This window comes from Pituophis catenifer, unplaced genomic scaffold, assembly GCF_029215685.1.
Source record: "Pituophis catenifer annectens isolate HBS135680 unplaced genomic scaffold, rPitCat1.0.hap2 SCAF_3, whole genome shotgun sequence".
NCBI lineage: Eukaryota > Metazoa > Chordata > Lepidosauria > Squamata > Colubridae > Pituophis > Pituophis catenifer.
This window is the reverse complement of record NW_027256883.1, coordinates 184,573,329-184,701,630: the sequence shown is the minus strand read 5'-3', so window position 1 is coordinate 184,701,630 and position 128,302 is coordinate 184,573,329. Positions and strand designations below refer to the sequence as shown.

General features: G+C 38.8%; 2 protein-coding genes and 1 pseudogene across 7 annotated transcripts; 2 read left to right on the top strand and 1 right to left on the bottom strand.

Moving 5' to 3' along the window:
* The first annotated feature begins 17,205 nt into the window (after window positions 1-17,205).
* Window positions 17,206-52,012, top strand: NCOA6 (nuclear receptor coactivator 6). 2 transcript variants are annotated; one of them, XM_070941688.1, is made up of 14 exons: window positions 17,206-17,277; window positions 20,133-20,415; window positions 21,506-21,661; window positions 22,487-22,609; window positions 23,660-23,788; window positions 24,938-25,789; window positions 30,317-30,463; window positions 30,922-32,041; window positions 39,435-39,556; window positions 40,850-43,864; window positions 46,262-46,315; window positions 47,918-47,954; window positions 48,873-49,021; window positions 51,419-52,012. In XM_070941688.1, exons 2-14 carry the CDS (start codon window positions 20,181-20,183, stop codon window positions 51,463-51,465), a joined length of 6,186 nt encoding a protein of 2,061 aa, XP_070797789.1. In that variant the 5' UTR covers window positions 17,206-17,277; window positions 20,133-20,180; the 3' UTR covers window positions 51,466-52,012. The 2 variants fall into 2 exon arrangements, with proteins under 2 accessions (XP_070797789.1, XP_070797790.1); XM_070941689.1 differs by lacking the exons at window positions 46,262-46,315; window positions 47,918-47,954; window positions 48,873-49,021; window positions 51,419-52,012 and adding an exon at window positions 44,246-44,314.
* On the top strand, window positions 26,994-28,136 carry LOC139313897 (START domain-containing protein 10 pseudogene; annotated as a pseudogene).
* Window positions 52,013-61,536: 9,524 nt separating the features above from the next.
* TP53INP2 (tumor protein p53 inducible nuclear protein 2) lies at window positions 61,537-100,042 on the bottom strand. 5 transcript variants are annotated; one of them, XM_070941685.1, is made up of 5 exons: window positions 99,655-100,042; window positions 98,282-98,373; window positions 72,300-72,670; window positions 64,687-65,035; window positions 61,537-63,276 (listed from the first exon to the last, which is right to left on the bottom strand). In XM_070941685.1, the coding sequence occupies exons 3-5, from the start codon at window positions 72,421-72,423 to the stop codon at window positions 63,027-63,029; spliced, it is 723 nt and encodes a 240-aa protein (XP_070797786.1). In that variant the 5' UTR covers window positions 72,424-72,670; window positions 98,282-98,373; window positions 99,655-100,042; the 3' UTR covers window positions 61,537-63,026. The 5 variants fall into 5 exon arrangements, with proteins under 5 accessions (XP_070797786.1, XP_070797787.1, XP_070797785.1 ...); XM_070941686.1 differs by lacking the exon at window positions 98,282-98,373 and having other exon boundaries at window positions 64,687-64,825; window positions 64,997-65,035; XM_070941684.1 differs by lacking the exon at window positions 99,655-100,042 and adding an exon at window positions 98,941-99,016.
* Window positions 100,043-128,302: the final 28,260 nt, after the last annotated feature.

Below are 128,302 nucleotides of genomic sequence, written 5' to 3'. Positions count from 1 at the left end.
GCATTTCACTTGCATTTAAAGCAAACTTTTGTAAACTGACCTTCAGTTAATGGTCCTTATGATTTTGTAATCATTTCATGATGAAACTTGCACTTAGTAGAATCTTTGCTTGATTTGTTGATATTTGTGAAAAAGTTTTGTTGTTTTGCAAGAACTGCCTTGAGTTGCTAAACTGTTTTGTCTTTTTGCCCGTTATTGCTGCATACTTCTCTTGGTGCATCGCCTTTACAACTAAAAAACATTGCAAACAAATGAGACACTAACTTTGATCTTTCATCTCTATAACCCAAATATAATTTTCCCACTCATCTTGACAATGGTTTTCGTCTGCAATCATTCTTTTTCTTTTTCTCTTTGTTAATGTTAGTGATCTGTTTGGATCGTACAAAAAACAAAAACAAACCGAACACCAAACCTTAGGAGACCAAAAATAGCCTGTGGGCTATGTATTTGAGACCCCTAATTTAGTCTATATTTTACCCATTTATGGAGGAGAATATCAAGAGGCACTCTGTCTTAAGGCTTGGCTGACATCCAGGAATGCTATATCTATGGCATCCTTTTATTTACTATGCTAGTAACTCTATGGACGATTAGTACAGTACAATCGGTCTATGATAAACCTATCCTGGATCTTGCTAATTGTAGCATGCTTCATTAACATACTGCTTGACAATCCTTTCAAAGGCCTTTCCAAGTGTAGATATCAAACTGATCTGTAGTTTTTTGAAGTCTCATTCTTACCCTTGTTAAAGATAGGGATAAAGTATGCTTGCTTCGGTCCCCTGAGATATAGAAATAGCACTTGGACTTACATTCTGCCCCACAGTGCTTTATAGCACTTTCTGGGCAGTTTACAATGTCAGCATATTGCCTCCAACAATCTGAGTTCCCATATATCAGTATTCCTGGAGTTCTTAAAGGTTAATTTAAGGGTAGTTTTGTTATCACAAAACTTTAGTTCCTTTAGTATGTAGCCCTTGTGGCCCCAGAAATTTATTTAAATTAGCTCAACTTGCTTACTCTTTCTTTTCTATCATAGATTGTAGTTCCTTTATTCTCTCAGTGATATATTGATAACCAGCTAGAGTTCCATATTCCTTCTAAGAAAATGCAAAACAGGATCAGCATCAAATATTACGAATTCACAATTTCTTTTTGTAACAGACCTACTCTCTCTTTGACAATTCTTTTACTGTATTTCTATCAGATCCAAATGTCACTTTTTTGCTATTTTTGGTATCTCTATACAAGCTAAATGTTTATCCATTCTGAATATGAGCCTTTCTGACAGTTTTTGTTTCTGGCAATTGCCATGCATTTTTCTTCAGTTAGAGTCCTTTCCTTCCATTTCCTGTACACGACACTTTTTGTTTTCATCATCTTAGTGAACTCTGCATAAATCCATATTGGCCCCTTTATATTTCTCTATTTTTTCTTTCTTGCAGGGTTGCCTGGTAATTGTGTTTTTAGTATGCAATGTTGTAAAGTTTATCATTTCCGGATATTGAAATTCCTTTCTTCCAAGTGTAAAGCCACTGGAGGTACTTCCTCTCAGAATTCATTAAAAACTACTCTTCTGAATCCAGCATATAGCATAGAGGTCTGATTCTTGCCAATTCTTTCCGGATAACAAACATTCAGATTATTACTAGTTAGCTTCACTTTTTAATCAATTCCCCTCTGGTAGTGAACATAAGTTACAAGATAATAGACCTGCTTCTTCTTTTGTCTACCTTTTGACAAATGAAATTGTCAACAAGAAAGAGCAATAATTTTTGGACCTCTGACTTTTGAGTTTTTTAGCAGATGTTAGGTTACTGAAAAATCTCATTATCACTATCTCATGTCTGTATGCAGATTAGTCATTAAATACAGAAAGGCTGATTTCTATATTTTCTTGTTGCCCAGGATGTTATAATAAACTCTGACAATGGCACATCTTTCTTTTTATACTTTCGCTAATAATTTCAAAAGAATTTACATGCTTCGATTCTTAAATTTCTGCAAAAGTGTGTGCGTGTGTATGTATATATATGTATATATAAACTGTATGTATGTATATGTATATTTTCTTTACATTTATGATGGAACTTTACAGAAAAATGTGTTCATTTTGCTGGATCATTCAGGTACAATTCTTTCAGTATCATTAACCATAGCATGCATATAAACCACTGAAAGGAAAACAGATTGCAACTACATGCTAGATTTCGCACAGCCATAAACCCTGGTTTACTATAACATCAGGTTTTACTTAATACATAATATAGAATCAAACATACCATATTGTTGTTTACTGTATTAAATGAATAAAAATATGACAATTCCTTTTCTGTACAGGTATGCTTAACAGCTATTATTATCCTTTCTACATTTTAATCTGTAAATAACTCATTTTAATTTGTGTTAGGGCCTCTTAGAATAGCCTTAGTAGGTAAATATTTTGTTCATGTAAATTAATATAATGGAAAAAGGGAGATACAGTGATGAAAAGTCATAGTATTATAGGAAGACTATTTAGACATTACTTGTACTTTTGGGTAGGTTTCTAATATAGTAATTATACTGCCTATTTCAGTAAGACCAATGTAATCTGCAATGATAAAACTTGTTAGGCATTTGAGAATAAGTAAAATAATCACATGATAAGCACCAATGAAAAAATACAAAACTGAATGGATGGTATACTAAAATCAGCATATACATCACATTCAATAATGCAATCAATAAAGGCAAAGAAGATCAGATCAGTCAAGATTGTCTTACAAATTTTTCTTCTATAAATTAGGGCTCTGGGATGCAACTCGGTATATAAACTCATAGTTTATGTTTTAATATATCTATTATTCTTTAAGGGGGTTTCTTTCTGCTCATGTTTGTTTTGCTAAAACAAATAACATGACTACCCCTTTCTAGAAATTTATACCTAAATGTAGGTGAGAACATTAATTTAAAATGTTCATTAGAGTGGGTGAAAGTAAAAATAAAGTTGACCAGAGTTTGAACCTAGGACTCTATTATCATTATACCTCTAGACATATGATCCTTTGAACTAGCAGGAGTACTCTTTTTACAAATAAGCAAATATTAATTGAAAATGAATATTGTATTGTAGTACAGATATGGAGACTAGCTAATCCTATAGCATTTTAAAGATTCACAAGTATAGTGTGAAATATGTAAATGCAAGAGCTTTCATAATATACACATGATTTAAATCAGGCATTGTTCTGTTTCAGTTAGTGATCAGTTGAAAAAAAAAAACTGTGTTATGGTATCTCATCTCTAAGGAACAAGGCAGAGGAGCTTCCAGACAACCAATAAACTACAAATCAAAATTCCATTGTTCTATTATTCCATTTTAACAGATTTTCTGTGGTTAAAATGAAGGATCACTAAAAATGCATAGGAAGATTACAAATGGGAAATGGTGTGTTATCCAGAAGCAAAACAAGTGTTATTTCAGAAGTTAAACTCTCCATTTCCCAAAGAAAGGAAAAGTGCTTTCAAATGATGGGTTCCTAGTACTACCATTCAAAAAACATTCAGCACAATGATAGTTTTGTCTGGTTCTAAAAAGAGACTCCTTCAAATTGAAGTTGGTGATCTCACAGACATATCCAACTTCCCCGCTACTTTTTTTCTGGGATGCTTTTTCAATTTCCCTGTCTAACCTCCATCCTAGGATTTCCTGATCCGGCGCTAACCAGGTGTGATCCTTCTTAGCTTTCTGAGATCAGCCAACTTAAGCGCTCCAATTCCAGAATAGGTATTTTGGAAAACAATTATGGAAGACCAAAAAGGACGAACACAATTTGGCTTTCAAAGCATCATCTGGGAGCGTTCCTTCCAATCCTCAAGAGTACAGTAGGATTAACTCTTGAGCTCAAACTCATTGTTAATTTCTTTCTTACTGTCCTCCTTAGCATCATACAGCATCCTGGTCTTGTAATGCCACTACAGTATATGTCGTGGTGGTTTTACCTAATAATAATGGCTGCGTAGAAACTTAAATGTAACTTCTTTCTAAGAATGGGGAAAAGGGGTCACTCCCCGATTGGATAAAAGCCCACTGAATTTCAGCAGGAGAGTTACAGGAGGAATGATAGGAGCGACCTCTGTGAACAAGATCTGATCACTTTGAGGAGACACGGACTCTCGCGGATGGGAGTGAAATCCCTCTTCAATGTCCCAAGCTACTCTGCAGACAATTGTGGCGTGATAGGCGGGGGGAGGGGGGCATCCTAACGGTCTCCGACCGCCCAAGGCGAAGCTGACTTGAACGTGTGAACGCGGGAACTGTCTCAATGCGGGACCAAGAGCGCTCTTTCGCCACGAGAGGGATCCCATTTTTAAGGACAACACTGGAAAGGGAGCAACTGCGGACTTCCGATCCGTTTCCACGAGGAAGAAAAGCGAGGGAAGGAAGACGAAAGCTACCGCCAAGGAAGCCCGGCCATGAACGCGCCGCCACCGCCGCCGCCGCCGCTGCTTCCCCAACCGGCGGCGCGCGCCCGGTCACAGGCGACGCGCGCAGCCGGGCCTGTCACGTGGCCTTCCCGAAGAGAAGGAGGAGGAGCCTGGGCCGGGCTTTGAGGGTCGGTGTCCTGGAGGTCCGGGTCCGCGCCGACCGCCTCCCCGCCCCGTTCTCCACCGCTCTCCTCCTGGCCTTCCTCGCCTGGGCGTCCGGTGGCGGGGAGGGCTGCCCGCACAGGCGCTCTGCAGGCGCGTTGGGCGGGAGCAGCAGCAGCGCCACCAGGTGAGCGCGCGGCTCTGGGCTCGGGGTGGTTGTGTTGTGCGAGGCGGGGCCGAACGGGTGGGCTGCGGAGGGAGGAGGGGGGGGGGGAAGCGAGAACGAGCGGGGCGCCTTGAGCTGCAGCCCCGGCGAGCGAGCGGCGAGCAGGCCGGCTGTGGGAGGGGCTGGTCTGACAGCCGTTGCAAGGGACGGGCAGCGGGAACGCGGGCCTGGTCAAGGGCTCTCCGAGACCGGGGGGTGGGGGGGTGGCAGTCGGACGGATGGGCCTGCCAGGCTGCCTGGGGAAGGGCGAGGAGGCAGGGAGGGGGAGCGGGAAATCCTTCCCGGGGAGACCCCGCATCTGGAGTTGGGGGCGGACGGGTGACGGAGTCTGCCTGGGCCAGGTTAGAGAGAAGAGGGGAAGCTGCTCTATAGAAAGGAGAGGAAGGTTTAGGCCAGGCTGGGAGATCCTCGCATTGGGCCTGGCTGCCTCCCTCCCTCCGCCACCCAACCCCCTTTTGTTAGACACCCTGGGTTGTAAGAGAGGGGAGCTCTTGGGATGAAACGGGGCTCCAAAATAAAGCACAATGGCTGTCCTTTTTTTTTTCCTCCCGACGCCCAGTGGTTTAGGCAATCTAGATTTGATTGCTTGACTGACTGCGCTGTGCAAAAGGACTGTTGTTGCCTCATTTGATTTCCCTTGAGGGACGTGGTGGTAGTATCAAAATGAGCACGTGAGCTGTGGTGGCTTGCACCGGGAGTCCAAAAGGGTGGACTTCCATTTCAGTGAAGCTAATCTACCTTGCTCTGTTCCACCTTTGGTTGTTAAGTCACACAGCAATAGTTAGCCATCTATTTTGAAATCTGATTGGTCTCTCCACAAGTGATATATGGAAAATGGCTTTATACTGTTTTTCAAACTCCTGAGGGACAGTAAACCAAATCATTTCTCTGTAATGCTTGACTTTTTCCCCATTAAATAATCCACACAAATTCACTTGACATCAAATGCATAAGGGATTGCATTTTCAGGCAATAATTGGATTGTTCGTGCATATGGACTTCGCATCAATTGCCTATTGTTTTGTCTGTTGATATTAGAAAATGACCCTTGATCTGACATCTAGGTGGCTTAGGTGATTTTGCTGGTGTCATACTAGATATACCAGTGTAGTTTTGTTATTTCAATAATAAAGTAACCTGATATTCTATTGTTGTGATTTATACTTATTTGGTGTTTGAATAACATAGTCTCCCTCAACTTAATTCAGTTATGATATGTACATATTTATACCGTGTTGTCATTCTTTCTGGAGAGGTTTTGTTTGTTTGCTTGGGAATTTTGGTGATGTTCCATTTGATTACTGTACTAGCCAGGTCTAATTGTTCTTCAATTTTTAAAAATCAAAATTGGTTAGGTGACACAGCCTTTATTTTAAAACATGTTTTGAAATCTGATAGGACAAGTAATATAGGAAAATGTGTGAAGTTTGATGCAGCTTATAATGTTTATATTGAAATAAGTTTACATAACCACATTTTTGTATCAATTTCAGGACATTCACTGTTCTGAGATGAACCCTTAATCTAAGATAGGGAAACTAAGACCCTAAGATCTCCAGTGCTTTTTTTATTGTTTGCTTATTCCATATATTTTAATAATGCATTTTAATGCCTTGTTTTCTTAAAAAAACCCAAACCCTTAAACACAATAGGAATTTTAAAGATACAGTTAAAGTATAAAGCAATCTATATTCTTTTGAATTGCAAGTCATAACATTACTGTTTATTTTTATATTATGAGCTTTCGAATCTTAAATTTTCTCATTTCTTAATATACAGCCAAATTCTGGAAATGGTCTATTCCAAATTATGATTTCGGAGGAATCGTATAAATGTAGTTTTAATTTTTGTTTGCTTGCAGTAATTGCCTAGTTTCACATAACAGAGAGATTGTTTTGAACTGGAGTGGGAGGCTATATTAAATCTAAATAATACATTAAATAATAACGCCAAGTGTAATTTAATTGCTGCTGAAGAGGAAGGTGTGAATACAATCCATTAAATAATTTGAGCCAATAGACTGATTTAGAAGGCCTATGGAAAGCATTCAGAAGAAATGTTTCCCAAAGTTTCTTAGTGTAAATGAAACACTTTTCTACAAAACATTGAAACATGTCTCTTTGAAGACTGTATCTGGCTGAGACCACATGCATGCAAAAAGATCCCAGCAGAACTGTTGTTTGTTCATGAATACAACTTGGAACAGCTTTTGAAATAATACTGCAAGCCTTGCAAAAAATGGGATATTTGAATGCTAAGAAGAGAACGCTTTGTTCACCTTGTTCTAATGTTTTGCACAATCGTATGTTTGAGTATTTAAGCACTCTGAAAAAAATTAGTATCAATAAATCTGTTGCCCTCTATAGAGTTTTTGTATAAATCACTATATATAATCTAAATATTGACTAGTTTTTCTCAGAATTCCATCTATTACAGAACCTTTGTTTCACCTAATTATGATGAGAATGTTTTGAGTAATAGATTTTATATTTTTAAAAGTAGTTCAGTCAATGCATGTGTTTTCATCTCAAAAATTAGAGGTATGATCTAAAGTTTCATGCTTATAGACATTTCACTTGATGGAAGGCTCTTTACTTAGCAGCTGCTTCTTTGAGTAAAAGGGCAAGAAAAGTAGATTTAATAAACATTGACTCTATATCATTCTAGAAGTTCTTCCCAAATATCTAGTATACGAGAATAAAATTACCTTCTCCATCCTTAACTTTCTACATAAACAAGAATCTGCAGTTCTTCCTTTCTTTTTTTCTCCTGTCTTCCCTCATTTATGTATTATCTTCATATTTCTCCCCCTACTCCAGACTTCCTTGAGTTGGCTGCCTCCACATCTCAAGAATTTTCTGTTCATTTCTCTTCATACATCCAGCTGCCTATTTTTGTACAATTGCCCATAATCAAAAGATAGTACAGTATAGAATAGCTTAAGCAGTATTTTGCTTGCTTTTTTTGTTTTAAGATATTTACTTGGTTGCAAAAATTTTGAAGAAAAGGTATTAGTTGGAAAAGGTACTGTCAATCTCCCAATTTTTTGCCAAATTGAGAAGGGAATTCTAATCTAGTAAAAGATTTGGCAAAAAATCGGGAGTTTGACAGTATCTTTTCCAACTAACACATTTTCTTAAAAGGCGTAAGCTTTTGTGAGCTGCAGCTCATTTCATCAAATGCATAGAATTAAACCAGACATTCAGAAGATAACTAGCACTCAGTGAGATCAATAGACAAAGCAGTAATGCCGGATCAATCCCCAGGAAGGATACATTAAAAAATAGATCACAGAAACAGAGCACAACTGGTTGCCACAAAGAGCTCAAATCGCTCAAAGATATTTAATAAGCTACAGCCCATAACAGAAATGATATTGTGGTTTCTCAGGTTCATATCTGGCTACAAACTACCACCCAACCTGAAATATATTCTCCACAAGCAACAAGAACAGAAAAGGATAGCAGCATGGCAATCAAACCATGCAACAAAATCAGATGACTACTTTGCCTCCACATCTACAAAACAGCACAACCACAAGGTCCAACAAGTACTTACAAGACTGGAGGAAGAGGGTGTAAAAGCACCCCTAATGACATATATGCTGTCATCTGCCAACAATGCCCTGCTGGATTCTATGAAAAACAAGTGGGATAAACTTTGTGCAATATAATTAATGAATATAAAGTTTGACATCAGCACTCAAAACAAAGTCAAATTAATATCAGAACACTTCAACTTGTCAAGATATGTCACAGCAGACTTAAAATTGACTATTTTGGAAAAGCAGGACTTTAATATACCAACTTTGAGTAAGAAATTGTTGAACTCACATTCATAAGCCTGAACAAACACAATGGATTTTTAATACATTACAATTGTTATTTGATAGACATTTGCAATCTGTCTCACAAGACAGGTGCTGCCAGACTTTAGATTTTTTGCCACCATAGACTAGCAGGCTTAACATGTATAGACTAGCACACAGACTAACTATTCTATTCTATTGGTGGGACTTCTTCACTATGAGTTTCATTCACTTTCACAAATGTTTTATTTCCATTGTACACTTCTCTTATCACGTTCAACAACTAGTTGTGATCCTATGTAGAGTTGAAGGCCTAAGCTATGGTAACCCATGCCCTTATCTCAGTTTAAGTCACTACAGTGTGCTTTATATGGGTCTTCCTTTGAAGACTAAGGTACATAGTTACTACAGTATGCAGCTATTCATGTTTGGCAGATAAAAGTCACATAACACCCATATTGCAGTCTTTGTCTTCTCAACAGGTTTCTGGGTACAATTCAGAGTGCTGTTTTTTATATTTAAAGGCCCTCGTGACTTAGTTTCCATCTCCTCCAGGGACAAACAGACCATTCCATTTATTCATTCCAATTGAGTACATTTGTTGCTCCCCATATAAAAAAAGAATCAAATTGTGAAGACCCAGAGACTTTACCACTTTAAGGAACAATTTTCCCCAACAGGTTCAATCCTTACAGCATAACTATTAAGACAGAACTTTCTTGGGGTTTTAAAAATATGTCATATTGATATGATTCACTATTTGGCACTTATGACAGTTACTTTACTACTTTCACTGTTTTTATTTTGTGCTTTATTATTTTTTGGGACTTTTTGTTATCTATGTAATACATTGTGAGTTGCTTCAACACTGGCAGTATACAAATTCAATAAATAACTTTCAGTAGATTGATAAAAATCAAAAGTCTTGTCTGGACACCTTCTGCCTTAACATAAAGCCACATTCTAAATTTTTGGTCATGTAGACCTCTTGTATCTTTTCAGTCAAATTTTTACCAACTGCCTCATGGGAATTTTTAATAAACTCAATTCCACTTTATTTTTCATTCATTCTTGCTATCCTCCCTTTGCATAAAGAGATTTTAAGGGCATTCTTTTAATCAAGCAGAGATGTGATCTTCACATAGATTAAACAAGTTGCACAACAAATCTATAAGCATGTCACATCCATATGTTAATATTTTTCAAGTTTACTATATATGTACATGTTTGGCCTTTTCTTTCTTTGGTGCTACCATTTTTATCAATTATTTTAGTTTCTTTAACATATTAAGATTCCTACATAATTCTCTAAGATACTTTCCCTCACTTCAGTTTCATCTTAATTTCATCACCTGGACTCTGATTGGGCAATACCGACCGAGATGACGGGCGGATCTTAGTCCTATTGTGTGGGAGGAGTTTGAGCCAGTGACTCCTGAGGAAGTGAACAAGGCTGTAGGGGCGATGAGTTCCTCCACTTGTTTGTTGGACCCGTGCCCCGCCTGGCTGGTTTCGGCCAGCAGGGAGATGACACGAGGCTGGCTCCAGGCTTTAGTTAATGCGTCCTTGAGGGAGGGGTCCTTCCAGCAGCCCTTAAAGGAAGCGGTTGTAAGGCCCCTCTTCAAGAAGCCTTCCCTGGACCCAGCAGAATTAAAAAACTTTCATCCAGTCTCCAACCTACCCTTTGTAGGAAAGGTTGTAGAGAAGGTGGTGGCACTTCAGCTCCTGCGGTCATTGAATGAAACGAATTATCTGGACCCTTTTTCAGTCCGGTTTCAGATCTGGCTATAGCACGGAAACTGCCTTGGTCACGCTGATGGATGATTTCTGGCGAGCCCAAGACAAGGATTATTCCTCTATCTTGGTGCTACTTGACCTCTCAGCGGCTTTCGATACCATTAACCATGGTATCCTTCTGGGGCGACTAAGGGAGCTAGGAGTGGGAGGCACCGTGTTGCGGTGGTTCACCTCCTATCTCTCTGGTCGATCATAGTCGGTGCTGATAGGAGGACAGAGGTCGACCCCTAGGCCCCTCGTCTGCGGGGTGCTTCAGGGCTTGGTCCTCTCTCCCCTCCTATTTAACATCTACATGAAACCACTGGGTGAAATCATCCGACGACATGGGGTGGGATACCAGCAATATGCTGATGATACCCAGCTGTATATCTCCACCCCTCGTCAGTTCAGTGAGGCAGTAGATGTGATGTGCCGGTGCCTGGAGGCTGTGAGGATCTGGATGGGAGTCAACAGGCTCAGACTTAACCCAGACAAGACCGAATGGCTCTGGGTATTGCCCCCTAAAGACTATGTTGATTGTCCATCCTTGGTTCTGGGGGGTGAGAAAGTGCCCCCCTCAGAACGGGCTCGCAATTTGGGTGTCCTTCTAGACTCACAGCTGAGACTGGAACAACATCTGACAGCTGTAGCTAGGGGGACCTTTTCACAGGTTCGTCTGGTGCACCAATTGCGACCCTACTTGGATCAGGAGGCTCTCCTCACAGTCACTCATGCCCTTGTCACCTCACGGTTGGATTATTGCAACACGCTCTACATGGGGCTACCCTTGAAAAGTGTTTGGAGACTACAGTTGGTCCAAAATGCAGCCGTGCGAGTTATAGTGGGTGCGCCTAGATACACCCACATTACACCAATTCTCCATGAGCTGCACTGGCTCCCTATTGGTCTCCGGGTGCAATTCAAGGTGTTGGTCATTACCTTTAAAGCCCTGTATGGCTCAGGGCCAGGCTATCTTCGAGACCGCCTTCTACCACATAGCTCCCAGCGACCGGTAAGATCCCACAGAGTTGGTCTCCTCCGGGTCCCGTCAGCTAAACAATGTCGGCTGGTGGGCCCGTGGGGGAGGGCCTTCTCTGTGGCTGCCCCGGCTCTCTGGAACCAATTACCTCCTGAAGTCCAGACCGCCCCCACCCTGTTGGCCTTCTGCAAAGTGGAACATTTTTTATGGGATTGTTCGCATTGTTTTATTCTTTGTTGTAAGCTGCCAGAGTCCCTTGGGAGTTGGGCGGCATAGAAATGCGACAAAATAAAATAAATAATAAATAAATAAATCACATTTATTTATTTATAAATAATACCATCACACCAGAGAGAATTGTTTAGCTCTCTTCACTAACAAACTAATTATATCAAAATAATTGCATTTTCTCTGCCTCTTTCAATGTTTACTGTTTCTTGTTCTCTGGGGTCATTTGCAACTATCTTTTTCAAGAACTAATCTTGGGAGAAAATGGATGTGGAAGAAAATAAAAGAAGTAAACAGAGTGAAAATAAAACAATTGCAGGAAGAGAAAGTACAAATGGAAACTATGTTACAATGCCATGATTTACATGAATTTTTGTACACATATATTGCTGTGTTTTAAAAAGTATAAACATATCTCCAGTTCTCCAGATAAAATTTGCCCCTTGGCATTGTTTGTTTTTTCCCTTTTTTTCATAATCTTTGTTGCTGAGGATTCAGAGGATTTATCCCCCCCCCCCCCCCCCCCCGTTTGTGGCTTAATATTTGTGCATTTCTTGATAATCATCTTCAGAGTTTTAGGTTTTATTTTTTTAATTGTATATTTATTTTAGGGCATATGATATAGTTTTATTTGTTTCCCATTTCAACATGTAGGAAATGCTGATTGGAGAAACAAGTTAACCTGTATCCTGTGAGACAGGAATTTTAATACGGAGTACAGAACAAGAATTTGCTAGATCAAGAAATAGAATGAAAAATAAGCATAACATTGAATGAATTAATAATTAATCATTCATTCTGCTTCTTAATAGGATAGAGCAAGATATTAGAATAAATAAGCATGCAGGGTGCCATTTTGAAAGCCGGTTTCAGACAGAAGTCTTTAAAATCAGGACCATTTGGAAATAGCCACAGTTTTCTCTATCTCTCAGAAGGGTTCAATTTTGCAGACTACAGCTACTTTCAAAATTTCATTCCTATAATATCTGGTACCTGATGTTTAACAAATCATAAAACTATGAAACAATAAAAACAATACAGCAATAAAAGAAGAAACAAAGATAGCAGATACCAGGGAAGAGAGGCAGTCCCTCAGGTAGCTGAGCTGTATGCCATGTAGGGCTTAATAGGTAATGACCAGCACCTTGAATTGTACCCACAAGTAAAACCGAACCAGTGCAACATATGAAGCAGCCTATTGAAGAATGTCCAGCCACCGGATTCTGGATCAGTTGAAACTTTGAGGGGTTTTTCCTGATAGTTAGCTAATGATTAGTGATGCACAATTATGTTTATTTGTGGATTTGACATAATAAAACTATTATTTAATTTATTTAGTATTTATAGCCTGAAATAGAGAAATTGCAGGGAGTTATGATAGTTTTCTTCGGGTGTCTGAAGGATTGACATTAGCAGGTAGAGTAAACTTATTCAGTTGTTGTTAGTTGCGAAGTCATGTCCGAGCCATCACGACCCCTTGGACAATGTTCCTCCAGGCCTTCCTGTCCTCTACCATCCTCTGGAGTACATTTAAGCTCATCTTATTCAGTATTGTTCCGTAAAAGAACAAAAAACAGTAAGCTTAAAATTACAGGGAAGTAGATTTCAACTAAACAGGAAGAATGTCCTATCCATAAAAAATGTTCAATAATGAAACAGATTGCCTCAGGTGGTAGTAGATATTTCTTCCAGTGGAAGTATTTAGGTGCAGGTTGGATGGTGATCTGTGTGTGTGAGTGTGTGGGGAGGCTGTAATACTAGCTTTTTGATTTCCACAGTCTCTTCACAGTTTTATATTACAGGTGGTCCTCATTTTGTGATTGCAATTGGGATTGGCAACTCAGTCATTAAGCAAAGCAGTTGCTAAGTGAAAATCATATGAACATAACTGGGCTTATTATTTTAGTTTCACTTTCCTTGGTTTTAAAGTGTCAGAAGGACACAACTCCATGTGAGCCCAAATGGGGAAGGTTTCTGGAACTCAACTCAAAAGGAAGCTGGGGTAAAAAGGCAAATCTTATCACCCTTATTCCCCACTCCCCTGCCATTTGGAATGCTCACCCAGTGCTGTGATAATTAGCAAGAAGGGAATATTTGTATTTACATACATTGGAGAGGAAGGAATTTCAAGAGAGTAAGCAGGAACACAAGGGGGAATACTCAACAAAAGTAATGCATTAGTGCTTGCTGTGTGCCTAGCACCTGTGAACCACTTAGAAAGGCAGGGCAGCAGAGTACAGGGCAGTAAGGGAGATGGAGTACAGATGGCTAAAAGGACCAAGATGAAGGGAGATGGATGGAGTGAGTTAAAGCGCAACCTGTAGTTGTTAATCTGGATGGGCTGCCAAGTGCCTGAATTTTGATTACAAGACCATAGAGATGCTACCAGAACTGTAATTTTGGGGACCAGTCATAAATACTATTCATTCAGCATTGTTGTAATTTCGAATGATTACTGAATGAATAGTAATTACATTCACTACATTCAGAAAATACTTCTAAATATTTTAGAAGTACTACATTCAGAAAATACTTCTAAATATTTTAATATATGCTATCATATAGGTCATAGAATGAAGCAAAGTGATTCTACATTGATCAAGATAAAAAATGTTAAATATTAATGTAGAAGGGCAATCTTTCTTTGTGCAGTAATTTCATACATGCTTGTTTGTCGGGATTTCTCTGATTAAGGGAAAGCTGATATAATCCTTACTTTTTTTTCTTAAAATAGGCAAAATCTAGCATCTCTGAATAAAAGAAAGTTAATACTGAACTTCAGGCAGTTGGAAACCACCTGGGATTGATTTGTACATCTATTGGAAAATGAAATGAATCCTTTTTATTTATTTTTGTGGCTGTTTGGAAACGTTTTGTAGTGCTAACACAAAAAGCTTGATACAAGAAATATTCTATAAATAGCTTGTGTCAGCCCTTAGCTTAGATGGAGAAAACATGGAACAGTCTTAATGAAACGTGTAACTGAACATACCATGCATAATGTGGCCTTTCTTATTCAGTTTTAGACAAATAATTTGATAATTTTGAGTTGCTGTTGTTTGGTTCCCATCTCCAATTTAAAACTGCTTCTGATATTTTTATTTTTGCTCTTGGAGCTAGTGACACCCGGAGGGTGTAATACTGGCTTAGATGACAAAATTTTATAACTCATGAAAAGTTAAAAAAAGTTACACTCTAAGAGAAACTTTTGTTTGAAAGCTTAATACTTGGGGAAGAAAGATTGTAACACATATTCTGTGTCTGTACATGTAACATATTTTTTGTGGTAAAACTTTGAGCTTTGTAAACTTTTCTAAAATGTTTGCCAGGCCAAAATTGATCAATATTATTTTGCAAATATCATACTTTTTGGAGTATAAGACCAGTCCCCCCCCAAAAGAGAGTGGAAATGTTGGTGCATCTTATACACAGAATACAGGCATTTTTGGCCTCCCAAAATTCTGCTCCGCGCATCCCTTTTTTGCCAAAAACAGGCCTGTTTTTTGCAAAAACGGGGCCTGCAGAGGGTTTGGGAGGCCTGCAGAGTTCTCCTGGGCACTGGGGAGAGCAAAAACGTGATGCGTGACAGGTTTGGGAGGCCAAAAACGGGCCCATTTTTCACAAAAACAGGGGCATTTTTGCCCTCCCAAGCCCCCAGGAGCATTCTGCAGGCCTCCCAAACCCTCTGCATCTATATCTATGTGTTTTTGCAAAAACAGGGCATGCAGAGGGTTTGGGAGGCCTGCAGACTGCTCTTGGGGCTAGGGAGGGCAAAATCTTTTTTTTTTTTCTTGTTTACCTCTTTGAAATCTTGGTGCGTCTTAAACTCTGGTGCATCTTATAGTCCAAAAAATACAGTGTGTGTGTGTGTGTGTATATGAAGTTCTGAAAATCAATGTAAATAAAAAAGAGTAGGTGAACCACTAAGTATTTCATTTATCTCTGAATCTTTTTATTCAGTTCTCTTTTTTAGTGACCATTATATTGGTATAGTATCTATGTTGGAGGTCTTTGTTCTAATAATATTAAAATCTATTACATGTTCAGCAAATCAGCATTGATAATAGCATAGAATCATTTTTGCTTTGTTACCAAATATGTACTAGGACGTATAGCTTGTGGATGCATTAGTAATAGCAGTAATTTGCAGGCTTCTGAATGCTGTTTATCATTCATTCATTGAAGGGGAGGGGATTATCTCATTATTCTCTTCTTAAAATATGTGGCATTTAGTATTATGTCAGGACAATGGTTTTGATACCTTATGAAAAGATAAAGAAATTTGAAGTTAGAGAAAGATTTAAATACTTTACCCTTTTCTGTTATTTTACCTAGGTAATTTGGATTTGCCTTCTTTAAAAAGCTTTAGGCATTTATTTGTTAGTATTATTTGTCAGAAATAATAGATAGGAAGTGGCTTGGAACATGAATTCATATTTCATAAGTTTTCTAAATTCTCTAGTCAGTCAACAATATTAATAGTCCTCGACCTACAACCATTCAGTCAGTGACCATTCCTAGGGGGTCACCAGCCAAACAATGTAGGCTGGTGACCCCCAGGGGGAGGGCCTTCTCTGTGGGGGCACCTACCCTCTGGAATCAGTTGCCCCCAGAGATAAGGAGAATCCAAGACCTCACTGCCTTCCGCCGTGCCCTTAAAACACACTTTTTCCAGCAAGCCGGGCTGGCTTAAGAAGAAATTTTTAAAAGTTTTAAATTGATTTGTGATTTTTAATTTTTGGGCCAAATTTATATATATTTTAATTGTTTTTTAATATTTGTATTTCATGTTCTTAATTCTGGCTGTACACCGCCCTGAGTCCTCAGGGAGAAGGGCGGTTTATAAATTGGAAATAAAATAAAAAAATAAAATAAATAAAGTTACTATGGTGCTGAACTAATGGTCACGACCAGTCCTAGAATTCTGACCATCCCATCACCCCTCTGTTATCTGTGTGCTTGGCACCATTTGTAACCTACCTTCCTTCCTTCCAAATCTCAATGGGAAACTTGGCAGGGAAGATCACAACTCACTAGTGTAAGTCACCCCTACCCACACACCCTCCCCCAGCCTTTTTGCACTTACACTGTGCACACCTCCCTCAACCTGTACAATGTCTCTCATGTATCTTTCTGAATCCTCCCTGGCCCGCATGGCATCTCATGCACCTTCCTCATACCTTCATTCCATGCATCTCATGCACCTTCCCTGTGCCTCTTGCACATGCTGTCCCTCCCTTGTACCCTTGCAAACCCTCTCATTCCCTGTCCCACCCTAACTGCCTGCAGGTCTGGGACTTGCACTTTGCCTCACCTAACAATCGTGGGATTTAATTCACAACAACACTTGGGACTGCTTTACCACCGCATCACTTAACAATGGAAATTTTAGACCAAATTGCTGTCATAAGTCAAGGACTACCTGTAACTGTAATATAATAACTGTAATGTGATAACCTATAAAAAACAACCTCGAAATCATTTGGTTTACTATTTTTTTTGTTTTTAAGTGGGTTTGTGGAAAATTAATTGTTTCCTTTTCTTGGTAATAAAGGTCTGTTCTTATACAAGAAGAATAACAGGATCTCATCCAGAATCTAATCCCGCTCTAAACTATGCTGAGTGGTTTTGTGGATAATGTGATGGCTACTCAATTTAAGACGATTGTGGATTTATGACTAACAGGTATCTAACCTCATGTAAAGAAAATTTGTTTATTTTATTTAAAAATGTATATGGCGTCCCACATACCAAAGTTACCCTAGGAGGTCTACAAGAGTTTTAAAAAATCAACAATTTAACAAATATTAAAATTTAATAATATTAAACAATTAGCAAACCATTGATATTTACAATGTGAGATTTTATTGTCTTATATACCATTATACCATTTTCAGTTAGCCGGGCTGTCCTGAGTTTATGATTGGTTTTAAATAATTTTGATATGGTTTTAATTGGAATGTTTTAAATTAATGGGCCAAATTTATTTAATTATTTTAAATTTATTTTAACTTTTGTATATAAAATGTTTTACTTTTTGGCTGTTCACCGCCCTGAGTCCGAAAGGAGAAGGGCGGTATAGAAATTTGAATAAAGATAAAGATAAAGATTATTCTTTATTAATGAAGTTATTGCAATGATTCAAGAAGCTGACATGTTAATATATAATATTTGGACTGCTTTTCTTTGTACAGTGCATTCATTAATTTCATTGGGACTTAAGCTCCTAGTGTTTTGGAAATTACAATTTAGAAGCGAGATTTGTGTATACCTAGCTCACCTAGAATAAGTACCATAAATGTGAGTGAAACTTACCCCTGAGCACTTTAGATAAGATTACACTTTAAATTAGTCATTATTAATGTCAAGGTGGAAGACCTGAGCTGTCATTGGCCTAAAAAAGTGATGAAATTAGGAATAACTGCTGCTTTATTCATTTAAGTTAGAAATGGGGATCCTGTATCTTCCTGACATTGCTAAAGTACAATCCAGTCCCCTTCAGTACAAAGGCAAGCTATGATGGATGCTGGAAATAATATCTAAAAAGCAGTGGTGAAATCTAAAATATGTTACTACCGGTTCTGTGGGCGTGGCTTGGTGGGGGGGTAATGTGACTGGGTGGGCGTGGCCATTTTTTTTTTACTTTTAAAACCATTTTTTCTACAACCTCTTCAGCAAAGAGGTTGTAAAAAAATGCTTTCAAAAGGCTCTGACAATCCCAGCTGAGTTGCCTGATCGACAGAGGCTTTTTTTCTTTTAAATGCCTCTGACGATCAGGCAACTCAGCTTGGATCGCCAGAGGCTTTTAAAAGAAAAAAAGCCTCTTCCGATCAGGCAACTCAGGTTGGATCGTCAGAGGCATTTAAAAGAAAAAAAGCCTCTGCTGATCAGGCAACTCAGCTGGGATCATCAGAGGCTTTTAAAAGCATTTTTTCGGCCAAAGAGATTGTAGAAAAAATGCTTTTAAAAGTAAAAAAAAAGCCTCTGATGATTGTGCGGCTCAGCTGGGTATGGGGGGGGCAGGGATTTTTGCTACCGGTTCTCCAAACTACCCGCCTCCATCGCTACCGGATTGGCTGAACCGGGAGCATTTTACCCCTGCTAAAAAGTCAGGGATTACTTAACCCTATCCTAAATTACTGAGATAATTAGTGGTGCTGATATTGTCAACTTTGTGAAATCCAGTGTGAATCATTAAAATTCCTCTGCCTGAAGCCATTCAAATTCAACAGTGCACTGATGATGTTACCTAGTTGGAAAATGAGCTATCTGCAAGCAAACAACCAAGCTCAGAGAGCACCTAGGACTCCATAGCTCAACCCTGAGCTATGTGTATTCTGTTGCCATTCAACATTTCTCAGGTCTTAATTTCTAATCAAAAAATCTTTGCTGGTTTAATAATCTTTGCCTCCTGGAATGTCATCCCCTACCAAAAGACTTTTCTCTGAATTTGGAGATTCAAGGAACTGTCTACATATAGGATATCAATTAAATCTTAAAATGCAAATATAATTTAGGAACTGACATGTATGCTCCTTCTAGAAACGTATCTTTAATTCCAGATTTGGTTTAACAATGAAATAGTTAAAAAAATATGCATGTGTTTTACTGGATATTATACATTGATTCAGAATTGAGAAGATAATTTTAATGGGATACATTTATAGGTTTGCCCCGGGTAAAGAACAGAGAAGATTGGATTCCCATAGTATGTTCTAGCAAATCAGCAACCTATATGCTGCTATGGCTCAAATGTTATGGACCTCTTTAAGTTGTCATCAAACTTCTGATGCAAGATCTCCTGGTAGGCTATTTTTTTCTAATTAACATGTTTAGTATTATTATGAATAATATTCATCTCTGTGATTAATAAAAATATTTGGCTTCAATATTACAGAAGCGAGGTTTTTTTGCAATCAAAAAAACTTTTGCTGTGAAATTTAAAACATTTCTCAAGATTCTTTTTCTATGTACTCAGTGGTTTATATGCTACACAATGATTGGATACAGCTACTTTTGCAAATTCAGCATCAGCAAATTTGGAGAACTTTTTAATTCCAGTCTTTATAGATAAATAACATGAATAAAATAATTCCTTATATTTAAGGAATTCCCATCCTGCTTACAATCTTTTTGGACTGTTGCCTTCTGGCAGAAGATACAGAACAATTAAAACTTGGACCACACATTTTCTGAATAGTTTTTATCCCGGAGCTATAATTGCACTCAACAATGAACTAAAGGGCCACCATCAGTGAACTGTTGGACAGCATTATTTGGTCTGTTGTGTGGATGTTTGGGTGATTTTGGGGTGGGGAATTGTGGTGGGTAGGAATGTGTTCGGGGATTGTTATGTGTGTTGGACCTGGTCTTTGGGTGTTAAGTAAATTTCATTGTATGGGTATACTGTGTATACACGTACAATGACAAAGTTATTATTATTATTATAAAGTTATTATTAAACATGTAAAAACCAAATATTAACTAAAATAACATACATTTCTATATATGTTGAATAATATATTTCTTGTTTTTCATAGATTCTCCTTAGTACCTGATAAATTTCCAGCGCAGGATATTATATTACCATGGTTTGGGGTGACATACCCAATTTAAAAGATAATTACAGTTTATCGTGCTCCTCAGTTATGGAAGAATTGAAAGTGGATCTTGATTCTGTACAGAAAGAAGATGATATCAAACCTAACAGCCCTTCTGAGGATTCTACAATCTTTGTAGCTTTTAAGGGCAATATAGATGACGATGACTTCAAGCAGAAATTGGGAGTCATTTTGGACAATGTTCCTGGCCTTTTACGCATGGGTACTTCAATTTTTTATAATTTCAATTTTTATATTGGCTTTTTATATGTAAAAATTTAATATGTGTATTTAGAGTTCAAATTTTTCTAGAAAATTAGACTTCACTGCAATATTTTTTGGTAAAACAATACTATATTGTAACCACTGGGAAGATCAGTAATATAGCTACTATTCTCCATTTAAAAAATGATACTGTGTGTTTACTAGCCTGTGTGTTTACTGCCGTGATAAGCAACTACACATTTTATTTGCTATGGGAGGCACAATTATTTTTGAGGTTTTCTTTTTTTTAGACCTGAAAACACATAATGCTTCATTAATTGATTTCTCTTATTACATCCTTTGTCAGATGGAATAAGTTCTTGTAGCTGCTTCATTTTTAATTGCAATTTTATTTGAAACAAACAATATATGTTATATTTGAAGTATACACAAAATCTATCTATATGTAGGATCTTAAGTAGAATAACAACCATGTTAAGCAGTCAGTATTTCTGCTTCCAAATAGATGCATTTCATAAAGAAACTCAAAGCTATTAATTCTTGTTTTGGAGAAAACACTGTGTGGCACATTCAAAAATCATTTATGAAATGAAACTACAATTTTATATAAACTTACTTCTTTGTTGATACCGGATCTTCTTTTTAGAAGTTAGATGTAGTAAATGTATGTGATATATATCATATGCAAGCTGTTAACATTAATTAAATGGGATAAATATCTTATGCCAATTAAATCCAAATTATGGAGTCAAGCTTCCATAATTTTTATGCTTCAAATAGAACAAGTTATTGTGATGGGTTCTACATACTTTTTTCTTTCTCATGATATGGGTAGGTTCTTATGAAGATAACAGCTGGCCATAGTTTGAGAGTTAACTACAGTAATTTTATGTTTAGTTGAATTGTTTCTTTTATAAACTAGCCTGGAGTTGCTAAGAGTTTCTCAGCATCTTGCTAATAATTGTTTTTAGAAAAAAATATCTGCCTTGGTAACAAAAATAAAAGTGAATGAAGCTTTCTAACTCCTAATCTCATATATGTTGGGCTGCAAATCCTCTAGTTTGTTTTCTTTTTTATTCTGTAACAAGAATCTACCAAGTTAAAACTGAAGAAAGTGGAGCCCTGGAACAGTGTACGTGTTACGTTTAATATTCCTCGTGAAGCAGCTGAGAGGCTACGAATGCTAGCTCAGAATAACAACCAACAACTTCGTGACTTGGGAATTCTGTCTGTTCAAATCGAAGGTAATTAGTTGTAGCTACTTTGTGGCTGAGTTTGAATCATATAAAGTAATGCAGCTAATTTTATTTTTAATGCATTTTGATTAGCTTTTTAATAATTTGATTAAAACAGTAGGACTAAATAATCTTTTGGGATGAGCTACACTCTCCAAGTTCATCTCCCCCCCTCCCCCCCCAATATTTGTTAACATAATTAATGTCAATGAAGCAGGACAGGATAGCTACATGTCATTTTTGGGAGAAATCACCTAATAGGTCCTGAGAATAGGAAATGTAATGCTGTAATAATCTTGCTTTCTATGACAGCTTTCTCTCCCTACCCTATATATCCTTTCCCACCTCAATCATCACTTGATTAGCTCTGAGAATAAACGTTTAGCAGTTGTTTTTAGAAGTGATGAGTATCAGTGCTTAAAGATTCAATGATGTATATAGCTTTTTGCACAATGCCATTGTTAATAAGATGAAATTTGTATACAATTTGCTCTGCTTGAGTGATACATCAATTATTGGGCAGACCCATTCATTACTAAAAGAAAGGAAAAATGATGTTTTCTTTTCAATTAGTTGAATGGAGAAGCATCTCTAGAAAGTTTGCCTATGCAGCAGAATATCCGCACATAACAATTGAATTACAGACCCAAAGTGTACTTCTCCAGTGTTTTTTTTTGGGGGGGGGGGAGGGGAGGGGAGTTGCAAGAAGCCAAGCTACTTGTTTCAAATTCATATTATTTTAACCTATAAGACTTTTGAACTTCTAAAAAAGCTGCTTTTTTAACTTCCTGCCACATGAAAGCCACATTTATATTCTCTGACTATTGCTCCTAGGTGAAGGTGCCATCAATTTATCATTAACTCAAAACAAGAGTCAAGATTTAAGGATTAATGGGCCTGTTGGACAAGGCAACACAGTACGGATGGAGACAGGATTTCCTATGCCAGGAAGTCAAGGCAAGTTCAGTTTTTAAAATTTAGACAATCCAGGAAATTTTCAAATACCATAGCTTATTTTACAATTCCAGACTATTTCTGCTTGATATTTCCTTTCAAATTCAAATTGGAAGCACAGTCACATGGATTTGAGTAAGTCAGATATGGATGTGAATTGTGAAGTAAACATTTAATATAAATAAACTGATGCAAGTTTATTTCATGCAGTAAAAATAAAGCACAGCTTGATTACAGAAAAAAAATATAAGGAAGGAGTAAAAATCTGGATTTTAGCTTCTATAAAAGAAATACAGGAAAAGATCCCTTCATAAAAATATAAAAGAGAGAGATATTCTTTGAAATGTTTAAATCCTATATGTCTTAAATTATATTAGGAAACATGGATCACTTGTAATTTTTAGGAACAGAAGCATATATATTGTTGATAACGCATTTTGTAATTCTGTTTGTAATAAATGAAGAATCTTCATAGATCACTAAATAGGTGAAGATATATGCAGCATTATTGCTGGTGAAATCCACTTACTACCTTGTGAATGAAAGAGATATGGGCTTTTTCTTTCTTTGTTGACATTCAGCAGTTAAGTTGAAATATACTAAAAATAGGAACATCATACATTAATGGTAGAATGTGGTATTTATGTTTGTAAGATACAGTATTTCTGGGTGTATAGTCTAACAAATATATATAATTGTGGAACTGCTTGGGTGTTCTTTTTCTATTTTTGTTTACTTAGATCAGACATGTCCAACCCACGGACTGCATGTGGTCTTGGGCAGCCAATAACAATACAACCCCACAAGATTAACCTTACCATGATGTGATTTATATACATTAACTATATTATATATTATATATTTTATATGTGGCCCAAATCAATTCCTCTTCACTTGTGTGGCCCAGGCAAGGTTGGACACCCATATTTAGATCCAATAAGAAAAGACTCTAAACTATACTTCAGTAACTAAATATTTGAGCGCTGAGTTTTAAGAGGTTTATAATTTGATATTTTAATGTGATGTACAATAAAAATGTGCTCACATTTCTAGGTTTAATTCGAATAAATAATCCTGCATCTGTGATGATGCAACAGAGTGGGACTGTGGTATCCTCTGTGATGACAAATACAGCTAGCACAGAACTGCAGTCCAGAACATCGCATCCAGGAGCTCAGTCAGGTAATTAATTAAACCCTGCAAATTCTAAATGCCACTGTTTCCCATGTTGGTGAATATCTCCATGGAAAAAATGTGTCTTTAATCATTTTCCTGTTTGTATTAATTTAGAACTATTTTGCATGTACAGAGAAGCAATTTTGCATGAGCAATAGAGCTCCAACGAATTTTTCCAATTGTGTTATCCCATTAGAACAACCTCATGCTATTCAGGTTACTACTTGATACTCAAAAATGCCATGGTAGATGTTTTAGTAGGATGGGTGGAAGAAAAGCTCATTTCCTGAGCAAAATTCCGTTCTGGAACCAGGTTGCACTCTAAATTTTCACTAAGTTAGAAAAAGCACAGAAGTAGCAAACTCAGTGATAAGAAGGTTCACAAACATTCTCTGCAAAAAAAGGGATAGAACATCAGAGATTCTTAGCTTGGAAAAGAGTGACTGAGGAGGGATATGATCAAGATGTAAAATCATGTATGCATGGAGAAAATAACCATTTCTTCCCATGCCAAGGTTAGAGGTTATAGAATGATCAGAGGTTATAGAATGAATTGATTGGAATGGACAAACGAAAGATTTCTACAAACAGCATTCTTATGATAGATTAATAGAAAGTATGTCTATGAAGACCATTAATTTTTAGATTCAGTATTAACTTCTGTGTTAAGAGTGATATGTCTTCAAGTATTTGTTGCAATATAAAGTAAAAAAAATATGTCTCTCCCTGCTATTTGGGAATATCCCAGAGTATCTAATTGGCTATTGAGAGAAACAAAATTTGGACTAAAATTGGTCTTGGTTTAAGCAGGGCTGTTTTTTTGTTCTGCTAACACAGCTAGAAATTATGGCTCCAACAATTTTGAAGAAACCAGATTAAGGAAGTTATTTCCCAAAGCTGCTGTCTACTTTTATGAGTAGAGTGAGCATCTGCTTTTGAACTTTCAAATATTTGTATAAATTTTATATTATTGCTAACTGACCCCCTAAAATTTGAGTAAAAAATTACTGAAGAATGTTTCTCTAGAGGCAATTTATATAAAAGAAGATGGAAAATACTTGTTCCTCTGAGTAATCATTGGGATATATATTTCTTCTGTTGTTACTTTTATGGAACTAGTTACCAACACATTTTCTTTTTCTTTTTTTCCTGTAGATACAGCTGATCCACTTTTATCAAGCCTCACTATCCAACAGCAGAATCATCCATCTGGATCTATGGTGCCTCAGCTCCATTCTGTACAATCAGTTCCTGTTAATAGGCAAATAAATCCAGGTAACTTTCAGCAGATGCAAGCTCAGCAGCAGATTCAGCCACAGCAACAACTGCATCCACGCCCTCAACAACAACAACAACAACAACAACAACAACAACAACAACAAGGCATTCGACCTTCATTTACAACCCTAGCTCAAGTTCCAGTTCCTCCTCCTGGTTGGAACCAGGTACCTTCTGGAACATCTCAACTTCCTCCATCCCAAGGAACAATGGGTGCATTGACAGTTAACCAGGCTTGGAAAAAGACCCCTTTGCCTGGACAAATGCAGCAGCAAATCCAAACCAGACCCTCATTAGCAACAGTACAAACACCCTCTCACCCTCCGCCCCCATATCCCTTTGGAAGCCAACAAGCTTCTCAAGCACATACAAACTTTTCTCAGATGAGCAACTCTGCCCAATTTACTGCTCCTCAAATGAAGAGTCTTCAGGGAGGACCCTCACGGGTTCCTACTCCACTACAACAATCCCACCTGTCCAACAAGTCTCCTGCATCCTCTCCCTCATCTTTTCAGCAGGGTTCTCCTGCCTCTTCACCAACAGTTAATCAAGCACAGCAGCAGATGGGACCAAGGCCCCCCCAAGCTAATACTCTCCCCCAGGGATTCCAACAGTCTGTAAATTCTCCTGGTCGTAACCCTATGGTACAGCAGGGAAATGTACCTTCTAATTTCATGGTGATGCAGCAGCAAAACCAGGGTCCACAGGGTTTGCATCCTGGGCTTGGTGGTAAGTTGTCCTATTTAGGAAAAATGCTTGTTTATTTTTATAGTAAATTGATATGTTGTGACTTCATCTGAATTTACTTCTATCACAAAGCATTATATATGAATAAATGCCAGAAGTATACCGGTGGAAGTTGTATTGCATCTGCACAACAGATAGATGATGGATTTAAAATGATCTTTACCTCAAAGGAAAATTACAATAATTGCGATTGAGCTGTGCAGATGTTTAGTCTGGTGCTTGGAAAAAGGGTACTTTTGTTTTTAACCATGGTTTTATGGAGTGTTGTAAACCACCTGGAGTCATATGAAGCCATATAAATTCTGTAAACAAACCCCTGAATATTGTAATGTTAGACATGTAATGTCTAATTTCCATGCCTTATCAACTTAGAGTTGCCAACTCCAGGGGAAAGCAGTCCTGGACATTTTTCTCTCTCTCAACTAATGTACATGTGTGTTAGAGGAAAACAAGATATATATAATACAATCCCACCTGTCCAGTGTTAGGCAATTGTGCCAAAATTAAGAATGCTTTCGGAAATAGAAATGGTAATAGTTTATCAATTAACAAAATGGAACATAAACGAACAGAAGAGAAATCCAAATCAATTTAATATTTGGTATAACCGCTCTTTGCCTTCAAAACAGCATCAATTCTTACCCTTGCACAAACTCAGGAATTTTGTAGGATTGAGGCAGGTGTATGATTAACCAATTATACCAAGCAGGTGATCATCATTTTCATATGTAGGTTGCAACACACTCAATAACTGAAACAGAAATGGCTGTGTAGGAGGCTTAAAACTGGGTGAGGAACAACCAAACTCCACTACTAAGGTGAAGTTGTGGAAGACAACTTATGTTACAGGTCATACACCATGGCAAAACTGAGCATAGGGCTAAGACACAAGGTAGTTATACTGCATCAGCAAAGTCTCTCCTAGGCAAAGACTTCAAAGCAGACCGGGGTTTTAAGGTGTGCTCTTCAAGCTCTTTTGAAATAGCACAAAGAAACAAGCAATGTTGAGGACCATAGATGCAGCACTCAGCCAAAGAAACTTAGTGCAGCAGATTAAAGACATATCATACTTCCCTTTGACATTGGAAGATGTCCTGCAGTGCCATCAGCACAGATGTGGCAGAAACCAGTGCGATCCAGGTACACCTATCTACTGTCCAGAGAAATCTGGCCAGAAGTGGTCCTCATGGAAGAATTGCAGCCAAAAAGCTATACCTCTGATGTGGAAACGAGGCTAAGTGACTCTATGCATGAAAACATAGGAACTGGGGTGCAGAAAAATAGCAGCAGGTGCTCTGGACTGATGAGTCAAAATTTGAAATATTTGGCTGTAGCAGGAGGTAATTTGTTCACCAAAGAGCTGGAAAGTGGCTGGGTTGGGAGCCTCACAGTCCTGGGTGGCCGGGAAGCCTGGGTGGCACTACTTCTTGCCACCTGCCTGAGCCCCCCCCCGCACCACCTGCTGTCCGCCTGCCCACCTGGGTGCACTTGGGCTTCTCCAGCTGCAACGGCTGAGATGGGGCACCCGTGGAGCCTGTCAGGCTTCCTGACAAAGCTGCCTTCCATGCCTTCCAGGCAGATTGCGAGACAGAGCTGGGCTGGGCTGGCTGAGCTGCTACAACTGGGATGGCATCACCTTTTGGGGACAGTTGCCTCCCCAGGGGGATTTCGCCATGCACTGCATGAAGGGCTGTATGAACATGCCAGATGTATCAGCTGAGATTGTATTTTATGTCCTCCATGACACCAAATACCGGAAAAAGTGGGACTTGAATGTTATAGAAACCCATGAGATCACCCAACTCTCTGACAATGGTGATGTGGGATACTATTCCTGGAAGTGCCCCAAACGTTTAAAGAACAGAGATGTCACCTTGAGGTCCTGGCGAGTCTTGGATAAATTATATGTAATCCTCAAATTCTCTGCCAAGCACCAGAAATACCCTTCCCGCAAGGACCTTGTCAGAGCTGTGTCACTCTTAGCTGGATACCTGGTGCAACCAACTGGACCTAGCAGCTGCTGCTTGATTTAGTTGACCCAGGTAGACAAAAAGGATCCCTGCCTAAGTGGGTTGTGAATAAAGCTTCTCAGTACCTGGTGCCAAAGCTTATGAAGAAAATGTACAAAGCTTGTCTGAAGTATCCTTCCTGGAAGCAGCAACACAATGCAGTCAAAAAACCTTGGTTGCATCCTGAGCAGAGCTTTCTCCCCACAATGCCCCAGTCCGAACTGTCCTTCCAACATGCCTCCTCGCTGGAGAACACTGATGAGAGTGGTTTAATGGAAGCCAAGGAAGAGAAGGGAGACATCAGCTGTTCAGAGATTTGATGCCAATTTGACTTTTGCTCACTTTTGAGATTAGCACTCTCTGGCCAGTTGGCTTACCCAGTTGGTTTTACAATAAAGAACTGGAGAGTGGTACAATAATGTCTGCAGGCAACAGTGAAGAATGGTGGCGGTTCCTTGCAAGTTTGGGACTGCATTTCTGCAAATGGAGTTGGAGATTTGGTCAGGATCAACAGTGTCCTCAATGCTGAGAAATACAAGCAGATACTTATCCATCATGCCATACCATCAGGAAGGCATGTGATTGGCTCCAAATTTATTCTGCAGCAAATCAATGGCCCAAACATACAGCCAATGTCATTAAGAACTATCTTCAGCGTAAAGAAGAACAAGTCCTGGAAGTGATGGTTTGGCCTTCACAGAGCGCTGATCACAGCATTGAGTCTATTTCATATTACATGAAGCAACAGAAGGATTTGAGGCAGCCTACATCCACAGAAGATCTGTGGTTAGTTCTCCAAGATGTTTGGAACAATCGTGAAGGAACCTTGCGAGATTCCTTCAAAAACTGTACAAGTGTAGAAGAATTGTTGCTGTTTTTAAGGCAAAGAGTGGTCACACCAAATATTGATTTGATTTGGATTTCACTTCTGTCCATTTACTTTCTATTTTGTTAATTGATAAAAATAAACTAAAATAGTTCTATTTCTGAAAGCATCCTTAATTTACAGCATTTTTGCACAACTGCCTAAAACTTTTGCACAATTGTGTGTGTGTGTGTGTGTCTACACACTATGCATACTAATTTGAAGATGTGCTAAAAAAGATGGACTAGGACAAAAATTATATTAATCATATAAATTAATATTAATTGAATTAATAAATACTTATTAAAATTAATATCCTATAAAACAACAATCTATTGTGTAATTAATGGAATATTTATATGCATGCATCCAATTTGTCTCTCATTTGCACTTCACAATGGATTTTATATACATTTTAGAGCCCTTTATTTTTGAAGAGAAAAGAGCATCTGTTTGGTGAATGTGGGTCTTTGCTATTTTAAAGTAAATTATTTTGAGGGGGGAAAAAACTAGTCTTCCTTAACTACTTCTTAATTGTATGTTGGTGTCAACTTTTACTGGCCATGTCGATAGATTTTCTTCATAGCCATCTGTTTATGTATATTCCACAGCTTGACACAAAAGCTTTTCTATAATTAATGAAGCATATACTGACTTCTTTTTTATATTCTTTGGCTTTTTCAATTATCCAGTGTGCATTAGTAATAACATCAGATGTTACTTGGGTTTTTTTAAAAGCCAGTTTGAACATCTGACATCTCCTTTTCCATTTAAGGCTCTGATCTGTTTTGAGTATTTTAGGCATTTTGCTGGCATGTGAAATTTGGAATTTTGTATGATGATTTAGACACTCTGTTAAGTCTCCTCCTTTTTTTGGAATTGGAATGCAGTTTGAACTCTTTCAATCTGTTGACCACTTTGTTCTTTGCTGACATAATTTCATTAGACTGATTGTTTCATCAGTTCCTGTCACCTTCCAACCATGGTGTTGGTTTAATTAACTTCTAATATTAGGAGTTGTTGTAAGTAGGGAATATCTTCTGCATTTGAGATTTGAATCCCCTTCTGTGTTCAGAGATCTTTTAGAAGAATTTCTTTATTTTCCATCATCTGATTTCATCTTCAGCCTCTTTACACATGTTGTGTAGTACTACATATTGCTTTTTCTAATATCTCCCTGAAACTCCTTTCTGTCTGAGATTTTGGTTCTTCTGGGCTTTGGCTTATCTTCTCAGAGAAGCTATCCTGTAACTAAGTACCATAGAAATCTGATTTTCATTCCTATCAGATCACTGGCCACTTTTTATAATTTTCCAGGAGACAAAATCCCATATCTTTTTATATGTAAGATACAATACTCTCTGCCTTACATATATAAAAGTGTGTTATATTTTCTAATGGGACTGTGATAATTCACATTCTTTCTATATATCTTAATATATTGAACCTGCTATCTAGTTCCTCTTTCAATACCAAAAGCAATTATTGTTACTTGTTAAATTTTTGTCTAGACAGATATTATTTTTCATAGCTTACCTTCCAGATGCCTTTTCATTCTTTTTCTTCTCTTAGTATTAGAATATATTGGTTAATATTAATAAAAATCTTCAAATAAACATTTTTTTTTCTGTCCAGGAATGCCCAAACGTCTTCCAACTGGCTTTACTACAGGGCAACCAAATCAAAATTTCATGCAAAATCAGGTGCCTTCTACAGCACCAGGCACGCCTGCAAATAGTGGCACAACCCAACTGCAAGCAAGTCAAAGTGTGCAGCATACAGGTCTGTTACATTTTGTTGGATTACTCATTTGTTTTCTAGAGAGTGGCAGCTACTTTAATGAAGATGTAGTTTTAGCTATGATTGTCTGTGACTAAAAGCCATTTACAGTTGTAAACAAAACAACATGTTGTAATACATAATGTATAACTGTCAACTTATAAAGTAAAGGAGATAAATGCAAAGAATTCAATGGTTTCATTGCATTCCATTATTTGGTTTTATATATTTTATATTTTAGTTTTCCCCAGTTGATGAATCTGTTGCATTTTCAAGCTGCATATTTTCATTTTGTGTTATTAGCACAAATATTAGTAGTAAATAAATATTAGAAATATATTTTATTTCACCCTCGTATTATATATTTCAGATTTTGCTGTTTTAGCAGTATGATATTGAATGGAATTGTTTTTTTAAGTTATACGTATTTGTATTAATTCAGTTTGAATACAATTTTTAAGGTGGTCAAGGAAATGGTCCTCCCCAGAATCAATTACAAGTTCAGCATGGCCCATCAAACATGATGCCGACCAACTTAATTGGACTTCATGGGAATGTAAACAGTCAACAGACAAATGCCAATGGAGTTCCACAAGTTAATATAAGCAACATGCAGGGACAACCTCCACAAGGACCACAGTCTCAGTTAATGGGCATGCACCAACAAATAATATCCTCTCAAGGACAGATGGTTAACATACAGCCTCAGGGGTCTCTAAATCCTCAAAATCAGATGATACTTTCTAGAGCTCAACTCATGCCACAAGGCCAGATAATGGTAGCTTCTCAAAATCAAAATCTTGGTCCATCACAGCAAAAGATGACTCCACCCAAACAAATGATTCCCCAACAAGGCCAACAAATGATGGGCGCACATAATCAGATTATGGGACCTCAAGGCCAGGTGCTGCTGCAGCAAAATTCAATGATGGAGCAGATGATGACCAATCAAATGCAAGGAAATAAACAGCCCTTCAATGCTCAAAGCCAGTCTAATGTTATGACGGGGCCAGCTCAGATGATGAGAGGACCAACTCCCAATTTGCAGGGAAATATGGTGCAGTTCACAGGGCAAATGATGACTCAGCAGAGCTCTGTAAATAGTAATCCTTCTCAGGTAATGGGGATTCAGGGACAAGTTTTGAGGCCTACAGGACCTGGCCCTCATATGTCTCAACAGCTGGGTGATACCACCACTACAGCCAACAGTGATGTGAACTTGACACAAATGCTACCTGAAGTTTCTATGCAACAAGGAAACATAGTACCTCCGCACTTGCAAGGGATGCAGGGAAACAGCAACACACCAGGAAGCCAATTTGCTGGACATGGGATGCCTTTCAATGCCCCATTTAGTGGAACCCAAAATGGGAATCAGATTTCCTGTGCACAAAATCCAGGTTTTCCTGTCAACAAAGATGTCACATTAACAAGTCCATTGTTGGTAAACTTGCTACAGAGTGATATATCTGCAGGACATTTTGGTGTGAACAACAAACAGAACAATCAAAATGCCAATAAACCGAAGAAGAAAAAGCCTCCAAGAAAGAAGAAAAATAATCAGCAAGCAGAACAAATTAAGTAGGTTTAACATTTTTGTTTCCTAGAAAAAGTTTATTTGTCAGTTGAACAAAGTATTCAGTTTGGGCTGTTTTAAGCATTTTTAAATATCAAAGCAATAACAGTTTTGTGATAAACATATTTAAGGATTGAAGAAATAATTAACAACAATTTGTACTTTTAAGTTAGTTGTTAAACTCAAGAATTTGTGCCATAAATGTTGCCTCATTGAAGAGGCAAGTTCCTTTTTACGATATAAGAGTGATTCAGAAGCAATCACAGAAAGAAATGCTAAGGAAAGTCTTAAGTTATCATCCAAAATTAATATATGTTTGTATTTTGAACATCTTCATTACTCAGGATTTCAGTTTGGTATTTCAGACAATGACATAAGATAATTGAACCTAATAATGGAGATATTTGCTTTGTATAGGATAATAAGTATAAACATTTAAATCAAAATGCACTCACCAGTATTAGATCACACCTATCCAGTATTCTTTTTTAATTTTGCCCCTAATATATCATTAATATGACCATCATTAAAATATTTAAAAATTAAGAGTAGTTTACAAATTAAGGGAAACTACAGAAAACAAAAATAAAAATATTATGCAGTTCTGCAAACAAATCATCAGCAACCTCTGCAAGACTAGAATAGATATTCTTATTAATAAATAATATGTAGCTTCCTTTTTGATCTGAAAAAAACTGATAGGCCAAGTCAAGCAACTAAAAACAGCATGGTGGCATTAAGTTGTGCTAAATGCATAATAATACATGTAGGATTTTTGATTGAACAAGTAATAGCTTGCTTGTTATTAGTGCTTTGGGATTAGAGTAACAGAAATATGTAAACATTTTATTTTTACATTTTCTGCTAATTTACATTGAGTAGTAGATTTATTCTCTCTTGATTAATAACTTACGGTGTTCATTTAAGATCTACCACACCAATAACAAAAATTGTTCTTATCCACATATATTCACTGTATCCAAAGTGTTAGTTTGGATGCTAGTTGGCACAGCAGTTATATTATATTGTATTTTATTTTCATCATGTAGTACAGCATAAATTTCCAACTTTATAGGTACAAATGGAATTAGGTTTGAGGCAGAGTTTAGACAAATTGGCTGATTTCCTACAAATTTAATTTTCTAACCAAGTTGGGGAAATGGGTATTAGGAAAATCATGGATATAGTTATATCTGTTAATAAGCTAGCCACCCCCAATTTTATGTGTGCAAACCTGAAAGGCCATTCTGCAGACTTCGTTACACCATTATCTATATGAAATTGCTGCTATATGGGCCTGCTGTCTATTCTTTTTGAAGACTTAGTATGTCATACCATAATGATTCACTTCAAAGGTTTCTGTATGGAAAGATTTATTGACTATTATTGATTTAATCGGAATTAAAACTTGCAGAAAGAATGGGAAAATGTTTGTTGAAAGAAGATAGAAAATAAAAATTGAAAATATAATTAGACAAAAGTTAGATTGCTAACTGTAGTACAAGTTTTTTTTAACAGAATCATTGGAAAAATTGATTGTTATTTTGATATGAAAGGCTGTTGTATTTTTTATAAATACCATATTTTTCGGACTATAAGACGCACCTGAGTATAAGACACACCTAAACTTAGAAGAGGAAAACAACAAAGGCCTTTTTTTGGCCTGTTTCCGGGGCTTTATTCGGCCCGTTTTCAAGGCTTTTTTCGGCCTGTTTCCGGGGCTTTTTGCAGCCCATTTTGGGGGCTTTTTTCAGCCTGTTTTCGGGGCTTTTTTCAGCCTGTTTTTGAGGCTTTTTTTGGCCCATTTTCATGTCTTTTTTGGCCATTTTGGGGGGGAGGGGAACAGCCTGAAAAAGGCCTCAAAAATGGCCCCCAAAAGCCTCAAAAACAGGTTGAAAAAAGCCCCGAAAACAGGCCGAAAAAGCCCCCCAAAGCCTCAAAAACAGGCCGAAAAAAGCCTTGAAAATTGGCCAAAAAAAGAGGCCTGAAAACAGGGTGTGCGGAGCCCAAAAAATGGCTGGCGGCTGGGCAGGGCTTCAGCAATATTTGGTCTATAAGACACACAGACATTTTCAGCCCCTTTTGGGAGACAAAAAAGTGCGTCTTTACAGAATTGTAAAAAGCAGTCCTTAAAGGAAGCAATTCTTAATCTTTTTGTCCCATGGATGCATTTGTAAATCTAATGAAACATACTGGACTCTTGTCAGAAAAATGTTTAAGTGCAAAAAAGAAACTACATAGATATAAATTGTATTAGAAAAGAAACCAGTTATTATTCAATACAATCTTTTTCTTTGTTCCCCATTCCCTCCAATCAATTTATAAAATATGGAGTGGGTTGGGAAGTTAGGGACAACAGACTGAGACTGAACCAGGGATGAAATGCTCCCGGTTCGGACCGGCTCAGGCGAGTAGGTAGCCATGGTGGCGGGAAGTTTGGAGAACCGGTAGCAAAAATTCCTGCCCCCGCCCCCCATGCATAGCTGAGCCGCGCAATCATCAGAGCCTTTTTTTCCTTTTAAATGGCTCTGACGAGTTGCTAATCAGGCAACTCAGCTTGGATCGCCAGAGCATGTAAAAGAAAAAAAGTCCCCCCCCTCCCAGCCTCCAGCTTGCTTACCTTAGCTGCTGGTCGCAATGCTGTAATACCTACAATCTATTGCATCAGCAAGCAACTGAATCTCTCTGCCTGCAATCAAGCTCATCGGTGAACAGCTCTATCTACAACTTTAAGACTTGTGGAATTCAACTCCCAGCAAAGCTGGCTGAGGAATTCTGGGAGTTGAAGTCCACAAGTCTTAAAAGTTGCCAAGGTTGGAGAGCCCTGTTCTATTGGGTAAGTTTTTTTCCCCTTTGGGAGCTTTAAAAAAAATAGTTAATTGGGTTTTTTTTAGTTGTTCTTTTTTTAGACCTAGCCATTTAAAGTTTAGGAAGTTTTAAATTTAGCTGCTTTCATATAAAAATAAAAATAAAATAAAATAAAATAATATTTGTGCAGCTTTCTGAGATTTAGTGTGTTTCTGTAGTGTTTCACTCTAACTACACAAACACACAAAATCTCACAAAGCTGTATGTGGAATTTTGTGTGGGTAAAGTGTGAAAGTTGGTTTTTTGGGCTTTTTGTGGCTGTGTGAGGTTCCTGCTTGTTGCGGGGCCATTTTGGGTCTAGCACAGCTGCTTTTACATTGTGGGTGAGCCAGTTGTGTTGTGTTGTGTTTTGTAGGTTAAAAAAGGGCAAAGAAGTGACATTGACTTGGCCATGCCCACTCAGTCACCTTACCACCAAGCCCCGCCCACTAATTAAGCCACGCCCACAGAACTGGTAGCAAAAATAATTAGATTTCACCCCTGGACTGAACCCTGACAAAACCGAGGAGCCTCAGGATTCCAGTGTTTGTCATCCTTAGTTTGGATGGGGTTGCACTAACCTATTCTGACCCAATTCGCAACCTAGGAGTTCCGGACTCACGTCTTCTGCTCAAAGAGCAGGTGACAGGAGTGACCAGGAGAGCTTTAGCACAGCTCTAGTTTTTGTACCAGTTGCGGCCTTTCCTAGATCATAATTATCTGTGCTCAGTTATTCAAGCCGTGTTCATCTCTCGCCTGCACTACTGCAGTGCGCTCTACATGGGGCTACCCTTGAAGTCCATTTGGAAGCTTCATCTGCTGCAAAGTACAGCAGTGAGAGCAGTCTTTGAGTCCCATAGGATGATCCTTATTACATCTTTTCTCTTGCAAACTTCACTGGCTACCAGGCTGCTTCCAAGTGCAGTTCAAGCTGTTGGTTATGGCGGTCCAGGCTGTCTAATGAACTGCCTCATCCTGCTAGGACAAGAGACTGTCCTACTTGTATCAGCAGAAAGGGACTACTTTGGATCCAGAAGAGCCTTCTCTGCTGCAGCACTTGCCCTTTGGAACATTTTACCTTCTAAGATAAGATCAGCCCCAACCCTCTTATCTTTCCACAAGAGCCTGACGACATGGCTGTCCCAGTTGGCCTGGGGACCAAATGAGGAATTCCACACTGGAGGTGACTGCTAGATTGATAGCAGATTCCACCTTCCCCACCCCTTGCTCTCTGCCCTCCATCCATCCATTTTTTTTTCTTATTATATTGATGTATTTATTCTCATTGTATTCCTTTGTCATTGTTTATTTATTGTTCTGTTATTTTACTTCTGTTCATTTTCATTTTCCTTCATTTTTATTGTAAGCACCTAGAATAGCCCCATGATGAGATAAGCAACAAATAAATGTAACAAGCAATAAAGAAGCATTCATTCTTTTAGTGGAAAAGCACCAGTAGATACAAGTAAATCCTCTGTCTGCATGGGCTAATTAAACACTCTGGTGTACTAATTACAGTAAGAAGAACAAAATAATTCAAGGCACATTCCGATATACATTTATTCAAAAATTCCATTAAATTCAATTGGTTTACTACATAGAATTATAGATTTTAATCTGGTGTAATACACACAGAAGCATCAAAGTGGTTCTTTAGGTTCCTCAGTAAAATATCTACAGTATACTTACCAGTTTGTGCTGTTCAATGAGCCTTTTTAAATGAGAGTTTTAGTAACTGAATACTAAAATGATTCCAGCCAGGATTTAGCTGGTCACAGTTGTTAACTTGATGGTTTTATTTTGGAGTAATTTAAATTTTAGAACATGCTTCACAGATAGTCTTTCATATAATGCATTGCATAATCTATCCAATAACTCACAAAAAAACGAGTAACTACTGTTAAATGACCTCTGTTCAAAAAAGATCACAGTTAATATATTCTACTCACTAGCATTTCTTATGTCTCCAGCAATTTTCATGAAAGCAAGAGCATGCCCAGACTCCATACCTGATATTTAAAGGGAAATTTAATGTCATATTAATCTAAATACTATTCCAGGGCATTTATCAACAAGAACTTCATCTTATCTGATTTCGAGTAGCCTGGTAAGAAAGAAAGAAAATAAAAATCCCCTAATACAACGATCATATGTTCATAATATTATGATCAATCCATTTATTAGCTATAAGTGAAGTAACAAATGTGAGGCTGTACCATTATAGTTCCAATCATGAGATTATTAATTAGAAAATAATATTGTGATTTAAGATTTATCTTAATTATAGAATTTTAGCATAAATTTATATATAGAATATGCATAAGATGTTCTATTTAGTCAGAATAGAGAAAATAAACATAAATGCATACAAAAGAGGACTAAGTTTGGTATGCAAGCAGCTGGAAGGAAGGAATGGGTTATTGAACTTTAAAGAAGAAGTTTGAAGAAAGGATGAAGTGTTAATGGTTCCTATTGTATTGTAGTGATAGGATTCAAAACCCACTACATGTGGTCCTCAACCTACAACCAATCATTTAACGACTGTTCAAAGTTATGACAGACCTCCCCTGAGGTGCTTATGACCCGATTTTAAAGTTCTGACTATTGTCCCTCCCCATCCCACAGTCATGTGATCACATTCTGGGCACCTGACAACCGGCCTTCATTCAGCCTCTATTGGCCACATAACTTGATTTTCAGTATTTTTTTTAATGGAAACCAGTGTTTACTTCTGGTTTCTGGCAAAAACCTTGTCCATTTGCTTAAAACAGGTTTATTTCATGAGTGCTGCATTCACTTAAACAACTGCAAAAAATTGTAAAATTTGGTGTGGTCAGATGGTGATCCACCTAATGACCTCTATGACTTACAGCTGTAATTCCAGGCTCAATTATAGTTGTGAATTGACTTCCAGTAGAGCTTTTTAGAAATATAATTATCTCATCAATGAAAGGACTACTGCCATTTTGCCATTACAAAATGCAGAATAATCAGACTGCTTGAAGCAGCCACCCTACAGAATCTAAGATGAACTAGGTCTCACTAGTACCTGGGCAGCTGGTATCTCCAAGGATGCCATCTTGTGTTTCTGATAGAAAAAAAAAAGACAGGATGCAAATGCACTAAAACAACAATTCTTCCTACATCATTTATCATTACGCTGAGCAAGACTACCGGGAGACAAGTCTGTGTGTGGTGTGTGTACGTGCACATGTGAGTGTGACTCGTATTTGCTCAGTAAACATTGACAGTAAAACTATGCCTGGCCTCAAATGTCAAAGTATAGCTATAAAGTAGTCTTTCTCAACTTTTTTACTCCAGAGTAATCTTTGAAAGGAATCTCAATGTAAAAATAGCAAAAAATATGAAGATTTTACAGTGCAATTCACATCTATTCTATGCAATCCATGTTTTACAACATTTAAAACAACAGCAAAGTGCCAGCTGAAAATTGTGGCATGTAAGAATGGCCACCACTTTAAGTGCTAGTATTATAAGGTGCTGAAAGTTCAAAAAATAATGTTTATTTTTTTTTCAGTCATGAGCTCTTATAAAACCCCTAGTGACCTCTTGTGGAAGACTTGCTATAAGGTATAGCAGTAACTAAAGCAGCTCAGAAATAGATGTCATCCTCACCCACTCAGAAGAAACAATGACGGTGTCCTGCCTATTGACTTTTGTCACCAAGAAACAAAAACAGCATGAACTGTACATAAAATGATTTGTCTACCCTAATATATAGGGTGGCCTTTGCTTTGTTTTGTTCGTTCATTTTTATTTTGTACTTTTAGCCACTCCTGGCAATTTCCTGGACTAGTCTCTAGATTTTTCTTGGCAAGGTTTTTTGGAAGTGGTTTTTCATTGTCTTCTTCTTAGGACTGAGAGAGATTGATTAAAGGTCACCCAACTGGCTTCTTGCCCAAAGCAGGACTAGAATTCATGGTCTCATGGGTTTTAGCCTGATGCCTTAATCACTATACCAAACTGGCTCTCGTAGTGGTATATATGCTGTGTTAATTAGGAGAAAGGGAATTTGGTTTGAAGAAGAAATAATGTAGTGGAAGTTTAAGGGAAGCATGTGAAAAATTACTTTTGCAATCTTACGTTGAATGAACCAAAGTTATGAAGAGAATATGCTAAATTGTATTAACAAGCTAGGCAAAGATGACATTTCCCGAATCTAATAAGAAATCAATTATAATTAATTTATGATGTACTTTTTTATTGTTGTGCCTTCAAATTAATATTGACTTCTGGCAACTGCCTGAACTAGTCCCTACAGTTTCTTGGCAAGATTTTCAGAAATGCCATTTCCTTCTTCCTAGGGCTGAGAAAGAGTGATTGGCCTAAGTCACCAGTTGGCTTCATGCCTAAGATGGGACTAGAACTCATGATCTCCTGGTTTGTAGCCTTGCGCCTGAAGCCATTACACCAAATTGGCTCTTGCTAAGGTTTAAAAAGATATATTTCAATATTGATGAACATAGAATGTATTCATAAAGTTAAGATAAGTATTATATTTGCATTAGTTATGCATGTTTCTGTCCTTAGTGCTTCAGAATCACGCCCAGTTGGCCTTGAAGAAGTGGAGCAGCCACCATTGCCAGGAGAGCAAGGTATAAATTTGGATAACAGTGGACATAAACTTTCGGACTTCACAAATAGGCCAACAGGTAATAAAATATATTTTTATAACAAATACATTTGGTATATTCAGTAATATATTTTGCAATGTTTCAAAGATCCTAAATATTATTTCCCTGTTATTTCAAAGGCTTTTAGACACTGGATCAAATGTTGTTCTTTATTAGGAGCACAGGAAAAGGGTCCATAAACAAGTAGAAAATAAACATTTTCATCCAGTATTATGGTCCCTCATAAACAACTGATAATTCAAAAAAAATATTGGCTGGAATAAGGTAACGATATTTGAAAAATAAATTCTTACAGTCAACATTCATTATTAATCTATAGGCTACCACTTTCTGAGGATCTGTCTAACACTTTTTTGGTCAATAACTGTTCACATAGTAACATATTCTGTAGGTTGGATATACCTCAAGTACAGAAATATTTTCTCCAAACTTTTTTGACTTAGGTGCTAATTAAAGTAATTGGTTAACTCCTTATTTCAATAGTGATAGAATGAGAAAAAGTGAGAAAAAATTATTAATATTATGCATATTTTAATAAATGTTTATTATTTTTCTTCTGACATCCTTTAGTAGTTTCTTCTAAACAGCACCACAAAGTTTCAAGGCATGCTCCAGCTGCTTCATTATCTTAACTACTTTTCTTAGTCTTTTTCAAATCATCGTAGTAAAACCAGTTGTATTCCTAATGTTGTTACATTAGAAGCTGTGTATAATTTTAACAGTAATTACCTACTGTCTCACTGAATATTTGCCAGTTTCATTTTGACATATAACATCACAATGTTTTTCATTGAGCTATTTGCGGTGACTTTGAAAACTTTCCTTGTTAGCCACTAATAAGTTGCACCTTATTGGTCAGTACGTAGTATGTAAAAAGTTGGGATATTGCCTTTACTTGCATTTCTTTACATTGAGCCTCATTTATCTTTCTGTTGATTAGTTCATATGGACAGAAATCTTTTAGAGGTCTCTGCATTCATACTTTTTTTCATCATAAATAAATGACAGGTTTGGTGAACTTAGGGGTTTTTCTTTCTGTTCAAATAATTTAAATAGCATCAGTCCTAATTCAATCCAGAGATACTGGGGGAGGGAGAAGGATCCACAGCTAGCTTCTCTCCATTCTTCATTTAAACCTAATGTTCTGTTTATTAATTATCTTTCCTGCCAGTTTAAATGCGAGAGATTGTAACTTCTTGTCTTCCTGCCTAACCCGGGATTATTATTTTAAAATGTTATATGCTGCAACAGAGAGACTGATTTTGACAGCAGTTTGTATATTTTGATAAATGATTGCTGTTTCATTTACAGGCTACCCATCTCAGTCAATTGAACAACGATCACTTCAGCAAATACCTCCTCAGCTTTTGCAACATGGTCAGCAGCAGCAGCAGCAGCAGCAGCAGCAGCAGCAACAACAACAGCAGCAGCAGCAGCCACCACTCACATCTCAACAGACACAGTCACAGCAGCAGCAGCAGCAACAACAACAACAACAACAGATGATGATGATGCTCATGATGCAGCAAGACTCTAAATCAGTCAGGCTTCCTGTTTCCCAAAGTGTCCATCAGTCTAGGGGCTCTCTAAATGTAGAAACACAAAGAATGGCAATGCAGCAGGGAGGCAACATGCCAGTTATGGTTAGTCTGCAAGGTCCTGGTATAGTGCCTCCATCTCCTGATAAGCAAAGAATTCCAATGTCAAACAATCCAGCTCTAGTGAACAATACACGGAAGATGGTTTACTCTGATAATTCACAGAACCCTACCAGCTCTCCACTGGGAGATGTTTCATCAGTTTCAGCTGTTACTGAAGGAAATGGACCTGAAGCTCCATCAGTTTCAGGTCCTCAAAACACTATAGCACCCCATTTAATAGTTTCACAAAACCAGATAATGATGGCAGGGCCAAAACCTGGACCGCCTCAGATGTCAGCTCCCCAAGGAACAAGTCCTCAACAGCAGTCTAATTCTCTTCCAGGCCCACATTCACATCATTTTCAAAATATTGCTACTACATCACAAATGTCAAGACCTAAAACACCAAACAGGGCAAGTCCAAGACCTTATTATCCTCAGACTCCCAATAATCGCCCACCAAGTACAGAACCATCAGAAATAAGTTTATCTCCAGAGAGGCTCAATGCTTCTATTGCTGGTCTTTTTCCTCCTCAGATTAATATTCCTTTGCCCCCCAGACCTAATCTTAACAGAGGATTTGATCAACAGGGTCTTAATCCAACCACTCTGAAGGCCATTGGCCAAGCACCTTCAAATCTCACAATGAACAGCCAATCCAGTTTTGTTTCCCCCCAGACCCACAAGTTGGATCCAATGGCTATCAATCCAGGAAAACAAACAAATGTAAGTGGGGCAAAGCGAGCCAGTCCAAGTAACAGTAGAAGATCTAGTCCTGGATCCAGCAGGAAAACCACACCAAGTCCTGGAAGGCAAAATTCAAAAGCAGCTAAATTAGCTTTGACTTCTCAGCAGAATTCCACCCTTATGCAGAACATGGACTTACAGAGAAATATTATGGTTGGCCCACCTTTGCAAACAGCTATGCCTGGAAGTTTTCAAAATAATGGTATGTTAGCTGCTCAGAGCCCTGCAATTCCTGTATCTGTTATGGCTGGTATTTCAGAAGATAACAAGGAAAGCTTCAATGTTCCTCAAGATGGTATATGCCAAAATATGCAGGTTATTCCAGTGAACAAAGATCAGCAGAACATTGAATTAAAAGTTCCCAGTCAAGAAATCAAAATATTGGTACGTGAAGAGCAACAGAAAAGAGAAGTGCCTCTCACAGAATCTTCTAAGCTTCCCAATCTAGAAGAAAATAACACTATTTTATCTCCAGCTATGCGTGAAGCACCAACATCCTTAAGTCAACTTCTTGATAATTCTGGAGCCCCTAATGTTACTATCAAGCCTTCTGGGCTCCCTGGCCTTGAGGTGCTTCCCACAGTAACTTGTGCAGATGAATTTAAAAAGGTTTCTGGCATACCCCCTCCTCCACAAGATTCCTCTTCTAATAAAGACCCCATTTGTTCTCTAAATTTACCTGCAAATACAGAATCTTGTTCAACTCCAGTACAACAAGAGTTGGGAGACATAAATTCAAATGTTTCTCAAAATATGTCTCCAGCGGTACAGAGACCTATTAGTTCTACTTCTCTTTCTACATCAATCTCACCCAATCAGATAACAGTATTTGTAACTTCCAATCCCATTACATCATCTAACACTTCAGCATCATTGCCCTCTCATATGCAGCCCACGTTAATGTCTACTGTTGTCACCATGCCTAATGTTGGTAATAAAGTTCTGACATCTGAAGAACAGACAGCAGTTCAAGCTAATGCTCGACCTCAGTTTATTACTCCAGTGTTTATAAATTCTTCCTCAATCATTCAGGTTATGAAAGGTTCTCAAACAAATACACTTCCTGCAACCCCAATTACTTCCAATTCTAGTTTAATATCTCAGCCTGTTACAGTTGTTGGTCCTTTACATTTATCCCAGAATATAAAGTTTTCATCTGGGCCTTCTACACCTGGCTCTTCAACTAATACTGCCGTCACAAGTATGTCAACAAATCGACCATTGGTTATTAATTCATTAACAACAACGACTCCGCTTCCTTCTCCTTCCTCAACTATTCCTTCAAGCGCTTCTTCACATCCTCCCGGTCACTTAAATAAAGATTTCAGTTTAGAGGAGATGAATTCTCAAACTTGTGCCTCTGCTGATCCATCCACAGAAACGGCCTTGCAGTCCGCTGCTGGGGTTTCTCCATCTCGTGCACATAGCCCTGGGTCTTCCAGCAACCGGCGAAGTCCGGTTTCAAATGCTAAAGGAAAGGGCAAGGTGGACAGAATTAGTCAGATTTTGCTAACAAAAGCATGCCAAAAAGCCGATGTTTTTGATAACGGGGAAGAACAATATGCTGTGGAGGGAGAAATAGAGTACCAGGAACAAGATGCTTCAGTTCCTAGCAGCATGGAGGCAGAACAGTCCTTAGAAGTAGAAGACAATGTTGTGGCAGCTCCGGCTTCCACTCTTTTGAAACACAGCACTTGTGGAACTAGTAATTCAAATGTTAGTAATACTGCTACTGTTCCTGCATCAGTATCATTAAGTTTACCAGATGGCACTCCTACTACTACTGTGCTCTCAGTAGTAACCACTCCAGTGATGTCTGAAATCATATCTTCAATTCAGAGTACTAATGGCAACCCTGGTAGTATAGCAGATGAACAGGTTGGGATTGCATCCGAAGATGAGAAAGTGGAAGCCCACCATGAATTGCCACATAATATGGGTACGTATCCAATGTACTTTGGCAAGCCTTTCTTGCCAAAATAAACAAATATAATGCATTTGCTTGATATTCTTCATACAGGAGTTTTTAGCTAGAAACATTTGGAAGAGACTATTGTGTTTGCATATGTCAGACCTGAAACTTTGGAAAAATTGGCAGGGGAGGATATTTTATGAAAAATGTATAGTTCAGATGAAATATTGCTTAAATCCCTGGTTTAAAAACCTTCAGGCATACTAATGCTCCAAAATGGAAAGTTCATAATATTAATGCTAGCCCTGCAATGATATTTGTCTGGATTATTTAAAAAGCAGCACAATTACAGTGAATTTGGGGGAAATATTTTACATATCGTATTTTGTTTTTTATCTTTGATATCAGGTGAAACCTACTAATAAATATTGAAAAATCCATACAAATGAAGAATAACCTGAAAGAATTGAGAGAATTTTAGTTTGGGATTCAGTCAAATGACTGCGTTGGTGCCATGCACCAGTCCTTCAGCTGACAGAAAACTGAATTGATGTAAAAATTTGTTTTCTACTCTGGTGTTACTTATCCTACCAAAAGCATGATTCTGTACTTGTGCTGTACTTATTTACAGCAGTATAGGGTGTGTTAAAGACAAGGACTGGTGAATTCTCCAGTGAATTTCTGTCCTTTCCCGCTTTATTTATTGTATTAAGGTTTGGATAAGAAACATCCAGGTATATATACATAATTGATGAGATCTTATTGGAAGCATTGGAAGCAGTTGAATTGAATATTGCAGTTGAATATTAGGAAAAGCCTCCTAACTGCAAGAGTAGCTTGACATAAAATTTGGGGATACATGACAGGCCTCCTTTCACTTATTATGCCCCAGGGGTGGGTTCTACTTACCTTTACTACCGGTTCGCAGAGGGAGCGCATGCACATGCGCAAATCACCCATGATAACATTGTGGCAGGTGGGCGGAGCCTCCCGCTGTTTTTCTGCCGGTTCTATAGAACTGGACAGAACCGGGAGCAACCCACCACTGGTATGCTCAAACCAAAGCTAAGCAGCCATCTGCCTGCAATGCTTTACTTCGGATTCTTGCACTAAGCTGGAGTTCAACTCAGTGGTCTACAAGTTCCCTTCCTATTTTGTAGTTCTGTAACTATATTTTGAAATGAGTCTCCTTAAATTTAGTTAGCTGATGCCAGGTGCATAAGCCCAGGCTGAGCAATAATGGATAGCACTGTTTGAGAATTAAGTTGTGCTCTAAAGATTAATGGTATTGGCTTGGATTTTGAAATCTCTGGCAGTATTTCATATAATGGACATTGTTGCTGGTGGAAGAAGAAAGGATACTTTTTTCAATTCTTGTATGATATGATCTTTCAAATAATTGCAGAAAGTTAAGTGTACCTTAATAAAAAGCAAAAGAAAATGATCAAAGAGCTCATGAAAGGGAAAAATAAAACTAGTTCTCTTAAAATGTCTCTATATAGTTTTCTAAAAATGAGAACTTTTTTTGGCAGAGTAATGTTGAATATATAAAAAGAACTTGGATGAGTACAATGTCACTGATGGTTATCTTGTAACTATCAGAGCATTGACTTGCCATTGTAATGCTATAAAATTTCAGAAGGAGATACGGGTTGAGAACCATTTTGCTGCATCAATTAAGATATTAGACCAGAAAGTGGGAGACCATGAAATTCTCTCAGTCCTATGAAGAAGCAAAGACAAACTACTTCTGAAAATGTTGCCAAGAAAACTGCAGGGTCTAATCAAGGCAGTTGCCAGGACTAAACATTAATTTGAAGGCGCAACAACAAAAAGTACATTATAAATTAATTATAGGCAGTCACTAGTAGTCAACACTGAATATGAGCCCTCTCCCCCTTCTTCTCCCAAAAGAAGATGTGGGTTGCTATCTGTTGAACAGAAGGCAAAATCTTCTCTGTGAAACAAATAATATTTTTGATGATTTTATTCCTAATTTGCAGTTATCAGAAACTAAGGTATGTCTAAAGATACAGTCATAAACAATACAGTTGAACATGTATAAAAAAAAACACAAAAATAGAAATTTGCAGTAATATTTTTATAGATTTTAAATGTACCAGTATGGTAGATATATCAGTATTTCAAGTTAACAAAGTAACTTTTAATGTATCACTTTATAATTAAGAGATCTTTACATTTAGCACATTATTTTTATAGAGTTTTCTAGCTGGTTTATAGTATTCCCAAAACATTGTAGAACAAAATTTTTTGTTTCAGGGATTTCCATTCTTGGAACAACTATATCTTGCCACATAAAATAAATCTCCTTTTCCTTCCCTTGCATAGTCTAAATGAATTTTATAGATAATGTTTCTTAAGATTGTAAGGTAGATTGATTTTAAGTTTTTTCCCTTGCTTTAGCATCTTCATGTCAGACTCTAAATGCAACACCAGAGAGTGCTATTCAAAGAACAGGTATGTTTTTTAGATAACTGATGTTGGGCTTCATGAAGTTGTGTGTGTGTAAGTAATTATAACTATAATTTGTATCTCTGTGTATAATTATAATATACAGGATATACCAAAAGTCAGGCACCATAGGCTAGTCACAATATGTTATATTTATTTCCTGAATGTATATTTATTTTCATAGAAAACGTTATTTTTCTTAGGAATGCTCAAAGGTCATGCATCAAATGAGAAAGGAAATGCTTAGAACAAAAAGACAATTATTTTGAACATTTAATGTAATTTATATAATCAATGTTGGTGAGTTTGAATTTTGTACACCCTACATAATTAATTATGTAGTATGTACATTATATAGATAGAATAGAATAACAGAGTTGGAAGGGACTTTGGAGGTCTTCTAGTCCAACCCCTTGCTTAGGCAGGAAACCCTATACCATTTCAGACAAATGGCTGTCCAATCTCTTCTTAAAAACCTCCAGTGTTGGAGAATTCACAATTTCTGGAGGCAAGTTGTTCCACTCATTAATTGTTCTGTCAGAAAATGTCTCCTTAGTTCTAGGTTGTTTCTCTCCTTGATTAGTTTCTACCCATTGCTTCTCGTCCTGCCCTCAAGTGCTTTGGAGAATAGCTTGACTCCCTCTTCTTTGTGGCAACTGCTGAGATATCGGAACACTGCTATCATGTCAGCCATAGTTCTTTTCATTAAACTGGACATACCCAATATACCAGCTCAATTAGAAGAATTGTATATAAATTACAAGAATTGGGCCTTAATAATGTCTTATTAAGTTGAACGGTGATACCCTCTATTGTACCTTGAAGAGAATTGGTATGATGTTCTCTTCTAGGCAGACTATCTGGGCAATAATTATATGAGAATTAATATACTTTTATGGTGCTTCAAATATTAGTTTGATACATTCTGAAGGAACATAGCTCAAAACATAGCTGACCCCGACCTAGAAATATTTAACAAAATTTATCATTTTGTTGCACACATTAGCATTGTGCACAGGCATTCTTGAGGAAGCTAGAGCATCATACACAAGCACAACTTGAGAATGTGGGTTGGGAATGGAATTTAATTCATGAATATATGTTATTCAGGGCAGGACAGACAGAAATGGGGAAAAACTTTCTAACAGATATACAATAAAATACCACATTTTGATTAAAGGTTTATAAGGTCACAGTTTAAATATCCAGTTAACTTATAAGTAATCAAGTAGAGGAGGATTCTGAAATCCAGTGAATTAACTATAGTTGTTATAATTTGAAAAGGCCTTTATTTTTGGATCAGAATCCCTATTGTGCAAGACTATTCTATTTTATATATATTTCTGAATATTATAAATTTATTACCGTGTTTCCCCGAAAATAAGACCCTGTCTTATATTTTTTTGAACCCTGAAATAAGCACTTGGCCTTATTGCCATGCACTCAGAAGCCTGATTGGGCTTATTATCAGGGGATGTCTTATTTTGGGGAAAACAAAATATTGTGCCCATTACTTATTTCAAATAGTAATCCCAGAAATTATTTTCATATTCATAAACACACATATATGTACTTCAAATTTAGATTGGAATTTTTTTTTCTTTTCAGATCTGGAAGCAAATCCTGCCATTATCACTGGCCTTTCGTAAGTAATTAGTTACAAAAAGCAAAGAATAAATCTTTTTGCTGCAAGTTTATGTGAATATGTGTCTACTGTATATCTTTAAAAGCAGGATGCTTTGTTTTAGTTTTTGGCTATATTTAGTCTTGCTCCCCCACCCCCATATTAGACAGAAAGGTAATGCAAATTAAGATTTGGTTCTTACAAATATTTGCATGTGAAATGGATTTTGCATTCCAAAGATATCCTGTTTACTGGCATAGACTATAATTCATGTAGAAAGTGGTAACACTTCTCTAAGAACTGTTTATGAAAAAGCTTAATATAGTTTGTCTTGCAATTAAATGTAAACCAGATAATCCTTCTCTGAATTAAAGCATAGCTCCAATTTCTGTGCTTTTTTGTTTTATTTATTTTTATTTTTATTTAAGAGAGTTATCTGGCTGCCCATTTTATGTACCATAAACAGTAGGTTTTATAACAATAATAGCATTAAAAAAACCAATAAAATCTCCATCAAAAACTCTGAACATTATAGAAACAAAACTCGTCCATACATCAGCACTTAGACCTACTGGGCTCCAGTAAGTACTTTAACCTAATGCTTGAGAAAGAACCAACTCTTTAAGGCCATCCTTTTATACATTATTTTTCTGTTCAGAAGGCAAGAGATACGGTATGTTTTGTCTCACTCTGCTGCAGTGAAATGGTTGCCAGATCTAACTTTCTGTCCCAAATGCAAACTATGTGTTTTAGTACCTTGGAATATTAGCCTGGGGTTTACGAAATATACGGAGTACTATTTTTGGTTATCACCTATTAACATTTCTAGAAACATTTATAGTTGAAAAGTTAATGCTGATACTGTCTTGCTTAGAGATACCACTTTTCTTTTGCCATGGATTGTTTATAAACACACAACCATTATGTCCCTTTTATCAGTAATGAGTCAAAGGAGAACTGTGAAAAATCTAAAACTCCAAGTAGAAGAAATTCAAGGACAGAGGAACCTGCAGTAGTACAGGAGACAATGGAGAATGGTCAGCGCAAGAGGTCATCAAGACCAGCATCAGCATCCAGCACTACAAAAGGTAGGGAAGGAAGTCTTTGAGCAAAGAAGCAAAGATAGAAATAAAAAAAGAAGCGAGGTAACAATTGCGCTTGGTACATTTTATTTTATACGTAGTATTTGAATTTTAGACATGGGAACAAAGGTGAATGAATATGATATATCCAGTTTTAGCTTTCCTTTCTGTTGTTTAGACTCTTCTACAGAGTTAACTGCAGCACTTGCAGACAAAGCAAATGGCTTGATAAAGTTGCCTGTACAAATGTAGACATCCTGTTCAAATTATATTTTTCAAAGAATCCCTAAATGAACAAAGAGTGGCACACCCCTCAGTTGATACAGAGTTGTGCATAGCCTTTTTTCCTCACTTTTTATTTAGGTTCCAAAGAAGAAAACATAAATAATTGCAGAAATTTGGATACTCAGTTGAGTCAGTACTTCTTATTTTTAGAGTAAAGATGAAATGAGCCCCTCAAAAGTGATGGACTTGTTATGCCTACAGTTAGATTGTTTGTTTGTTTTTAAATCAGTGCTGATTCCTGTGGATTTTTTGGATAACTTTCTGCAGTTTTCTTGGTAAGATTTTGGAAGTGGTTTCCATTGACAACTTCTTCTGAGCTGAGAGAGGGTGACTGGCCCAAGGTCACCCAGTTGGTTTTGTGCCTACAGAGGCACAAGAATGCCCAATCTCCCAGTGTCTAGCCTCATGCCTTAATCACTACACCAAACTGACTGTCACAGTTAGTTATGTGAAGACAAAGTTCCTCAAAAAGAATATTGAAAATCCTGGAGGAAATCCAAAACACACAATATGTACAAGGAGAGCTAATATTTTTGAACTAGAAGAGTTCTGCAAGAAAGAGGGGGGGGGGAATTCCAAAAACAAAAATACAAGGACTTTAATTTGACTGTATTAAATGTTTGGAAGATGGTTACATTTTGCCAAAGGAGGTGTTAGAAAGACATACTGGCAGGATGCCCAGACTTCTGCACCTGCCATTATTGCTCTCTTAATTATTTTGAATCTGTAAACAACTGTTCATAAATCCTAAGCATGCTCTTACTTTTTAAAAAAGATTGGTTTAACTTTATACTGGTAGAGGTTATGTCTGTTCATTTAGGAAGTTACTGAAACTTCAACAGTTTTACTAGGGGTGCCTACACTAAAACTTTGTTAGATATTAAAAGGCTTAAAATAGTTTCTAATACACAAAAAAAGTTATCTCTATCAGTAAATCTTGCTTTGTGTAATGTCTGAATTAATTTTAATTCTCAAGTTTACTTATAATCACTTGTATATATAATAGGCTGGTCCTAAACTGTATTGGGGTATTGAAACCAAACTATAATATCCAATATAAGTCTATAGGTTCAATTGAACAAGAGGTTCAATTCGTAGATATTCAGATGTTAATCTGTGAGATGGACAGCTGTATGCTGTTTCAGAAAATGAGATTCCCAAAGGGAACTATTCCTATGTGGGTTTTTAAAAAACAATATGATTTAAATGAATAGATATTACAATTCCCATATGGAAAATAAAATATGGCATTTGATATAAAATTACGTTCTATTCTTCAATAAGAGATACCCAAGAAAAGATTTTCCAATCATCATTGCACAATACATTTCCTCTTTCATTAACATTATGCCCATCATAACATAGAAATATTGCTTTGAAGTATAAGAAACTTTTATTCAAAACTACATTTTCAGCAGGTTTAGGAAGAAATACAATCCTGGTATAACTATCTCATCTGAAAAATTGATAATGCTGTTTTCTGTAACAGTACTATGCATGTAGTATTAGATCTATTTAAGCATAGCCTCGGTGGCAGAGTGGTTAGAGTGCAATACTGCAGGCTACTTCTGATGACTGCCGGCTGACTGCAATATGGCAGTTCAAATATCACCAGGCTCAAGATTGACTCAGCCTTCCATCTTTCCGAGGTGGGTAAAATGAGCACTCTATCAATAGCACTTAGATTTATATACCACTTTACAGTGCTTTCTAAGCAGTTTACAGAGTCAGCATATTGTTGGGGGCAATATGCTGACTCTGTAAACTGCTTAGAGAGCACTGTAAAGTGGTATATAAGTCTAAGTGCTATTGATAAGTGCTATAGTAAGCTACTGAATAAACACACATAGGGTTGGGATGTTCAAATTATGTTGATAATTTGTCCAGATATAATTGTTTGCTCCTGCTCTTTTTTTTAATACTATGATGGAAAACATTGTTTATGAAATTTTAAGTTTCTAGCATAGACTTGTACTCAATGATTTAAATAAATTATTTAAAGAACATGGTGGACTCTTTACCCCAAGAAGAAAATGATTTCCTGTATCTATTTTATTTAAATGTTTATATTTAAATGATTTGTGAATAATTTTTTTCAAACTAATCTCCCCCCTGCAGAAACAAACGCTGGTGCTATGCAGTCAAAAAGAAGAAAATCCAAATGAATTACTGAATGGATATGCAAGCTGTATAAATGTGTGAATTTTACTTAGCAATTCAGAGTTCTGATCTCTTGATAAATATAAAAAAATTACAATTCTGTACAGAAATTAATTTTATTATTATATGTTTCCAATAAATGCAAACTTTTCCTCTAAAGGTGTAATAATGGGAAGATAACAGTCTATTTGTTAAATTTTCTGGTTTTGTAAAGTCTTGCTTAGCATATCAGATCTAGTGTGTTGTAAAAAAAAATCTCATAATTGTAAATTTATTTTTGTGTTTTCACTTTTCATAGGACGAAATAGAGTACAGGGTTGTCATTTTTTAGACATTAAAATATTGTATTGTGCTGTTTGTCAAGTACTGTATGTGAATAGCAATTGAAAGGGTTGTATATGACCCAGTCTTGGAAATGTAAATAGTTTTATTATATAGTAGGTTTGATGTATTTGTTGTAGAAAAGGACCAGTGAAACAAAATGAAATTGGAAGATTTGTGAAATGTGGATTATCCTAGTGCTCTAAATAAATGTCATTGACTTATACTTCATTTTATAGATAAATTATTTTGCCTCTACATCCTTCTGCATGGAAGTAAGGTTATTGGGGAATTTCAGAACAGCATGGAACATTTCATTTCTTTCAGTTTCTGATCCACAGTCACTACTACTTTAACATTGAAGAAAACCTGGGCAGAACACTAAAAATTATCCTCATCTCTCCCGTATGCTTTGCAAGATGAAATACATCATCAAATAGATTTTTTTTTTTAGAAAAGGAAGCATTGGTTCCCACAGTTAGTCCTTCCTCTATTTATACAGAAACGTCTTTACCTCTGCATGAAGAAGACTAGATATTTACAATCAGGAAACTATGCAGTATGGCCAATGCATAGTATGGCAATGGGGGACACCGCACTTAAAAGAAAGTTGATCTGCTCTTGTTAAACTCAAAAGTTTCGGGTATCTTTACAATTATACCATAGCATACCACAAAATAATTTGAAGCAGTTGTATCCTTTTTACTGCCATCATATTGCAGAAGCAAAAGTAAGGCCATCCCAACCCTAGCCCCATTGGTGCCACACAAAAAGTTCATACCGCTCCCCAAGGCGAGCAAGCTTTGTGGAATGGTGTGATTGTTCCAACGGTCCAGCACTCCCAGGTTCTGCCATGTGCCGCTTACTTTCAGGTGCTGTTCTTTTTCTGTTGACAGGTCCCTGTGGCTTACCCAGGGCTGTTCTGGGGCACAGAAGGCCTTCATTCTTGAAGCAGATTCAGAGAAGGCTCTTCACGGCCTCTGCAGCCTCCAAAAACCACATGAAAGCATGCCTCATTATTGTGTGAACTTTTCAAAGGGTCCTAAGGCTACACAAGAGGACATCCCATTCTCATGCAGCCTCCACAGCTTCTGAAAATTGTGAGAGCATGGAGCATGCTTTTGAGAATTGAAGAAGATGGATGTGAGGAATCCCAGTGTGTCACCCAAAACTTTGTGGTATATCACTTTTGACATATGTCATAGATTTGCCATAATTGATTGTAAATGTGTCCATTTCTGGGCATTATATTTAAAGAAAGAAAATGATACATTGGATTAGTTCCAGAAAAGAGCTATAAAGAGACATGAGGGAGAAAAATAATGAATATCAGCTAGAGATGGTATGTTTAGCCTGGAGAAGAGATACGTTATTTGTTTTCAGTTATTAGAAAAGTTATAATGCAGAAGACCGGAGCTAATGGTTCAGAGTTTTTCCAGCCAAGAAACTATGAGATTAAATTACATGAAAGTAGAAACTGGGTTGATTTTAATACCAATAGTAAAAGATGTTCAACAAAGAAATAAACTGTTTGAGACGATGGTGTTTAAACAGAAGCTAGATCAGGGGTGTCAAACTCGATTTCATTGAGGGCCGCATCAGAGGTGTGTTTGACCTTGGGGGACCGGGGTGGGCGTGGCCAGGGTGGGCATGGCGAGCTCGATGTCACTCCTGTAGGGGGCACCTGTGGTGGGCTGAGTGCTCTGCCAGCAAAAACAGGCTTCCGAGCTCTGTTTTCAACTGCTACAGCCTCCTGCAACCCTCTGCCAGTAAAAACATGTGGCCCTCCCAAGCTCTATTTTCACTGGCAGAGGATTGCAGGAGGCCGTAGCAGCTGAAAACGAAGCTCTGGAGCCTGTTTTTGCTGGCAGAGCACTCAGCCCACCACAGGCGCCCCCTTTGCTGTTTCCAGGGCGGCCCCACAGGCCAGATCTAAGTACCCTACAGACTGGATCTGGCCCCTGGGCCTTGAGTCTGACACCCCTGAGCTAGGTGATTATCTGTCAGAAATGCTGTTATTCCTGCACTATGGTTTAGAAGTTAATAGGGTAAGTCATGCAGAAATGAATTATTGTGCTGCTCAAATGTAATTAGCTAAACCTAGTAAGCATTAAGGCAAAACATTTTGAATTAGAAATATTTTGAATTTGAAGCACTTAACAGTAAGCTTGGAATAGATCTGGGACACTTGGGATCAGAAGAGTCTTTCGTTTTATCTACACATTAAGCTTGTGAGGTAGATTGGACTAAGAGAAAGTGACAAGTTCAGATTCATTCATTCCTCCAAGTACTGGGTTTGAATGCCGTGAGAGCCCATTTCAATACATTGGATGTGAGTTATGATGTGGCATGCTTTTATTCTTATTTTGATATTTTGACCTCTGTTAGCCACATCAAGTCACTTGGTGATTGGGCAGCCAGAAATTGAAGTGTTTGACTTCTATGATATTCAAATAGTCTAAACCAGGCCTGTGAAACTGGTGGCCCGCAGGCCAGATGCATCACGTGCAAGCCACGCCCATCCCGGCTTTGCAAATGCAAAAAATGTCACGATAAGTCATGATACGTCACCTGATGTGATCGAGTTTTGACACTCGTCGTCTTAAACCATTCCACCTTTCATTCATTTTTTTTTTTAATTTGATTTATATGCCGCCCTTCTCCGGAGACTCAGGGCAGCTTACAATGCGCTAAGCAATAGCCTTCATCCTTTTGTATATTTATACAAAGTCAGCTTATTGCCCCCACAACTGGGTCCTCAATTTACCTACCTTAGAAAGGATGGAAGGCTGAGTCAACCTTGAGCCTGCCTAGATTCGAACCTGCAGTAATTACAGGCAGCTGGTCTTAATAACAGGGTGCTTTAGATCACTGTACTACCAAGGCTCTTGGTAGTACATTTATATGCAGAACCTTCCTGCAAAATTCTGGAGGGTCATACAAGGTGATCGTTTGTTGGCAACTACATCAGTGCATCAGTGATGTTCTTCGTGAGCCACAGATCTGCTTTCTGCCTGGATACTCTCACGAATCCCATGTTATTAAAGTGCATTTTTGATATAGCCAAGGTGAAAGAGACCATCAGATATACTTGGATCTTCTGGCTGAGATCAAGTGTCATTAGACTGCAGGTTCCTGGATATTGTTTTGGGTTCTTTGTGATTTTCCACAATGTTCTTCAACTGATTTTGATAGGCTAGCAATTTTAGAAAAGATGTTATTGTTCCAATTTTCAAGACCTTATCTCTTGACTCTGAAGCCATGAGCTTCAGAGCTTTAGAAATTGTTTTGTGGGCCTTTTCCAGGCCGGTAAACATCAATTACTTCAAAAAGAAATACAAATGGTTTTTAGCAAGGTACGATGCAGGGGTCGGTTCTAAATTTTTTTACTACCGGTTCTGTGGGCGTGGCTTATTTTGTGGGTGTGGCATGGAGGTCATGTGACTAGGTGGGCATGGCTAGCCTGTCAGAGTCATTTCTGGAAGGTCCTCGCACTTACAACCAGTCCTCGCACTTACGACCCGTTTGCTTTTAACACTGATCAGCTGTAGGTCGGTCCTTTGAAGCCCCACGGCAAGAGATTAAACAGTTTTTTCCCTCTAGTCATCAGCTGGGACTCAGGAGGCAGCAATAGATTGGGGGTGGGACCAAATAAAAAGTAAGAATAACGTGGGTGGGTGGGAGGCCGGGGGGGGGAACCGGTTTGGTGACATCATATCGTCACCGCTACTGGCTCGGCCGAACCGGACGGAACCGGGAGGAACCCACCACTGGTACGATGGGCTTCTAGAATCCATATGGTGAGAAACTTATTGTAATGGTGTGGAGGGGGGGGGAGAAGGATTTGGGAGTCATATAGGGTAGGCAGGCCCAAATCACCCAGATTATTTAATAAAATATTCATATAATTGACCCTTCTTATCCTAATAGCAATAGCACTTAGACTTACATACCGCTTTACAGTCCTCTCTAAGCAGTTTACAAAGTTAGCATATTGCCCCCAACAATTTGGGTTCTCATTTTACCCACCTTGGAAGATGGAAGGCTGAATCAACCTTGAGCCTGGTGAGATTTGAACTGCCAAATTGCAGGCAGCTGGTAGTCAGCAGAAGTAGCCTGCAGTACTGCACTCTAATCACTGCGCCACCAGGGCTCTAACCCTAACCCCTAACCTAACCCATCCTGTAAATGAATTGATTAAACTAGGAGAGCAGTTTTTCACACAGGCACATTGCATGTTAGATCACCTCGTTTATGAAATAAAGGGAAAAAGCATCTAGATTTTGTGTGATCTTCTTACTCAGACTTTCTCTGTAAATAGAAGCCACATGAAGCTCTGATAACCTACAGTGGCAAAGATGTGCAAACTGTATAAAATTCAAAGAGATGAAGACCTTTTCCATAGAACTGTCTATGTCTACACCTATATGTTTTACTATTTCTAAATTCATATGTTTCTTTAAGAGATGAAGATTAATAACACAGAGACATTTAGAACATTTTCCATCCAAATCAAACATTTTTGAAACATGTATTTTTACGATAACAGCAGTTTGTTTTGTCCCTGAGTCCATGCTATAGATTTTCTAGATACAAAAGAAAAAGACAAAAAAATCTAGAACTCAGCCAGTCTTTCAAGTCTGTCATTACAACAGTCTCCTACTGATTCAAAATCATTGCATAGCTAACCACAGTTTTAATGTTGAATATTAATAATGCTCTTACATGTATTTATATAGACATGCACAATAAGATGTTTTTTTTTAAAAAGCACCCTTCTGTTGACTTAACATTATAGACTCAACATTACAGACTCGTGTATAGTTGTGATTTTCAATATTATTGCAATAACATCAGATTTTATAAGAGGGCCAATTTTTGAATTGCAGCCATAGTGAAATAATGCAGACATTTTACAAATGTGTTAGATGATAATATGCACAACAATTGAAAGTCTTTTATTAAGTGTTCGGAAATCGCTTGCAATTGTAAATATTTGTGTTTATACAGTAACTGGTGCAGATTCCATTTATTTTCAGAAGCCAAATATGAGATGTAAATATGATGTTTACTATCTCCATTTTATATAGAGAAAATCAGGATGTGGGGCATCATTCTATCTAACCTTCAATGAAAGACATAGCTGAAATTTCTCTTTTATAGATGCAGCTGCAAAAGAACAAAAAGTCATGCCTGTTTTCTTTATTGGGTCTACACGTTGTTCAAAGTCGTTAAAATTCTAGTTACATTCTTGCATGTTGGGAAGCTTTGCTGCTTAGCTTTCACTTGGTGTTGGATCTAATTCTAGATGAGAAGGAGAAAGCGTTTATTTTGATTTATGTCGCTGCAAAATGTTTTTGAAGTAGAGAGCTTGGAGAGGGGTAAAATTGTTATCTAAATAATTTGGGTTTCTGGGAAGTTTGGCTCCATGATTATATCTTTATTTCTTCTATATTACAGGGATCTAAAAATTGTTTTGCTGGCCAAACCAATGGTCCTGTTTCTTACTATAATGCAGTAAACAAAGCAATTTGTCTCCAGCAATAGCTAGGCAGAACTATTGGGGACATTGTAGGTAGGGCATGATGTAATGGCCCTGCAATTTGCTTTGAACATCTCTGACCATCAGATGCATATGTCAGAACCTTGCTGCTGTAAACATATTTAAGGCATCTCATGTTTCCTGAATCTGGTAATATCCTGCCACATAGCTGGCGTGTTTTTTCCCCAGTTGTATTTATTGCATTCAATTCAATGGGAATAAGATTGCATTGTTGTAAGATATATGTTATCCCTGGTGAAGTCCAAGGTGTGTGTGTGTGTGTGTGTGTGTGTGTGTGTGTTGCTCACACACATACATGCATGCATGCAAGTCAGAAATATTTGTGCACATGCACAGACACACCCATAAATATATAAACTTGTCAACTGACAATTCAATCTCTTTCAGTTTAAAGAAGCAAGACAATGGCAAGATTTCAGAAGTGGTTTGCCACTGCTTGCTTCCTAGGGCTGAATGAGAGTGACTGGTCCATTGCCAAGAAGTTGCCAACATGCTTTATTAATTACCTCACACAAATGTTCTGGGAGAAAATGTGGTTTCGGCAGCATTTTATCAAATTTTGGCTGATCTTAAAAAAACCATGCATGTTTAGGCCAGGCTAGTGCTTGGGCAATTACTAGCATATCCAATAGTTATAAGCTTGACTGGGAAAAAGTCAGAGGCAAATCACTGACAAGAAAACAACATAGTTGCATCTATTTAACATTCTAGTAAAACTCAAGGGAGTCATTTGTAATTTAAAACAGCATATCCAACTTAGTACCACCTAATTATGTATGTTACCTATGGAAGGTCAGCATTCAGGAAAAGTTGCTGGTGCGCAATTAGGGCTATAGTAAAACACAATGCATATTTTAATAAATTTTAAAATAGGAATCAACACCTGGGAACATTGGAGCTATTTTGGGGTTTCACAAGTGAATCCAATTATTAAGTGAATAACATCTTTAATAATAACTATTACATCAATGAAACCGATTATAATTTTTTCTGAAGCATTAAAATTTTCTGAAGTATTGAGTAGATGGAAGAGGGCTAGGAAGCAAAAAAAATAATAATTCAAAGGATTCATCTCTGTTGATTCTGTAGAAATTGAATTTACTAATTTTATGTTTAAATATCTCATCAAAATTTCATATTAAGGTATACAGGTATACCTTGGCTAACAATGGCAACTGAGACTGGAATTGCTAAGTGATGCAGTCATAAAGCACAATATCATCATGGGACCATGCTACTTAGCAACAGCAGTTCTGGCAATCCTGGTTGCTGTTGTTTGTAAGTAAGGACTGTACCAGTCATTAAGCAAGGATCTCACATGACCACGACTTACCACTTCTTACCATCTTCCTCATCGATTGCTTCTGAGAAGCTGGCAGGAAAAGTCATAAGTACCACTCACTCATCATCACCGCTGCAAATTTCAGGAGTTGCTGAACAAATTGATGTAAGCCAAGAGCTATCTTTATAGGTTCACCAAAATGTGTACTCTATCCAGTGGTGGGATTCAGCCAGTTCGCACCACTTCAGGAGAACCGGTTGTTAACTTTCTGAGCAGTTTGGTGAACTAGTTGTTGGAAGAAATCAGAGCAAAGAACTGGTTGTTAAATTATTTGAATCCCACCACTGACTCTATCCCCTAAATTGTCTCAGAAAGTTACATATTCAAATATAACATTAGTAATTCACATCCCCTAGCTGTCAACTGATAAATCATTCATGGAAATCTAGGCATCTAGAACAAGTATGTTTGAATTACATTGATAAGTCATCTTGATTTGCCAATTTCCAAGAAGCTGCTGTTACAAAGTCATTTAATCAAAGAGGATAAAAGTTGCAAGCACAAAATTAAAAGAAGTTAGAATAACTTGGCTTATTTGCATGTGAAGGGAACTGGCATCTGACTCAGCCTCATCATATTTGCCACCTGCTTTCTCAATAATTCTTAAAGAGAAGCAGAAGATGCAATTTGGGAAGACAGTCTATTTTAACTATTTGAAATATAGTCTATTTCAACTCCAAATTAAATAAATGCTCTGAAATCAATATCAAATTAAGTATATTTGCCATTTACTTTATCTGTACCTCATGAGTCAGAAGTCCTATAGCTTCCTGGGAAAGCATGATCATTAGCACATATTGATAAATATAAATATTATATTATTATATTCTGAGATGCTGACAGAGTTGGTATTCTTGGCTGCTATCCTAGAGCTCAGAAGTTGGTGCCAAGGAAAAGATAAGGATTCCCACTGATGAAGTGTTGAGCTTCTAGCCTGCTGCTATTAAGATTCCTTGCCAGGTCTCCATAGCAGTAACTGGTGAGCACTAACAACTGTTCAAGGCAGAAAGGCCAATCCATTGGAGGAAGGGGATGGATTTGCCATCAACTTCATGACAGTAAGGATTAAGTGATTAACACCAGCTAATTCCTTTATAATCAGAATGAGCCATTTAGAAACTATGTTCTATGGGGAAAGAGCAAATAGGTGAGAATGACAGAACTGGGGAAAGAAGCAAATATTTTAATATCACTTGGATCTCTATTCATTTTGCAAACAATTTTCATCATTTTGCACTTTTCTAACATATTTAAATGAATTATTTTAATTTTGGAGATACCTATTTAGGGTTACCATCTTTATTTTTGTCAGGATAGTGTTCACCAAGAATATAACTGAATGGGCACTATTAGCCTCTACTTTAGATAGAAAACATTCTGTTCAATCATCCATTGTAAGTTTTAGATATATAGACCAGGATTCACAGAACTACACAGCTAATTCTTTTACCATAAGGATTTTGTTTTTGGATCATAACTCCATTTTCCAATGGCATATGACAAATTACTTTGTACTTTGTACTTAAGATTCTTCAAAAGATAATTATGGGGATTTCTCATTCAAAATACAAATGTATAAAACTCGTGATACCTGTGTTTTTAAATACATCTAAATTACTCCCTAGATTTAAATATCAGAGGAGAAAATAGAAATAGTCCTATATTTATCACATTTCTACTTGTTCAGTTATATTTATGTGAAACTCTTGTACTTTATGGGGGCAATATTATCTCTTCATGTATCCATTTGGGTGCGGGTTTTTTTCCAGATCTTGGCTGCTGTCAATAAGTGTGGTAAAACCATGGATTACTTCTGCAATGCAAATAAATGTCCCCTTTTTACTAAAGTCAAAAGAGGGTTTCTAAGATTTTATTTTTAAAAAATCAAGTCTTAAATTGTTCTGAGGTAAAAGTTCCTAAAATCAATACAGAAAATGAATTTAAATATGGTATCTCCATCATATTGGAAAAGTATTTTTAAGAATAAATGTAGCTGAAAAACAGGATCTGAATATTTTCATTTTCCTAATTAGAAGGAAGAAAAATACAACGAACAAGAAGAAATTGAAATAATTATCCTAACTCTGTTATGGCTATTAAAAAGTGATTGTTTTTAATGGAGCAACCCTTTTCCAATACAACCTCAAAGAAATCTAGTTCACTCAGAAATAATGTTAATTTAAATGCTACAGACAGGGAATAATACCATTCAGTTTTGAAATGTACTTCAAAGGGGAATCCAAATTTTCAAAATGTAGTTGCATGTTATTTTTTAAAGCAAGGTGGACAAGTGGGTGCCTGTGGATCCTAGTATGCCTGGAAACATTCTCTTTCCTATTTTCAGATTCCTGCCCCTGTTTTGTTAAAAGAACCCTTGAATTTAAATAACTAAGCATAGGAAACTAACAGCACAAAGTAAAGATCCAGTCACTAGCATCAACTTCTTTCATCAAATATCCTCTGAGTACCATTCTTAGAAAACTGGGTGAAGTCACAGCAAAAGCCTCACTGACCTTCTCAACTAGACAAAAAATAGTGTTGGACCTTAGCTAGGGACATTGTGAACATATGATTTCAACACAACTAAATGGCACCAGATTAAAGGAAAAACACTTTAGAAATGTTTCATATGAAGGCTATGTGTATTTCTCTTACAAGAAGTGTCCATGATCAGCCTCATGGAAACATATTTTAAAAAGCTGTGCACTTGTAAACATTTATGTTTGTATTTTCTTTTAAAATTTATTTATGCACACACCAAGCTCTTCACTCAACTTGATTTTAATTTAGATATTTTTAATTTTAAAATAATCAAAAGCTGGGATGCTGCAAAACATACATATCAGCCTCTAATAAGAATGTCCCTAAGCCTTATGGGCATCCTATTAAAAGTCCTTAGGAAATAAGGATTGGTGGTTAGCTACAACAATACTGAAAAAGGCCCACCTGCCTAGAAAGGTAGGCTGGGTAGTGGTGAGCAATCTCTCCAATTGGCTTTCCGATAAATGGGTATATTTATCATGGGCCTCATTCCCAGATGCACCATTTTCTAAAAGTGCTCCAAAAGCTTCCAAATGTGCCTCTGAGTGAGCCCTCAAAGGTTGTCCCATCTTTTTCTAAACACTTGATCATTAAAGTATAGAGCCATTAATAGTATTGTAAGAAACTCGATAACCATGCAACTAATCAGATGGAGGAAAAGTTGTCATACCACTTTGCCCTTTTCATAATCACATATCCTCTGTAGTATTTGTAAACTGTTAATGTTAATTGCATCTACTCAAAATGGGCTCTCAAAAGTCGCAGTTTTGCATCACGTGACATCCTGAACAGAGAATTCAGGTTCTATCTATATTCCATTTGAAGTCAATGGCAAAATTCCCAGAAATATTCATTGTATTGCCTTGCAGACTCAAGGCAATTAAGGATATTCCTTGATAATTCATGAGCAACCATTACATCAACTCGGCAAAAGAAACAAATATACAAATTATTTATTTTTCATGGAAGGAAGTATGTTAAAATACATGTCATTAATCTTTAACTTGGGATCCGTTAGGCTTCTTTCTTGTTTTTTGTGTTCCATTTTGCACAGGAACCTGTTATCTCCATTTGACATCATAATCTGTTAGGTTTTTGTTTTGTTTTGTTTTTGTCATGAGCATGATGTCAAAAAGAAAGGCACTGATGTCACAGGCTCTCTAGTGCAATAACAAGGGATGAAAAGAAATAACAGGGCACCATGTTCCTCCTGTAACTTATTTAAATTAAAATAAAGGTGATATATTCACTGGAAGCACCAAATTAGTCTAACACTGGCAACTGCTACAATAGCCAGTGTGTGAATTCATGCTACCTAAGGACCAAGAAACACACTCACACAAGAAACATGGTCTCTCTTAACAACCAAGATACATATATGTTTTTCCAACATTTAAAAAAACCCCATATATTGGAGATTCAAAGTTGACTTGCTGTCTTGTTTCTTAATGCTAGCAAGGCATGTTGTGTTTCATTCACTATGAGATCCAAATCAAAATCTGGAAATAGGATGTAGAGTAGGAGATGGGACATTAAATGCAAAAAAAGAAGTCATTGATCAGAAAAATGTACTTTTTGCTAAAAACAGGGTGGGGAATAAAGCTCAAGAAAAGCCCACAAAAGATCTACCATTTAATGTTGCAAGTTCATGAGAATGTAGGAAGTTCTCACAGGGAGGAACGATTAATTTCAGAAAATGAGTGAAGACAACCCTCTTGGATGGAAAAAGCATTGTGAAGAGCTAGTGAAGCTAAAAGTTAAAAGGATAATGCCCCACAGTGTAGACTTCCTGAAGTAGCTTAGTAGTTGTACTGGCGCTGGCATGGTTGGTAGACAAAGTGGCCTTGGGGTTTGGCCCGTTGTGGGCGGCACTCTCTGGCACGGTTCTGCCTCTTCATGACTTTCTGACTCAACTTGTGCTTCTCTGCCAACTGCTTTGCCCTCTGAATCCGACGCACTTGATTGACCTTCTCCAAGATGGCAGCCTTGGTAGCAAGAGAAGTGGAGTGGTGTGGGGGACGGCGCTGTAAACAGTTTTCAGGTATTTCACTAGAGAAAAAAAGGCATACAGGGTGAGGTGGACACAGCACTTTTGATATGAATACCACCTACTTCAAAGGACCAAGGGCATATCATTTTCTCTAAATAGCAAAAGAGTGATTCACAAAAAATTAATGTAAGCAACTCATCCATAAATGTGGTAAGGAACACGAGCTACAACTCCCACAATCTACAACAAAATGCATGATAGCTGTATGTATAGGCCAGAGGTGTCAAACTTGATTTTGTTGAGGGCCTCATCAGGGTGTGTTTGACCTCAGGGGGCTAGGTGAGCATAGCCAGGGTGGGCGTGGCCAGCTTGACAACCTGCAGTCCATGCACGGCCCTCCCAGGCTCCGTTTTCAGCTGCAAAGGCCTCCTGCAGCTCTCTGCCAGCGGAAACGGAGCCCAGGAGGACCATACACAGCCCTCCTGAGCTCCATTTTCGCTGGCAGAGGCACCGCAGGCCAGTCCTTCATTGTTTCCAGGGCAGCCCCGAGGGGCGGATCTAAGCATCGCATGGGCCGGATCCAGCCTGCAGGCCTTGAGTTTGACACTCCTGTTATAGACAATTCATGAAATGTCCCTTCCTCCTACTTTTTTCAGGGGTAAAGTTATATAACTATGGATTTGTTCAGACAGGCAGTTCAGCTATGCAATAAAAACCAAAGGAGAGTGAATGGGGACTGCTGATGGCCTCGTGCATCCAGGCAGCAGGAGACATATTTGAGCATGTATCTGCTGTAATGTACATTCATTGACCTCCATAGGTAGCAAAATTCCAGGGTGATATCAATCCAGCAAGTAGGGAAAAGTACTGATATAAACAAATAAAAATACTGTCATACTTGTAGGCATATCTGGAGCTCAGAAATATGAACAGTACTCTATGAAAGTTGAGAATATCTGAGTATATTTTTATTTTGATACATCAAAGAATCCATTTGGAAGAAAAAAACATTTAACTGGGAGAGTGACATTCCAACCAGTCTAATAAAAAAAGGAAGCGATAGTCAAATCAGAACTTAGCAGCATTTGCAAAAATGAAATTCCTTAAGCATTCTTTTTACAACAAATAATATAACCCTGCTCACATGTACTTTGAGGTAAATCCCAAAGATTTCACAGAGCCTTATAGAAAGGGGGTGGGGGAGAAGTTTTCCCAAGTTGTTGCAATCCTCCCCTAACTATTTGGCTCCTCTCATACACTTACTGGGTATACTTTTATATAAGTTTAAATGTATACATTCAATATTCTGCTTGCAATGTTGGGAGATATAACCTCAAAACATTGAGAACCCACCAGCTCAGGAAAAGTTGGGCTGTAGTATATTTTTTCCTAGCTGTGAAATTTGCGAAGAGGAACATGGGAGGCTCTTAGTAAATGTCTGAAACTATTAGGCCCTACCCTGAACTTACTTCTCCTGGATGTTCTCCTCAGGATCCTCTCTTTCCACAATGATGCTGCTGGTGGTGGTGACATATACAGACATGCTGGGATGCTCAATCAAGAGATCCTCCATGGGGCTGCTCTCCATACTGACAGGATCAGGACCTTCTGCAGTAAAACAGGGGGGAGGGGTAACAAACCAACTCTCATCCATCAAGCAGGGGTCAGGCTGAGAGGGCATGGACCTGCTGACACAGTCACTGGGGGAGTGGGGTGAAGACGTGGTAGGTGGAAGGGACCCATGGCGGCAACGGGAAGCGCGAACAGAATCCTTCTCACCTACCCACTGCTCAGTGCCAAGACTTGAAGCCAAACTATCTAATAAGAGATGGCAGCAATCACCGGCCACACAAAATGGGAACAGCCAGAGCAGCAGCAACAATGACACAAACAAAATTCAAAAGAAATATCATAATGCAAAGCCATTCAACAGGAATCCATGGCAGTGCAGGGGGCGTACAGGAAGGAAAACGGTGCACACATTCAATATATTCAATGGATGGGAAGGAAGAGGAGGGGAAGGGAGAAGGGAGGGAAGGAGAAGAGAAAGGAGGGGCATTATTAGTGAAAAAGGTACCCCAAAAGCATTGGTGTGACTCATCCTGAAGTCTTTCCTGATAGCTCAGGACTGCCTCAAGATATTTTACTATCCTGTGACGCCAATACTCAGCATCACTTGAGATTGCAGCTATGTATCACTTGTGGTGTGCTTTCTGACATTTTTTTGCCACATTGTCAGATGTTCCAGTTGATATAAATCTCTCTGTGTGTGCTATATTATTTGTGGCTGTAAAATAGGTCTACTTCAGTTGCCTGTGTAAATATCCCAATAATTATCATGCTGCATAAAGGAGAAAGATAAATATCCTGAACAAATCAGGCAGTAAATTATGCTATTGGGTTATTAAATAACCAAAGAGACACAAGAGTGAGAAGAATATTTGCAAATAATAAGAATGCCTAAATCTCTTCCAAAGAGTAAAAATCAATTGCTGATAAGCTATAGATGCTAATGTCTTTAAATGTGTGCTGTTCTAAATTCAAGGAGATTACAGCAAGATTTTATTTTTGAAAAAAGGAACAAAAAATGATTCCATAAGGAAATCTGGGAACAGGGAAGATGATTTAAAATTAGATGGGTGGCATCTCCAGCAGACAAGGATTTTTTAAAAAGTGCCTTCCTCAATAAAATTAACCTTCTATTTTATCCTGCTAAAATTGACCCAATCACCACACACTGGAAGAGAGATTTTTTTAAAAAAAATAAAGCAATAAACCTATACATTTTTAGAGAGAACTCAGCTGCATAATTTTAACAAATATTGCACCAAAATTTGTCGTATAATTGTCACTTGTTTGCAACTCTTGGAAGCAGTGCAGTTTTTTCTCAGGCTCACGTAGTAGCCTCATTGGCTTTACTTAACTTTTCCAGTTTTGGGGTGGGGGGGTGGGGGGGGGAAGGGATTGTTTCAAAGAGTTGCATCAGGTGATGTGTTTTTACGCCACATGCTTCAAAACACCTCTTTGGATTAAATGTAAAGTATTATACATTCCTATTAAGCATGTAAACCTCAAATGCTAAAAGGTCTATCAAGCTGGATGATCAACAAGTTTGCATTGCAATGAACTGATTCTCTTCCAGCTCCTGCATAATATTATTTGAGGTCTTTGTAGAAGGGGAAAAAATGGCCTATCTAGATGTCATCCTTCCTGCATATGAACTCATACCGAAAGCTGGGATGGTGGCACCCTAGTTATGCAGCCAGACAATTTTTCTTCCAGCTTGCAACATCGATTGTGTCAACCGTTGTATGTTTCAGGAGAGAACTTTTATATGGGAGATTGGGAGTGGGGAGAGGGAGAGAGAGAATGGCCCATTTTAGCCCAGAGACTGAGAAGAAAAATGAAGCCTGTTTGTCATAGGCAGTTTATATAAGCAGAGAAAACCAAGCTGAACAGGTGCTTTTTTTTTTTTATAGGCACCATAAAACTAGCTTGAAAAATGGTGGTAAGGTTTGTTGATAAGGTTGCTTCTTAAAATCTACAGTACTAAAGAGCTCCCAATTCAGGCAGCGGGAGCGGAACTAGCCAAGAGTTCCCACAAACAGGAAAGCAGGCCACGTCTAATCCCCCAGATTGTCTATTGTCGCAAACTGCAAAACAGACCTTTTGCTATTTGAACGGTGCCACAGCTGAGCTGGAAGAAAATGTGTTTGGCTGTTAAGGAGGGTGATGTCATGGGAACATGGCAGCATGTTGCTATGTCAGAATTGATGTCAACATCACTTGTGGAGAACCTTCGGGAGTAGAATTTCAGGACACAAAGGCAGCTGTGGTTGACAGAGATTTGGGACTGCGTCCCACACTATATTTTTGCACAAAGCCAATGCACACAGTATTTGTCCTTTATTGTATTTGCCTTTACGTTGCCATTTTCTTCTCTATTGCAGTCATTCCCAATGTGATATTCCAGAAATATCTGCCACCTAAATTAGAATACCTACTTGTGTTGCAATGCCTTTTTCCTTGATTTGTTGGTTTCAAACGTAAGGTTTGGAAACGTGTTTGCTGACTCAGATCATTGCAGAAAATAGAATATTTTAAAAGTCTAATTTTCAAAGTGCTTCTATTAGAACCAAACTGGACTTTTGTATGGCTATCATTATCCAAGCCTATGGGCACAGCACTAAGGTTACGCATGGGGACATTTGCTTCAGTTACTGGGACACTGTGGGCATCCCAAATCAAGTCTCTGGTTAGATCTGCTGACCTTTGGGGAGGGGATTATCTAAAGAAAAATGAAGTTGCTTCTTGTTTTGATCAAACAACAGAGCTCTTTCCCTGCGCTGTTTTCCTAATTCTGAATCGCCCTGCCTCAAAGCATCTCTAACTGCAGAAGGAAAAAAGCATTGGCTGCTGTAACAAGTCTTATTCTATCCTCCATAATAGGGAAGGAAAACTTGTTTCTTCCAAAGGGTAGCAGGAACTTCAGAACCACTCCCAAAGTACCAGTGGAATATAATGTGTTACTGTGACGAAGGGGGAAAGTAATTAAGTGCATGTGGTGTAAGAAGATTAACCTCACTCCATGGAAGTTTCAATTTAAATTATATCAACTTTGGTTTTTGTCTTTGTTTTGGGGAGTCTGCCTTCTAGTGCAGAGTTCACCAACTTTCCAGCTTTGCGGACTGGCCAAGGGGGGGGGGGGGAGGATTGGATTTTTTATTTATTTATTTATTTTATTTATTTATTTTCATCAAGCATGTATTTTATGACAGATACAAGTGTAAACATAATTATAAATACATGAAAAGGATACAAATAAAAGAAAACATTAGGACAGGGACGGTAGGCACGCTGGTGTGCTTATGCACGCCCCTTACAGACCTCTTAGGAATGGGGTGAGGTCTACAGTAGACAGTCTAAGGTTAAAGTTTTGGGGATTTGGGGAAGAAACCACAGAGTCAGGTAGTGCATTCCAGGCGTTGATAACTCGGTTACTGAAGTCGTATTTTCTGCAGTCTAGTTTGGATCGGTTTACCATGAGTTTGTATCTATTGTGTGCTCTTGTATTGTTTTGGTTGAAGCTGAAGTATTCTTCATGGTTCTGCATGAACGGCAGGCAAGCACGTATGTGCGCTCAGCTCCATTCATGCAAGCGGCAGGCACATACACACACCGCTCATGCAAATGGAGTGCACACACATGCACTTGCTCACTGCTCGTGCAATTGGGAATGCCTACGCGCGCTCGCCCTGTGCCTACGCGCACAGCCCAGTTCCAAAGGGCTCAAGGCCTCTTCTAGTGTGTTCCTGGGTTTGAAAGCTGGGCATCTCTGCCCTGGTGTAATGGTATGTGGGAAAGACCTTGGGAGACAGGAGGAGGGAGAGCTGCAAACTGGACAACTGGTGTGTAACTGGTATCTCAGCCCACAAAAGGGGGAGAGTGTGGGAAACATTTCAGAAAGGACCCTCCCTAGTTTTCTAAAGAGTAAAAGGAAAGTATGGAAGAAATATTTTCAGCCTTGTAAAATTCTATTAATATAACCTTATAATAATGATAAAGCTAGTACTCTTAAACATGCTTCTTGTCTGGACTACTTCACTGTACTAACATCCGGACAATCACCACATCTTCTGGAACTTTATGCACAATTCTAGGGTCACTTGCACAAATACACCAACACAGTCTTACTTATACACCATTCTCACATTCCCCTATAAGGATTAATAACAGTCAGTAGGTAATTTAAAACAGAGGGAAAATGGAATCCCATGCAGTCACTGACAGAATTCTGATCAAAACCAAAACTTCCTGTAGCTTTTTCTAAAATTAAATGGAGAAATCATGGCAGCTCACCTGCCTGGCTTCCATTTCAAACAGCAGCAGCAATTCTGAATTCTCATGTATTTGGATACAGGATACAGGAATATAAAGTGTTTCATACATCAAGCATAAGCTCTTTTTCAAAGTATTTAAATTAGAATTCTCATAGACAACAAGTTGCATACTGTGTGCCAGTGCACTGATCCAATTATCTCATAGAATTTAACCTAGATTATGATTACTTAATCCAGAGGTGTGCCTGCAAATTTTGAAGTACAGGAGATTATCCTAACTGCCTAAGGACAACAGTAGCATATTATTTATTAGCTTGCAAAATATATTGTTTGCAATCTGTCCCTGGAAAGAAGCTTTACTGAACTAAATGGTGCTTACTTTCTGCTTCTAAAAGAAATAAATTTTAATAAAAGGCCTTGATCTAGTGTAATTCATGTTAATTAGAAACCCGGCCTAAAATTTAATTAGAAATCCAAATCATCTCACAATTAAATATTACCATTTATTCTGCTAGGTGAACTAAGATCTTCTGATGGAAAAAGATTCTGGTTTCTGTTTAAAATTGTTTTTCTTCATTCTATCATTTTCTCTTGGTTAGCCTACTGCTCATAATATTAAAAATGGAAAACTTTAAATCCTTATGATAATCCAATTTATTTGCAAAAACAAACAAACCTATCCATTCACTTGGTGCTTAAGCAGATGACATCTTCCCTCTGTTGCAGAAAAATAATGTTTACATCATTGGCTTGCTCATCACAGCTGATGGATTTGAAGGTGGATACTCTGCTGATGTCTTAATAAGCCTTGTGCAATTCTGGTACCAGGAAGAAGGTGATCATAATTATATCCATGATTATCCAGAGGAATGTGTTTAGTTTTTTGTTTTTGTTTCCCCAACCCCAAGCAACCAGCATTGCATTTTAATTAAGATATATTCAGACCATGGCTATTTTCATATAATCATTACATATAATGCTTATTTTGATTTAAACCAATCTTCTCCAATTGATGCCCTCCAAACCAAATCAGTTTTAATTCCAATACCCCCTAGCTAATACAATGATTATGTTGGTTAGGAATGTAGAAATGAAAGAAACACCAGATTATATAACTGGATGGCATATAAATTTAATAAAGTATTATGTTTTGTAATGGGGGGGTGGGGATGATGGCTCAGTGGTTAAAGACATTAAGCTTGTCAGTTGGAAAGCTGACAGCCTGCGTTTAAGACCTGAGTGCTGCATGATGGAATGAGCTCCCGTTACTTGCCCCAGCTCCTGCCCACCAAGCAGTTTGAAAGCATGCATGCAAGTAGATAAATAGGTACCACTTCAATGGGAAGGTAACAGCGTTCCGTGCACCTTGGCATATAGTCATGCTGGCCACATAACCACAGAAATGTTTTTGGACAATGCTGACTCCCTCAACTAGGAAACAGAGATAAGCATCACCCCCTAGAGTTGAAAACGACTGGACAAGGGAAATCTTTATCTTTATGTACTATTATTATTATTTGTTTCAGGAAATTTTTATGAAACATCCATCAGTCTCACCAATGTTGGCTGGGTTAGTTCATATACTGCAATGTGTAGGAATTAAAAAGATGGGAAATCTGTGGGCCTTCAGGTGTTGCTTAATTGCAACGGTCAGCATTCCCTAACATTGGCCATTTTGTCTAAGCCTACTGGGATTTATAATTCCAGCTACAAATTCTGGAGGGCCACAGGTCAGGAAACAGTCAAGGGAAGGAACAATATTCTTTCCTCCAGATGTCTTTCTCTCATAATGCCACGTTTGTAAGACCTGTGTCTCTCATGAAAAAAAGGCAACTCATACGTAACATATACAAAAAGAATATAATTTCTTCTTGTTGTGTATATGTTACGTATGTCTTTTTTAATATTTATATTCAATATATTCAATAAAAACTATTTTTAAATAAAAAGAAAAAAAGGCAACTCTACATTTTCCGTTTGTTCAGAAACTGCTGGTTAATGAACAGATTATCCTCATCCTCTAGTGGTAGTTCACTTGGCTTCCATCCCTGTCATTCAATGCATCCTGGTTTTTTGTGCTTCCTGTCCTTCTCTAGGGAGAGGTTATGCGGTGTCTTCGCTTTGAATAACAACTACAACAAATGCTCATTGCATGATCAGATGGTGGTATTGAGGGGAATTGTGGTTTAAAGAAATTTGAAAGACACCGGGATGACTCTCCCTGCTTTTTTCAAGAAATAACTGAGCTAAGGCAAGAGAGGGGGCCCTGAGCCGTATTGTTGGGCTGTCTCTTTCCTGTTTCTCAACTGTTTCCCACAGTTCACCTAAACAACTTTGAGGCATTTTCATTTGAACTATATTGGGGAAGTTTAAAATTCATGCGTCTGCATTCCACAGCAAATAATAGATGAACAGTTGAACATTGGGAAGGAGTATTGGAGAAACAAGATTGTATGCTGCCTTGCCCCATTTTCTCAGCCACTCTGTGGGAGAGTATGTTGCATCTGCTAATTCTCCATGCCTTATTCATGAGTGTAGCACTCATTGCTTAATGCTCCAGTTTCTGTTCAGAAGTGTTAAAGGCTCCTACTGCATGAGGCACATAAAGCCCAAGTCACAGATCAAATGCAATCATGTTCTTAAGGAAACAACAGTACTTTTAATCTGAAACCTATTTTAAAACATACTCCAGTATATGGGCAAAAGGTAAAAAAGGGAAGTATAATAATTTAGTTTCATGTCAAGATATTAAAATGTAACTTAATAAATTAAAGAGGATTGGTAAGGAGAAACAAGTTAAAAACAAAGCTATGGACAACATTGTTGACTGGGCTTCTTCGCTTAATTTGCAAGCAAACGATTGCCATTGGAAATGATTGAGTCATATAATTTCCATTCAACAGCAAGGCAAAAGTCTGACTGGCCTAAAAAACTAGACTAAGAAACACATAAAATTTCAAGCTAAAAATGTAATTGTAAACAGATTATTTGGATTCTTGTCAGATTTCAGACATGGGTATGGGATACAAGCTCTTGTAGATGGCTAACAGGATCAGTGATTAAGGACTACCTGTGTATAAATTTAAGAATTTCTGCCTAACTTTACTTTTGTTCCAATCTCTCTTTGTTTCTTTTTTTTCCTGTATATCACTTTTTAAAAATGCAACTAGTCACATTCCTTCCATTCTGCAATTTGAGAACTGTAATGTGAAAATCCAATCATTTCCTCCAATGTTTCTCACCTGGCAGATCAATAATAAGCCATCCATCTTCTTCTTCCTCTTTAGAAACAAAAGGCTTAGGTTCCTCAACGACTTCAACTGTGCTGCTATCACTGAAGAAGAGGCTGGTGAAACGCTGGAACATGGTGGGAAAAGGATTTCCAATATGGATTTTGAAAGAAAAATGGAAGCACAGCTATAGATGCTTGTTTCAGTGCGTGTAGCCAGAAGATGCTTCTGTGGTGTAAATTTGGGGAGAAATTGATGGACGAGTCTTCCAAAAAAGCAGGAGCTGTCTGATGCTAGGGTATTTTTCCCCTCTGAAGTCTTATCTGACTTGAGTTCTGTATAGTGCAATCATAAGGTTCTTCACTTGGCTTCAGTGCAAAGGCCTGCAAAGATTAAGGGTGGGGTGGAGAGAGAGAGAGAGGAGAGAAAATAATTTAAATTCTCTTTTAGAAAGCAAAAGTGCTTTGAATCACAAGGAACTCAGATGATCCTAAGAAAGAAGGGGAATAGAATTCCTGGCATGGATCATAAATTTAATTTGCTCTGAAAACATTACTTCAGTGATGGCTTCAGCTCTTTGAATATCCCCTCAGTCTTGATGAAGGACTTTTCTTACAGGCCCAGCCTCTTTGTATTAATATTAATATGTTTTCCCCAGGTGTGAAATCTACTTACCTTCCCTACTGGTTCGGAAGTGCACGCTCTACATGTGTGTGTCACATGCAATTTTGGACCTTCTGCACATGCACAGAGGGTCAAAAACATGTTACTTCCTGGTTAAAACCAGGAAGTAATTATGTCCAGGCAGGTGGGCGGAGCCTCGCACTGCCGCCGCTACCGGTTCTCTGAACCACACACCACCGCCGCTACCGATTCAGTCGAACTGGTCCGAACCGGTAGCATTTTACCCCTGGTTTTCCCTCATAAAAGATGCTTCCTGTTCCAAGTCCCTGAATTGGATTTGTTAAGAGGACAAATTCAGGATCTCTTTCTTTTTTTTTTTTTTTTTTATTGCAAAAGTTTTACAATTACATTTTCACCCCTTTTTTCACCCCCCCACCTCCCTCCCCAAACTTCCCATCCTCCCTAACCCTCCCTGACCCTCCCCCCCCCAGACTTCCCTATTACATACTCATAACTAATAACACTAATATATAAACCTGAACCCATCCCTCCCCCTATATAATTTTTCCTCTTTATCTCTTTACATTAAAATATTTCTAATACATTATTTTCAAATAAAAGCTATTTGATACTTTCTAGTTTGGTATTTGTTCTGAACATATTCTATCCACCTTTTCCATTCCCATTCATAAGTCTCTTGTGAACAATCTTTTAAATACGCTGAAATCTTCGCCATCTCTGCAAAACTAGCCATCTTCAAAGTCCATTCCTCGATAGTAGGCAAAGCTTCATTCTTCCAATATTTACCTATCAACAATCTTGCTGCTGTTATCATATACAATATTAGTTTTATTTCACCCCGTGTAAAACCCTTAACTATACCCAATAAAAACAATTGTGGAGAAAATTGAATTTTTTTCTTCAAAACATTCTGCATGACCCACCAAATTTTTATCCAAAAAGCCTTAACTTTCCTACAGGTCCACCAAACATGATAATACGTAGCATCCAAACATTCGCATCTCCAACATTTTGGCTGAACATTAGGGTACATACATGACAACTTTTTGGGATCTAAATGCCATCTATAAAACATTTTGTAGAAATTTTCCCTCAGGTTCTGGGACTGTGTAAATTTAACATTCTGAACCCAAATATTTTCCCATGTCTCCAACATCACTGGTTCTTCAAAATTTTGTGCCCACTTAATCATACAATCTTTAACTAATTCAGTTTCTGAATCCCTTTCTAGCAAAACATTGCTAGAAACAGTCGGTGCTTCTTCCAAACTCTCATCAAAGATTCTCTAAGTATATGACTTTTAAATACTTTATCTGCTTTGTCGTCATAAAATAAATAAGCATGCCATCCAAATTCAAGATCAAAACTTTCTGCATTCAGTATTCCAGTCTTTTTACTTCCAAACCAATCACTTGTTAAAGTTAAAGCTGCTGCATCATAATATAACTGTAGGTTTGGGAGTTTAAGGCCTCCTCTTTCAGGAACATCTTGCATAATTTTCAGTTTCACTCTCGGCTTCTTCTCGTTCCAGACAAACTTATTCACACCAGACTGCCAAACTTTCAGTTGTTTATCACTTTTAAGCACCGGAATCATTTGAAACAAAAACAGAAATCTTGGCAAAATATTCATCTTAACTGCTGCTATTCTTCCAAGTAAAGACAGTTGCAGCTTTTTCCAAGTCTCCATATCTTTCTGGACCTCTCGCCACAACACCTCATAATTATTTTGAAACAATTTCATATTTGATTCTGCAACCTGAACTCCAAGATATTTTACCTTAGGTACAATTTCAAAACCTGCCCTCCTTTCAAGCTCATGTTTACGATCTTGTGTCATATTTTTTACTATCATTTTAGTCTTTTTTGAATTCAGTCTAAAGCCTGAAACTCTACCATAGTCTTGTATAATGTCGTTCATCAAGATTATTGATTCCATTGGTTGTGATAGGGTAACAACCAGATCATCTGCAAATGCCTTTATTCTGTAATCCTCTTGCCTTATCATTATGCCTTTCAAAATTTTAGAGTCCCGTATTGTGTTTAGCAAGACTTCCAATGTTAAAATAAATAAAAGTGGGGACAACGGACATCCCTGTCTTGTTCCTTTTTCAATTTTAAACTCTGTCGTCAAACTTCCATTAATAATAATCTGTGCCTTTTGCTCTTGATAAATTGCTGAGATCGCCTGTATAAATTGGTCCCCAAAGTCCATCTTTTTTAAAGTCTTTAGTAGAAAATTCCAATCCACTCTATCAAAGGCCTTCTCTGCATCCAAAAAAGCCAGCACTGCAGGAATCTGTTTGTTCTTATCAAGATATTCCAATAAGTCTATTACTTGCCTTACATTGTCCTTCATATATCTGCCTTCAATAAATCCCGCTTGGTCCTCATGAATCACCTTTTGGATTACTGGCATCAACCTGTTGGCTAATACCTTCGCATAAATTTTATAGTCTGTGTTCAAAAGAGATATTGGTCTGTAATTCTCTGGTTTTTTAGGACCAACTTGTTCTTTTGGTATCAAAGATATATAAGCAGTTGTCCAAGATGGGGGTATTTTACCCCCTTGTTGAATGTTACAAAATAAATCTCTAAGTTGTCCCACCATTTCAGCTTGCAAAGTTTTATAATACACTGCAGTCAAACCATCCGTGCCAGGAGCTTTGGCTGTTTTTAACTGTTTAATTGCTGCTGTTATCTCCTCCTCTGTTATGGGATAGTTCATTCTTTCCTTTTGTTGATCAGTAATTTTTGTAACTCTCTTATCATTTAAATATTTTTCTATAAGTCCATTCTGCACCTCTTCTTTAGCATATAATTTAGTATAATAGTCCACAAAAGCTTCTTTAATTAATTTTTGTTGAAAGATTTCTTTCCCACCAATATCAATACTATCGATAGTCCGTATACTTTGTTTTTTCCTCAATGTGTAAGCCAACCATCTGCCCGGTTTGTTAGCGTTGCAAAATGTATTATGCTTCGCATATTGTAGGCTTGTTGCAACTTGTTCTGCCATAAGCATTTGAAATTGGTCTTTCAGAAGTTTTATAGCACTTCGGATTCTTTCATCTGTTGGATTTTTAATAAGTAGCTGTTCTTTATTCTTTATTTCCATTTCCAACTCAATTCTTTTCTTTTGTCGGAACTGTCTATGTTTAGAGTTCATATAGATAAGTACTCCTCTCATATAAGCTTTACTTGCATCCCAAACAGTTTCAATTGGAGTACCTTTATTCAAATTTATTTCAAAAAATTCTTTCAAATGCTTTTTAAGTTCTATTGTATTTTTTTCATATCTAAACAAGTTCTCATTTAATCTCCAAGAACGTCTCTCAACCTTATCCATCTCAATTTCTATCCATACAGGGCTATGGTCAGTCAAAGTTCTTGGAAAAATCTTTGTTCTTTTTGTCTTAACAAGTAGATCATTTGACAACAGGATAAAATCAATCCTAGAAAAAGATCTATGTCTATCAGAAAAAAAAGTATAATCCAATACGTTTGAATTATGTATTCTCCAAACATCTTTTAATTCCATATCTTCTTTCATATCAAAAAAAGTCTGTGGTAGTCTAATTCTAGACTTTGCCAAGCTCTTTTTATCTAGTTTAGAATCAATTACTCCATTCTTAACATTAACTTCTGATTTAAATTCTTCAACTTTAAAATCAACTTTCCCAATAAATTCTACCAGGCCAGACGCCACTTCAGATATTTTTTTGGTCACCTTTTTTTGATTCTGATTCACCATGTCTTTAACTTCATTAATTTCCTGCATAAATTCCTGATGTGATTTTTGAAGTTTATCATCTATCTCCTGTTGAGATTTTTGAAATTTATCATCCAAAGTTTTAGAAATAAATTCTTTTAAATCTCCCACATCAAATTCTTTTTTCTGAGTTTGTAACTGTTGAGCAGGGGGAAGTTGCGTTTCATGTTTATGTGTGGGGGATCCCCCCCCTGATGCCTTCCCTTCCTGCTTCTTTGAAGCCATCCTGGCTCGTGATCTAGTTTTTCTAAAGAGGGAGGTTCCTTTTCCTTTCCCTCCTGCACAAAAACTTCTAAAAAAGTCCCCCAGATTTAATCAAATAAAGACTAAAATAGAGCAAAGTCCAGTATTAAAAAGGGAGAAATTGTTGTTTCTCTTATAACAAGCAAGGCAACTTTGTAACAACTTGGAAACTTTGTAACAAAACAAGATAACTTCACCAATCCACATTCACTGGCTCGTTAACTCTGAGGCTAGATGCCATGTTTTTTTTTTTCCTTTTCAAAGCACTTTCACTCACTCGGATTTCTCAAATTGAAAGTCAATAGAGTGCTAATACTTGCGTTTCCAAATTTCAGGATTCAGGTAATTTCGCTGTTTGTTAAAGCCGGTTCTTTCGCTTTAAGTTTCCTGCAGCCGGCTTGTTCTGCAAAAGCAGAATCGTCCCACGTCACCCGGAGTTTCAGCAGGCTGGAAGGGAGCCACGCCTGTTCTCTCCCCAGAAACTTCCCTGGGGGGTTACAGGGGCTCAACCGGTGCCCTGCGGTCTCTCTTCTTCAATCCTTTAGGATTTAGAAGTTTTCGAGCCGCTTCTTCGTTTCGAAGCGGCTCTACAGGCGGCGGGGCTGGCGGAGCTTCAAAGAGCGCCGCCGACGCCGAAGACAAGGAAACCGGAAGTCCTCAATTCAGGATCTCTTTCGATACTCATATTGCAAGTAATAGTTGATAATTCAGGATATCAGTCAATTACTTGCCTGTTTTTTCACCCCTTTCTTTCATTCTTTCCTTGAACATTTCTACTCCAATCAATCCTTCCAATTTGAGGTCATCTCTTGGGATTAAAAAGTTAAAATCTCCCTTCAGTTGTACTCAACTCCATGTAATTTTCCTTGGTATCGGTAAAGCACATATTTGTCATTGCCACCTTCTGAGATATTTTATTTGGCTAACCGTAACCTAGTCACATCTATGGGATTTCTTGATGGCCTCTCACCCAAGCACCCTCTTCAGTTTTTGAGATCTGGCAAGATTCAACAAGGTGTGGTACATGTCCATTATTTGACCATACTAGCTGAAGATTTTAGAAATTGCTGTTTCAACTCCTCTGTAAGGCACAATTTTTTTTTTTTAATTTGATTTATATGCTGCCCTTCTCCGGAGACTCAGGGCGGCTTACAATGTGCTAAGCAATACTGTTGGGACAATGTTGGGAACATTACCCCAATATATTCTCACACCTGATATTAACAATTTCAATGTCATCACTGTCCACAATACAGAATTATAGCATGCTGCTGTTGCTTAACCCAGAACTCTCGATAAAGTTACCTCTTTTTCACCATCTATTGCCTTCTTTAAAATCTAGATTTTATATAGATCAGTGATATAACTTGCTTATTACTTCATTCTATCATAATTAGGTTTTATAATATACAACCCCAAGTTTCTTTGTGTGGTTTTCTGAATTAGATCCTTTTATAACAGAAGTTTGGCAGACATTTTTACTAAAACAATTTGCAAAACAACTTAGCACACTTATTTTACTTGCAGACATAGTATGCCACTACTAGTCTTTCTTGCATTTGTGTTTTTGTTTCCCCCCCGAAGTCTATCTTCCCAGCCACAAAAAGGCTTCCTGCAATTGCTATCAAGGCATAATTGTTAGTATTATTTTATTGTTGTTGCGGTTAACTATCAGCTTGGTAGGCTAAGTCTAGAAGCCAGAAACAGACTAACAAAGGTTCATCAGTGATCAGTCTATTCCAACCTTCTTTACTGAATGCCCCTAAATGAGTTGGACTACAAAACCAATGATATCCCAGTCATCTTGCCCATAGGACATGATCAGCTTTGCAACCCAATTTACTGATGGGTTTTAGATTGGGGAAAATAGATTGCTCTTATAATTCAAGAACTCCAAGAAGAAAAATCGTCCCAACTCTTTCCCCACAGGCAAATATTTCTACTATTACAAAATCCCACCCCACAAAGAACCAGTCTGCAGTTTCAGTCTGACATTTAAACCAGTGTTATTTATTTCTGCCTTGCAGTTCCTCAACAGTTTCCTTCTAATATGAAACAGGGTTGTTGTTTTTTCTATCTTATTTTCAGAGAAATTGAAAATTTCTTTCAAAATTTTCTTGATTTTTAAAAAAAGTTATCTTATTGCTTGAGATGAAAGGCAAGGCTATTTTTGGGATTGGCGTTTATAGTTATCTCTCTTTCCATCTTCATGAAGCCTCCCTAGCTGCTTTCACATCCTGAAAAAGCCAAACGATGGGGACATCCTTCCCTTCGTGGGAAGTGTGGGAAGCCAAGAAATTTAGTGTGGGAAGCCAAGTGTGGGAAGCCAAGAAATTTAAAGAGACTTTGAGAGACAGGTAAGAGAGATAGGACATTTATACATCTCTTTGCCACTGCAGTCTACCCTGGAATGTTTCATTCACATTCTTCTCAACTGAAAATAATTTTAAGACAAATTTTCTGTTATCTAGATCAGTATTTCCCAGCCAGCATACAAAAGGAGATGAAATCCATTCTGGCTCTGGAGTTCTGGGAATTGAAGCCCACCCAACTTAAACTTGCGAAGGTTGAAAAAAGTTGAAAAACATTGATCTAGATTTGATGAAGATTGGTAGAAGACTAATGCAGATAATTTTGTGGTACAGCAATCATTTAAACCTACAGTTTCTTTTACTGCTAACATCCATTAACTTCTTCCCAGCCAAACCTAAAAGACCAGTTCATTTTCATGCTTGCTATCCTCACATCAACCTTGAGAGAATTTATGCCAACAATCCTTACAGCAACCCTGGGATTACAACTGACAGGTCACTTCCTCTGCTGAAGAGAGATTTGAAAATAGAAGTCCAGCATTCTTAATTGCCACTCTAAAGTTATTCCATCCTTAGTAAATAAAGCCAAAGAGTTTGCTTCTTTCCATCTTTTCAAGTACTTGAACGCAAGCAATGCATTCATCCAAACTGATGGAAGAACATCAAGAGCTGGTTCTTCTCTTAACTACTAAAGAAGGATGGATCAGAACTCTGCTGCCATTTCATGGTAGGAACATTTGCAATTGTTTGCTAAAACGTTTTTTTACAATGGTACCATTAAGCCAAGGCTTTGAATCAAAAATCCAGGAATTCACTTGGTAGAGCAATCTCAGATACTGCCAAGTTTCAATTCCACTTCCAAATTGAATGTAGTAGAGATTCTGAATTAGCAATTTTACTTCTTACTTACTAATTAAACAATTATGTAATGTAATTGTTTTCATTTTCCCCAAAACTACAGGTTTTCAGTTATGTCCAGTCTATCATACCAACAGCAGAGTAGATAATGAATAATTGTATCCATTCGTTACACGTTTATTTTTTCAAAAAATATATCTATGCAACATTTTAGGCCAAAGCCCTGCCAAGAAAATATATCTACACTCAAAATGCCAAGAGATCTATTTGAAACAACAATTAAAAATTATTTACAACTAATTTAACAACTGAGAAAGACAATTTAAAATACAGGTGCATTAATATTGACCATACAAAAAGGTTTTTTTAAATCAGCCTATCAGTTCAGTGTAACACATCTTTGTTTGGCGGTTCAAATCCCTAGTATAGGTCTCCTGCGTGAGCAGGAGGTTGGACTAGATGACCTCCAAAGTCCCTTCCAACTGTGTTACTGTTATCTTCAGAAGCATTTTTTGTATAAAACCCGGAAGCGTCACGGTGAGACCAGCTGGAAAAATAGCGGGCTCCGATGAGTTCCGTGAAAATCCAGCCAGGCAAACCGCTGTCGGGGAGTCTTCAGACCAGAACCGTCCTGTAGGGACGGTGAAGAAGGAGAGGTGTCTCGGATGATCAAGAGGAACAGGAAAGTTCCTCGAAAGGTCAGAGGCAGCTATTCGGACTGGCAGCGGGGGTGCCGCTGGGGCAACCTGAAGCTGAAGCTGGGGCAACCGGACTAAGTTTTTGTGAAGGAGCGGTGTTTGAACAAAGTGCTGGTACCAGGTGAGTGATTGGCCAACTTACAGGTAAAAGAAAATTTCGAATTGGAACATTAAAAGGTGTCCTGGAGCTGAAAAGAGTGGCTAATTGGCATTTGGGAAATTCTATGGAGGGAGAAGAACAAAGAGGAGGCTAAAGTACCAAAGCCCAAAAAAGTTTCATATCTACAATTGGATTTGGAGAAACTAAAAATAACAAAAGAAAAGAACCCGAGGAAAAGTATTTTTTATGTGGATTTAAAACATTTTTGACAGATTTGACATTTAATTGGTTTGAGAATATTGTGGATTTGAGAGAGACATCTGCTGGCGGAAAGAGAGTACTGCAATATTTGTTGGAAGATAGAAGAGAAAGTACAGCTGTGACCTTGACTACTAAAAGATAATTTGGAAACTGTGAGAACTTTTAAAGAGTATTTGTCTTTCTACATTGCTTGATTTCGATTCTCAATGGCTGTGGAAGATAACAAATCTTTAACTTGGAGTGGACTGGATAAATATTTGAATTGGACATTATTTGAAAACAAAAAGAGACTATATGGATTTTAAGTTTTAATTAAAAGTGATATAATTCAAAAGTTTTAACAATTTCTTAAATTGGCAATATGGAGTTTTTTATGTGTGAGGAATTAATTGAGATGTTTAAAAATATGCGAGAATCACTAAAGGATAATAAAAAGTCAGAAATTTTGTTCGAATACACAGAACAGGAAATAGGAGAGAAGGTGATAAAAGAGAGCATAAATGAGGAGCATGAAAATAATATTGAAAGAAAAGGAATTGAATGCAAAAAGCAGTTAGATGATTTCACTGAGATTTACAGTGGCAAAAAAAGAGTGGCTAGTCTGAATTTACAGTATTAAAAATTCTCAATGAATCACACTTACGGTATTTACAAAAACAAGGAATGGGGGGGGACCTTAAATGGATAGACTGGCCAAGTTATAAGACACAGAGAAAAAAATTCTGTTTCTCTACTATGTGGCCAGAACTTACACATCAATTAGCACTGTCTAGAACAATTGGCACTTTTTCTAGAAATATAGTGATAGGGGCAATTTTTTAAAAAAACCACTTGAAGGGAGAAGTCTATAAATACAGTTTATAAAATGAAACTGATAAAATGAAAATGAGTCAGTTTATCCTAGAGGGAATTCTGGAGTGAAGAATTTAGGAAAGGAAATTCTGAGTCAGAACTGGTATGATGCGATTTCCCAGCCAAAAATGTTCTTCATATATTCTAGAAGTTGTTCAAATGAGTGGACATATGGATCACATCTTACAGAAATGAGGCCTTTTTCCAGAGTTACCTCCATCACTTCCGCTGTCTACAGAAGGTCCGCTTGATTCATCCTAATGTGTCTATCCAGTTAAATTTACATAAGAAGATGGTTTCACTCAGCAACAGATAGTTGCCTTTCTTTCCTTCATGATGACATTTGTTCTATCCCAAGCCTATTGTTCATTGTCTTCTGGGACCTATCCATGGCAAGGTTGGCTTGAAGCAATTACCTAAGGAGAGAACTTCAATGGAAGCCATTGTGATGCCAGCAAATCTATATCTAAGCTGACACCAATAAATGAATCCAGTAAGAGGAGTAAGCAGCACAGGATAGGTCTCAGAAGACAATGAAGAGCTTGGCACAGGAATCATTTATGTGACATGTTTATGAAGTAAGTATACTGGCATTAATTCATATCTCCAATCTTATGTTTTGTTTACAAACACAGCCCATTTATTTCAAAAGACTTCCAAGAAGAACATTCCTAAGCATATATACATTCCTAGGCAGAGTCACTGCTGTGAGATGAGCAGACACATAGGTTATTTAAACAAACAAATAAGATGAGCAAATACTTATCTACAGTGCTTCTATCAGATTCCCATTCCAGTAAACATGTTTAAGATTACACTATTGGTTTGCAAAACCTATTTCCTATGTGGTCAATGGACCATGAGTTCTTAGTTATTCATGTATAGTGGAGGTCTTGTATATTCCAGGCTCAGAAAAACCTGGATTATATTTCTGAGCAGATGGTAAACTTATTCAATACAGCTTTAGTCAGATACATTTAGAAGCTGGCCTGACCATTAAGTAGAATGAAGTAGCTGTCTTGGGTATCCAATTTGGTAGCATTGTATTGCCTAGTAAATATTATTATTATACTGCCTGGAGTGGAGGTGGGGGAGGTTATTTTGCCTTACATACTAAAATAACCATGTTTGACTCAGAGCCATGGCCTTTGGTGCTTCCGAAGACGCAAGCAAAAGTCTTTCCAGCCTCGTTGATGGAAAAAAAGGAAAGCATTTCTGTCATAAGACTGTTGTTCTGGGAAAAGTATTAGTAGCACTAATGTGTATTAGCACACAGTACTCTTCTTTTGAAAAATAGCCATTTCTGGAACTCATGAAATACCAAACAGCACAGAATTTAAATTTTTTTTCCTGGATATATGCTACTGCCAAGCATGAAGGTCTTTACATGAGTAGGATACTCTTTTCCAATTCAGTCTGTGGAGGAATTCCCATTAAGTGGAAAGCAGGGAAGATGCTGTTTGCACAAGTCTTTGTTTTATAATCAAGTACCTGAATGTTACTCTCCCAGGGTTCCTTTAAAGCCCCAGGAACTCCAGTCTTGAATGTCTATGAAGATTCTCAGTCATCCAGGTCATGGTTGTCCCAAAGGTGCTTCTTGGATAAGAAGCAAAACGTCTTCAAAGAAAAAAACAGAAAGTCCAGTTGCCTCTTGAAAAAGCACCTTTGGGACATCCAGTCTTGAATGGAGTCTTGCACAGAGAAGTTCAACAAGGAAGGTGATGATCTTCTTTAGCCTTTCCATCAGCAAAACATTCTGCAATTTAGTCCCATTAATGACACTGAAAAAAGAACTGACAAGAGTATTGGGTGGGGATGAGGGTCCATTCCCATCACAAAGCAGGGAAGTGGTTGAGAAGAAGGAATATGAAAAGCAAACATGGAACATGAGCTTCCCATGCACTGAGACAGCCATGCTAGCTGGGAATTCTGAGTACTGAAACATTAAGGCAGCACAAACTCGAGAGGGGCTGCAGAACGAGAACAAGAGGCAAGGGAAGCAGAAGTTTATACAAAACAAGAGGCTGGTGTGTTTGCTAATAACAAAGCATTGCTTGCATCTTATTTTCACAATAGTAAGTGGTAAAAGGCCAGCTTCAAAAGAATGGTGCATTTGTGGAAAAAGTAGTTACCGAAATGTTAGGCTAAATATTAAGGAAGAAACTCATGAATTCCTGCACTGAGCACGGTGTGGGATTCCGTGACCTTAAATGGCTCCTTCCAAATCAGGCCCCACAATTATGGGATGTTTAGCAGGCCTTTTTCTTACAATCATGCTCCCAGCTCATGGGTTGCATGAGCTGCTTGACCAAACAAGGGATCCCAAAGGAATGCTGGGGATCACATACTCTCCCACTGAAGTTATTTACATCAAAAGAGTACCTGAACAGAGCATATTTTTAATAATTGCAAAGTGGCCAGAGACCCCTGCAATGGCCCCCACATCAAGTGCAAGAGGACTTTGAGTTGTAAAAGGTTTGTGTTTATATAGAGCAGAATATACAAGCTTCAGGACTTCATGTGGCTCCAGAAAAACCTTGAGGAAGCTCTTTGAGTTCTCCCCAGAGTGCCAGAAAACGGCAACTTTGAATGTGATAAGCAATCATATAAGTAACTAATGATTGATTTAATTAACCGTTTTCCAAACCTATCTTAGTTTTTCTACAGACTTTACTCAGGTTTTGGCTTTATTTATTTATATATTATTCCACCTTTTTTCTCCTGCCATTTTGAGGGAGGCAGGCAACTCCTGCCTCAAAGGTCAATGTAGTTTTTAGTTTTTAAAAAAGAAATATATATTCTCCAAGGAAACAGTTTGTCCCAACTTCTGTGAAATGTGTCCTGTTTCAAAGGATCATTGTTTGCCACTAAAGTCATTTTGAGCTCTCAGAGCCTCAGAAGCTAATCTCCCAAAATTTTACTCCCCAGAGCACAACAAAGAATCACATTGATTCATATTTGTAATGCAAAGTTGCTCTGTTCACCCAGCTCTCTTGGTTACTCAACCCATTTCTAGGTTCACATAACTCTAAGATTACCATATTTGGGCTTCTTCAGACATTAAGAAAGAAGCATTTCATTGCTGCTGTTAATGGTAAAGTTTTTGGCAGGATAAAGTTCTGGTAGCCCTAACATGTACTGAACGATAGCCAAATGGACTGAGTGTCTATTACAAGGGTGTCAAACTCAAGGCCCAGAGGCCGGATCCGTCCCACAGGGTACTTAGATCTGGCCCACGGGGCCAGCCTGGAGACAGCGAAGGACCAGCAGCAGTGCTTCTGCCAGCGAACATGGGCTCCCAAGCTCCATTTTCGGCTGCCACGGCAACCCTCTGCCAGTGAAAATGGAGTTCGGGAGCCCATGTTTGCTGGCAGAGCGCTTGGGCCTCCACAGGCGCCCCCGACAAGAATGATGTCGAGCTGGCCATGCCCACTCTGGCCACACCCATCCCGGCCCCCCAAGGTCAAACACAACCCTGAGGCGGCTCTCAATGAAATCGAGTTTGACACCACTGGTCTATAACATGTTAAAACGCAGAAAACATACAATAATAACCAAGTTTAAGCATGTTGAGCCAATGTATTTCCTATGTTTTGAACTGACCTGGTTCAGCATGTTGTGTGAATGCACCCAATTTGTTGTCTTTTTTTCACTCATTTTGTTACCAAGAGCTATTTTTACAGCTATTCCCTTGCATAGCAGCAGTCAATCCATGCTGACTAACAATTCCTTCATTTTGGACCAACCAATCACAGTTATGTAACTACCGTCACATCGATCCTCAGTCTGTGTTAGTGATGCTTCACTAAAGCTTTCTCTGTAGTGGCTGGCTTGCAGCAACTAAAAATGAACTAGTCAGGCTTTTTAGGTGACTATAAAAGTAAAAATACTTTCACATCAAGCTCGACTTCTGGTGACCGCATAGAAACAAAGAGCTTTCTTGGCTTCAGTACAGAAAAGGTTTGCTACTGCTCTTTTCTGAGAAGTCTATCAACACTCCGGTGAAGCCCTCATTCCTGGTATTTTTTGATAAGTCTCCCACAGAAGTGCTAAATAGTCATTATTTTTTGTAGTATCTACGGTCAAACAGGCTTGTGGTATTCTCTCATCTGGATTATTCTTGCATTTTTTTGAATGAGAAACTCTGAAATGTATGTTTATTTTTTACCATACTCAGTTACTTGTCTTCCTCACACCCATAGCAATCTGACTTCTAGGGTAATGTTTCTCAACCTTGCTAAGTTTTAGATGTGTGGACTTCAACTTCCAGAATTCCCTAGCCAGCAACATTGAACAACCTAGAATATTAACTAGGCTGAAAGATATCATACAAAACTCAGGATTTCAGTATAGAAATTCTCAGTAATGAAGCTCTGAAATTCACTTGATGCTCTCATTTATTATTTGACTTAGCTGATGAATCTAAAACTTGCCTGATCATTTTTTTCTCCATTAAAAAGGGAAAATAGAGCTCTTGCTATCATCTCTTTTAATACACTTCTGGTATCTATAAGCAGAGAAAATATAGTTCCATGAACCGTCTGCCATGTGAGCTCTGGAGAGTTGCTTCTTTAATTAACTTTCAAAGAAGTGAATAAATATTAAATCACACACAAATGGGAGTTAATTTTAAAAAGAACTGGGGCCAGGAAAGAATTCTAAGAAATCTACATCAGAAATGAAAGAATGATGGATGTTAACAGAATAACAGAGTTGTTCCACTGATTAATTGTTCTAACTTTCAGGAAAGTTCTCCTTTGTTCTAGGTCAGTGATGGTTAACCTTTTTGGTGCTGAGTGCCCAAAGAGCATGCACGGCCGAATGCACGCACGCATGCTCGAACCCCCAAAGTGCAATGCAAGCACCTCCACATATGCACACACCTTCCGTGCATACGCATGCGTCCTTGTGCATGCGCCCACTGCGCATACACCCCGTGCCCCCCGCACCCTGTTTTGGCTTTCAGGTTGGTGCAGGAGCCTTTCCAGGCCCAAAATGGGGCGCGTGGGGCATGCGTGTGAACCCCCAAAATGCAACGTGATAGCCCCCTATGTGCCCTGTCCCCGTGCATGCACGTGGGCCTCCCCCGCAAGCGCCCCACCCTCGTGCATGCACAGCAGAGACCTGAAGATCTGCAGCTGGCAGGAGGCGCGGGTGCATGCGCAGTGGAGCTGGGCTGGGGAGACGACTGGAGTGCCAAGCAACATGACTCTCTGTGTCACTTCGGGCACGCATGCCATAGATTTGTCATCAGTGTTTTAGGTTGTTTCTCTCCTTGATTAGTTTATATCCATTGCTTCTTACTTATTTATTTATTGGTTTGATTTATATGCCGCCCTTTTCTGGAGACTCAGGGCAGCTTACAATGCGTTAAGCAATAGCCTTCATACTTTTGTATATACCTGCTTAGTAGGGCTTTCAAGACCCCCAAAGTGGTGTTCTTTTTATACAAATTCAGCTTATTGCCCCCCCACAAACCGAGTCCTCATTTTACCTACCTCAAAAGGATGGAAGGCTGAGTCAACCTTGAGCCTGGTGAGATTTGAACTTGCAGTAATTGCAGGCAGCTGGTGTTACTTAACAATGCTTTAATCTGCTGTGCCACCAAGGCTCTTAAAGGCTTTTAAGGCTTCTTGTCCTGCCTTCAGGTGCTCTGAAGAATAGTTTGACTCCCTCTTCTTTGTGGCAGCCCCTTAGATATTGGAACACTGCTATCATGTCACCCCATTCCTTCTTTTCATTAAACTTGACATATCCAATTCCAGCAACTGTTCTTTGTATGTTTCAGCCTCCAGTCCCCTAATCATCTTTGTTGCTCTTCTCTGCACTCTTTCTAGTGTCTCCACATCCTTTTTACAATGTGGCGACTAAAGCTGGATGCAGTATCCCAAATGTGCTTTTACCAAGGCATTATAAGGTGCTATTAACACTTCACGTGATCTTGATTCTATCCCTCTGTTAATGCAGCCTAAGACTGTGTTGGCTTTTTTGGCAGCTGCAGCATACTGCTGGCTCATATTGCATATTTGGAAATAAAACCAACAAATGTGATAATAACCCAAGGCTGTTACTTGCCAAAAGCCACAGCCTTTCCACCAGCTTTTATTACAATGAAAAACATGGATGGCACATGAAACCTGATTGAAATCCATGGTCTCCTGATAGAAAGTGCTAGAATTCAACGGAGCATTCTTTTACGAAGGCATCCCTAAGATTTCACTTCAGAACCACAACATGATACATTTACTTGGAATGGTGGAAATGCACATACTCTGAGCCACAGAGATTGATGATATTTATGTTTAATTTGGATCAGAGAGATGTATTTAAATTTAATTTGGATTGAAATTACATTATCTGGTGGGGTGAATCCTTCCATTTCACCATTATTTCAGAGGCAAGGCTTTTATCAAGAGATCTTACAAAGTTCCATCTTAAATTGGAAAATAAAATACACTTGCAATTGAAAAGAGTTTAGGGAGTGGATTAACATCTGCTAATCCTGATAATACTGTTACGTTGGCCATTCAAAGTGAGGATGGAGAAAAATGTAGATTGAAAGAGCTAAACCACATCTGTACAATAAAAAATATTAAAACCAAAGATATTAAAATTTAAAAAAACCCTAAACTTAGCTCACTCTGTCCTAGAGCTTAGGGCGGGGGGAACTTGTGAGTGCTTTTCTGGAAGTTTAATATTGTGGGGACCTGCCAAATTTCGGGGGGATGGGTGCTTCATAGCTTGATGGTTGCCATGTAAAAGGCAACTTCCCAGATCCCATAGAGGGCAACACTTATGGCAGTAGTGAGTTTCAATTTCGGTCGCTACCACTTTGCTCGCAGGCGCACACACGCTCACATATGTCCACAAAGCTTCTGCGCATGCACAGAGATGTCCGGGCGGGTGGGCAGAGCCTCCCATCACCGCTGCTACCAGTTCGCCCAATCAGGGGCGAACCGGTAGCAACCCACCACTGACTTATGTGAAGAGACTTGAATAGGCCCATCTTATTCAATCTGGTAGAATTTTTTATTTATTTATTTATTATCAAATTTATATACCACCCTTCTCCCGAAGGACTCAGGGCGGTGCCCAGCCAAAGTAAAAAACATAGATACAAACATTAAAATATAGTTAAAAAATATATATGCGTTTGGCCCCAGAATTAAAAGAACAATAACAAACCTATTAAAAACATTTTAAAATGTGTTAAGCCAGCCCGGCTTGCTGAAAAAGATAGGTCTTCAGAGCACGGCGGAAGACATCGAGGTCTTGAATTCTTCGTATCTCCGGGGGCAGTTGATTCCAGAGGGCAGGTGCCCCCACAGAAAAGGCCCTCCCCCTGGGGGCCACCAGTCTACATTGCTTGACCAATGGCACCCTGAGGAGGCCCTCTCTGTGGGAGCGCACAGGTCGGTGGGAGGCCATTGGTAGCAGCAGGCGGTCTCGAAGATATCCAATTCCTATGCCATGGAGCGCTTTAAAGGTGATAACCAACACCTTGAAGCGCACCCGGAAGACCACTGGAAGCCAGTGCAGCTCATGCAGGAGAGGTGTTATGTGGGAGCACCATGCAGCTTCCGTAACTACCTGGGCGGCTGCATTCTGGACCAGTTGGAGCCTCCGGATGCTCTTCAAGAGGAGCCCCATGTAGAGAGTGTTGTCCAGGTGAGAGATGACGAGGGCATGAGTGACTGTGCACAAGGAATCCTGATCTAGGAAGGGCCACAACTGGCGGATCAGGCGAATCTGATAAAAAGTCCCCCTGACAACAGCCGTCAGATGTTCCTCCAAGGACAGTTGCGTATCCAGGAGGACGCTCAAATTGCGAGCCCTCTCCGTGGGGGCCAAAGACTCGCCCCCAATAGTCAGTGATGGTGTCAATTGACTATATCGGGATGCTGGAAACCACAGCCACTCAGTCTTGGATGGTTTGAGTCTGAGCCTGTTCCTCCCCATCCAGATCCGCACAGCCTCCAGGCATCTCCAGAATGGGCAGATGTTCTTAGTTTCACACATAACCTAACCCCATGCCATATAGGGCTTTAAAAATAATAAACAGCACTTTGAATTGCATCTGGAAGGAAACTAGGATCCAGTGTAACTTGCCCAACAAGGATGTAACATGGGTAAACCTAGGGATATCATCAATCACTGCATGTGCTGCCACACTGTAGATTACTTGTAATTTCCAAATGGTCTTCAATGGCAGCTCCTTGTGGTGTGTGTTGCAGAGATACAAGTGGGAAGTGACCAAAGCATGAATAACTCTGAGCAAGGCCTCCCGGGCCAGAAAAGGGTGAAATTGACACACATGACAAAGCTGTGCACGGGTCCTGCTAGCCAGAGCTGCCACCTAATACCTTGAGCAGGAACTGTGAGTCCAGGACTCCCCCCAAATTGCACACCAGCTTAGTCCAGGGAATGGCCTCCTTGTCCAGAGTCAAAGATGACACATGACCTGGGCTTAGGGGGAACCAAAGATCCAAGGCCTGGGCTTGGGGGGAACCAAATTAATTTAATTTAATTTATCACATTTCTATGCCACCCAACTCCCAAGGGACTCTGGGCGGCTTACAGCAAAAATAATGCGAACATAGAAAAATTATTTAAAAACATTATAAAAAAAGATCCAGGGCCACAAGCAAACAAACACACACTACACAAACTAATGCTATTAATTAATTTGTATACACAATGGATGAGTACCAAATTTAGTCCTAGACCTAAGGCACTCACCAAGACTGATGGCAGCACCTGGCTTCCTTTATCTAAAAGCTAACCAGTGAACTCAGTTAACACTTAGATAGAAGACCACCTGAAAATATCTGCAAAAACATCCAGGAAAATGTCAGTGGCAACCCATATCAATATTATTGCCAAAAGAGGTACATGAATGTGCCCTTAAAGTGAACAGAAAAAAAGCTTGATTCAAAGAAGGTGTTTTCCTTTTTTTAGAGTAGATCCATTAAAATGAAGGTTCACTTCACAGAATATATATATATAAAATATTCAGCAGTGGAAAAAGCCTCCAAAATAGTAACTAAAGACTGAAAATCCTCACTGATTTTCAAGCATTAGAGAAGAAAAATGGAAAAGAACAGGAGCATTTGAATGGGATGTGTGTGTTAAAAAGGCAAGACAATGGCCACAACTAAGCAATTGAAGTACCAATATCCCCATTTTTATAGGTATTGAATAGTGTACAGTCACAGAAACCATCTTGATTTTTTGATCTTTCCCCACAAATCCCTTGGAATAAAAGCAGAACTGGCTGAAACACTAACAAGAGCCTTATACAACTGCTGCATTTAATTGAAAGTTCCATCGTAGCAAAATAAAATCAATCATAAATAGGTAGCAGCCATAACCTTCATTTCATGCCAGCTCTTCCTTGCTGGCCCCAAGAATCCCCTTAAACTGCATGACATTTACTTGTGAACATCTAGATAGAAATGCATAAGCACCTTCGGGATCAGAAATATTAGAAATTTGGCTTATGCTGGGGCATGAGCAAAATAAACCTGCTGAGTAGACATCTGTAGATGACCTAGTTCCGAAAGCATCTGCCCCAGGATAAGGCTGGATGGGGGAATAACCATATGCATCCCCCTTTCCCTTCCAAGGGGGAGGAGGAAATGATACCATTGGGATTATGGGTCAGTAAGCTTAATAGCCATCTGTTGTCAGGGAGAGGAGATTAAACTCATGGGAGACAGTGACTTTCCTCTCCTTTTCAGCATAAGGGCCCGTTACAGACTTCCAAACTCTGATATGGAACTTAAAATACATTGGGTTAATCTCCTTCACCGAATTCCAAATCTTTCAGACACAACCAATCCTTCTAAAACATTGTTCCAGAGGAAGATCTTTGGAATGCAGTGGGAAACAACTCATTTAGATAGTTCTGCCTGCCCACACTGGTGTCTTGTCAAACTCTGTACTGTCCTGTTTAACTTAGAATCATAGTTTTAACATAGAATCAAAACCTTGCAGGCTATCTAACCCAATCTTCTTTTTAAGGAAGGACCAGCAAGCAGGGTGTTCTGTTTGACAAAAGACCCACCTGCCTCTGTTTGAACAGTAGCAGGTACAGATCATGGGTGAAATCCAGCAGGTTCTGACAGGTTCGAGAGAACAGGTAGCGGAAATTTTTAGCAGTTCGGAGAACCGGTAGTGGAAATTTTGAGTAGTTTGGCGCCAGAGTGCGGTGGGAATGGAGATTTTGCAGTAACCTTCCCCTGGAGTGGGGTGGGAATGGAGATTTTGCAGTATCCATCCCCTGGAGTAGGGTGGGAATGGAGATTTTGCAGTATCCATCCCCTGGAGTGTGGTGGGAATGGAGATTTTGCAGTATCCTGCCACACCCACCAAGCCACGCCCAAAGAACCAGTAGTAAACAAATGGATTTCACCACTGGTACAGATCTGCCTTAGCAAGATGGTTCATCTTGAAAAGGCATATTGCTCTTCCCTTTTTAAAATTAAATTTTATATTAGGCATGTTGCTCTTCCCTGATGGAGACAAAGTGAAGCCGATGTGCCTCAGGTGACTGATCCATATGACAATCATTTCTATCTTTATGCAAAAACCATTCTCTCCAGGGAAGGAAAACAACATGGTCTCTTCATCGATTGGAAGCGATTCTCATGGAGGCTTGCCTAAGGGACACTCCCCTTGAATCACCACCAAAGCATAATGCCAGCTTTATCAGCCCAATTATACAACTTGAGAAATGGAAAACCATCAGTAAAGCCTGTTTTTCTATAAAAGTAGAAAGGCTTTAAAACTTGCCCTGCCTTTTTCCTTTCTAATGTTTATACAACTTTACCATACACGGCTTCTAAATCTTCCTTCTGGTTTGCTCTCAGCTATGTCTACACATGCATCTCTCACATTAGGGATAATTTAATTCCTCCTTGTCACAAATTTATGTGAGCATCACTTCCCTTTCCCCAGTCAGCAATTGATCTACACTTGTGAGTGAGGTGGGAAAAAGCTTATCCTAAGTAAACTTTTCTGCATATAAGAGTGGAGTGCCTCTCTTAACTTTAACTGAAAAAGTGTATCTAATTAGTAGCAATACTAATTGTGGCTTACGACCAAAATTGAGACCGGAATTTCCAGCATTAAGAATGTGGTAATTAAGTGAGTCATGCCCAGTTTTACATTTATTTATTTTTTTGCTGTGGTTAATCACATGGTTGTTAAGTGAATCCAGCTCCACTCATTGTCTTTGTCAAAAGCTGGCTGGGAAAGTTGCAAATAACAATCATGTGACACCCCAGGATGCTGCACCATCACAAATACATACAGGTTACCAAGCACCTGGATTGTGATCCCCTGACTGTGGGGATACTGCCACAGTCATAAGTGAGAGAACCAATCGTAAGTCCTTTTTTTAAAGAGCTGTTGTAACTTTGAACAATTGTTAAACAAATGGTTGTACATAGAGGACTACCTGTACCAATCGCACAAAAGAAAGAGTTGCAGCCAATACAAATTATTTTTCTTTCGAGGGAAATTTTGTGGAATTACAATATTCACATACTTTCCTGGCTCACTTTTATTTTACTGTCATTATCCTTAATTCCTACCTCATCTAGTAATTTTGAATGTATTAGATTATCTATTGGACAGGAGAAAGATGTAAAACAGATAACTGTAATTCTAAATAATCAAATGGTTGTCGGTACTTATGACCAATACACTCTGAAATCCTCTGTTAAATTTTATCGGAAAGATGATATTAATTTATACACAAAATGTTCTCATATTGCTTGATGTATGAGGCAATAAACAGGCCAGGTTTAAAATCTAACACCAATATATACTGCAAAGTTTCTTAGTGTGTAAGAAAATGGAAATGCAAGATATAGTCTCATTCACTTTATCAATTGCATTATAAATATATGAATGCAAAAGTTGACATCACCCAGGAAAACATCTATTACTTATTCTACAAGCAACAACAAAAAAATGACAAAAGCTGAACTGGCTATTGGAGAACTAAACTGTGTAGCACAATTTTCTTCATTTTGGTACCTTCAGAAAAGTGGGGATTGCAGTTCTCATATTTCCTAGCTAGCCTAATTGAATCCCTCTATATTTCCAGGTTCTCAGGCTGCAGAAAGGTATTTGGTGCATAATTTAGACAGGAAATCAATTTCTAATTTCATTTTGATTACACTTCCGTATTTTTGCCCTTGAAAAATTGGGAGAAAAAACTAGGAAAGAATATTTGGCAAAGAGATGCAAAGGGTAAGATAACCTCCTGTGTTCCGAAGTTGTTATTACATGATACCAAGGAGAGAAAGGGAGAGAAAAAAAGAGACTTTTCTGTTTAGCATTTTAAGATTTGCTCGAAAACTACACAGCTTGTAGGAATCTTGGTATCAGTGTAGTAACAACTTTGGAGGACAGGAGCGTATCTTAAATATTTACATAATGATTCCTTATCAAGACTAGCAGTACCACCCAAGCGGCTGGAATTCTGTACACATTTTCCTGACAGTTCATGGTGTTGAATTTAGGGCTGCTTTTTCTGACTGCATAATATGAATGTATAGAAACTGTAAAGTTTTAAGAAAAGTAATTCAGCTAGTAGAAATCCAATCTCTCACTTTTAATAGGAAATGAAATCCATCTTAAAAGAAGGTTAATTTTTAAACAGAGGCAAGAATGAATTATATCAAAGAAAAAGAAGACCGTATTCAGCATTTTAATTTTTTTAAAAATTATTGATCTATTCTGTATTGAATAGGCAACATTTTTGGCAGAGGGCATATTTTGAATTTTATGAAAATGCATTAGGCATATAAGTAGTTATCAAATTACAACCACAATTGAACCTAAAATTATTATTGTCTCCTAAGTGAGACAAATGTTAAGTGAGTTTTACCCCGTTTTACACTTTCTTGCCATAGTTAAGTGAATCACTGCAGTTTTTAAGTTAGTAATAATGTTAAGTGAATCTAGCTTCCCTATTGACTTTGCTTATCAGGTCTCAAAAGGTGATCACATGATCCTGGGACATTGCAACCATCATAAATGTAACTCAGTTGTCAATCATCTGAATTTTGATCACGTGATGGTGGGAATGCTGCATAAGTGTGAAAAACGATCATAAGTCACTTTTTTCACTGCTGTTGTAACTTTGAACAGTCACTAAATGAACTGTTATAAATCAAGAATTACCTGTACTTATAAAACAGTTGCTATGTGACTAGAATTATCTAGTCACAAAATAATTATGCTACAAATGTGGCCACTTATATCTCTATATTTCTACATTTATCAGAAAGTAAACTAGCCTCTCAGCATGCTCTCTAGCTTCCCAACACTTATAGCTTCAAAAAAAAAAAATCATTGGAGGAAATAAATATGAGGCTAGCAGGTGGCACTATGGTTTACAATGGGCCACCTTTCTATTTAATTTTGTTTAAAAAATCTTTTAAAAGTTAGATAGACTATGAGTCTGATGAGGACCAAGGAAAGTGCTGGGTATTGATATGATGTGGACACCACATTGTCTATTTTTGTTCTATATAATCTGACTCTAATGCTTTAAGACCTTGTCATCACCTCATTCAGTTGATAGAGCAACCAAATTCTATCCATTACGGTACTCTTGTGCTCTGGAAGATGACATCAATACCAGCTCTATAAAAAAAAAAGTACTAGCACTATGTTCTTCTGGATTTCTCCTCTACTGCATTATTGGAAATTTGTTTCATATTTCAATGGGTTGTATATTGATTTGAACATTTCAAGCCACAGCTTAATTCTTTTACGAGTTCTGTTTTACAAAGACCAGGCTTTCCAAAATTATCCTGTTAGATAAGAACATAGGATGGGAAAAGAACGATACAGAAAGGAGCAGGGAGGTCTTGTTTTGGTAATCAGCCAAGTCCGAGTTTTTAAATTAAAAAATATTTTTAGAATGAAGACTTTTTAGTAGAAACTTCAGAAGAGAATGGCCACTAATGGTTGCTAAGGAAAATTTTACAAAACATACCTAAGAATACTCATAAGGTCATCATCACAGTATAAAAAAATACTATGTGCTTATGACCTTTGTGGAATTCATCAGCTTCTATTCAAATAGGACAGTTAATGCAAAAAATAGCTTCACCCCTCACTTTGGTATCTCTACTCAACTGTATTTCTTATATCAAGATGTAGTCTTTACAATCTTTGTCTATAGCAGGTAGATATTTTTCTTAAAATGAGACGGATTTAAGAGACTGCCATCAAACATAGCTGATAGCTGAACTCCATAGCTAGAAGAACACGAGTAATGTCACAGAAATTCTATTCTACATTTACATTTTACAGTTGCAGTTCATCTTTGATATACCTGGTGTGTCCAAATCCATCATTTGTAATTTCAAGGATACAGATGAACTTCTGAGTACTTTCCTAGTCCATACAGCTGCAGAGCAAAACTTAAAATGTTTATACTTTTATTTTATTACACAAGTGGTTTACTTTAATATAGCAATTAATATATTACCAGATCTCTTAGCATTATTAGTTCATCTACTATTTTAGACATCTTGGTATCATATGTAATCATGGGCTATAAAAACAAATGGCAGCCAGATCAGATGAACATCATAGAGTGTATGATGCTTGGTATATATAAAGCCATACATGTCAAAAATGTTGATATTTCAGCAAAACCTAAACTATTTGAATGTGGCTGCATTTTAAAAATTACACTTCAGACTTTCACAATCTTGTTATCTTTCAGATGTGCTAGAATTTGACTCTAATAATTCTCAGCCAGAATATCAAAATCAAAAACATCTGCTTAATTATTTAATCAATGCAGAGATGAAAACAAGGTCTTTCCGTTCAGGAAGGCATTCTTACTGGTTAAATAATATTCAGTGTAACAATGACATCTCAAAATAAATACATCTGTTCCCCTGCCTTCCTCTCACACAGAGTAAGAGTCATGATTTCAGGCCTAGTGCTATTTAAATGTAAAATAACTTTTTAAATTCCTGATAAGAAGATAAGAAAACATAGTGACAGTATGTGATTAGGAAATGCCCATGAAAATCTCAGACACTGAAAGGGCTACAGAATAAGATTAAGTGGAGTAGGATTTTAGTGTCATAGCTATTTCTGTGTGCCATTGAAAGTATGCCAAATAATAGAACATAAGTAATTTTCTGATTCGGAGCAGTTTATAGTTTTATAAAGTGTGTTTGTGTGTGTGCATAAATTTCAAATTACTCATTTACCATGACTTGTCATGGATAGGCAACTTTATTAAAAGAATTCTATTTCAAGCTAAACTGGAAGGACACAAATAGGGCGTGGAGAAGCATAATTTGCACTTTGATATTAATTGTGGCAAGTGTCACATTTTAAACCAGCCATGATTAATTATATCCAAATTTCCACCCCCACCCACCCCCTTCCATTAGCTTTTTGAAAATCCCACATTTGCAGATCCCATTTTAGCAATGCAGCTAAGATTTGACTTGCCAGCCACTGGTATCATTAAATTATGCTTGCTAAAATATGAACTGAAATATGAACTACCCTGCAAAGCTATCGGTAATGAAGAGAAGTTGATCTTGATGTCCTTCCTCCTCAGCCTTCCACACTTGTTTTTTACTTGATACCTCTGTCAAATCTCCTTTTTCCAGCGATACCAAAATAAAAAGGTGACATTGCTCCCCGCAGGCCCAGGCCAGGCCCAAACTCCAGCACTCCAAAACGTGACAGCCCATCCACCCAGGTCAAAAGAGGACAGCTTCAGCATGCGTAGGTTGGGAGAGGGAGGAGGGAGATTGGAAAGGGCTGGCCTTGGTGACGTCACAATGTCATATGCAAATGACGAGACCGTCAAGCCAGGCTTTCAGTCCCAGGCAGCCAATGGCAACAGAAACCCGTTTTTAATCTTAATCCGTTGACGAAGAAGCGAATAACAAAAGAAGAGCAGCAAGAGAAGACAACGGGGATGCGAGAAAGAGGAGGAATCACAGGGAAAGTCACGAAATTACGCGCTTGTTCTTTTTTTTTCCCCTCTTCCCCTTCTGAACTGGATCTAGAAAGTTATCATTTAACACGATTGCTCCCCTTCTCTCCCCCACCCCCCCCCACTGTTTCATCTTTAAAGAGAAAAAAACACCCATTTTGCTTTATTGTATCTGACGTAGTGGGCTTTAATTCAGAAGCTGATGTCACTCAACAGTCAAGTCCTTTCAGCAAACGCAAGGCCCTGCCTGGTCTTACCCAACGCTACTTGCCAGGGATCTCAAAAGAAGGAGTTCCAGATTCCGTTCTTTCCAGCTCTCCGCCTTACCCGAGTCCATCCAAGGACGCGCCTGAAAAACCAGAGTGATAGCTGTTGTACTTCTTAAAACCCAGTCCCTTCGCCCAAGCTCCACAAAAGGTGAAAATCGCCAGCGAAGCCAAAACAAACGGAAGGAAGAGACCGAGCAAACCGGGCCAACAGCCGCCCGCCTTACATCTAGCTGGGCATTAGCTGTAGGGACCCATCCCACCTCCCCACCTAGCGAGAGAGAGCCGGCCGGATTGCGGTGCGTAATCCCTCTCCCCTGGCAGAGCTACGGGGAAGCTGGCGCTCAAGGCTACAACTGAACGCAAAGTCCCCGCTCTGAAGGAGCTGCAGCTAATTTACGAGGGACCCTTTCCAATCCGCCAGCAGCGCCTGCTATGACCTCAGGGAGAGGGAGAAGCGAGCCTCCGCACCAACAAGGCGAGGGGTGGTTCCCCCCCCACCCCACTCCCGTCTTCCCTTCCTCCTCTCTGCATCTTTCCTTCCTTCTCTCCCCGAATTTTAGTCGTTTCTGCGGGTTGGCTGCGCCTCTTCCTTGATGGTTCCCCCCAAAGAAAGTCAAAGACAAAAGGCTCTTTTTGCACCGACTGACTCGAGGAAGCCAGTCAACGGCTCAGATCCCGAGCTCCTCGCGGGCTCCTTCTGACATTCCCCCACCCCCTCTCTCCGGACAGCCTTTTGTTGAATAGCGATTCCTTTCCCGAATGAACTAACATCATTCATTGTGAAGTGTTATGAAGCGGTTTATCAGCGCACCTGTTTTTTTAAACCTGGGAGGTCTCGTAAACCTTAACGCTAATATGATACGCGCGCACACACATCAGTTTTCACCCGCAAGTGGTTTAAAGTAAACAAGATACCACCAATAGCCTCTCCCCCCCCCCACCCCGCGCCATACCTAGCGAGTCTGGTTTCTCAACTCAACACAAAGATCTTGATCTATTCTGCTACCGCCGAATAAGACTGCTTGGTCTCTTCCTGCTAACCCAGAAGATGAAACCAACAACGCGTCCATAACATACTAAGAAATCTACAACGAAGCACCAAGGCGCAAAGATGTACTGCCAAATACAAAGGACAATTAAAAATGTCCCCCCAGAAAGAAAGTCGGGATCAAAACTGAATGCCAAACGCTACTGCGAAAAAGAAAATATGAAGTGCTGAAGCAAAAGAAACAGAAAACAAAGAAACAAAGACCCGAGCAACAGCATACAGTATCTATCGCAGGTGGTTTCTTTCCCACAAAGAGAGAGAGGGTCCCCCAGTTTAAAAATAAACTGTCGGAGAGAGGGAGAGCATCACTTACCTTCACTTGCCTTTTAATGTCATCAACTCTTTTGTAAATCACGCCACAAGCACACACATATAAAAAAAACCTACAAGTTTTTTTTTTCAAGCACCAGCTTTAGGCGAAGTCTGTGAGGTAGTTTTAATTGAAATCAACAACTAAGGTTCATAATAGAACTGAGGATTGTTTTTTTTTTTTAAAAGACACCCCACCGGGAAAAAAAAATTAAACATTAAGCAAGAAAAGGAGATGGTTGCGGCGGTAATGTCAATTGTGTCTCTGATCTTCTCAGAAGATATGCAAACACTGCAAGATACATGCAGATGCCCTTGCATCCGGACGCTCTCCCTCCCCAAATGTAGTTTTCGTATTATTATTTTTCGGTTATTGCTGAATCCCCAGTTGATCTTGGCTCAGAAATTGGAACGTTCAAACAGCTGATTGTGGCGTCACAAAGGAGCCCGCCCGCCGCCGGAATGGTAAGCGCTCGCACCAGCCAATAAGAGGCGGCCAACGGCTGAAAGGCGGGGCTTTTTGTGCCTCGGTGGGGGGAGTTCTGAGGCTCCACGTGAGTGTTGAGACCCGTGGTGGAAAGAAGGGCTGGGCTTTGCGACGCGGTGGCAGAGGTAGGTCTCTTAATACAAAGTAGATCCGTGTGGTCAATTCGTTCGAGGGATCTATGAGGCAGGCGGTGTGAAGAACCGAAAAAAAAAGGGGGGCGGGACACTCCTCTTATGGGATCGCTTTAGAATCCGGTGAAATAAAGAACTTTTTCTGTATCTGCTCCTGAGGTCTTGGTGAGGATCTTTAAAAAGCTGCTCAGTTCCCGTTCCGATTTCCAAGGGATCGCCCCGTCAAAAAAACAAAAAAACACAGACCCGTGGAAGTGATATTTGTAATAACGTCCGGCAGTCATGTTGTGTTACCTAATGTGTCTGCCACCATCCACGAATTCCCAGTAATTGTTGCAGTTGCTTTGCATAAGAACTGTGTGGTTACATATCCTGCATTTCCTTCCCATTCTTAGACATGCACACTAACATTGAGGGGTTTTTTTTCTTTTTCTCCACACGTATCTGTCAAATGAGATGGTGTTTTGCCCATTTTAAAGCAGGCCTTTGTCTTAAAAGGTTTAGGGTAAAGTATGATTTATTTTTGATCTTTCTCTTTTTATATAAGAAGAATGGCATTCAGTTGAAACATAAGCTAGCAAGTTTTACAGTTTTGTTTTAATCACTCAATCTTTAGTTATGGTCACAGACCAGGATACAGTTTTAGTTTAAAGATAGCAACCCCTTCAAATTAAATAGAAGCAAAGGCGTTTGTTTATACTAAGGTTGAAGGACACTATGAAAATGTGTACTGTGTGTACCTACGAAGTATGTGTGAGAAGCACTCTTCAGTGTGGCTTCTCTTTCTAAAACCTTCAAATAAGCAGATACTTTTAAAAGATCCTGTAACATAACCTGGTAGATATTAAGAAACAGAATTATATAAACCTACATTATAATCTTACATCATATCACTAGGATATAGAGATGCTACATTTGTTTAAAAAACCTCTCTTGAGGCATTTTAAGGACACGTTTACACTCTTGCCTTCTTGACTCCTAAGTCTATCCAAAGGAGCTCAGAGCTGACCTTTGGCTGTCTGTACTTCTGTTGGCTTCAAAACACAGAATAAGCAGAAAATGCCACAGGCTAGCCAGTACTCTGTGTTGCATCAGTGTGTGCCTTCAAAAAATGTTCTACTGTTGACACCTTGATAGAGTGACTGCAGGTTCCAAAGTAACAAAAAACAAAAAAACAACCCAACCAAAAAAAACCAAACCCAAACTCCACACAAAATGGAAAGAGAAGAAATTACTAATATACTTCTCCCATCATGCTTTTTGTTCAGGTTTGTACTTTTGTTCAGTTGATTGTAAAAATAACAAAAATCACCATTAGCATGAAGGGAAGCAGAAAGGTGTCCAGAGAAGATAATGAATAGCAGCTTGGTACGTGCTACTGCAGCAATTGATAAAGGGGAGATACCTTCTAAATTGGGGGTGTCAAACTCAAGGCCCGTGGACCGGATCCGGCCATCAGGGTGTTTAGATCTGGCCTGCGGGGCCGCCCTAGAAACAGCGAAGGACTGGCCCGCGGTGCCTCTGCCAGTGAAAATGGTGCTTGGGAGGGCCGCAGGCAGCCCTCCTGATCTCTGTTTTCGCTGGCAGAGGATTGCAGGAAGCCTTTGCAGCCAAAAATGGAGCTTGGGAGCCCGTTTTCGTCAGCAGAGCATTCAGGCCACCACAGGCACCCCCAACAAGAGTGATGTTGAACTGGCCATGCCCACCCTTGCCATGCTCCCTGGCCCCCCTGAGGTCAAACACAACTCTGATGCAGTCCTCAAATGAAATCAAGTTTGACACCCCTGTTCTAAATGAATAGAATCTGAAGTAATAAAGATGCTGCTTTGAATCTGGGAGGCAGAGAGAGGGAAGAATTCCCAGAGGTACTTGTGAACTCCTGTTTACATGTCAGCCACATAATACACCTCCAAACCCATGCTCAAAACTTTGCCTCAGTTTATCTTGTATTTAAAAATCCAGGGTTTTGTTTTTGTGATCAAACATTGCCAAATGCATTTTCCTTTCTGTATGGTGATCTTTCTGTTACATGAGCCTTAAGATCCCCACCTTCACTCCATGGCCCAACAGGTTTCACAGCTTTGCAAATCTTTGGCTTTATTTGCACTGTGCAGTGGTAAACTGTAAATCTCTCTTACAGTAGTTCTCCCCATCACCTCCTCCCACAAAATGAGACAAACTTCAAAATATTAATGATCATGTGAACAAATCATGACCAAAACATTTGCTCATAAGCTGCTCCTTAAAGGGCTGGAGCGGTCCAGCAGACTTATTGTGACATGTTTAGATAAAGTGACTTCTATTTCACAAATCCTTTAGCCTTTGAGGTGCCTAAGAGGCTCTTTATTGCTTTTGTTATAGAAAATTAATCTAGCTGCCTGCATCCAAATGTAGCCCTGTCTGGCTAAGTGGGGTTCTTATCATAGTCATACTGAATGTGGTTTCAGTTGAGGAGCCACGAAGTAAAGGAAGAGGTTAAAAAATGCAGGTTGTTGGCTACAATTATAGTATAAAAATTACTAAATGAATAAATTGCCGTGTTATAGAGACAAGTCTAAGAATCTTCCCCCACTTGCATTAACCACAGCACAAAAATGCCCTTGGCAACAGTTTTGTTTTCTGTTATGTCCTCATAACATGGCCTTCATCTTATTCTCAGGCCATAAATGAGATGGCCTTAGCTTGTCCTTAGATGTACCAGATTAATATTTTCCTCTTTCTTCCAGTGCTCTCCAAGGGCAGCCTCAAGGTTAGCCAGATCTGTTAGGCTTGGTCACCTTTATTTTGGAGGGAGGTCAGGTGACTGAAGTGATTTGAAGCAGCAGCAAATGGGGATCGGCAACAGGAACAAATAATGTTATGCGGGCAGTGTTTAATGTCTACTTAAGGATTAGTGGATAGCACTTCAACTCAGCAGTGGAGAAAGGACCTGTGAAGGGGAAAAGATTACTACTAAACTTGACAATCCAACTGTGTAAATCTGAACCTTCATTTTAGACTTGTTTCTTGTACTACGTAGTGTAGAATAAACTACATTTAGAATTCGAACAGATGACCTATGACCAATTTGGTCATCCTTTCAGAGATATTTCGTTATTTAATAAAGAAGCAGAATAATTGTGGATGGGCAAATATCAGTGGGAGTGGGAGTGACTTTTGACTTCCTGCTGGCTTCCCCAATGACTTTGCTTGTGGGAAGCTGGCAGGGAGCATTGGATGTCAAGATCATGTGACTATGGCTGAGCCCAGTCACACTGCAATGGCCACAGGTTCATGAATTCAACTGTTCTGAAGATCCTTAAAATTTTAATTCCATGGGAGTATTGGGCCTTGGATTTTGGACCCATTATTTAAATTAGCCCATTTGAGGTACCTTACTTCAAAAATGGTTGTCCTGTGAGGCACAGTTTGGGCTAAAAAGAGATTGGAGAACTTTAGAGTCATATAAATTAAACCATTTTGAACACTTACTTCCAGCTTTTTGACCCAATTGTTGTGAAATGAAAATTTCATACTAGTTTTAATAGCCTAAGATAATGGATTCAAGAATGATAGAATTCTCAATCTTGCACAGCAATGTCTGTTATTAATTCTGAAGTTCAGTGTACTTCTTTTGATCTCCAGTCTGCTTTAGATGGTGATGGAATATGTGTTAAAGGAATACAGCTTATTCTGGAAAAAAAAAACATTTGAGTAAAACATTTAAGGAGACCTAGTTGGATATTTGCTATATCCCATTATTAAAATCCCCATGTGAACTCATGAATGTCAGATGTTGCTATGCAGTTATATTATGCAGTATTATTTTCCTTTTCACTTTCATAATCCTTTTAGAGTGGAATTTTTTGGTTTAGAAATGTTACATTGCAATACCTTCCTGATGTTTATAGATATTCCTTTTTTTACTCCTATTTTTTTTAAACAAGGAAGCAGGGGATGAAGTCAATGATCTCAGCACTGAAGCAGCCAAAAAGTTCAGAGATGGACGTTTCAATATAATGGAAATCTCAGTATAACTATGCAGAGAGTTATATGAAAAGAGAGAACCTGCCAGTCAAATCTCATACTGTCTTTGGTGGTTCTTTAGCCCTGGAAAACATGATGTGAAATCGCTTGGTAAGAACTGATTCCATTTAGCCATCAGGGACCAATAATAGCATTTCATCAGGATCTGAGTTTCCCACCTGAGGTTTCTGCTGAGATGATTCTAGAGTGATTTCATGAGACTTGTTGAAAACATTGCTTCTTGCCTACTCTGACTAGTATGGCTGGGCCAGCTCTTCCAGTATAGAATGAGTTGGAGAGAAATAGAAACAAGAACAAGCAGATTATACAGGAAAGGAACATTGGGAAAGCAGCAGGAATTTATAGCTTCCAAAATCAGCACACTGATCTTTTTTTGAGTCATCATCAGTGATTGACATGACCCTTTTCCATTTATTGAAGCCTAACCTGAACTATATATTGTGCTCCCAACCGATTTTATTTCTGTGATTGGTTGTTCCTGGAATTCCCAGCTGTGAAACCTTCAAAATAAAACAAATAAAAAGAAGTATTCAAAACATTGTGAGATAGTGAAATATTATGAGATGTCAAAATGCTAAAAACCAAGCAATTTACATAATTTTAGGATAAATGCCCAAATCTCGTACATTACGGAAAAACACATGAGATTTTGTCATTCGGTTGGATTGAGGTGGACAACTATAGAAATTGAATGAATGAATGAATGAATGAATAAATGAAAATAAAAAGTTCTGAAATTATGAAAGATTGTGGAGATTTGACAAATTCATGAGGTTTCACCTATTCTGATGGACTCTTGCGTAAGTTTGGGCAGTGGTGAAAAAGTTATAATTCCTACTGAATTACAAACCTGAAACGTGTATCCCAACTTCTGATATACCAGTACGGTGTTCTGCAATATAACTTTAACATTATACAGGTGAAACTCGAAAAATTAGAATATCGTGCAAAAGTTCATTTATTTCAGTAATGCAACTTAAAAGGTGAAACTAATATATGAGATAGACTAGGGTTTTCATGAGCCGTAAGCCATAATCATCAATATTATGACAAATCAAGGCTTGAACTATCTCGCTTTGCATGTAATGAGTCTATCTCATATATTAGTTTCACCTTTTAAGTTGCATTACTGAAATAAATGAATTTTTGCACGATATTCTAATTTTTCGAGTTTCACCTGTATGTTTTATAACATAAACCAGGAGACGTGAGTTCTAGTCCTGCCTTAACCATGGAAGCTGGCTGGGTGATTTTCACCTCACCTCACCTCACAGGAATGTTGTTATTGGCAAAACAGGAGAAGAAAGAAGGAGTGTTAGGTATGTTTGCTGCCTTGAGTTATTTATAAAAATGATAAAGGCTGGATAAAAAATAAATACTGTAAAATAAATATTAAAAATAAAAATATTACCATTGCAAATAAGTTTGTTTCAGCAATCAGGAGTTTTTTGCCCTCCATTTCTCAAAAAATTGGGCAACTTTTCTTTAAAACAATGAAAAGGATTTTCTTGACACGCTAAAGGATGCTGAATAGCAGGCTGCCAGAAATATAAAGTCAGGCTGAATTAGCAGGTCTTAGTTAGGGTTACCATATCAAAGTAGCAAAAATATAAAGAACTCCTAAGCGGCAGGAAAGAGTTTTAAAAATGCTAACACTCTCCTTCCATCTGGTTGACATCTAATTTTTACAGCCCATATATAGTATCTCCAGCCTCGATGAACATTGCAAAGCAAGAACTATGTTTTTGCAGAAAATAAGAAGTTCTGTGTCAGACATCATAATTGAAAAGACTTGAATATTGGTCATGCAAGCTGGGTGTGTGTTGTGCTACAGGGAGGTTTGTAGTGCTTCCAGCCACTAGTAATCAAAAGCAACGTGCAATTATTTTTTCTTCGTTTTATTAAGGATGTTTCTTCAGATGCCAGAAATTAAAGTCAAACCATGTCCTAAATTTGTCCCCTTCCATATTGTAATAGCATTTTTACCAGCCCTCATATTCAAAAGTAGCCAATAGTATTCTGGAGGCCTGAAAAACAGATCTTTAGTCTTAGCAGTTCATGTTTGTTTAGAAGAGAAGAGTCTAATAATGTCTGAAGATAGCTGGAGTGTAATAGTTGCTGCCCAAACCCTGTTGGTTTTTTTGTACATAATTTAGAGTGTTGCTTTGAGCGTTATACCATGGCAACTTAATGTAAAATGAGGCTTCCTGTAACCACATCTATTTCTCAGACTCTGCATGCTCACAAAGACAAATACTCTATCCTTGATTTCACTTTGTATGTGCGTTTTCTGACCTTCATGTACAGCCAAAGTGCATAACTTTTTCCATGCAAAGGGATATTCTTAGCCTTTGAGCGTTGGTTGAGACTCAAACTCCCAAAAATGGTAGGTGATTGATTGGTAGGTGCGATCACAATAACATCTAAAATTCATTTTATTTCATTGTGGGGGTAATTAAATACAAAAGTTATATTTTATATTTATGGAAGACAGATTTCTTAAGGTGAACAGCCCAAATAAATAAATCAGCATAAATGTAGAGGTTTCCAGAAGAGAAAGTTGCTTGACATTACCCTTGTCAAGAGGCTGGTCTTGCATCACCATATGCTTCTGATAGTCACAGAATACTATTTGCCATTTGAGGCATCAGAAGAAGAGGGCACTGGCAATTGAGGGTCTTGGCAACTTGCCTCATGAGGCAATAGTCATTTTGCCCTTTGCATGCTTCAGAAAGATCTACATTTATATAGGAAATCATTTTCAAATTGTATACAGATTATCTATCTATCTATCTATCTATCTATCTATCTATCTATCTATCTATCTCTACCTACCTACCTACCTACCTACCTACATACCTACCTACCTACTTACCTACCTACCTACCTACCTAAAATCAAATGTTAATTACATAAAATCAGGTTAAATCTCTGTATATAAAAGCGAAAACCATTCATGCCGTAATCATGAAATCTCCAGAACCGTAATGCCTGAAATTTGCCACGTATGTTCCTCTTGACTTCTAGGTGCTCACTAAGATTTTTCAAAATGACCATCAGAGCATTAGTATTTCCTACATTATTATTAATACTCTCTGATGCTAAGGAGTTCTACTCCGCCTCCCCACTTGAAAAGAAATCTGTTCCAAATGCAAAACACAAGCAGAGGAGAGGAGTTTCAATTTCAGTTTTACTTTCACAGCAGTAAGCAGGGGATAGGATAGGGGAGGCTTCTTTGGGGCAAGGCTGAGGGAGAGAAAGGGGATAGGATAGGGGAGGCTTCTGTGGGCAAAGCTGAGGGAGAGAAGGGGATAGGATAGGGGAGGCTTCTGTGGGGCAAGCCTGAGAGAGAGAAGGGGATAGGATAGGGGAGGCTTCTGTGTGGCAAGCCTGAGGAAGAGAAGGGAGATAGGATAGGAGACGTTTCTGTGGGGCAAGGCTGAGGGAGAGAAGGGGAGAGGAGAGGCCAATCATAACTACTCATTAATTTTCAAGTTTTAAGTGTCAATTTATCAAGCCCCATCACATAGTTTCATAGCGAAGCATGGGTACCCAGCTAATTAATAATAAATATCAAGTAACCTCACATTTAGGACATATGTATCAGTTGACTCCAGAATGGGCTACAAGTAGTGATTGCTTCATTTAGCAACTGTTCACAGTTACAACAATGATAAAAAAAAGTAACTTTACAACTTCACAAATATGAAGATTACTACCAATCTTCATACTTCACAAATCTGTAAAGCAAAGGAAAGCTGAAGTAAGGACATAGGCACAGTTGTGGTTTTACTTAGCAACTGCTTTGCTTAACAGCTGATTTGCTGTGGCTAATTATAGTCACTAAATGAAGGCTACATTAATAAACTAAAAATAATCTTGAAGGAAAATAACATGAACGGAAGAGTACTTTTTATTGACTAAATGTTCTATCAAATGTCAGTGATTTTGACATCTTAAATAATCTTCATCCTTTCATCTGTTGTCCCCATGAATTCCTTGCTGGAAAATGAGTTCATGATAATTCTGAATCCTAAGTTAGAATCAATCAGAACATTAGCTTTATTACATTTCTCTTCCACCTGTAATTCCCCCTCTTTTCAAATTTGCCAAGACTGTTTAAAGTCTCCCAAGTATACGCTATGTCCTCCCTGGGGATTCTAATACAGAACTGGACTTGTGTTCTCCAAATTGCTTTGATAAAGTGCTAAATTTAGAAGACCGAGTCGTTCCCTAACTGGTTTACAGTATAAATAGCAAAAGGGAGGATTCTTTCTTGCAACCATTGCAATCTCTGCTGGTAATTTTTCTTTTCTTTTGATCACACTAGAATCATCACGTAACCCATAATATGTTAGACTTTGAGGGGAATCTTCTTGGTAATTTAAACATTTCAGCCAGAAATCAGTCAACACTTTTTTTTGTCTTAGTTTTAATACCACAGGAACTATCTGTACAGGCAAATTTTTAAGAAGAGAATTTGATTTGGTCCAACATATCTATACATATGAATGCAATGAAATATTTAACTAATACTTCATATTTATAATTTAAATAATGTGGATACCTGCTAGCGGATTCAGTAAAACCAAGAATGTCATGGTGTTCATTCTGTATTATCAAAGGTTGACATGCATCTTTAACCAAAGTGGTAAATCCCTTAACCTCTTGTTTCATTTTTACATTGCTGATATTGACCTCAAAACTTTTTCCATATATGTTTCCATGTATTCCATCCATGAACACATCCATATTTGTAATGTGAGATAGTTTGGTAGCTGATGCCAGGTTTGGTTCAACATTATCTAAGCTTTTACACACCTTAGAATTTTATAAATATGCTAAAACTAGTTTCATCTGTCTAACCCATTCTTCTTGCTTGCTTAAAATAACTTTGCATCTTTCATATACATTAGCAGAGTCAATTATGCTCAGGAAGAATAGTTCTTCATTGCCATATTTTGAGTAATGTCCACGTCTCATGAAAAAGAAGCTTACTCAATTATTTGATTTTATCTTTCCAAAAGACAGCAACTGTTTTGCAGTGAAATCATTTTTGTTTTAGCTAGTCTATTTCCTTGGCTACCTTAATTCTATTTTATTTCTTAATTTCATTTCCCCTTGATTAGAGAATAAGACCCTGTTCTTAATGGGCCATCCTTAGAGCATACTTCATAATAATCTTGTTGGTCTCTGAAACAGACTGTCTGAAATGTGATCATCTTACTAAATATAATTTTTTTGCCAGTATCTCATTAAAAGAATCTAAAGGAGTTGGTCCACATATGATTGTATCATATGAACAAAGAAAAATATCCTTCTGTATGATAACAGTGATCCTGTGAAATATGCAAGCATTATTTACCATAACAATTACTCCCCCCTCTTATAGGTTTTGTGATAATGATTTGCCTTGTCTACTGAGAGCTTCTGCACTGGGGACAAATTCCCTGTGTGTCTAATCCCACTTGGCCAAATGAAGTATTCATTCATTCATAGATCTATATTCAGGTTGATCCTAACATTGTGATTTCTAGATCCCCTGGCATTCAAAGAAATCAATCTCATTTTTCTGTGATATTGTCTAAAGAATACAGTAGTTTATTCTTATCTACTGTGCCATTAGAACTCTCTGTTAAATAGGAAAATATCCAAAGTGACTAGTAAAAGTAAACATATATGGAACTTTTCAGTAATGCTACCAGCTCTGATGTTGGAAGCTCTACACATTTGAAGATACAGCTTTGCCTGATCTGATGTACAATGTTATTCTACACCTTCCATCATCATGTTTTCCTGCATTGACTAGGCTAGTCTAGAAACTAGTTAGGTTCCGTTTTCTCCAAATCAATTCATTATAAAATTTTAAATATTTTCTCTTGCCCTTTAGGAAGCTTCCTGCCTGCCTGCCCGCCTGCCTGCCTGCCTGCCTTAATCTAGCAATACTCTTGATGGCATCATGAGTGGTTTTGTATTGTAGCTTTTATGTGATGAGCAAATGAATTTACCATCAGGGAGTATGTTGGCAAAACTGACTTTTATCAGGATTGGCTACTCAATCTGTTGTCCGGGAAATTATTGTTGATGGGCAAAATCATGGCCCTAGGTTTGCAATTTTTTTTATTGTTGTTGTTAAACATAAACCAGCATTTTGACCTCTTTACTGTATACAGAAGAGTAGTTTTTATGAAATAGGATACATGGCCACACTGAGAGAGTCCAGAAATATTTCAGGAGAAGAGTCCTCCATTCCTCTACCCGCAATAGAATACCTTATGCCACCAGACTTGAAATTTTGGGCTTAAACAAATTAGAACTATGCCGCCTTCGGTCTGACCTAAGCGTAGTATATAAAATTATCTGCTACAATGTTCTACCTGTCAATGACTACTTCAGCTTCAACCACAACAATACACGAGCAGACAACAGATACAAACTTAAGGTAAACCACTCCAAACTCGATTGCAGAAAATATGACTTCAGCAACAGAGTGGTCAGCGCCTGGAATGTACTACCTGACTCTGTGGTTTCTTCCCCAAACCCCCAAAACTTTAACTTTACACTGTCTACTGTAGACCTCACCCCATTCCTAAGAGGTCTTTAAGGGGCATGCATAAGCGCACCAGCGTGCCTACCATCCCTGTCCTAATGTTCCCTTTTATTTGAATCCATCACATGTATTCATAATTATGTCTACACTTATATCTGTTATCTAATACATGCTTGATGAAATAAATAAATAAATAAATAAATAAATAAATAAATAAATAAATAAAGAAAGAAAGAAAGAAAGAAAGAAAGAAAGAAAGAAAGAAAGAAAGAAAAAGAAAGAATCACTAAGAGAAAGATGTATTATCTATGGTGCCTGGCCTCATTTCAGAAGCCCCTCGAAGTGATAAATTAAGGTTTCTAGGAAAAACTAAAGTCATTTGAATCACACTAAGCCATGATTTGTGCTTCATATTAATTTTATGGGTTTTGAACCCAGTTATTTATAAACTATAGGTTATTGCTTATTTTGCTGTGCAAATGCGGTCAATTGTGATTTATTCAACAAACTATAATAAAGCAAATTTTAGCTGATTTTTCCCCTTTTTTCTAGAGATGTAGAAAAAAATCATAGAGATGTCAGTAATAGGTGAGGCCAACACACACATACAATTTGCAGATTGATTTCATACACCCCCTTTTTAGATGCAGGTCTGACATCAACAGACATACCATGCGGTGAGCTTTAATCCACAGTTGTGCCTATTCCCCCATTATGGACAGCTCTGCTTATCAATACTGCCATGTTAAGTTTTTAGTATGTCTTTAGGATTTTGTGACAAACATCTGTTAAGATCATTATCTACAGAGATTTAGGAGAAATAACACATGTTCAAGTTAACTTAAGGACAAGTCTAAATTTAACAACCTAGTAGACTTAGGGTTGTATTGCTCTGGTGGAGATCACTAGAAATAGAAAAAGAAATGTTTACTTCAGTTATTTATCAGTGCTAAATTTCAGGAAAAATACCCATGTTTAACCTCCTATTCAGCAAGGTGTTCTTTGCCGAGGGACTTGCTCATTATTGCACCTTCTTAATAGGGTTACTGTGAATATAATGTGCGTTTGTATATGTGTGAGAGAGAAAGGAAGAATTCCATGTGTCACTTCAAACTCTTTTGGAAGAAAGGTATGGGGAAAAAAATGTAACTACGTGAGCTAATACACTAACATTTCCAAAGTACGTCTATATGCGTGGATATTAGTAATGATATCAATAATTGAGCCACAAATTCAGGAATCTTTTATGATGCTTTGTATGTGTATCTTGTATATACAGTATATATACATACACACACACACATATAGTTTTGTTACCTGGAGAAGCAAAGCTAATAGCTGCTTTTGACCGCCTTTTCGTTAGAGGGGATACAGTAGCACATTTGGTCAGAATGCAACTTACCTCCAAAGTTGTATATTCATTTTGTTATTTCTTACATTATTATCCTGACCACTGATTCATCTCTACAGTATTATGATCTCATTGTGCATTTTGTCTTTTCTACTTAAAGCAATATTTTGGGATGGATGCAGTGGTGAAATGTAAAATTTGATACTACCGGTTCTGTGGGTACGGCTTGGTGGTGGTGAGGGTAATGTAACTGGGTGGGCATGGCCAACAGTTTTTTCTTTTTTAAAGCATTTTTTAACAACCTATTTAACCTATTTAAAATGCTTTTTAAAGTAAAAAAAAGGCTCTGGCGATCACAGCTGTGGCGCACAATTGTCAGAGCCTTTTTAAAAACCCTTTAAAAGCATTTTTTACAACCTATTCAGCTGAATAGGTTGTTAAAAAATGCTTTTAAAAGTAAAAAAAAGGCTCTGACAATCACAACTGTGGCGTGTAATCTTCAGAGCCCTTTTTTTAATCTTTTAAAAGCAGGAAGTAATGACACCCGGCCGGGTGGGCGGAGCCTCACGCCACCATTGCTACCGGTTCTCCGAACTACCTGCCACAATCGCTACCGGATTGCTTGATCCGGTCCGAACCAGGAGCATTTCACCCCTGGAAGGAAGGAAGGAAGGAAATTTCTGTGGCTACAGTTCAGTGTTAAAATCTTCTGCACACAAATGTATTTCATATGCATGGAATTTTTCTCCCACCATTAGTGACAACAACCACATGCTTGTGAAGGGCTGTGGGTCAGAGCCTACCCTGGTTTTATGTCATATCATATCATGATATCAATCATTTTGTAGCCATCCACAACACGTGTTCAAATCACTCTATTAATAGTGCATTGGCAAAAACAGTAGATGTTGACATGCTGACATACATAACTGTCTTTTTTGGGAGATGGAAAAAAAGACTCTTGTCTGGGTAATGAGAAAACTCATTATGATAAAATTTCCTTTTGTGCAGCAAACAATAGCCCAATTAAGATTAACCTGCAAAAAAGAGGCAGGTAGTTTACTGAAATGAAGTTCACAATTGCAGTTCTTTTCATCAATATTACTATGGGTATATTCCAGTGGTGGGTTTCAAAATTTTTTACTACCGGTTCTGTGGGTGTGGCTTGGTGGGCGTGGCATGGCTTGGTGGGCGTGGCAGGGGAAGGATACTGTAAAATCTCCATCTCCTCCCAATCAGCTAGGACTTGGAAGGCAAAGAATAGATGGGGGCAGGGCCAGTCAGAATTTTTACTACCGGTTCTCCAAACTACTCAAAATTTCTGCTACTGGTTCTCCAGAACTGGTCAGAACCTGCTGAAACCCACCTCTGGTACATTCTATATACAATAGAAGCACACACATAAAATGCATACATACAAACACATTGCAAAGCAATGTGAATCAAACTCTTATTTCAGTTTGTTTGTTCTTTGTGGGCCACAATTTTTATTCAGTTGTTTGAGATTGATCAACATTAGAAAGGGGGGTATTTTTTACATTATATTCCTTTATCGTTTTAATAAAATAAAACAAAGGGGGGGGGGAATACTGAAAGGAGAAAAAACAGTACATCAATAGCAAAGAGTCCACGCAGCAGGCTAGAGTGGGAATTTTTTAAAAATGCAGGAAGAGGTTAATTGCAAACCAGGTACATATCATTTGCAAGAAAACTGCTTTCTGTGTCCATGTCACTAGGCATCAGTGTCAGTTTGAAGGCACTTTATTTTTTTTTCATTATATGTTTCCTGGTGCTTCTAACAACAGGTCCAACTTGCTTCACCTGCACAACATAGTTAAATGCTGTGTCATCTTCCACTGATTCTTTAGGATTGTGAGCCTTATTGTTTGGTACCAATACTTCTGAGTCATGTAAATGTGGTTGCAATGCTGTATTACTATAAAGCAGGTGGACAAGATTTTTGTCAAGAATGGCAGAGCTTAGTACCACTCCCTGCTGTGTCTCCCTTCTCTGCTAGCACATGACCTGCACAATCCATTCTGTTGAGCAATGTCAGAAGTTCATGCAGCCAAGAAATACAAATACTGCAGTAGAAACATAGCAATTGACATGGCCTGGCTTTATTTGTTAAAACATCAATTTATTAAAACATTTGTCTACAACAAAATGCTGCCAAAATAATGGGATAGAGTAGATGGCTGTGGCAACAGTCAAGCGAATGGAATATGATCAATAAGTAAGTGTGTGTGTGGAGGGGAGAATAATGTGGTGTACTTAGCAACAGTAATTTTGGGCTCAGTTGTGGTCATAAATTGAGGACTACTTGTAATATGACATCAAACCATCCACTGTCACCAGTATGTGCAGGACTGGTTAACAGTGGTCTAAAACTGAGGTGTGTTGAGTTCATAAATTTACTGACTGATTTTCAATCATTTTTAGTGTAACTACTTATGTCTTGGAGTAAAAGGGAAAGAGCTGGGTAGGCTGTAGAGGGCTTGGACACAGATCATGATATGAAGATAATATGTAATAATAGTTTGAAGCTGATCTGTTAAGTAAAGCCCATTTACATTTGGCAAGGAAACACTATAAATATAGGATTGAACAAGTGTTTAAATATAAGTTTGCTCATTACTACACCCCTCGAGAGAAATATTGGATCCGTATAATATTTTAATCTGAATGTCATCTGTTCATTTTTTTCCCCCTTAGTGTGTGAACTGGGTTGATGAGTTAAAGTAGAAGGTAATTTTTCATGACTGAGGTCCCCCGTTAACATTTTGGCAGACTGAGACCCAGAGTAGATAGATTTTATCAGGCCTCGAATATTTTTCACTGATTTCCTTAAATTTTATATAGCAATTTTGTCTGTCTGCCTCAAAATGGTGGACAGAGACTTGTAATTTTCAATATCTGAACCACTGAATTGTAGAGTAAGTGCTCCTGGTTCAGTCATGGCCCTAGAGCCACTAAGAAACAAGAGTGTCTTATTCAGGATTCTTAACTAGGAACAGTGTGTGAAACTATTCCCAGGTTTGTTTTTTCTAATTCCAGTTCCCCCCACCAATGAAACCCCATGGATGGTTTCCAATTCTTCATAGACTTCAGCAGAAACTAATCAAAACTGCTTGAGCAGATATCTAAAATTATAAAAGGAACTCAAGAACTGAAGAACAGGAGACAAAGCGGAAAAGTATATTCTGGTGGCGGAAACTGAGTGATTTATGTGTGCGTGTGTTTGTGTTTCTTCTTGGTATTTGGATAGTCACCTAGTTATGATAGTTAGAAGAAGCCAGATGGTCATGTTTGATTACTCAGGGCTTTTGTTTTAATCTGCAATCAAACCATAAATGAATTACTGTAATCACACATTAATTGGTTAATTACATGATCAATTGATTAATTGCCTTGTGGTGTAGTATTTCTCAGTTGAATCCTTACTGCTGATCAGTAAAGGAATTCAGCATTGTGCACACTATCCCAGTTTAAATGAGGACGGGAAAGAGAAGTGCAGTGTCAGGGGACTAAACCATGTGATAACATTACAGAGAGCTGCTCTTCTAAAAAGGTACTTTGAGATGTAATGGTACGAGGAATGACCTTGGGAACCCGAAGAACCATAGACTAGACAACTCTCATACAAAAAGAGTCCATAGAGACAAAGAACATGGGAAGCATTTCAGAAGAGACTCTCATTAGTTTACCAGAGAGTAAAAGGAAAGGAGGGAGGAATACTTTCAGACTTACCAAGAATCTGTTAATGTAATCTTTCAATAAAGGTAGAAATGATATTCATTATTGTACATCTTGTCTGGATTACCTTAAAGGGCTAACATCAATTTTGCAAGTCTGAAAGTATTCCTTAGCATCTCGGTGAGTGGCAATACCGGTCAGTCTTTTCTGGGATTGAAAGCTAAGCAGGGCTTGGTGGATATTGGAGGAGATGTGACTAGAAATCCCAGGGCTGTAGACTACATTAAGAAGTGGATAACCTCTCAGAATAAAGCAATAGCAAACAATGTCCATGCTGTTGCACGCATACAATCATCAGTAGTCAAGCTTGGTTTGAGGGCAATAGTACTTTTCCTTTATGATGTAATATTGCAAAATAAAGATAAGGATCTTTCAGTTATGACACCAAGCTGTGGCATGAAAATGTAGGCAGAAAAATGCCCCCTATCCAATATTGCAGTTCCCAGTCATCCACTGAAATGAAATATGCACACATTGCACATGGATTCTTTCTGGCTTCTTCCAAGGAACAGATTTTACACCAAAGGTGCCATTTGTATTTTTTACGAGTAGAAAAGTTGCTTTTATTAGACATTTCCTCATTTCTTGTGGCTCCAGTGTTGCACTGAAATTCCAAAGTTTACTCATTTATTTTTTTTTAAGCATGTCTTTTAAGTTGTACAAAGCAGCAGGACACAGGAATACTTTTCTTGATACTGCCAAACAACACTGAACAGGAAGAAGCTGTCCTCTATTTTTGCTTGTTGATCTCCTTGGGTCAATTACTGGCTAGACAAATATGCTTGTGTAATCCCATGGTGTGGTGGGGGAGCAGAGAGGTTGCAAATCATTTCAGTAATACTGGAAACCCGGTTGGCTACACATACCCGTCTTGGTTCATGTTGCTTTGAACTCTTTTGAGGAGACACTAAAGTTTCTACTAATCCCTTCAGATACCTAAGTCTGGTGTAGATCTCATCTTTAGTGTTAAATGTTTAATCTCTGCATTGATTGACTACCTGAAAGATGATGAACATAAGTCCTTGGCATAAGAATGCCAACAAGCCCAAATTTTACAAATTTGTGTAATCTCTAGTGAGATATCAGTGATGTTAACAATAATCTCTATACTGTAACAACCCCCCTCCCCCCAGGGTGTGTCATTAATCACATTCACCAACTGAGCAATTTCGTGGGTTGTAGGGGTCACTCCCCTCATCTGCTGTATGCTGTATGTAACCCTGGGATACAGCCTTGAAAGAGATAAGTGTGGAATGTGCATCTGTCTTGGGCTGATGTCGATGGTGGTACTCAGCAAGTTCTATCCAATTCAGGCGAACCAATAGCGGTGGCTGCGGGAGGCTCCGCCCACCCACCCGGACGTCATCATGTCCTATTTTTGATGCTCTCTGCATGCACGGAAGGCTCTCATGAGCACGTGCATGCACACGCTCACATTTGCAAACTGGTAGCGAAGGTAAGTGAATACCACCCCTGGCTGCTGTGCCATTTCACGAGTTTTCCATCCTCCCCTGGCCTATGGCAACTCAAGAGCAGGCCAGAGACGCTTTGCGAGTTGACAGCTTCTTTTCGGGGTAGGTCATATTTTTGGGAAAAACCGTAGATGTACAACTTGCCTCCTAATCAGGAGGTCCTTTTTACAAACCCATTTCATCTGCCATTTGCATTCATTCCTAGACTGAAAGTCCCTACTCACTGTCAATCGTGTTTTGTCTCACCTCAAATTTTGGATTATTGCAAAGTGATTTATATTGGGCTGCCCTCTAATACCACTGAGAATCTACAGCTGGTCTAGCTGTAGACAGGAAATTAGTGACTATAAAGCCCCATGACATAGGCCAGGTCTTATTTATTAAGTTTATGTATTACCCAGAGTCATTAGGAGTCAGATGCATTATCATCATCAAGACTATTTGTCTCCAGTCATCTCTGTTCATTTCACAAAGTTTAATGATGAGCATGGTCCTTATTAAATAATGCTATCTAATACAACTCAAGAATGTGCCTTTGCTATTGTGGTGCCTGTTCTATAGAACACTGAATATCTGAGTATTCCCTCAAATATTGGATCAGATTGTGGGGTAATCCTGTCCTAATATTCTATTGACATCCTTGTTGAGTTTCTCCTGGTGCATTGGAGTGTTTTAATTGCTTTTAGATGATGATGATGATGATGATGATGATGATGATGATGATGATGATGATTTGTTATTCTATCATTATTTCTTGTGAGTATTGAAAAATATGTCAAGTGGACTGTCATAATTAATTTATCAGTCTCCATACTCCATCTACTCTGCCTATTAGGAGTATAGGCAGTCTTGACTTCCAGAAACCATAATATGAGTTTATCTTGTAATCTCATCAAAGAATTTATGGGAGTGAATGACAAAAAGATCACCTATAAACTTTGATATGTGGTAGGAAAAGTGAAAGACAGACTTATAACTAAGCTTTCCTCATCTGTAAATTTTTTTGAACCATTTCCCATACTGATCAGGGATTATCAATTAATTATATACCTGAAGACTGTCTGATTTGGGAAAACCACTGTATGTCAGTCCTGGAAGCCATCTTTTATATTAGATCTTTAGACCTGCCACGCTTACTACTGTGGGAAACTGGGAGGGGGAATTGTATGGAGCATGGGTGATATATAGTCATAATAACATTCCTTTCTCAGAAAGTCAAGGACAACTTGCCCTGCACCTGGAAGGCTGGAACTGGGAGGCATCTCCAATGGGAACAATGCTTGATTGGAGCATGTGATGGACTTGTGGGTGTTGGGCAGGGACTTGAACTTTTCCTTGGGTGGGGAAAACCTGGAAACTTTCAGATTCGGGTTTTCCCAGATGTGCCAGTATGACATCTCTAATAAAATGTAACTTTGAGGAAACTCAAACCTTGGAGTTTTCTTTCATTGGGGGTGTTACTTGGAACCCTAACACTATAACTCTCTTTTCTCACAAAGGTCCAAAGACTTTTTCAATATCCCTTTTCTATAGAAATTTCATTGTAAATTTTAGGAATTGCTCCAAAGTCATAATCTGGCCTTGATAACCAACAGTTTGTTTCTGTTTTTATCTGTTTAAAAGTTCTTCCCAAGCAGTTCTTTGTTCTAGCTAGCAGTATCTGTGAAGGTCAAAGTTAATTTCTAAAGCATGGCCTATAAATAGTTCACCTGTAAACACTGCATAAGGTTAGCTAAATTAGGTTTAACAGTGGGTTAAGTTGACCTTAAATTGGTAGGAATCTCTTTCATATCAACTCATCTTATTTGCTAATGTAGCTCAGTGTTAATTGATTGGTGTTGGTTCTTCAGGATCTCAAACAGAAATATTTTGCATCTAACAGCAAGATAATTTTAACTAAGAAATGGGATTAAATTTAGGGAGTTTTCATATGTGCTACACCATTGAGGTGTATTTTTGCTTCCCCTTAGTGGAAATTAGCGACGGGCAGATCTGAAAACTTAAAATGCTAAATTTTGAACTGGTCTTGGGAAGCTCTACTTGTTTCATCTTCAGTGAAATTAAAATAGAATTAAGCGAATCAAATATCAAATACTAGGATTATTTCTCATGTACTTAATATTTAAGTGATATAAGTTGTTTACAATTTTTTTGATGAATTCTGCAGCCTTTGGTCTGGGAATCCCTATTGTATGGACCCATGGGAAGTGAGAGTGAGAGGAGGGGATCTCCTAATAATAGGAGGGTCTCCTATAGGATCTCTTCTATTATGATCCTAGCATTAATGGAATCTGAATTAGAAAATTAATCCTAGAATAATTCTAGAGTTATCCAGCTTGCATAGCTTTGCTAATAAATTAATGATTGATTATTGATTGACATGATTGAAAATCCCCAAAATCCCCAATGAATTACATTTAAAGTCTTCCACCTCTGATTCTGTGTCTCAGATTGAAGTCACCATATTCTCCATCAGTGGCCCAGAAAACCATGGCAACAAAATGTGGCATTCTTTCATTTGGAGTTGCCTACATCTGACTATGAGTTACATGTTCATCTGATTTTAGACTGAGGACTATTCTTGGTTAAACAACAGTACAAAAAAAAGCAAAAATAAAATATCATTAAAATTTAAAACTAGATTGAAAATGTGATTAATTAACAAGTTACTCCTGAGATATTAAACACATTTCTCTTTGGGTTACAGTAAATACTGTGGTATTTACAGTAAGTTTTTGAGAAGCTTTGGGGTTCACTTTCAATAGTGCAGAAGGGAAACTACAGTTTTGGTTTCTAAACTTAAAGAATTGTTTTTGGCTGACTCCACACACATGAACTTCACCTGCTGTCTCATGAATACATTCCCAGCTGGATTGCACACATAGAGGGATTGAATTTCCTTTCAGCCAGTGCTTGCTTGCTGTCTTTCATTTAACTCAGCTGTTTTCCTCAGTGATCCAAAATGCCAGTTGTTATGTCCATGGTCCTGCTTTGGAAAATTAATCACTCTTGAGAAAGGAGAACCAGATGGGTAAATTTAGTGACTGTCTGAGTTATTTAAAGACCGGGGGAAAAGAAAAAGTTAAGATGAAAGGTATTTCAGAATGTTTATTGTATAGCTATCAGGAATTCTACACTTCCACAGTGCTTTCTTTAATGTGATTTCAAAAATGGCCAACATAAGATTATGGCTGCTGTCTCCTAAGGGCATTGAGTGAACTTCCTAGCTTCAAAGTGAGTTCTCGTACAGTCAGAAGGTAGAGGTTGGCAGATTTTGTAGGAAACAGCCAAAAAGTTTGGTGAGGGTAACATGGCTAAAGCTTCTATTTATTCTCAGTAAAACTACACACCCGCTTGTAAAAATAAGGCAGGAGGAAGAAGGGTGTGTTCTTTAGTAGCTAGGAAAAGTCTGGTCTGCTTTGATATGAAAGGCTCTACATCTCAAAATAGAAGCAGGAGAGGAATGGGAACAAAATCATCAGCTCAGTGAATTTGATAATGGCCATAAGTGTCTGAACATGATCCTTTTTTCGTCTATGTCCTTGGCATTAAATTCACAACATGTGTCATTTAATTTTGGAATCAGTATTTTGCATTTAGCGTACAAGTGTTCGCCACATTTTGGAATTAATTGGAAAGCTACATAACATTTCAAGGTGAAAATTTCTGTAAGGCTATTCCCTGAAGAGCATTATCTGCTTTTTCCGGTCTTCATAACAGTAAACAATCTGCAAAGTTCAGTCAAAGGATGCAGTTTGGGTTGCCACAATGGAGACTCTAGAAAGAGTGCAGAGAAGAACAACAAAGATGATAAGGGGACTGGAGGCTAAAACATATGAAGAACAGCTGCAGGAACTGAGTATGTCTAGTTTAATGAAAAGAAAGATTAGGGGTGATATGATAGCAGTGTTCCAATATCTCTGGGGCTGCCACAAAGAAGAGGGAGTCAAGCTATTCTCCAAAGCACCTGAGGGCAGGACAAGAAGCAATGGGTGGAAACTAATCAAGGAGAGAAGCAACTTAGAACTAAGGAGAAATTTCCTTACCGTTAGAACAATTAATTAGTGGTACAACCTGCCTCCAGAAATTGTGAATGCTCCAACATTGGAAGTTTTTAAGAAGAGATTGGATAACTATTTGTCTGAAGTGGTGTAGGGTTTCCTGCCTGGACAGGGGGTTGGACTATAAGACCTCCAAGGTCCCTTCAAACTCTGTTATTCTGTTTTTCTGTTTTAAAGGATGTAACCTATTATTATCTAATTTACTGAACAGTGTTAATTTTGCAATTGGCCATAAGTGGCTCCCTGGGCCCCTAGGCAAACCTCTCAAATGAGGCCCCAGAATGCGTTAAGATTATTTGGCTGTTGAGCATGCTCTGGGCTGCAGCAATTGAGGATGGGTGGATGAAAGGGTCCTTTGGCCACTTCTTTCCGCCTCCTGCTGCTGCATCAGCCATCGCCACAGGCTCAGAAGAATAACATCAAGAGCCAGGAAAGCCACAGGACTTTGGGGAGCTTCTCCTGCAGTACCTGGACCCCTCAGCCCACCTCCATGCAATCCAACTGATCAGAGAAAGATGAGTAGGCTGCCATCTTGGGTGCTGCTGCTCTTATTACTGCTGTTAGCTAAGGCAAGAGCTGACATCAACGGCAGTGGAGAAGATGATAGGCAACAGCAATGGATGTTCCCTTCCTTCGTACTGCTCCTCTTATTGGGACTTTATGCATGCAAATTTGTTGAAAGTTGAGACAAGAGGGAGCATGGGATTCCCTGTTCTTGCAGGTCCCAAGTCATCTGCCTCTCCTGCCTTCACTGTTTGCATGTCCCTGCTTGCAGTGCAATCTTATTGGAGTCTAGTCCAAGGTAGCTTGGTTTAGTTAAGAAAGCTTATTCCCAAGAAAATTAGCATAGGGTTACAGTTGTAAAAATTAGAACATATCATTTTTCAAGCACACAAGTGATGCGTGGATTCAGCTTTAGTATATGTTATCATGAAGCAAATGAATATAAGATTAAAATACTGTGGGATTTCTGAATACAACTGATAATGCTATGGCACGTAATAATACACCAGATTTAACTGTGGTTGAAAATAAAGTGTGGATAATTGATCTTGCAATACCAGGAGGCAGCAGAATAGAAGATGAAGAAATGGAGACCATCACAAAGAATAGAATAGAATAGAATAGAATAGAATAGAATAGAATAGAATAGAATAGAATAGAATAGAATAGAACAGAACAGAACAGAACAGAACAGAACAGAACAGAACACAATAAATTTTTTTATTCGCCAAGTATGATTGGACACACAAGGAATTTGTCTTGGTGCATATGCTCTCAGTGTACATAAAAGAAAAGATACGTTCATCAAGAATCATAAGGTACAACACTTAATGATAGTCAGAGGGTACAAATAAGCAATCAGGAAACAATATCAATATAAATCGTAAGGATACCAGCAACAAGGTTACAGTCATACAGTCAAGATTTGAAAAATGAAGTTGAAAGATGATGGCATAAACCAGCATGGCGGTTCTGTCATGATAAATGCCTAACTACTACATCTCCCTGACCACCCGGACCTTCAAGGGTTAACTAACCACATATCCCATAATCCCTGTAACCACTCCTTACCTCTTAGCCCCTCCTCCTGGGTACAAAAGGTCCAACCACATGTTCCACAGTTGATTCCAGATGTATACCTGAAAGAGAAAGGTACAAGGTCAGTGACCTCCAGTACCAACAGATCAACAATAAAACTACTGAAAAGAATTGGGCTATGTCTTTGAGTTATTGGGCTAGATCCAGCTTCTAACAAAATGGTAGCAGAGGTCGGTTGCCCATAACTCCAGACAATGACTGAACCCAACACCTACCCTGAAGAAGCAAACAGAGCACAGACCAGAGCTCTTACCAAGAAGATGGCTGAGAAGCTTGCAACCAAAGCCACAGCCATGGAGGAGACAGAAGCTGGAAGCGAGCAGGACTCCAGCCTGGACTCACAATCAGATGAAGAGGGGCCATCCAAGGAAATCACCGCCCCCGAAGAAGAAACAGCACAGAAAATGAAAAAATTCAAACTCTCCATCCTGAAACTGATGGAGGGAAACAGCGACAAAGAAAACCTCATCGCGGACCTTCAAAGCCTCTTCGAGCAACAAGAAGCAGCGATCGAGGCCCCAAAGACCACCGAGAAAGAAAAGCCAGCAAAAAAGGGTAAGCCACCCCAACCCGATGACCCTGAGCCGGCAGAATCCATTTCCGCGCCCCCTTCCCGGCGGCCATCTTGGGACGAGCACCAGCCAATGGGAAGCCAGGATTTGAATCCCTTGGCGCGAAAATGCCCGAACCCCGAAACAGACGAGGGGGGCTCAGAAAGCGACTACGAAGAGCCCAGCTCTGAAAGCGACCACGAAGAGATCGCAATAACAAAAAGAAAAACGCCTACCGATCTCGAATTGCAAAAGGCAATCGAGACCATCACCGCTGCCCTAGGCTCTGCTTTCGAGCCCCCTGCGACACTCAATAAATCAAAGAAAAATCCTGGAGGGCACAAGAAGGCCAGGACAACCAACAGAGACCAGGCAACCGAGTCACAGCCTACAAAAAACTCCACGCGCACCAACAACCGGCACAAAAGACCGCCCACCTGCAGGAAAAATCAACCGCAGGACTCGAACTCACCACCCGCTACACCGGCAACGCGAGGCCCGAGGCAGAAGAGAAGAACCGGCTACTCATCAACGCCACGACGCCCATCAGGCCAGTCCACGCGACCAGGGACCAGCGACCACGAGGGAGGATCAGCCGCCGCCGCCGCCATTACCGCCGAGCCGCTGGGTGCAGGGAATCCTCAACCTACGACCTCCGCTGCTGCCGCACCGCCGATCCGCGAAAGTCCTCGACTTGCGACCGCGTCGCCCCCTCACCTTCTGCCCTTCTTCGCCGGGGATCCGGCCATCCAGCAGTGGTGTCCACCTCAGGGAGGGATCTTCGGACCCACCGGGGGCGGGTCCAGCCTCCCACCGACAGGCCTAGGCCTAGGCCTGGGAGCTCCAGCAACAGGAACCTCACCCGATGGACTCCAGCGCGGAATGAGCTTCGCGCATGCCCAGTACCTGCCTGTAATGAGAGAAGCAAGTTACATAGATCCAAGCAAGTACAGAATGGCCACAGACATCCCAAAGCCTTATTGTGAGTTTAATCACAACTTGGACCATGGACATCTCCCCCCAGTAAGTAACCTTACTAACATTTCTGGGGCAAATTATGCCAATTTGCCAAAACTGCAGTTAGATGGGGGTAATATTATAGAATGGAGCCAACAATTAAGAGTTGCTCTCATGAGAGAGAATGCACTGTTCCTAGCTAACAAACCTCCCCAAAAGCCCTGGTCACTGGAAATTGACTGCATTCATCACAGGGCATTTTGCATCATGTTAACCTCCATTCCATCTGCTATGTATCCATCTATTGAGGACAATCTAACTGTTTATGATGTTATGCAAAAACTATGTAACCTGTTTTATAGCCAAAGCAGAGCCACCACCACTAGACTATCTAGGGAGTTCCACTCCACCAAGCATAAGGCAGGGGTCCCCATGAGTGAGCACATCTTAAAGATGAATGCTGCAAGGACAGAACTCATGCAGAGGGGGGAAATCATCACTGAAGAGAGCATGATAAGCATAATCATAAACTCTCTTGATAGCAGCTGGGACATCTTCATGACCCAACTAAATAGCCTCAGCTTGCAATACCTCACACTAGGCTCACTGACCAGTCAGCTCGTTGCAGAGGACACTCTGAGGAGGGAACGCCAACTAGCCAAAGGGGACCCTAGACCCACAAAGAGGGTGGATTTCCAGGATAGGGCCAGGGATACCTCAGAATGTTATTCTTGTGGATCGAGGAACCACTTAAAGAAGGATTGCCCCAGGAACCATAGGGATAGGGGACAGCACGACAGTAGAGGGGGAAGGTCACCTGAACGCAGGTACCCAAAGGAAAGGGGGCGAGGGTGGTCACCCAACCCCAGGAAGCACCACGAGCGCAGAGACCACTCCAGGGAGAGTAGTTCTGGCTCCATGTACGGGATCAGGCACGATGACCCAAATGACAAACATAAGATAGAGAGAAACTCATGGCTTCTAGATTCAGGGGCCACAAGTCACACTACCTGTAACCCAGAGCTGCTAGACTCACTCACAGAAATAGACTCAGAAATAAAGGTGGCAAACCAAAGCAAGGTCAGAGTAGTGGGGAAAGGAAACGTACACATCACACAGGTAGGGGACTTAAAAGAAGTACTGTACATACCAGAGATTCCCCACAATGTGCTAGCCATCACAAGGCTAACACGAGACACAAATATAGAAATAAAATTTAAAGATGGAAAGGCACACTTGATCAAGCAAGGGAAAGAGATAGGAAAGGTAACCATACACGAGGGACTTCCCTACTTCACACCCAACGCAAGGGAGGAAGAAGGCATAGATACCAGCACAAACCACAGGGTAGATAAGTATCCAGAAACAGAGGGGGTGCAGCAGGAGGCAGGAAGTAGCCATGAGAAGACCAACAAGTCTGTATCTATCGGCAAACCATTACATGATAACTGCGCCCACCTCCTCCACAGGAGACTGGGACACATAAGCTTCCCCATTGTAAAGAAAATGATGGAATGTACCGAGGGTCTCAAAGTAAAGAACTGCGAAAACTATTTGGAGTGTTCAGTTTGTAAGCGTTCTAAGATCAAGGTTAAGGCCATCCCCAGGGGATCCAAACGAACCACGGAATACCCCTTCCAATTGGTGCATATGGACTTGGTAGGGCCAATGAAACCCTCTGTAGGACATAGGAAGCGATTCTTCCTCACGATTGTAGATGACTACACCAGATACGGGTATGTCTACTCCCTCAGACACAAAAATGAAGTATTCCAAAGGTTTAAAGAATTCCACAGGAGAGTAGATATGCAACACAACATGAGAATAAGGCAGATAATGACTGATAGGGGCTCAGAGTTCATGGCCAAAGAATTCACAAGGTGGCTGAGGGAGCAGGGCATAGCGCATTACACCTCTTCACCTTTCTCCCCCTTCCAAAATGGAGTCTCAGAGAGAAAAAACGGGGTGTTGCAAACCATGATGAGATGCGCCCTGGAGGATGCTGGGATGGGGCAGCATTTCTGGTCAGAGGCATTACACTACGCCAATTACACCCTGAATAGACTGTGGTCAAGCTCTATCAATAAGACGCCATACGAGATGCTATACAACAGAAAGCCCAACATTGCTCACTTACACATATTCGGCGCCCCAGCTGATGTCCACATTCCCAGGCAGCTAAGAAGAAAGGGGGAGAAATTATCAAAAAGGTTAAGGTTCGTGGGTTACGAACCGGGCACAAAGGGCTACAGATTTGTCGACAACAATAACCGTTTTGTGGTTTCCAGATCAGCCAGTTTCCACGAAAACGCAAACTGGTTGAGGGTACACTCCAATGACATCCCAACCAATAGGGTCACGTTCGAGCATGACCAAGGGGAAAGGGAGGTCAGAGAGGTCACAGGGCACAAAACCAACCATCGCAAGGCAAGCGTCAAAGGTTGGAAAGAAGGGCACCCTTCACTGAAGATAGATGACCTGACGGACAATGAGGCAGACAACATGCAGGAAACCGAGCCAACCCCCAGCAGGCCAATCAGAGAAACCAGAAACAAGCTACCAAAGAAGTTAGAGGACTACGTTATGACCATCCACAACACCCATTTCACGCCCAGCTCATATGAAGACATCCTCGGGCTCCCCCAGGAAGAAAAAGAAAAATGGATGTCTGCCATGGAGAAGGAGATGGAAAGCCTAAGAAACCTCCAGGTATACTCACCTGCCCAAGTTCCAGAGGACAAAAAACCAATAGGAACCAAATGGGTGTTCAGGGTTAAGACATTAGAGGACAACAAGGTCCTATACAAGGCAAGACTAGTCGCGCAGGGTTTCGCCCAAAGATACCCCGAAGACTATACAGACACCTACTCGCCAACCGTCAGGGCGGAAAGCGTCAAAAGCGCCCTGGTGGTGGCCACCATCCTGGGCTTGGAGGTCTTCCAGTTCGACGTACAAACAGCGTACTTGCACGCCGAGCTGGATAAAGAAATATACGTCAAAGCGCCGCCTGGGTACAACAAAGGCGAGGACCAAACCTGGCTGCTGAACAAAAGCCTGTACGGGCTCAAGCAGTCAGGCAAAAGGTGGTATGACTGCCTGGCCAAGGCACTCAGATCCATGGGCTTCGAGGCCACCTCAGCCGACAAATGTTTCTTTACGAGGAGAGAAAACAACACATTCGAGGGTGTGCTCGTTTACGTGGACGACATCTTGTACATCAGCAAACACAAGGACAGATGTGACAAGTTCGCCACTGACCTGGGTAGCCACTTCTCCCTAAAGTCACTTGGAAAGATTGACAGATACCTAGGGGTCCAAGTGATAAAAACCAACAAGGGCTTCCGCCTCTCCCAGAGAGAAAAGATCATCGAGCTGCTGTCCAAATGCAACATGTCCGAAGCAAAACCCAGCGAGACCCCCATGCAGCCTGAGTTCCTGAAGACCATGTATGAGGAATCTGAACCTTTCACAGACAACAAATTGTATAGATCAACGATAGGGTCACTGCTGTACATATCCAACTGGACCAGGCCCGACATCGCCTTAGCCGTCAATCTACTGTCCAGGCATGTAAGCAAGCCCACGTTAACACACTGGAACGCCATCAAAAGATTACTCAGATACTTAAAATTCAGTGCGGATGCCCTACTCTGCCTAGAACCAGAAACATCCGAGAAACCAAAGCTAACCTGCTATGCTGACGCTGAC

What these genes read in the sequence shown, in the direction of transcription:
- NCOA6 (XM_070941688.1), top strand. Translation starts at nt 20,181, where the DNA reads ATGGTTTGGGGTGACATACCCAATTTAAAAGATAATTACAGTTTATCG. An exon ending in TCTGTCTGTTCAAATCGAAG is followed by an intron (nt 21,662 to 22,486) that starts GTAATTAGTTGT and finishes TATTGCTCCTAG; the next exon opens with GTGAAGGTGCCATCAATTTA. An exon ending in CTTCACAAATAGGCCAACAG is followed by an intron (nt 39,557 to 40,849) that starts GTAATAAAATAT and finishes TTTCATTTACAG; the next exon opens with GCTACCCATCTCAGTCAATT.
- TP53INP2 (XM_070941685.1), bottom strand. Translation starts at nt 72,423, where the DNA reads ATGTTCCAGCGTTTCACCAGCCTCTTCTTCAGTGATAGCAGCACAGTT. An exon ending in GCTTATTATTGATCTGCCAG is followed by an intron (nt 65,036 to 72,299) that starts GTGAGAAACATT and finishes ATCTCTTATTAG; the next exon opens with ATAGTTTGGCTTCAAGTCTT. An exon ending in GAGGAGAACATCCAGGAGAA is followed by an intron (nt 63,277 to 64,686) that starts GTAAGTTCAGGG and finishes TTTTTTCTCTAG; the next exon opens with TGAAATACCTGAAAACTGTT.